This window comes from Oncorhynchus keta, chromosome 14, assembly GCF_023373465.1.
Source record: "Oncorhynchus keta strain PuntledgeMale-10-30-2019 chromosome 14, Oket_V2, whole genome shotgun sequence".
NCBI lineage: Eukaryota > Metazoa > Chordata > Actinopteri > Salmoniformes > Salmonidae > Oncorhynchus > Oncorhynchus keta.
In genome coordinates, this window is record NC_068434.1 from 46,501,758 (window position 1) to 46,645,936 (window position 144,179).

Consider the following 144,179-nt stretch of genomic DNA (forward strand, 5'->3'; position numbering starts at 1 on the left):
GTGGTGGGATCTTCTGTTGCGGCTCTCGTTGGTAGAAGAAAGAGTGGACCAAAGCGTAGCGTGGTAAGTGTTCATGATTCCTTTTATTCAAAAAACACAAAGCGAAAACGAACAGTTCCTTCAGGAGTAGACACTAAACATAAAACAAGATCCCACAAAACCCAAAAGGAAAATGACAACTATTATATGATTCCAATCAGAGGCAACGATAGACAGCTGCCTCTGATTGGGAACCATACTCGGTCACAAACAAAGAGTCACACCCTGACTAACCAGACATAGAGAATACTAAGGATCTCTAAGGTCAGGGCGTGACAGTATTAGTCACATGCGCCGAATACAACAGTGAAATGCTTACTTACGAGCCCCTAACCAACAACGCAGTTTAAAAAAATACAGATAAGAATTAGAGATAAAAGTAACAAGTAATTAAAGAGCGTGTGTGTGTAGAGTGAGTATAAATGAATCTAAATATTATGTGTGAGTGTATAGGGCCCTGTGAGTGTGCATAGAGTGCAAAAATAAAAGATTAACTTGGATAGTCCATGTTGCTATTTATCAGTCTTATTGCTTGGGGATAGAAGCTGTTCAAGAGCCTATTGGTGCCAGACTTGATGCACCGGTACCACTTGCCATGTGGAAGCAGAGAGAATAGTCTATTGCTTGGGGGGTTGGAGTCTTTAACGATTTTCCGGTTCTTCCTACCAGACCACACGATGAAGATGTCCTGGATGGCAGGGAGCTCAGCCCCAATGACGTACAAAACAATCCTACAGGAATCCAGCAGGAATTCAAACCTTTTGTGAAGGACTCCTGTAGGATTGACAAATTCCTGCAGGAAAAACCGCTGATGCTCCTGCAGGACTCCTTTGAAACGTACTTCAAAGTCACCGCTAACCTGAATAGGAAACAGCATCATCACGCAGCTGGCGTTAACAAAGCAAGCTTTTATGCTAGCTAGCTACATCTGTTTACATTGTTGCCAATGTAGCAGTGTGAGCAACTAGTGCTAGCAATTCAGTGAACAACTTTCCCAGAATGGAAATATTTAACATAATATAACATAATATTTAATATTTAACACAAATAATAATAATACAAGTAAAATATTTGATTTACTCAGTACATTACCCGATGTCACAGGAAGGCCAAAAAGGTCATCAAGGACAGCAACCACCCGAAGAACTGCCTGTTTACCCTGCTATCATCCAGAAGGCGAGGTCAGTATAGGTGCATTAACGCTGGAGACTTAAAAACAGCTTCTATCTCAAGGTAATCCGACCTTAGACATCACTAGCACTAGCTGCTGCCTACATACACAGACGTAATCATTTGTGACTTTAATACATGGAAAACTAGTCACTTCAATAATGTCACTTCCTAATGTTTACATACAGTATCTTGCATTACTCATCTCATATGTATATACTGTATTCTATACTATCTACTGTATCTTAGTCTATGCCGCTCTGACATTGCTCATCCATATATTTATATGTTCTAAGTTTTAATTCCATTCCTTTACTTAGATGTGTGTGTATTCGGTATTTGTGGTGAAATTGTTAGATATTACCTGTTAGATATTGATGCACTGTTGGAACTAGAAGCACAAGCATTTCGCTACACCCACAATAACATCTGCTAAACATATGTATGTGAACAATAAAATTTGATGTTCGTGAATTAAGGTGACACCGACCAGAAATGTTTTACGTGGGGTCCTCCTCTTGCAAATCGCTTGGTCTGCTTCTACATCATTGTGGATACATGACATGTAAGCTTTCATGCGTTGTACAGAGGCTGAAGCAAAAAAAAGTGCAATTGCGAAATAAGCTTACAGGTTAAGAAAGACAAATAGCCATAATAGTTGTATTTCAGTGTGAAGCTAATATTACATTGCATTAGGACTGCTGGTGTTTTATTTCCAAGGAGCAGGTTTGCATTGTGATAAATTCATACAACTCTAACACCTATGCATATTACTAAATGATGCTTAAGATATGTTGGTTTCATTTTCACCTTTTGCATTGATAACTAAATGATAGGCGATATGATGCAATACAACTAGATTAGAAGGCCACTTCATCCTAGTGTAAGCTAAACGCATTGAATACAAAGCAAACACTGGCATATTAAAGGACAATGTCCACTTTAATTATATGCATGCTTATCAAAAAGGAATATACTGCATTCGAAAAGTATTCAGACCCCTTGACCTTTTTCTACATTTTGTTACGTTACAGCCTTATTCTAAAATATATTTTTTTGTAAAGCAATACACCATAATGTCAAAGTGAAAACATTATTTTTTTGCAAATGTATTAAAAATAAAACCAGAAATACCTTATTTCCATAACTTTTCAGACCCTTTGCTCTGGGACTCGAAATTGAGCTCAGGTGCATCCTGTTTCCATGGATCATCCTTGAGATGTTTCTTCAACTTGATTGGAGTCCATCTGTGGTAAATTGGATATGATTTGGAAAGGCACACACTGGTCTGGAGAGACAACATCTCCAGAGAGACCTGAAAATAGCTGTGAGGCGATGCTCCCCATCCAACCTGAGAGCTTGAGAGGATCTACAGAGAAGAATGGGAGAAACTCCCCAAATACAGGGGTGCCAAGCTTGTAGCGTCATATCCAAGAAGACTCTAGGCTGTAATTGCTGACAAAGGTGCTTGAGTAAAGGGTGAGTAAAGGGTCTGAATACTTATGTAAATGTGATATTTCAGTAAAAAAAATATATAAATGTGCAAAACTTTCAAAAAAACAGTTTTTGCTTTGTCATTATGTGGTATTGTGTGTAAAAATTCCATTTTAGAATAAAGCTGTAACATAAGAAAATGTAGAAAAAGTTAATTGGTCTGAATACTTTCCGATGGCACTGTACATCTCTCTCTCTCTCTCTCGATATATATATATATATATATATATATATATATATATATATATATATATAAAATCTGTCGGTCTCTTTTTCTAATTTATCAGATGATTAGAAGCAAAAAATCACCCATTATATAAACACCTCTTATTCTTGTGGGGATTAATTTTTTTCCCCCAATCTGAAATACCATGGACTGCCCTACATAGTGATCAAACTACGTGTGTGATGATTTGTTGTGGCTATAGATGCTTTGATATTTATCCAACTATTTGGATGTTGCTTTCCACCATCTCCTTTAGCTCTGCTGAATTATGATGGATTAATCTCAATTGGGCTCATGAACTACTGAGCCGTGTACGTTGCTTCAACTTTAGCATATTCCCATTTAAATGATTTGCCTGACATGATAGCTGCCTAATATGGGCCTCTGCAGTGCATTTAATATTAAGTACATGAATAAATGCCAGCTAGGAGGCTACATGTCACAGTTGCTTGTTAAAGACATTAGAAAGACACTCATACAGCAGCAGGCACTTTGTGTTGCTTCCCAAATGACACCCTATTCCCTACATAGTACACTACTTTTGAACAGGGCTCAAAGGGCTCTATAGCGTATAGGGTGCCGTCTGTGACTTAACCTCTGTTTTCTTATCTATTGTCCCTACAATGACACATTTTAAGTGGAAAGTATTCAAACTAGCACTTCAGTGTGTTCCACCTCCACACAGTCATAACAAGTCCTGAATTGAATTAATCTCCCTGATGATGAATGGTTGGTGTGTGGAGCCTGCTGTGTCTGTCCATCTTTAGACTGAATGCTAATGCACCATTATTGCGAGAATCATGCTCCTACATGCTATGTGTCAAGTAAGCCCAGCAACACACAAATACACACACACACACACACACACACACACACACACACACACACACACACACACACACACACACACACACACAAGCCCCCAAAAAGGCCAGCAACACTCTCTCTCTGGATGGTTTCTGTCTTGTCTTCACACCCACAAGTTGGCAGTTGCTGGATCATACATGTGATGATTTCTGATCTGTTCTGGCTCTCTGATATTTTGTTATTGGTGAACTATACCGAATTATCCTGACCGCATTAAAGAGCAGGCACCATATTTATTTACAATAACGTAAAAACGCTCATACACACTCACAAACTCCTCAAACTATAGGCAAAAATTATACTGTAACTGTCCCCAGTCATGTTGCTGACTCCAGTGCCATGTAATGCTCTGCAGAGCCTCCCCTTTATCCAGGAGACCATATGCACTGTAGATTAAAACAGCAAACCCCAGATTAAAAGACTGCCATCCCAGATCCTAGCCTGCTGAGTCCTAATGAAGGAAACGCTAGGGCTTAGAGCGTTTTAACGGAGAGACAGAATTATTTCCTGTACCAAGCCCCACAAGTCTTGCACTTACCATCAGATATGCACGACACAAAGCTAAATGGTTTTGGGAAGATTTCTTTGTGTAATAAAGGGAGAAAGGGTGTGTGAGGAAGCGTGTGTGTGTATGTTTGGCACAAGCTTGTTTGTATGCGTGTGAGGAAATATGTTTGTGTGTGTACAGTTATGTGTGTTTGTGTTGGTGGAATTTAACCAGTGATTTATTGATTTAAATACATTTTAGAGCCCCCTAAAGGCAGCTCCGAATGAATGAGAGAAATTGCCACCTTGAGAGCGTGGACGTGTGGGACGTTGATATGTTTAATTTGTTTTGTGCTTGAGCTACAGCTAAGCCTATATAGGCTGCATACCAAATGGCACTTTATTTCCTATTTTTTGATCAGGGCCCATATGGAAAAGAGTTCCTGTCACTCTCAACTTCCTATTGGGTTTGTTGTTTGTCGAGTCGTTACAAAATGCATCCTGTCGAGCTAAAATGTGATAAAACACATTCCACCCTGCTCGCTACTCAATGTGATTAAGCCAATCCTTGTAGCTCTGGCTCCACTGTGTGTGTGTGTGTGTGTGTGTTTGTGTGTGTGTGTGTGTTTTTGTGCGTGCGAGCGAGAGAGAGAGAGTGGATGAGAATTGGTTCAATGCCACCTGGTTAAAATTACGGCAGAATGTGTTGAAGAATGCCAGATTAGTGCCAAGAACACTCCAATGAAATCTGTCACGATAATGAGGTGATGAGAATGTTTTCTGACTAGTAATTAAACGGTTGGCAACAATAAATGTGCCAAAATAATGAGAAAATTCCTTGTAAGACTATGGCCATCGCTTCAGTGGTTTATTCACTGGAACATGGTGTCCATACCACTAATGACATAATCCAATTACGTCACTAATATAGGCCTACTCTACCTACACATTCATACACTAATCTGAACATAGAGGCAGGTAACCTAGCAGTAGAGCGTTGGGCCAGTAACCGAAAGGTTGTTTTTTGAATCCTGAGATGACAAGGTGAAATTTCTGTAGAAGTGCCCTTGAGAAACGGCATTTAACTCTAATTGCTCCAGACAGAGTCACCTCCGTTGATGAAGGAAGATAACATATGGAATTGTTTTAAGATGGTCATACCATGGATCATTAAGCTATTTGATTTAGAATTTTAGGACCCCTGTATGTTTCCGCAAAAAAATATATAATTAATCAAATGTTGAATTCAGCCTTTAATATTATAGCCCAATGAAAGTCATTGAAAAATACATGAATTTATGGCAAAAACAATATTAAGGAATAAGGTTTTGTCGTGTCTGTCCTATATTTCACAATTGGCTCATTAATCCCCTCCTCTCCCCTGTAACTATTCCCCAGGTTGTTGCTGCAAATGAGAAAGTTCTCAGTCAACTTACCTGGTAAAATAATATAAATAAAAATATTTAGGAGATACAAGAAAGCTAAGAAAATATATTTACTTTTTTTTTTACAAATATTTAACCCCTTTTTTTGTTGACACAAAACTACCTCCATACTTTTGTATGGTTCACCTTCAGACGAGTCACGTGACACTTGTGCAGGTTGTAGAGCAAAATGGAGAACAGCGTTCTGATGCTAGAGACGTTTCCGCGAGTAGACAAATTTTGGGAATTTCTCCTGGTCTGAAAACAGCGCTGTAGCTCTGCCACTTTGGATGGAGAAACAGCCCATACAAAACATTTTATTTTGATGTGGATGTTTGTAAATTATCATTAGATTGACGCATGGGTGCATCAATATACTCTTAATATACTATATTCAGATGATGATATTCAGCTGAGCTCTCAATGTATTACTGTAAAAGAGTAATTCCACGTGTGTGTATGTGCATGCTTGCTTGTGTGAGTGCTTGCGTCTGTGCATGGATGCGCATATGAAGGGATGGTTGAGGGGGTAAGAGAAGAGAGGATGAGGGTGTGCAATTGGCTCAGATCAGCCACCCTGACAGAACCCTAGTTGTGTAACGCCGATGCAATCCCAACGTACGGAAGAAGGATTAGAAAGCACACTCCAGGGATGTGGGTTAATGAAAACTTTTTTGTTGTAGGAGCACCGCCCCATCTGTTTGGGACATGATAAAGCCAGTCCCAGTTGTCAGCACAGAGAGCAGATTGAGGGTAGACAGCGCTAGTTCACACAGGGGCATGCCCCCCTCTCTCGGTACCTTGCTGTACAGAGGAATAGGTAGGCAGGTGTTCACCACGTAGAGACACAGAACAGGAGGGTGATGTGTGTTTGGTAATTATGTTATAAGACAGGATGTCAAAACCACAGAACTGTCACGTCCTGACCTTAGTTCCTTTTTTATGTCTCTATTTTAGTTTGGTCAAGGTGTGAGTTGGGGTGGGCATTCTATGTTTTGTTCTGTGTGTTAGATTTCTATGTGTTTGGCCTGGTACGGTTCCCAAACAGAGGCAGCTGTCAATCTCAATCGTGATTGAGAGCCGTACTTAGGCAGCCTGTTTTCCCACTATGGGTGTTGGGTAGTTGTTTTCTATTTTGTGTGTATTGCACCTTGCAGAACTGTTCGTTTGTCATGTTTTGTTCAAGTATTTGTATTTATTAAAAGTATTATGAATACTTACCATGCTGCACCTTGGTCCTCTTCTCCTTCTCCCGACGACAACCGTTACAAGAACCCAATTATTGCCCAAACCAATTGGGCTAATTAGTTAGGACATTTATTGTACACTATGTAGATGGAGTCAAAACTAGATAATACAGCAATGGTACAAAAATATGGGCTTCATCCAATTGTTCATCATCAGTATGATGAGTCATGTCAGTTAAATTTGTCATCGGACACCTCCCAAAAATCTGAGGAGGTGAAGCTTTTCTCTATCTGCTCCTCTCTCTCTCTCTTTTGCACCTCTCCCTCAACGTCAGCAAAACAAATGAGTTGGTTGTGGACTACTGGAAACAGAGGGCCGAGCACGCCCCTATTCACATCGACGGCGCTGTAGTGTCAAAATCCCTAAGGACATGGTCCAAACACCATGGTCCAAACACACCAACACAGTCATGAAGAGGGCACAACAATGCTTCTTCCCACTCAGGAGGCTAAAGAGATATGGCATGAGCCCTTGGATCCTCTAACATTTCTACAGCTGCACCATTGAGAGTATCTTGACTGGCTGCATCATTTACATTGGAGTAATTTTGTAGACGCTCGTATCCAGAGCAAATTACAGTAGTGAGTGCATACCTTTTCTTTACAGTTATTACTAGTCCCCCATAATAATCAAACCCACAACCCTGGTGTTGCAAGAGCCATGCTCTACCAACTGAGCCACACAGGACCACTCCGCTTGATATTGCAACTGCTTTGCATCCGTAAGGGGCTACCGAGGATATTACGTACAGCCCAGTACATCATTGGGGCCGAACTCAATGCCATCTAGGACCTCTATACCAGGCAGTATCAGAGGAAGTACCTTAAAAATGGTCAAAGACTAAAGCCACCCAAGTCATAGACTGTTCTCTCTGCTACCGCACGGCAAGCAGTACAAGAGCGCCAAGTCTGGGACCAAAAGGCTCCTGAACAGCTTCTACCCCCAACCCAGAAGACTGCTGAACAGTTAATCAAATGGCTACCTGGACTATTTGCATTGACCTCCTCCTAATTTGCACTGTGTATCTTGCACCGGCACTATGCACACTCACTGGACTCTACCCACACACTCACACATACAACCCTGACACTCCAACACACACACACTACATACGCTCACACACACGCATGCATATTGACGACACTCACACATGCTTTTCCAAGAGTCTTGAAGGAGTTCCCACATATGCTAAACACTTGTTGGCTGCTTTTCCTTCACACTGCGGTCCAAATCATCCCAAACCATCTCAATTGGGTTGAGGCCGGGTGATTGTGGAGGCCAGGTCATCTGATGCAGCACTCCATCACTCTCCTTCTTGGTCAAATAGCTCTTACACAGCCTGGAGGTGTGTTGTCCTGTTGAAAAACAAATGATAGTCCTACTAAGCGCAAACCAGATGGGATGGTGTATCGCTGCAGAATGCTGTGGTAGCCAATCTGGTTAAGTGTGACTTGAATTCTAAATAAATCACTGAAAGTGTCACCAGCACAGAACCCACACACCATCACACCTCCTCCTCCATGCTTCACAGTGGGAACCACACATGCAGAGATAATCCGTTCACTTACACTGCGTCTCACAAAGACATGGCGGTTGGAACCAAAAATCGCAAATGTCTGATGTCCATTGCTTGTGTTTCTTGGCCCAATCAAATCTCTTCTTCTTATTGGTGTCCATTAGTAAGTGGTTTCTTTGCAGCAATTCGACTATGAAGGCCTGATTCACACAGTCTCCTCTGAACAGTTGATGTTGAGATGTGTCTTGAACTTTGGGAAAGCATTTACTTGGGCTGCAATCTTAACCACTGCAGCAGAGGTAACTCTTGGTCTTCCTTTCCTGTGGTGGTCCTCATGAGAGCCAGTTTCACCATAGTGCTTGATGGTTTTTGCGACTGCACTTTAAAAGTTATTGATATTGTTCGCATTGACTGACCATTATGCCCTAAAGTAAATATTGACTCTGTTTATTTGCGATGTCTTGCCATAATATGGACTTGGTTTTTTACCAAATAGGGATATCTTATGAATACCACCCCTACCTTGTCACAACACAACTGATTGGTTCAAATGCATTAAGAAGGAAAATTTGTATCAAAGGCACACCTGTTAATTGAAATGTATTCCAGGTGACTACCTCATGAAGCTGATTGAGAGAATGCCAATAGTGTGCAAAGCACACTCATCAAAGCAAAGTGCGGCTCCTTAGAAAAATATTTTGATTTGTTTAACACTTTTTTTGGTTACTACATGACTCCACATGTGTTATTTCATAGTGTTGATGTCTTCACTATTATTCTACAATGTAGAAAATAATAAAAAATAAAGAAAAACCTTTGAATGAGTTGATCTGTCCAAACTTTTAACTGGTACTGTACATATTACCACAACTATCTTGTACCTCCTCTGCACATTGACTCAGTACCGGTATTCCTTGTATATTGTGTTATTTTATTGATACTATTTCCTGTTGTATTTTTTTGCATATTTCTCTTCATTTTTAACTCTGCCTTTATCATGACACTAGGCCAAACCCAAATGCAGACACAGGAGGCAGATGGTTGGAGTTTAAGATGTTTAAAAAATCCAAAGGGAATAGACAAGAGAATGGTCGTGGACAGGCAAAAGGTCATAACCAGAACAGAGTCCAGGAGGTACAGAGCGGCAGGCAAGCTCGAGGTCAGGGCAGGCAGATTGGTCAGGCAGGCAATTACAGAGTCCAGAACAGGCAAGGGTCAAAAATAGGGAAGGACTAGAAAAAGGAGAAAAGGCAAAGCAGGAAAACGGGAAATACTGCAGGTAGGCTTGGACATACAAGTACAGAGAGGCAGGAAACACGGAGATAAATACACTGGGAAAACAAGTGACACCTGGAGGGGATAGAGACAATATTGAAGAAAGGTGAAACAGATCAGGGTGTGACAGCCTTCTTGGGAAAGTGCTCGTAAGTAGCAATTTCAGGGTAAAGTCTACACCTGTTGTAGTCGGCGCATGTGAAAAATAACATTGGATTTTAGACAGATATATGTTTTGCCTCTGTTCTCTTCACTCTTCCACAGTATAGAACTTGCACACTATATAAGGTGCCATTTGGGATGCACCCCTTGTCTGTCTGAGATGTGGACATAGAACGGCCAAGACGTCCTAAAGAAGCAGCAGCACACCATGAGAAAAGCTAATAAACTGTTACTCACCTGAGGCACGCCGATCCAACCACTGACTCTGTATGATGTTCCTGTGCATCCAGAGTATGCAGTAACACCAGCACACCTGAAGAAATAGTACATGATGATTTAAGCCACATGTGTGATGGCATTCTCAGCATCCCCAGTAGCTTTCACACAAGTGAGTTTATGTTTTGGTCTCATGATAAAAACCTGGCTGTGATTCAATATATTTTCGGTCACGCTGTTGTATACACTGTATCTTCCTCCCCATTTTTGGAATCCAATTTCATTTCAAGTGCCTTTAGTTATGGTGTGGTATGAAAATTGGTTTCTCCTCCTGGCTAAATCATGCACATTTATGCATAACAGCGCATGAAGTAAATATGATTTATGTAAACAGTATGTGCTGAGAAAAATGTCCAAGTGCTTACACGAAACAAGCTAAATAGAAAAAAAATGATCAAATATACAATCATCTGCTTCATTTGCCTTGACAAGTTTACTTTATTTGCTTGAAAATTGCTCCATTTCCCAGCTGAACTTTGACTGCTCTTATGAACGTCTTAGGGCTTGGGTTCTTTTTTCAGAATTTCCACCGGACTGAAGTGCCCAAAGTAAACTGCCTGTTACTCAGGCCCAGAAGCCAGGATATGCATATAATTGGTACCATCGGATAGAAAACACTTTGAAGTTTGTAGAAATGTTAAAATAATGTATTAGACTATAACACAATTGATATGGTAGGAGTAAAAAAATAAAAACCAACTGGAAATGTTTTTGTTTTTTAGATCCCATGCTCTTTCAATGGAAAGCTATGGGTCCTATGCAATTCCAGCTCCCAGATTGCAATTCCTATGGCTTCCATTAGATGTCAAATCAAATCAAATGTATTTATATAGCCCTTCGTACATCAGCTGATATCTCAAAGTGCTGTACAGAAACCCAGCCTAAAACCCTAAACAGCAAGCAATGCAGGTGTAGAAGCACGGTGGCTAGGAAAAACTCCCTAGAAAGGCCAAAACCTAGGAAGAAACCTAGAGAGGAACCAGGCTATGTGGGGTGGCCAGTCCTCTTCTGGCTGTGCCGGGTGGAGATTATAACAGAACATGGCCAAGATGTTCAAATGTTCATAAATGACCAGCATGGTCAAATAATAGTAAGGCAGAACAGTTGAAACTGGAGCAGCAGCATGGCCAGGTGGACTGGGGACAGCAAGGAGTCATCATGTCAGGTAGTCCTGGGGCATGGTCCTAGGGCTCAGGTCCTCCGAGAGAGAGAAAGAAAGAAAGAAGGAGAGAATTAGAGAACGCACACTTAGATTCACACAGGACACCAAATAGGACAGGAGAAGTACTCCAGATATAACAAACTGACCCGAGCCCCCCGACACAAACTACTGCAGCATAAATACTGCAACAGTCTTTGTTCAAGGTTTCAGGCTTGTTTCTTCCAAAACGAGGAATAATTTTGAGTTTTGGTACAAGGATTCACAGTCTGTGGGTGTGTGACGAAAAGGACGAGCACTTGCTAATTTTACTTTTACTTTTCTATTTAACATACTGCTTTCCGTATGAAATATTATTGTTTAACTTCTTGCGTCGAGCCATCCCGGATCCGGGATCGTGAATACAGCCTCAAGCTCATTACCATAACGCAACGTTAACTGTTCATGAAAATCGCAAATGAAATGAAATTAAACTATTTGCTCTCAAGCTTAGCCTTTTGTTAACAACACTGTCATCTCAGATTTTCAAAATATGCTTCTCAACCATAGAAAACTAGCATTTAGCATTTAGCGTTAGCATTTAGCATTAGCATTTAGCATCAGCGTTTAGCGTTAGCATTAGCAGGCAACATTTACACAAAAACCAGCAAAAACATTCAATGAATCATTTACCTTTGAAGAACTTCGGATGTTTTCAATGAGGAGACTCTCAGTTAGATAGCAAATGTTCAGTTTTCCTGAAAGATTAGTTGTGCAGGAGAAATCGGTCCGTTTTCTGCGTCATGTTTGGCTACCAAAAAAAAAAATTAATTCATCCAAACGCCAAACTTTCTTCCACATTAACTCCATAATATTGACTGAAACATGGTAAACGTTGTTTAGAATCAATCCTCAAGGTGTTTTTCACATATCTCTTCATGATATATCATTCCTGGAAGTCTCCTCTCTGTCTCAATCACATGGATGAATGAGAGCAGCTTGTAGATTACGCAACAATTTCAACAAAGGGCACTGGGCGGACCCCTGGTAAATGTAGTCTCTTATTGCCAATCTTCCAATGATATGCCTACAAATACGTCACAATGCTGCAGACAACTTGGAGAAACGATAGAAAGGGCAGGCTAATTTGTGGCCCTTTCACAGCCATATAAGGAGACAATGGAAAACAGAGCCTCAAAAATCCTGCTCATTTCCTGTTTGAGGTTGCATCTTGGTTTCGCCTGTAAGATCAGTTCTGGGGCACCCACAGATAATATCTTTGCAGTTTTGAAAACGTCAGAGTGTTTTCTTTCCAAAGCTGGCAATTATATGCATAGTCGAGCATCTTTTTGTGACAAAATATTGCGCTTAAAACGGGCACGTTTTTTTATCCAATAATGGATTAGCGCCCCCCTAGCTTCAACTGGTTAATTACATTTTAGGTTACCTGAGGATTACATGGAAACATAGTTTGACTTCATTTAACAAAATTTAGCGGTAGCTTTTTGTATTTCTTTGTCTGCATGTTGAATGAGTGGATTACTGAAATCGATGGCGCCAACTAAACAAACTTTTTGGGATATAAAGAAGGATTTTATTTAACAAAACGACCATGCATGTTGTAGATCGGACCCTTGGGATTGCAAACAGAGGAAGATTTTCAAAAAGTAAGTGATTATTTAATCGCTATTTGTCATTTTATGAAGCCTGTGGTGGTTGAAAATTATGTTGATATGGGGCGCCGTCCTCAAACAATCACATGGTATGCTTTCGCTGTAAAGCCTATTGTAAATTGGACAATGCAGTTAGATCAACACAAATGTAAGCTTTTAACCGATAAAAGATACTTGTATGTTCGGAAATGTTTAATATTCAGATTATTTACTTGAATTGCGCGCCCTCCAATTTCATCCTATGTTGTCGGCAGGTGTCCCGCTGACGGGACGCCTAATTATGAAGTAGAGCAGCGTTTGGTTTTCCCAATGTATGGAGAAAAACATAATAAAGGGAGTATAACCTTCAAAAAAGTATTTCATACACATCATATGTGTCCATTATAATATATGCAGGAAGCAGAATGCATGATTTGTCACCAAAACTTGAAAATGTTAACAAAACAGTAAATACATTATGCTCCATACATAAGGTATTTTACAGCAAAATTGACAACACAATATACAGAAAATAAGGCACTTACTTTGAAAGGAATGCACACATGTCCAAAGTTATTATTAGTAAGGAAAAGCACAATGAAGGCAATGTCGGCTCCAGCCGGAAAACGTGCCAGGGGGAAAAAGTTTGTGCAAGCTCTGAAGTTCTGTTGTGACTGGAGATGTGCAAATGTCTGAGTAATTGATCTGGGGAAACACTGGGGAAGTGCTTGGGCTATCATTGAAGAGAGAAGTTTGTCTGGCTCAGTAATGCCTCAAATGTAAATTGTAGTCAAAAGTGAAATGAGCTACTTATATGTGAATCAATGAGGTGGAACACACCTCAATTCAAAGCTGTTTTTAGAAAATAAAATGAGTTTGAAAATAATTTGAAAAGTTGAAACACAGCCTATAGTTAATTAGCAGCGTTCCTTTGTTTGAGGGCAGCATGGGTTAACGGTCCTGATGCGTAACAATCCCATTTTGGAACAGTGAGTGCATTCTGACACCGCACACGTAAAAAACTCACGTTGGGGTGACCATTAGATATATTTGGAAATCAAGCGTGAAAAGGTTAAATAACCAAATAGTTACCCTGACTAACTATTTAGCAGTCTTGGCCTTGGGGTAGAAGCTCAGGGTCTTGTGCCTGATATAGAGGTCTTGGATGGCAGGGAGCTCGGCCCTGGTGATGTAATGGACCGTATGCACTACCCTCTGTAGCGCCTTGCCATACCAAGCGGTGATGCAGCCAGTCAAGATGCTCTCAGTGGTGCAGCTGTATAACTTTTGAAGGATCTCTGAGGATCCTCCAAAATCTTTTCAGCCTCCTGAGAGGCATGAGGTGTTGTCGTACCCACTTCACGACTTAGTTGGTGAGTGTGGACCATGATACATCCTTAGTGATGTGGACACAGGAACTTGAAGCTCTTAACCCACACCACTACTGCCCCAATCAGCTCCTTTGTCTTGCTGACGTCGAGAGAGAGGTTGTTGTCCTGGCACCACACTGCCAGGTCTCTGACCTCCTCCCTATAGGGTGTCTCATCATTATCGATGATCAGGCCTACTACCATCAGCAAAGTTAATGATGGCACTGGAGTCGTGATAAACCATGCAGTCGTGGGTGAACAGGGAGTACAGGAGGGGAATAAGCACCCACCCCTTGATGAGGGTTAGAATGGCACATATGTTGTTGCCTACCCTCACTACCTCTGGCTAGTCCAGGATCCAGTTGCAGAGGTATGTTTTCAGTCCCTGGGTCCTTAGCTTAGTGATGAGCTTGGAGGGCACTATGGTGTTGAATGCTGAGTTGTAGTCAATGAACAGCATTCTCACATAGATGTTCCTCTTGTGTAGGTGGGAAGTGGTGGGGAGTGCATCTATGGATCTGTTGGGGCGCTATGTTGGGGCGCTATGAGCATCGGAGTGGGTGGGTCCAGGGTGTCTGGGATGATGGTGTTGATGTGAGCCAGGACCAGCATTTCATGGCTACAGATGTGAGTGCTAGTCATTTAGACAGGTTACCATTGCGTTCTTGGGCACATGGACTATGGTGGTCTGCTTGAAACATGTAGGTACTACCAGTGCATAATTTGTAAATTGGGAGGTGCCAGAACAAACAATTACCTGAGAGGGGGTGACCTGGGGGGCTCTGAGGTACCAGAATGCAAAAAAAAACATTTATAATATAGCATTGCATGCATTATCGTCACTTTGGCATACATGGTTCAGAGGTGCTTGCAGATGTTGAAAAATGTGTTTTTTTATAAACACATTTCATGTGATTCCACATTATTTTAGATGATTGGAGATTATTTTGTAATACCTCACAAATTATCAAAATGACAGGCTACTTTGATACTAACAAACTACGTTCAATAAAAACAACCTTGTCTTGAATCCATAAATAGCCTAAGCCTAGCTGTGTGGAGACACATTGTTAATTATCAGCCGGAAATGATTGTCCTAAAAAAGCTTTTCAGTTTCACTGACTCACCAGCGATGAATGATGTGCTCGTGCCAAAAGGTTATCTCTCTCTTGTTTTACTTTGTAAAACAATGCTGTTTGCTCTATAAGCCTGTTTGGAAGTTGATTATTTGGTAGCCTACAGACATATTTATCTTCTCTTTTCAGCAGGATCCATTTGCTTTCCTGTGTTTTGAAATATTGTGAAGGGCCTGTTTTGGCTGCATGCTGTTAACTGACAGACAGGCATGCCACAGCTAGACAATTTTTAAAAATAAGCTATTGATCCTCTTCGGCTAAATTATAGGCTTACTCCTGATGTAGTATTCAAAATTATTTCATTTCTTTCTGAACAGACAGCAGTAATTCTATAACTTTGGCAAATGTATTTCAATTTATCAGGGGTACTGTGGCACCTCCAGCACACCTCCTGCGGCTATGATTCTATAAGGAAATAAATTATGAAGTGCAATGTTGGAGAGATGGACTAGCACTGTGAGAGATACAGTCGCGCTTCTCTCTCTCACCACAGCAATGGGCACAAGTTGGTCTATATAGGCTACAATGTTGCACAAACCATAAACCCGGGCTCACCCAACACTAATCAATTCTTACAAAATCAGGCATGTTTTCACATTACGTTCTTTAGGGGGGCAGGACAATTACAGAGGAGCCAATGTAAATTAACTCTAATTGCTTTTATTAAATTTTTTACATCGCAAACAGTGACAATTATTTTTCATGCCAGGAAAAGTACCGGATCCTGGTAAATGGGTTCCGGAATGAAACAGTCCAAAACTGAGAGGTGCTGTATCCTGTTCCGGCAGGATCCGGCTCAAATAATGCAAAGGTTATTACTGACTGTCTCAGGGAGAGTTTGAAAATGTGAGTGAAGACACTTGCCAGCTGGTCAATGCATGCTCTGAGTACGTATCCTGGTAATCGGTCTGGCCCTGCAGCCTTATGAATGTTAACCTGTATACAACGGCTGAGGAGAGTGTGATCACACAGCTGACCGGAACAGCTTGCGCTCTCATGCATGGTTCAGTGTTGCTTGCCTCGAAGCCAGCATAGAAGGCATTTAGCTTGTCTGGTAGCCTCGCATCACTGGGCATCTCGCGGTTGGTTTTCTCTTTGTAACCTGTGCTAGTTTGCAAGCCCTGCCACATCTGACGAGCGTCAGAGCACATATAGTAGGATTCCATTTTAGTCCTGTATTGCCTGTTTGGTTTCTTATAAGCCTCCGGATTGGTGTCCCGCTCCTTGAAAGTGTGTGGTGTAAAGGTGATCTGGAGTTGTTTTGATTCTAGTTACACTGTTGATATGCTGTTAGAAATGAGGTCAAATGGATTTCAATTTCCCTGAATTAAAATCACCGGACACTAGGAGCAGATGAGCATTTTATTGTTTATGGCCCTATACAGCTTGTTCAATGTGGTCTTCATTTCAGCATTGGTTTAGGGTGGTAAATAGATATCTATGAAAGATTTGGATGAAAACACTCTTGGTGTCACGCCCTGGTCGAAGTATGTATGTTTGTCTTCATTTATTTGGTCAGGCCAGGGTGTGACATGGGTTATTGTGGTGCGTTTTTGTCATGGGGTTTTTGTGGGGTGTCTAGCATAGTCTATGGCTGCCTGAGGCGGTTCTCAATCAGATCAGGTGATTATCGTTGTCTCTGATTGGGAACCATTGGGAACCATATTTAGGCAGCCATATTCTTTGAGTATGTCGTGGGTGATTGTTCCTGTCTTTGTGTTAGTTGTCACCAGATAGGTTTTCACGGTCCGTTTGTTGTTTTGTATTGTTCGTGTTTTTTTTGTCTATTAAAGATGTATCGAACTAACCCCGCTGCATTTTGGTCCAACTCTCCTTCGACGGAGGAAAACCGTTACAGAATCACCCACCACACCAGGACCAAGCAGCGTGGTGACAGGCAGCGACAGCAGAAGCAGCGAAAAGAGGAATGGACATGGGAGGATGAATTGTTCGGAGAAGGACCCTGGGATCAGCCTGGAGAATATCGCCGCCCCAAAGAAGAACTGGAGGCGGCGAGAGCTGAGAGGCGCTGGTATGAGGAGAAGCAACAGCGGCAGCTGGAGCAACAATATCGGGACTACACTACTTGGGAGGAAATAGACAGGTGGGCGGTCGACCCAGAGAGAGTGCCGGAGCCCACTGGAGCAGTGCGATGCAGATTATCCGAGATTGGAGTTGGCGAAGCAAGCATGGCGGCGCGGACGGAAGACCGAGAGTCAGCCCCAAAAATTTCTTGGGGGGAGGCTCAGGGAGAGTGTGGCAGAGTCAGGGTTCAGACCTGAGCCAACTCCCCCTGTTTATCGTGAGGAGCCAAGGAGGAGACCAGAACCAGAGCCGGTGTTGGAGGTGAGTGAAGCAGAGACTGTGAAGGAGTTAATGGGGAAAGTGAAGGAGAGAGTTATGAGGGAGTTGCTAGTTTGGTGCTTTAAATACGATATTCGCCCGACGGAGCGTGTCGGGGATTTAATGGCACCTGGGTCAGCGCTCCATACTCGTCCTGAGGTGCGTGTTAGTCGGCTGGTGAAAATTGTGCCAGCCTCACGCACTAGGCCTCCTGTGTACCTACCTAGCCTTGCACGTCCTGTGCCAGTCATGCTCTCAGGCTCTCCAGTACGCCTTCACGGTCCGGTCCATCCTGTGCCACCTTCACACACCAGTCCTCCGGTGGCAGCTCCCCGCACCAGGCTTCTTGTGCATGTCCTCGGTCCAGTACCACCAGTGCCAGCACCATGCACCAGGCCTTCAGTGCGCCTCGCCTGTTTAGCGCAGCCAGAGCCTTCCTCCTCTACAGCGCTGCCGGAGCCTCCCGCCTGTTTAGCGCAGCCAAAGCCTTCCTCCTCTACAGCGCTGCCGGAGCCTCCCGCCTGTTCAGCGCAGCCAGAGCCTTCCTCCTCTACAGCACTACTGGAGTCTCCCGCCTGTTTAGCGCAGCCAGAGCCTTCCTCCTCTCCTGTGCTGCCGGAGTCTCCCGCCTGTTCAGCGCTGCCAGAGCCTTCCTCCTCTACAGCGCTGCTGGAGTCTCCTGCCTGTTCAGCACAGCCAGAGCTGCCAGCCTGCATGAAGCAGCCTGAGCTGTCAGTCTGCATGGAGCAGCCTGAGCTGTCAGTCTGCATGGAGCAGCCTGAGATGTCAGTCTGCATGGAGCAGCCTGAGCTGTCAGTCTGCATGGAGCAGCCAGAGCTGTCAGTTTGCATGGAGCAGCCAGAGCTGCCAGTTTGCATGGAGCAGCCAGAGCTGCCAGTCTGCATGGAGCTGCCAGAGCTGCCAGTCTGCATAGAGCTGCCAGTCTGCATAGAGCAGCCAGAGCTGCCAGTCTGCATGGAGCTGCCAGTCTGCATGGAGCAGCCAGAGCTGCCAGTCTGCATAGAGCAGCCAGAGCAGCTAGATCCGCCAGTCAGCCAGGATCTGCCAGTCAGCCATGATCTTCCAGATCTGCCAGTCAGCCATGATCTTCCAGATCTGCCAGTCAGCCATGATCTTCCAGATCTGCCAGTCAGCCAGACTCTTCCAGATCTGCCAGTCAGCCAGACTCTTCCAGATCTGCCAGTCAGCCAGACTCTTCCAGATCTGCCAGTCAACCAGACTCTTCCAGATCCGCCAGTCAACCAGACTCTTCCAGATCCGCCAGCCAGCCAGGATCTGCCAGAACCACCAGCTAGCCAGGATCTGCCAGAGCCTACTACCTGCCTGAGCTTCCTCTCAGTACTGGGCTTCCTCTCAGTACTGGGCTTCCCCTCAGTGCTGAGCTTCCCCTCAATGCTGAGCTTCCCCTCAGTGCTGAGCTACCCCTCAGTGCTGAGCTTCTCCTCAGTCCCGAGCTTCCCCTCAGTCCCGAGCTACCCCTCAGTCCCGAGCTGTCTCAGTCCCGAGCTGCCCCTCAGTCCCGAGCTGCCCCTCAGTCCCGAGCTGCCCCTCAGTCCCGAGCTGCCCCTCAGTCCAGTGGGGTTCTGGGTGAGGACTTACTAGGCCTTGGTCGGCGGCGAGGGTGGGCTATCCAGTATTAGCGACGGAAAAAGCCTCCAAGAAGAAGCTAGCTATAGAAAAAAACTAGCGCCATTAGCCAGGAGCAAGAGAACCCGCTCCCCCACGAGGCACAACGAATGCCAACCTCGCACTCTGTTTGAAGACACCCTTTCTGAGTTGAGATCCCAACGTACAGAACTAAACACCAAATGAGATGCCATTAACTCTCAGCTCAGTGCGATAGGGGGCAAGGTGACAATCCTGGAAAACGCTTTGCCTGACATCAACAACAAGATAACCATAAACACGGGGCGCCTGGACAAGGCAGAGGGGCGAATCATATCCATGGAAAACTTATTGACAGATGCCATGGAAACAATAGCATATGCTAAAAAGAAAATTGAGCATCTGGAAGAGAAAACAGAGGACCTGGAAAACAGGGGGCGAAGGAATAATTGTGTTCTATTCAATCTGGGCGAAAAAGAAGAGGGAAACATGCCACTGATCCGCTACCTACAAGACAAACTTCCCGAGTGGCTCCACATATCCACCGACAGGCCCATAGAACTCGAGAGAGCTCACCGAGCACTGAGGCCCCCACCAGCAGCCAGACAACCACCGCGCCCAATCACCATACGTTTCCTGAGATTCACCGACAAGGAGTCCTACAGGCGGCGAAAGACAACACCATCACAGTGGGAAACGCCAAACTCGCTTTACACCAGGACCTGTCAGCTGGAATACGCCGAAAGCGCCGAGAATTTGACGAAGTGAAGAAATACTCAATTGACCGAGGCATCTTCAGGGGATTCAAATACCCAAACGAGCTCAGGATTCTTCACCAAGGAGCCTTGCAACACTTCAAAACTCCCGAAGAGGCAAAACGTTTTTTGAAAGACAATCCTGGCCAATGAGAAACAGACCAATGACTAAATGCGATTAATGCCATTACTAAAGGAGGTAAGATGACATATAGCCGATATCCAGAGACCCACCCCCTAAATGTTATTTAAGCCGTCCGATTTATATTTATTTTCCTTTATCTGAGACGGATGGGCTGTATAGCCTAACCTAGGCCTACTAATGTTTCAGCCTACTTTTATTTCCCTGTTTTTTTGTTGTAGCTATTATTACCTGGGGTTCCCTATGTCACTTGGGGGAGGTATATGTAGGCTGGGCTATTGATTTTATTTTTCTCCCCTCTTTTACTGTGGTCTGGACGAGGGCAACTGTGTTATTTACTCAATGCGGGGTGGAGAGGATGAGGTATTTCTTTGGTGGGGAGAGGGAGACGTTGTGCGTTGCTAACTGTTCCCGGTTTTTGTTTTATTCGGAACACAGAATTGAGACTGAGCAGGGGGGTAATAGATCCAACGGGATGTGTCGAGTTGTTTGGGAACTCGGCTGGGGTGTTCAGAGATTATTATTTTATGTACACCATTTATTTTCCTTTTATGTGAACGCAGCTTTAAAGCGCAGCACTAAAGTTTGATTACTGCTCGATGACGATGACTAGTACCTTAAATCTATTGACATGGAACTGCCATGGTCTAGGGCATGCAATAAAACGAAAAAAGATACTATGTGCTCTAAAGAAGGAAAAAGCAGACATCGCGCTATTACAAGAGACACACCTCTGTGATGCTGAACATGCCAAACTCCACAGAGCTTGGGTGGGACAGGTGTATTTCTCATCTTTCAAATCAAACAGTAGAGGCACAGCCATACTTATCCATAAAAATGTCCCATTCATAATTGACAAAAACATATCTGATCCGGAGGGGCGATTTATTTTGATAACTGGGTCACTATATGGTCAACCAATTACTATATTAAACATATATGCCCCTAACACAGATACTCCTGCCTTCATGTCAAAAATTATAACCCTGTTCAATGAGCATTGTGTCTCCTTTGGCTTGGTGGCCGGAGATTTTAATTGTACCCTTAACCCAACCCTAGACAAATCATCTCAAGTCCCCACCACAAATCCTAGATCTGCAAAGATGTTGAACTCTCTTACAAAAGAGATGGGACTGATACATATCTGGAGAGAGAATAATAGCTAATCTATGGACTATACATACTACTCTAATGTCCATAACACCTACTCCCGTATAGATTACATTTTTATCCCAAAGAGTTTCATAAATTCAGCCACTTGTACAATCGGACCCATAGCACTTTCAGATCACGCCTTTGTCTACCTCCGCTTTGACCTCTGCAAAAACATCCAGAGGTCAAAGAGCTGGAAATTCAACACCTCCATGCTATCAAATGACGTGTTCCATACATTGGTAACTACATGGATAGACAACTACACACAAGACAATAAAGATTCTCATGTTTCTCCGGCCACAATGTGGGATGCTGCTAAAGCCACACTAAGAGGTCATCTAATTGCATATGCTTCCTCTAAGAAAAAAGCAATGGAAGCACACAGGCTAGATCTTGAGAGGGAGCTGGAATGCTGTGAAAAAATACATAAACAATCCCGAGACAGCACCTCCTGGAGTCATCTTAAAGCAGCCAAAGCCAAACTGAATTTGGACTACACTCGGGAGATTAAAAAAAATGTTTTCTTTACTAAACAGAAATACCATGAGTATAGCAATAGGCCCAGTAGATTGCTTGCTTACCAATTAAAAAAGGAGCAGTCAGAGCGTACAATCATGGCTATCCGAACAGCAGAGGACGAGGTCACATATGACCCCAAAAAGATCTATTTAACTTTTCATAATTTTTACTGCAAACTATATACCTCTGAGAGAAAACACACGGAGGCAGAAATCTACTCTTTCCTAGAGGGAATCTCGCTACCTAAACTATCAGAGACCGACCAGGAAGATCTCAACTCCCCCTTCACTCCTGAGGAGATCCTGGAGGCAATTACCTCCATGCCACCTAATAAGTCCCCAGGCCCAGATGGATTCCCCAGAGAGTTCTACAAAGCTTTTTGGCCCCAGCTCAGCCCTATCTTCAGAGTTCTCCCAGACTCAATGCACACAGCTCACATTACAGTGTTGCTAAAAAAGGACAAGGACCCCCTATCCTGCTCGTCCTTCCGGCCCATAAGCTTGTTGGATTTCGACTATAAAATAATTACCAAATTGCTCGCCAAAAAACTAAACACTCTTCTTCCCAAAATAATAAAAGCGGACCAAACTGGATTTATTAGAGACAGATACTCTTCTAATAACATTCGCCGTCTTTTTGATATTATTGATCAAGTAAACGCACAAAAGACCCCTGTCCTGCTGGCTTCACTGGATGCCGAGAAGGCGTTTGACAGGATGGAGTGGAGCTTTCTGTTTTCAGTCTTAGAAAAGTTCAATATGGGCCCAAATTTTATTAAATGGATCAAATCACTATACTCTCATCCAAATGCCATGGTGACTACTAATGGACTGAACTCTGACAGATTCCCTCTGGAACGGGGCACAAGACAAGGGTGCTCGCTGTCCCCGCTGCTCTACTTGTTGGGGGCGGAGCCTCTGGCAGAGCTGATAAGGAGCAATCCAAGTATTATGGGTGGTTCTGCAGGTGGCCTGCAGCACAAGATTCCGCTTTACGCGGATGATGTCTTGCTCTACATATCCAACCCTGAGAAATCCCTCCCTCTCATTTTAGACACAATTGCTCAGTATGGCAAGTTTTCAGGTTATAAGATCAATTTGAATAAATCCACTGTCTGCCCTCTCAATATTACACTCACCAGCTCTATGAAGACACTTTGTCCTTTCCAATGGAAAACACAGGGGTTTCAATACCTCGGGATCTTCATAACACCAGATCTGAATAGCCTTTTTAAGGAAAATTATCTTCCACTCCTGGATCGAATCAAGAATGATCTCCAAACCTGGATCTCCCTCCCAATTAGCTTAGTAGGAAGAATTAATGTAATCCGTATGAACGTCCTCCCTAGACTGAACTACTTATTTCAGATGCTCCCTTGCTATCTCCCAGTTTCCTTCTTCAAAACAACTAACCAAAGCATCACCAAATTTATATGGGGCAATAAAAAAGGATCAAGTTTTCCACTTTATCAAAACCTGAATCTAAAGGTGGTCTTGCCCTTCCCTCCCTTCAATTGTACTACTGGTCTGCCCAAATCCGCAACATGCTAACAGACAAGAGTCAACGTGGATTCAGATAGAAGCCCAATCCTGTGGTTCATTGCCCTTAAGCTCAATTATATTCATTAATAACTTTAGTGAAGTGGGCAACATAGCCAAAACCTTTGCGATTTTACAGCACCCTACTAGCGTGGAGTGACTGTAAGAAATACATGGGCATTTCCTCCCAAATATGTTCTCACTCGCCTATAGTAGGCAACCCAGACTTGCCAAAAGCCCTGAGGGATGCCAACTTTAATCTTTGGCATACTCTAGGAATCAGGACCTTTTCAGACCTATTTCATCAGAAAACCACTACACTGAAATCCTTTCAAGAGCTCTGCAGTGAATGCGATGTGCCAAGATCCCATTTTAAAATATCTTCAAATTAGACATGTAATTTCCTCATTTACCTCCAAGAGGAGGTTTAGAACTCTCAGTTGAATGAAGTTGAAACCCTTCTTGTCACAGCACAATCCATTAAAGGCAAAATATTTTACATCTATAGACTCCTTTCTGAGAAAGGAAGCTCCTCCTTTACTCCTTTGAAAATAATCTGGGAAAAGGACCTTGGTCTGACTATCAGTGATGAGTTATGGGCGGAGGTTTGCGACAGGGTATACTGCTCCTCTACCAGTGTAAAAATGAAAGAATCTAATTACAAATTTTTGTACAAATTTTATTATACTCCTTTGAGACTCCATAGAATGAAAACAGATATGTCTCCTAACTGTAAAAGATGTACCTCTGAAAGTGGAACCTATATGCATGTATTTTGGAGCTGGTGGGAGATTGCCAGATTCTGGCAATCTGTACATACTGCTGCACAGAAAATACTAGAGGTACAGTTTGATATGACCCCGTGTATCTATCTTCTTAATGCCCAGCAGGACTTTGTTCATGATCCTGACGGAGAAAATTTGCTTATGACTATTACATACTTTGCTAAGAAATGTATTCTTCTATTGTGGGCCTCTAATACCCCCACTACATTTAAAATGTGGATTGACCAGATTGTTGACTTTCTTCCTCTTGAAAATCTCACTTATGACCTCCACAAGAGACAGCCCAAGTTTGATAGACTCTGGTCTCAACTATTCAACTATATTTCAAACTGAACAGAGTGAACGGGGTGACTAGGGAAATACGCAGATACATGATGTGTAAGGTACTGTAAAACCTAAAAACTAATTATTGGCCCGTCGACTCAGCGAATGCTTGAAATAGCTGATAAGAACCTTGATAGTGCTGCTGCAAGTGTTATATGTTTTTTTTGTGTTTTTATTTTAATTTAGTTTTTGAGTACGTGTGTGTGTGTATGTATATGTGTGTATGTATGTACGTATGTATGTATGTATGTATATATGTACCAAGGAAAATATATAGATTAAGAAAAATAAATGCTTTTTTTTTTTTTTTCAAATGTATTATTATTTTTTGACTTTCTTTTCTTAAAGCCTGTCACATCTGTGAATGTGGAATGTGTTTTGTTGGTTGATTGAAAAACAAGAAAACTTAATAAAACTTTAAATTGAAAAAAAATAAGTGCTCTAATCACACCGATTTGAGCATACGCTGCAGGGAACCCTATAGAATGATCACACCCGTGTATTCGTATGGTTCAAAGGGTTAACTATCTGCATTGACCCTTTTAGCACTAACTTTTTGACTCATCACATGCGCTAATGCTACTTTATTCCTAGCTATATGTACATACGGTATCTAGCCAAGTTATTGTTACTCATTGTGTATTTATTGTGTATTTGTGTATTTATTATTATTTTTATTATTACGTGTTTTACTTTTCAATGATTTCTCTTCTTTCTCTCTCACTGTTAGTCTACACCTATTGTTTACGAAGCATGTGACCAATACAATTTGATTTGAGGAATATTACAGGGTCGATGGGTGGGGAAGGAGGCTTCGCTCCCTTGTTTAGTCACCTTGACAATCAAAGCCTTTACCGCCTCTACCCTCAGAACTGTGTGTGTGTGTGCCTGCCTGCATGTGTGTACATGCTTGTGCACCTCTACCCTGGCATGTCAAATGCTGCTCTCACTCTCATACTAAGAGGCATGTATTCATGGCAGGCTTAACCAAAGGCAAAGCATTAAGCCACAGGGGTGGGTTGCTGCCAGGTCCCCTCTGGGAGAATGTAAGAACTTTTTGAGGCTAGCAGAGGGGAGAATTTGCTATACAAAGGAGTAAAGAAAACCAACAGCTACTGCCCTACATCCAATGGTGTACATGAGGAGTACCTCTGATCATTGTTTGTATTGTTTTATTGTCACATACTCCAGATAGGTGCAATGAAATGTGTTTGTTTTACAGGGTCAGCCATAGTAGTAGGGCACTCCTGGAGCAAATGAGGGTTAAGTGCCTGATTCAAGGAAACATAAACAGATTGTTCACGTTGACAGACGTTGACGGTTCGGGTAGTCAACCAGCAATCTTTCGGTTACTGGCCCAACGCTCTAATATACCTCACATGACAGACATCTCCAGCATGAGGGATAATTAGAATTTTGAATAAGACCTCAGAATGTTGTGGTATTGTGCTAACCGTGGCTTAGGGGAATTGGTCTGAGACATGGATTGTATTAACATAGCATGGCATGGTTGGCACCAAAAATGTGTTTTAGTTAGTTGGCTGAACTGAAATCCCTGGCTGGACCGACTGAGCTAGCTGAGCTGCTACATTGGCTGAACTTTCGTCTCCTGAACATCATGGAACTTGACAAACACTAATTAGGACGCTTATTGGTATAAAACAGCAATCTATATCCATATACTTGAGTTGGGGGAGAGTGAGACGGGGTGTTTGGCACCATCTAATCATTATTGATGGTTATTCAGTCTCACTTAGCAACTGGATGGTGGCTGACTGATGATGCTCAGCGAAGGGCACAAATGGATTGCTATTGGCTGGGTCTCACAGTCCATACAGACAATTAAGGTGAGTTACACTAAGGTAGCCATTTTTGGGCGATCCACAGACCTCAAAGCATGTTGGGACAGCTTCTCATAGAACGATATAGCCAACCTGTACTGTAACATTACAATGGAACAGAATAAAATAGTTGATTTTATTCACTCACATTTCATCCCAAAAACATATATAGCAGCAATAATAGTTAGGTGGACTAAACTATAAGCAAATATAGCGGGAGGAATGAATCAGTATAAAATTGTGACAGCAGGACCCATACTGCAAAGTGTTTTGACAAAATAGGCTCTCAGTGCTTCACAAGGAAGGATCATTGTTAAATTAAATGGATTATTATTCATCTTTGTCTGTGCGTGCTGCGAGGCAATCCCAGATTCTCACTGATAAACTTTGTATATACAGTAAATCATATAGCTAGATGCATTTTTGTAGGAGTAAAATTATGTTATATACTGTGCACATTCATACATTTTCATGATTCTAAGTCAATAATTGATCTGTATTAACACTGTGAGGTTCATAGAGCACAAGAGCCACTCTTCTGCTTCCCCATATATTATTTTTTCGATATTTACATGAAACAATCGGACCAGGTTCGAGTGTTTTTCATCTACGTGTGTATTTGTTTTGGCATGTCAGCAGTATACCATATGGGCATCCATATGTCAGTGTGTATATGCATTATGAAGTGTGTGTGTGTGTGTGTGTGTGTGTGTGTGTGTGTGTGTGTGTGTGTGTGTGTGTGTGTGTGTGTGTGTGTGTGTGTGTGTGTGTGTGTGTGTGTGTTTGCAAGTGCTATGATGTATGTATGGATGCTTTCATGTCTGCAGGATGGTCTTTGTTCATCTGTGCGTGACACAGGAAGTACCCGTGCTAAGGACTATTCAACGATGGTCTGACCAATTGGAATCCATGCTTCAAGATTGTTTTAATCACATGGACTGAGATAAGTTTCGGGTTGCTTCTGAGACGTATACACTGACATGGTGTCTGAGTTCCTCAGGAAGTGTATAGGGGATGTTGTTCTCACTGTGACAATTAAAACCTAGCCAAACAAAAAAACATGGATAGATGGCAGCATTATCGCAAACTGAAAGCGCGAACCACCACATTTAACCACGGCAAGGTGACTGGGAATATGGTTGAATACAAACAGTGCAGTTGTGCCCTCCGTAAGGCAATCAAACAGGCAAAACGTCCATACAGAGACAAAGTGTAGTCGCAATTCAACGGCTCAGATGTCTATGTGGCAGAGACTCCAGACAATCACAGATAACAAAGTGCAAACCAGTCACATCGCGCACACCGATGTCTTGCTCACAATCGAGAGCATCCTGGCGGGCTGTATCACCGCCTGGTACGGCAACTGCTCCGCCCACAACCGTAAGGCTCTCCAGAGGGTAGTGAGGTCTGCACAACGCATCACCGGGGGCAAACTACCTGCCCTCCAGGACACCTACACCACCCGATGTTACAGGAAGGCCATAAAGATCATCAAGGACATCAACCACCCGAGCCACTGCCTGTTCACCCCGCTATCATCCAGAAGGCGAGGTCAGTACAGGTGCATCAAAGCTGGGACCGAGAGACTGAAAAACAGCTTCTATCTCAAGGCCATCAGACTGTTAAACAGCCACCACTAACATTGAGTGGCTGCTGCCAACACACTGACACTGGCACTGACTCAACTCCAGCCACTTTAATAATGGGAATTGATGGGAAATTATGTAAATATATCACTAACCACTTTAAACAATGCTACCTTATATAATGTTACTTACCCTACATTATTAATCTCATATGCATACGTATATACTGTACTCTATATCATCGACTGCATCCTTATGTAATACATGTATCACTAGCCACTTTAACTATGCCACTTTGTTTACATACTCATCTCATATGTATATACTGTACTCGATACCATCTACTGTATCTTGCCTATGCTGCTCTGTACCATCACTCATTCATATATCCTTATGTACATATTCTTTATCCCCTTACACTGTGTATAAGACAGTAGTTTTGGAATTGTTAGTTAGATTACTTGTTGGTTATTACTGCATTGTCGGAACTAGAAGCACAAGCATTTCGCTACACTCGCATTAACATCTGCTAACCATGTGTATGTGACAAAGAAAATTTGATTTGATTTGCTCCCAAACAAGCTAAACACCTTCTTCACCTGCTTTGACGATAACACAATGCCACCGATGCGGGCCGCTCCCGAGGACTGTGAGCTCTCGTTCTCCGTGGCTGACGTGAGTAAGACATTTAAGCGTGTTAACCCTCGCAAAGCTGCCATCCGAGGCATGATCCCTAGCCACATCCTCAGAGCATTAGCAGACCAGCTGGCTGGAGTGTTTACGGACATATTCTACGTTTTCCTGTCCCAGTCTGCTGTACCCATTTTCTTCAAGTTGTCCACCACTGTGTCTGTAACCAAGAAAGAAAAGGAAATTACTTTTGACCCGTAGCACTCACTTCTGTCATCATGAAGTGCTTTGAAAGACTAGCTAAGGATCATATCACATCCACCTTATCCGACACCCTAGACCCACTGCAATTTGCATACCGCCCAAATCATCCACAGATTATGCAATTGCCATCACACTGTACACTGCCCAATCCCATCTGAACAAGAGGAATACCTATGTAAGAATGTTGTTCATTGTCTACAACATCAGAGTACCCTCCAAGCTCATCATTAAACTCGGGGAGCTGGGTCTAGGGCAACAACACTTGTGTAGGCAGCAACACTTCCACTACGCTGATCCTCAACACAGGGGCCCCACAAGGGTGCGTGTTCACCCCCCTCCTGTACTCCCTGTTCACCCATGACTGCGTGCCACGCACACCTCCATCTCAATCACCAAGTTTGCAGATGACAACACTGGTAGGCCTGATAACCAACAATGATGAGACAGCATACAGGGAGGAGGTGAGGGCCCTCAACGTCAACAAAACAAAAGAGCTGATCATGGACATAAGGAGACAGCAGAGGGAGCATGCCTCCATCCAAATTGACAGGGCTGCAGTGGAGAAGGTAAAAAGCTTCAAGTTCCTTGGCGTACACATCACTGACAATCTGAAATCCACCCACACAGGCAGTGTGGTGAAGGCACAAAAGCATCTTTTCAACCTCAGGAGGCTGAAGAAATTTGGCTTGGCCCCTAAGACCCTCACAAACTTTTACAGATGCATCGGGCTGTATCATAGCCTGGTACGGCAACTGTACCGTTCGCAACCCCAGGGCTTTCCAAAGTGCTGTGTGGTCTACCCAACTCATCACTGGGGGCACACTGCCTGCCCTCCAGGACATCTACAGCACCCGGTGTCACAGGAGGGCCATGAAGATCATCAAGGACCTCAGCCACCCGAGCCCGGGCCTGTTCACCCTGATATAATCCAGAAGGCGAGGTCAGAGATTAAAAAACAACTTCTATCTCAAGGTCATAAGACTGTTAAATAGCCATGACTAGCCGGCCATCACCCAGTAAACTGCCCTGACCTTAGTCACTGTCACTAGCCCGGCCACCACCCGGTTACTCAACCATGCACCTTGGAGGCTGCTCCCCTATGTACATATAAATGGAACACTGGTTACTTTAATGATGTTTACATACTATTTTACCTATTTCATAATTATATACTGTATTCTAGTCAAGGCCATCCTATTCACTATACATACAAAAGTATGTGACAGGTGTATAAAATCGAGCACACAGCCATGCAATATCCATAGACAACCATTGGCAGTAGAATGGCCTTACTGAAGAGCTCAGTCACTTTCAACATGGCACCATCATAGGATGCCACCTTTCCAACAAGTCAGTTCGTCAGATTTCTGCCCTGCTAGAGCTGTCCCAGTCAACTGTAAGTACTGTTATTGAGAAGTGTAAACTTCTTGGAGCAACAATGGCTCAGCCGCGAAGTGGTAAGACACACAAGCTCACAGAACGAGACCGCAAAGTGATGAAACGGTATGGTGTGTAAAAATTGTCTGTCCTTGGTTGCAGCACTCACTCCCGAGTTCCAAACTGCCTCTGGAAGCAACTTCAGCTCAAGAACTGTTGTCAGGAGCTTCTTGAAATGAGTTTCCATGGCAGAGCAGCCGTACACAAGCCTAAGATCACCATGCACAATGCCAATCGTCGGCTGGAGAGGGGTAAAAGCTTCCCACCATTGGACACTGGAGCAGTGGAAACGCGTTCTCTGGAGTATTATATATTATCACATGTCACCAAATAATTGATTGAAACACTATTTTGCAAAGAAGGTCTACAGTAGCCTCAACAGCACTCTCGGGTAGCACCATGGTATGGCCGGAGGACAGCTAGCTTCTGTCCTCTTCTGAGTTCATTGACTTCAATACAAAACCTAGCAGAATCATGGTTCTCACCCCCTTCCTTAGACTTACACAGTAATTATGACAACTTTCGGAGGACATCATCCAACCTATCAGAGCTCTTGCAGCATGAATTGATATATTGTCGGCCCACGCAAAGGATCAGAGAATGAATCTAGTACTGAATGCATAAACTACAGCTAGCTAGCACTGCAGTGCATAAAATGTGGTGAGTAGTTGACTCAAAGAGAGAGAAAGAAAATAATTTAACAGTTTTTAACAAAATAATGTGTTCCTAAATAAAGGTGAAGCAATAGCGAGAGTCATTTTTTTCAGTTACAGTTTCACTTACTGCAAATGCAGCTAGCTAGTTTAGCCTACAGAAACACCCTGCTTAAATAAAGGGATGATATGTTACCTAGCTATCTATGACTATCCAACACAACATTGTAACCTTTCCAAGTCAAGGTAAGCTTTTGGTTTAATATATTATCTAATTTATTGCCACAGGGGCCCGCCCGTTGTAACTGCTTACTGACTGTACACTGTAACGTTACTGCATGACTGTAGCAGGTTTACAAATGCATTACTTCTATTAGCTATGCTGACTATGACGTTACTTTAGCTAATATGGTGACTTGAAATGTTTGAAATGTAAGAGAAATAAGGCCAAAAAAGTGTCCTCCTCATCTGAAACGGCCACTGGTGCGTGAGTGTGTTTGTGCATTGTGCTGAGATGAGGATCTATTCTTTACACCACAAATCATATTTTACCTTTACAGTTCTCCAAGGCTGCAATATTCAGTGTCTTCTAAATTAAGGACATGAAAATTGCAGTGCATGTGTTAGTAGGGAGGAGAGGAGGGGAAAATAAAGCCTGTTTATAATGAGATCATAAACACAGCAGACGCTGAGGATCGCAGCCATAATTGGATGAATAGGGTATGAAGCCCCCCATCCCGCAACACCCTCCCACCCTCCTTCTTTCCTTCATACACATACAGTAAACACTCACACAGGTAGGCCTATTATATGTTCATGGTATGTCTTAATGGCACCTTTAACATCAGTTTATGCACACACACACACACCCAAACGTTATGCACACACACAGACACACACACATTTACACAGCCATGAGGGTAACATTTATCTGGGGTAAATACAGCTGAAGTTGGAAATTTACATACACCTTAGCCAAGTACATTTAAACTCAGTTTTTCACAATTCCTGACAATTAATCCAAGTAAAGATTCTCTGTCTTAGGTCAGTTAGGATCACCACTTTATTTTAAGAATGTGAAATGACAGAATAAAAGTAGAGAGAATGATTTATTTCAGCTTTTATTTCTGTCATCACATTCCCAGTGGGTCAGACGTTTACATACACTCAATTAGTATTCGGTAGCATTGCCTTTAAATTGCTTAACTGGAGTCAGATGTTTCGGGTAGCCTGCCACAAGCTTCCCACAATAAGTTGGGTGAATTTTGGCCCATTCCTCCTGATAGCTGGTGTAACTGAATCAGGTTTTTAGGCCTCCTTGCTTGCACATGCTTTTCTGGTTCTGCCCACACATTTTCCATAGGATTGAAGTCAGGGCTTTGTGATGGCCACTCCAATACCTTGACTTTGTTGTCCTTAAGCCATTTTGCCACGACTTTGGAACTATGCTTGGGGTCATTGTCCATTTGGAAAACCTATTTTCAACCAAGCGTTAGCTTCCTGACTGATGTCTTGAGATGTTGATTCAATATATCCACGTAATTTTCCTCCCTCATGATACCATATAGTTTGAAGTGCACCAGTCCCTCCTGCAGCAAAGTACCCCCACAACATGATGCTACCCCCCTGTGCTTCACGGTTGGGATGGTGTTCTTCGGCTTGCAAGCCTCCCCCTTTTTCCTCCAAACATAAAAATGGTCATTATGGCCAAGCAGTTCTATTTTTGTTTCATCAGACCAGAGGACATTTCTCCAGAAAGTCTGATCTTTGTCCCCATGTACAGTTATAAACCATAGTCTGGCTTTTTATAATGGCGGTTTTGGAGCAGTGGCTTCTTCCTTGCTGAGTGGCCTTACAGATTATGTCGATATAGGACTCGTTTTACTGTGGATATAGATACTTTCATAACTGTTTCCTCCAGCATCTTAACAAGGTCCTAGGCTGTTGTTCTGAGATTGATTTGCACTTTTCGCACCAAAATATGTTCATCTCTAGGATACAGATCGCGTCTCCTTCCTGAGCGGTATAATGGATGCGTGGTTCCATGGTGTTTATACTTGCGTACTATTGTTTGTACAGATGAACAGTGGTATTGTTTGTACAGTGGTACCTTCAGGCATTTGGAAATTGCTCGCAAGGATGAACCAGACTTGTGTGGAGGTTTGGCTGATTTCTTTTGATTTTCCTATGATGTCAAGCAAAAAGGCACTGAGTCTGAAGATAGGTCTTGAAATACATCCACAGGTACACCTCCAATGGACTTAGGCTAATTGACATAATTTATCAGAAGCTTCTAAAGCCATGACATCATTGTCTGGAATTTATAGAGCTGTTTAAAGGCACAGTCAACTTAGTGTATGTAAACTTCTAACCCACTGGAATTGTGATACAATGAATTATAAGTGAAATAATCTGTCTGTAAACAATTGTTGGAAAATGGCTTGTCATGCACAAAGTAGATGTCCTAACCGACTTACCAAAACTATAGTTTGTGGTTGAAAAACGAGTTTTAATGACTCCAAACTAAGTGCACATAAACTTCCAACTTCATCTATATATTGTGCTTCATTGTTACCTCAAGAATCTAAATAATTACTAAGGCATGTATCCTAGCTTGGGCTTGCAAAATAATAATTAATTGTTCCAAGAAATTGCTAAAGTATGATTTATGAAACTCTCAGTCCGTAACCTGTCTTGCCTTGCCCTGGAACTGTCTTGGGGTATCAAGTAAGGAGGGTTCAATTGTGCTAACCCCTGTCTCTTTAGGAAGTGCAAGGAGTGTTTTGGCAGCCCTGAAAAATCAAAAACATCATTAATCATCGCTAGAGTGCCAATTTCTCTCCAGTACCCCACCTTGTACTGCTACAGTAGCTCCACTCCCTCTCCCTCACTCCACCACCCCACCCTGAGCCTGCTGGATCTGGAAAACTGGGAATGTTCCTACCCCTTATCTTTCTCCCTCTCCCTGCCCAAGCAGGCTCAGCTGGAACCAAGAGCCAGGGGCCTTAGTCTTGAAAACCTGACCCTAGGTAACAGTGACAAGAGTCTGGTTTCAATCACAGACTCTTTTAGCAACTTCGATAAGGGAAACATCTATTTCCCTTTTGGGTCCACATACCGAAGCATGACATATATTTCAAATACATATATGTAATATACATTAAGTGCACAAAACATTAAGTACACTTTCCTAATATTCAGTTGTTGAACCCCAAACTTTTGCTCTCAGAACAGGCTCAATTCATGAGGGCAGGGACTCTACAAGCTGTCGAAAGCGTTCCACAGGAATGCTGGCCCAGTACATCACCGGGGCCAAGCTTCCTGCCACCCAGGACCTCTATACCAGGCGGTGTCAGAGGAAGGCCCTAAAGCTTGCCAAAGATTCCAGCCACACTAGTCATAGACTGTTCTCTCTGCTACCCCACGGCAAATGGTACCGGAGCGCCAAGTCTAAGTCCAAGAGACTTCTAAACGGCTTCTACCCCCAAGCCGTAAGACTCCTGAACAGCTAATCAAATGGATACCCAGACAATTTGCATCCCCGGTCCCCCACACACACACACCGCTTCTACTCTCTGTTATTATCTATGAATAGCCACTTTAATAACTATACCTACATGTACATAATTACCTCAATTACCTCGACATCGGCACCCCCACACATTGGCACATTGACTCTGTACCGGTACTCCCTGTACATAGCCCCGCTATTGTTATTTACTGCTGCTCTTTCATTTTTTGTTATTCTTATCTCTTACCTTTTTAGGGATTTTCTTTGTTGGTTTTTAAGGGCTTGAAAGTAAGCATTTAACTGTAAGGTCTACTACACCTGTTGTATTCGGCGCATGTGACATATACAATTTGATTTGATTTTGATCTACCACCTCCACCCTTTTTGGCTTGCTTGAGGCTGGAGAACATCTTCTGCCAAGGTACCTGGAAGTTGCTGACCCACATTGTGCTCATGCTAATCGTTGTTGTAGGCAAAGAAGAGGCTGGGCTCGGAGGGGACAGCTATTCATTCATACCACTGACTGGCTCACAAGGCAGAGGGGATGATGAGCGAGCACCAGAATATTTAAAGAAGAAAATATAAAACAATTAAGGCAAAAAATACAATGCGTAATACATTTCTTTAACTAAGGCGGACATGCGCTCCTTGTAAAAAAGGTCAGGGTAGAGCCCTGCATGGCTACATTATTTACCCCATATGTTGTTTCACTTCCGAGAGGAGTAAAACATTTCTTCTCCTGACACTGATGCCACAACACTGTACAATCAAAATGAGCTAATAATCGTTCATCTTTTTTCCGGCTATGCATGTTTGTCGAGGGACAGATCATTAGAAAATTACAAACTATTTACAGATCCACATTTACATCAACTTCAGCAATTTACAAAATAGCCTCCAACACTCTACTCACCAGATTGGATGCAGTCTATCACAGTGCCATCCGTTTTGTTACCAAAGCCCCATATACTACCCACCACTGTGACCTGTATGCTCTTGTTTTCTGGCCCTTGCTTCATACTCCTGGCCAAACCCACTGGCTCCAGGTTATCTACAAGTCTCTGCTAGGTAAAGCCCCGCCTTATCTCAGCTCACTGGTCACCATAGCAGCACCCGTAGCAAGTGCTCCAGCAGGTATATCTCACTGGTCACCCCGAAAGCCAATTCTTCCTTTGGACGCCTCTCCTTCCAGTTCTCTGCTGCCAATGATTGGAACTAACTGCCAAAATCTCTGAAGCTAGAGACTCTTACCTCCCTCATTAGCTTTAAGCACCAGCTGTCAGAGCAACTCACAGATCACTGCACCTGTACATAGCTCATCTGTAAATAGCCCATCCAATCTACCTCATCCCCATACTGTATTTATTTGTTTATTTATCTTGCTCATTTGCACCCCAGGATCTCAACTTGCACATTCATCCTCTGCACATCCTACCATTCCAGTGTTTAATTGCTATATTGTAATTACTTTGCCATCGTGGCCTATTTATTACCATACCTCTCTTATCCTACCTCATTTGCACATGCTGTATATAGATTTTCTTACTCTATTATTGCTAGTATGTTTGTTTATTCCATGTGTAACTCTGTTGTTGTATGTGTCAAACTGCTTTGCTTCTGTGGCTCAGTTGGTAGAGCATGGCGCTTGTAACGCCAGGGTAGTGGGTTCGATTCCCAGGACCACCCATACGTAAAAAATGTATGCACACATGACTGTAAGTCGCTTTGGATAAAAGCGTCAGCTAAATGGCATATATTATTATTATTATTATCTTGGCCAGGTCACAGTTGCAAATGAGAACTTGTTCTCAGCTAGCGTACCTGGTTAAATAAAGGTGAAATAAAATAAATAATAATTCTTCATTTGTCTTAAAACAAATACAAAGGCATAAATCTATCTGTTAGGCTATGCACTGCATCCATCCCAGCAGATGAGGACAAACAAATGATTTTCAAAACCATTTGTGTATATTCGTTTCTTTCTTTTATGTATTTTTTAAAATCATTTATGTCCCTTTTATTTCAAGTGCCTCGCTCCCTCATAGCATAAACCATTTATTTTGAGGGGGAAAAAATGAACTATTAACCTTGTGTATGTGGGAGAGAGAGTAAGTGTAGTGTCCATAACAATTACATAAACATGTCACATGTATCAATCAAGTCTCACCTCTTTGCTTGAAGGACTGAAGCAATTTCGGGCATTGTATCCACGTCAAATAGTATTTTATGTCCGGCTGAACATATTCAAGGTCTCTAATATTCTCCACTCAAACATTTCCACTCAGATGCTCCAACAAAGATATCAGCGTCTCGGTCTCCAACTCGGGCAACTGGTGTTTAATTGCATCTTGAAGACCCTATATGCCTACACTGGTTTAAGGAGAACACACTGAGTGATGCAGGGAAACAACAGAGAAACCTAACACTTTGTAAACTGGTACTTGGTAATAATCACTCGAACTATCTGCATTAACACACATAATTAATCAGAATCGGGTATAAAATGAACCACGGGATCGACCAGTGACAGACTGATACACCCCAACGATTACATGGACCTGTGACCAGAATCAGTGAGCTCTTTACAAATGTGTATCCATCATAATTTTCTAAAGGCCTTTAGTGTATTTTGTTCCTTTGAATACAACTGTAGACACCTCTGCACTAATTTGCTTTGTGAACCCTTTTGACTGTCGTTATATAATTTCTCTTCAAATTCATTCATGACACCAACAACTTCCATGCTATGTGGAAACAATTGGCCGCTGCATAAGTATGATGGGAGTAACTCAAACTTGATCCCTTAAATTATGTCTTGGTCTGTGGTGGACAGCTCCTCAACACATTGCTGATCATTTCTGATTGTTCTCTTTGGACTAAGCTTGCGAGGAGCTCTTTGAAATGTCTCTCTTTCAACTAAGCAGTATCAGCAGAAAAACTTAGCACAGCTAAAGTTCTGTAAACCCACCAATACAGTGGGATTGTCCCCAGCAAAGGTCGATAAATGACCCTTTAAGAGTTTCCCCATGCCCTGTCTCAAAGCCCGAATCCTCATTATCCTTAAGATCTACAATCAGATTGGAAAACAATTTATCATGCCCAAAAGATTTCAAATCATTCTCCCTACAGAGCAATACCAATTATATGGGATCGATTGATGATTGATTATGAGGCAGGAGCACACCCAGTGTCATGTACAGTACCAGTCAAAAGTTTGGACACACCAACTCATTCAAGGGTTTTTCTTTATTTTCACTATTTATTAATCAAAACAAATCAAATGTATTGATATAGCCCTTCGTACATCAGCTGATATCTCAAAGTGCTGTACAGAAACCCAGCCTAAAACCCCAAACAGCAAGCAATGCAGGTGTAGAAGCACGGTGGCTAGGAAAAACTCCCTAGAAAGGCCAAAACCTAGGAAGGAACCTAGAGAGGAACCAGGCTATGTGGGGTGGCCAGTCCTCTTCTGGCTGTACCGGGTGGAGATTGTAACAGAACATGGCCAAGATGTTCAAATGTTCATAAATTACCAGCATGGTCAAATAATAATAACCACAGGCAAAACAGTTGAAACTGGAGCAGCAGCATGGCCAGGTGGACTGGGGACAGCAAGGAGTCATCATGTCAGGTAGTCCTGAGGCATGGTCCTAGGGCTCAGGTCCTCCGAGAGAAAGAAAGAAAGAGAGAAAGAGAGAATTAGAGAGAGCATACTTAAATTCACACAGGACACCGGATAGGACAGGAGAAGTACTCCAGATATAACAAACTGACCCTAGCCCCCCGACACATAAAATACTGCAGCATAAATACTGGAGGCTGAAACAGGAGGGGTCAGGAGACACTGTGGCTCCATCCGAGAACACCCCCGGACAGGGCCAAACAGGAAGGATATAATCCCACCCACTTTGCCAAAGCACAGCCCCCACACCACTAGAGGGATATCTTCAACCACCAACTTACCATCCTGAGACAAGGCCGAGTATAGCCCACAATGTTCTCTGCCACGGCACAACCCAAGGGGGGTTACATTTACATTACATTTAAGTCATTTAGCAGACGCTCTTATCCAGAGCATTGTACATTGTAGAAAAGTAGTGAAGACATCAAAACTATGAAATAACACATATGGAATCATGTAGTAACCAAAAAGTTATTAAACAAATCAAAATATAGTTTATATTTGAGATTTTTCAAAGTAGCCAGCCTTTGCCTTGATGACAGATTTCAACACTCTTGGCATTCTCTCAACCAGCTTCATGAGGAAGGCTTTTGCAACAGTCTTGAAGGAGTACCCACATATGCACAGGACTTGTTGGCTGCTTTTTATCACTCTGCAATCCAACTCATCCCAAACCATCTCAATTGAGTTGAGGTCGGGTCATTGTTGAGGCCAGGTCATCTGATGCAGCACTCCATCACTCTCCTTCTTGGTCAAATAGCCCTTATACAGCCTGGAGGTGTGTTTTGGGTCATTGTCCTGTTAAAAAAAAAAATTATAGTCCCACTTAGCACAGCATCAAATTTTCCGCATTGACTGACCTTCATGTCTTAATGTAATGATGGACTGCCGTTTCTATTTGCTTATTTGAGCTTTTCTTGCCATAATATGGACTTGGTCTTTTACCAAATAGGGCTATCTTCTGTATACCACAACTGATTGGCTAAAACACATTAAGAAATAAAGAAATTCCACTAATGAACTTTTAACAAGACACACCTGTTAACTGAATTACATTCCAGGTGACTACATTTACATTTACATTTAAGTCATTTAGCAGACGCTCTTATCCAGAGCGACTTACAAATTGGTGCATTCACCTTATGACATCCAGTGGAACAGCCACTTTACAATAGTGCATCTAAATCTTTTAAGGGGAGGGGGGGTGAGAAGGATTACTTTATCCTATCCTAGGTATTCCTTAAAGAGGTGGGGTTTCAGGTGTCTCCGGAAGGTGGTGATTGACTCCGCTGTCCTGGCGTCGTGAGGGAGTTTGTTCCACCATTGGGGGGCCAGAGCAGCGAACAGTTTTGACTGGGCTGAGCGGGAACTGTACTTCCTCAGTGGTAGGGAGGCGAGCAGGCCAGAGGTGGATGAACGCAGTGCCCTTGTTTGGGTGTAGGGCCTGATCAGAGCCTGGAGGTACTGAGGTGCCGTTCCCCTCACAGCTCCGTAGGCAAGCACCATGGTCTTGTAGCGGATGCGAGCTTCAACTGGAAGCCAGTGGAGAGAGCGGAGGAGCGGGGTGACGTGAGAGAACTTGGGAAGGTTGAACACCAGACGGGCTGCGGCGTTCTGGATGAGTTGTAGGGGTTTAATGGCACAGGCAGGGAGCCCAGCCAACAGTGAGTTGCAGTAATCCAGACGGGAGATGACAAGTGCCTGGATTAGGACCTGCGCCGCTTCCTGTGTGAGGCAGGGTCGTACTCTGCGGATGTTGTAGAGCATGAACCTACAGGAATGGGCCACCGCCTTGATGTTAGTTGAGAACGACAGGGTGTTGTCCAGGATCACGCCAAGGTTCTTAGCGCTCTGGGAGGAGGACACAATGGAGTTGTCAACCGTGATGGCGAGATCATGGAACGGGCAGTCCTTCCCCGGGAGGAAGAGCAGCTCCGTCTTGCCGAGGTTCAGCTTGAGGTGGTGATCCGTCATCCACACTGATATGTCTGCCAGACATGCAGAGATGCGATTCGCCACCTGTTCATCAGAAGGGGGAAAGTACCTCATGAAGCTGGTTGAGGGAATGCCAAGAGTGCACAAAGCTGTCAAAGCTGTGACTGCTTTGAAGAATTTCAAATATAAAATATATTTTGATTTGTTTAAAACTTTTTTGGTCACTACATGATTCCATATGTGTTTGCATATGTGTTATTTCATAGTGCTGATGTCTTCACTATTATTCCACAATAATAACGAAAAACCCTTGAATGTGTAGGTGTGTCCAAACTTTTGACTGGTGCTGTACATGTACAGTGGATTCTGAAATTATTCAGACCCCTTGTTAAATTACAGAGTTATTCTAAAATGGATTAAATAAAACATTTCCCTCATCAATCTACAGACAATACCCCATTATCACAAACCAATAACAGGTTTTTAGAAATGTTTGCAAATTTCTTTAAAGGAAAAAACTGTAATACCTTATTTACATAGGTATTTAGACCCTTTGAAATGAGACTCGAAATCGAGCTCAGGTGCGTCCTGTCTCCATTGATCATTCTTGAGATGTTTCTACAACTTGATTGGAGTCCACCTATGGTAAACTCAATTGACTGGACATTATTTGTAAAGCCACACACCTGTCTATATAAGGTCCCACAGTTGACAGTGCATGTCAGAGCCAAAACCAAGCCATGAGGTCCCTCTAGCGGGACACCTGTCGACAACATCCGGTGGAATTGGAGGGCGCCCAATTCAAATAAATAACCGTAATATTAAACATTCATGAACATACAAGAATCTTATATCATTTAAAATCTTAAATCTGTATTAATCTAACTGCGTTGTCTGATTTACAATAGGATTTACAGCGAAAGCATACCATGATATTGTTCGAGGACGGCGCCCAACATCAACATATTTTTCAACCAGCACAGGCTTCACAAAATCACACATAGCGATTAAATAAATCACTTACTTTTGAAAATCTTCCTCTGTTTGCAATCCCAAGGGTCCCAGCTACAACATGAATGGTCGTTTCGTTAGATAAATCCTTCTTTATATCCCAAAACATCAGATTAGTAAACTAATTTCAGTAATCCACTCATTCAACATGCAGACAAAGGAGTCCAAAAATCTACTGCTAAACTTTGTTCAAAAAAGTCAAACTACGTTTCTATTAAATCCTCAGATATCCTAAAATGTAAATAAACTATAATATTCCATATGGAAAAAAGTATGTTTAATAGAAAAGTCAAATTAGTAGGCGCGCGTCCTCTTCATCACGCACCAACAGACCGATTTTGAATTGAGAGTCTTTGTACAAAAACTCGAAATTCTTGCTAATTTTTGAAGACCCAAGCCTGAAACAATGAACAAAGACTGTTTACATTTAGTGGAAGCCATAGGAATTGCAATCTGCGAGCTGGAATAGAACCCCAAGCTTCCCATTATAAGAGCCTGGGAGCTGTTGGTTTTTCTTTGGATTTTCGCCCAATCATATCAATTGTGTTATAGTCTCATACATTATTTTAACATTTCTACAAACTGCATATTGTTTTCTATCCAATGCTACAAATTATATGCAAATCCTGCCTTCTGGGCCTGAGTAACATGCAGGTTATGGAAATTCACCTCGGAAATTCAGGAAAATAGACCGTATCCCTAAGATTAACCTTGATTCTTGTTGTTTTTACCAGTCCACTGATGTCCCTCTCTTCTTCATTGTTCCTCTTGGGTCTACGGATTATATCAAAAGTGTGTTTACTATTTTTATGCTCCACTATGGTCTTAATCTTAGTGAACAGGGAGTGGTACCTACTGCCAAGTGGTTCTCCTTCCTCAGTCAGGTCTCCAAAATTGTTTAGGTACTGCGTTACAATGGATTTTGCAATTTCACCAGAGATGCTGACATACACTCACAAATATTTACAGATGTGCAATTGAGAACATGCTATCGGGCTGCCGCTTGGTACGGCAAGTGCACCACCCGCAACCACAGGGCTCTCCAGAGGGTGGTGCGGTCTGCCCAACTTTCCTTTTCACCAAGTTATGGCTCTGCGACCACTTCAATACCCTCACAGGCATTGAGATTGACAGTCCCCTAACTCAAGCTCTCCTGAACAACGGTGAGAGAATTGTCAACTTTATTTAAATCCAAAAGACCAAGTCGAGGAGAGAGATCCAACGCCTGCTCAATGAAATCGAGGCAATGACGATCTAACAGCCACTGCTGCCAATCTTTTGTTGATGACCCACTTCAAAGGGAAGGAGGATTCGCTCTTCCTCTTGGCAGATTTAAGGAATAGTGTTTTTATACTTATAAAGTGTATATATGAATAATTATCTTTATACTGTACTATTACAGATGATTTTAATAATTTTTGTGTGTAGTTTGGGGGATTTTAGGTCACTGCAATTCAGGTTGATGTAAACATGTTTTATCCACTTGAACGAATGCGCACGCACACATCCACATAGAAATCAGAACCATGAAGAGCTACATTATATTTACAGTTGAAGTCGGAAATTTACATACACTTAGGTTGGAGTCATTAAAACTTGTTTTTCCACCACTCCACAAATTTCTTGTTAACAAACTATAATTTTGGTAAGTCGGTTAGGACATCTACTGTGTGCATGACACAAGTAATTGTTCCAACAATTGTTTACAGACAGATTATTTCACTTATATAATTCACTGTATCACAATTCCAGTGGGTCAGAAGTTTACATACACTAAGGTGACTGTGCCTTTAAACAGCTAGAAAAATTACAGAAAATGATGTCATGGCTTTAGAAGCTTCTGAAGCTAATTAACATAATTTGAGTCAATTATAGGTGTACCTGTGGATGTATTTCAAGGCCTACCTTCAACATGGAAATCAAAAGAAATCAGCCAAGACCTCCACAAGTCTGGTTCATCGTTCGGAGCAATTTCCAAATGCCTGAAGGTACCACGTTCATCTGTACAAACAATAGTACGCAAGTATAAACATCATGGGACCAAGCAGCCGTCATACCGCTCAGGAAGGAGACGTGTTCTGTCTACTAGAGATGAATGTACTTTGGTGCGAAAAGTGAAAATCAATCAGCAAAGGACCTTGTGAAACTGGTACAAAACAGGTACAAAAGTATCTATATCCACAGTAAAACGAGTCCTATATTGACAAACAAAAATATAACTGTTTGGCCATAATGACCATCATTATGTTTGGAGGAAAAAGGGGAATGCTTGCAAGCTGAAGAACCCCATCCCTACCGTGAAGCACGAGAGTGGCAGCATCATGTTGTGGGGGTGCTTTGCTGCATAAGGGACTGATGCACTTCACAAAATAGATGGCATCGTGAGGGACGAAAATTCTGTGGATATATTGATGCAACATCTCAGACAACTATCAGGAAGTTAAAGCTTGGTCGCAAATGGGTCTTCCAAATGGACAATGACCCCAAGCACACTTCCAAAGTTGTGGCATAATGGCTTAAGGACAACAAAGTCAAGGGTTTGGAGTGGCCATCACAAAGCCCTGACCTCAATCCTTTAGACAATTTGTGGGAAGAACTGAAAAAGCATGTACGAGCGAGGAGACCTACACACCTGACTCAGTTACACCAGCTCTGTCAGGAGGAATGGGCCAAAATTCACCCAATTTATTGTGGGAAGCTTGTGGAAGGCTTTGGGGGGGAATGGCTTCGCCAGTGATTTTACCCACACACCGATACTGCACTGTTGCCGGCTTAATACAGTCATTTTGCTGTAAAGCAAAATTACAGTATTAAGCAGGCAATTGTGGTGCCTGTATAATGCTGTAAATTTACAGGGGAAAGTTTTACAGTGTGTGTAAAAAGAAAATCATAATTACACATCCTTTTCACAGTGCATTGTTAATGAAATAACCATACATTCCAATACACATGCTAGCTTGCCACTCGGCATAAAAGCTTACATTACACAGCTTTTAATTTAAGTGGTGTGGACATTCGGATATTTCAACAGAGCCCATTAAATGTAAATAATTACAATTGATCATTCAAATGTAATAAATTATTAAAAAGTAATGTAACTTATAATTGTGTCATAAAATCCATACACGAGGTAAGTAAGAAGTCTTTACTTTCATGTTCCATACAGTGATAGATTTTTATGATACTGTAGCCTACTCTATATCTATTTAGATATAGGTATTTGATTTATATTTCCATAGCTATTCAAGTGATAGAGCATTGGTATTGCATTGAGATCTGATATATAGCTTTGCACTGCATCGTTTGGCAAACCAACCGATGACTCTCTCTCAGTCAGAAAGTATGGACTGATGCTGTGATGCTGTGATGGGGTGGAAACCTACCAGGGTAACAGTCATTAAGTTTCAGTGTGGTTTTCCATTTATCAGTCAGATATTCCCATTATCAATCGCTGGCCTGTGAAAGGCAGAGGCTGCCTGTGGGCGGTTTTGACAATCAGACACATGACTCACTCAGCACTTACTTGGTGTTGCCCTGGATGACAGCTGGATGAGCGCCCTGTATGGCCCATATTAATAGAATAACTAGAATGGTATGGCCCCTGGTTCACCCAGCAAATAACATTGACTTGAATGGGTATTGCTGTTCTAGTAATTATATTTATTTAGCCCCAGCTCTATTTAGTTAGGAACCGTGCTTGATCCTGTTCCCTCTCCGTTTTGGACTGTTTCATTCCGGAATCTATGTGCCAGGATCCAGTACCTCTGTTGTCATAAACAATAGAGTAATTGTCACTGTTTGCAATGTAAAAATTATAATAAAAACAATCAGAAGTAATTCAAGTTGACTCTGTAATTCTCCTGCCCCTAAAAAATGCAATGTGAAAATGTGGCTGATATATTCTAAGAATTGATTCATGTTGGGCCAATCTGGGTTTATGGTTTGCACAAAATTGTAGCCTATATAGACCAACACGTGGCCAAGGCTGTGGTGAGGGAGAGAGAGAGAAGCAAGCCTGTATCTCTCATGGTAATAGAATGTGATTCACTTTCTATGATCTCTCTCCATCTCTCTGCTCTGATAGACATGAGCCTGCAACTCTCATCTCTCCAGCGTTGCACTTCATCATTTATTTCCTTATAGAATCATAGCCACGGGAAGTGTCCCTGAGGTGCTGCAGCGCCTCTGATGAATTGAAATACATTTGCCAAGTTATAGAATTACTGCTGTCTGTTCAGAATGAAATGAAATCATTCTGAATAGTACACCAGGAGTAAAGCCTATAATTTAGCCACAGAGGATCAATAGCTTATTGTGAGTAGCCCAATCACAAGGAATGCCTACGGTCGCTGCAAATCTGTCAGTTAACAACATGCAGCCAAAACAGGCCTTGCAATATTTCAAATACAATCATGGGAAAACACAGATTGGAATGTATCCTGCTGAAAAGATATGACTAAACTGTCTGTAGGCTACCAAGTTATCAACTCTAAATATTAGTTCGCTGGGTAACGTTTATGAGTCCAGCAAACACGTTCTTCACACGCTAGGAACAGATTATAATTAAAAACCTTATAACAAAACCGATTTCTGGAGACTTGTGAGAGGAGTGCTGATGATGTCGCCCCCACTGCATGCACTTTTGGTCGCCTGATTGCGTCCAGACTGAGGAGAAATCCGCAGTCTGTTTTGGCTGACCTCCTGAAGTGAGCCAAATCTGAATCCAGTCAGACCACAACACGACTTGTGTGCATCTACACCCGTCTTTTCAATGTGATCTTCGTATTCTGATAACAGAAGTCGCATATAATTGTCAAGTGTAGACAATGACCTCAGTTTGCCAGTGTCAAAGTAGCCTGTCATTTCGATCATTTGTAAGGTATAAAAACAATATTCAGCTAAAAAGTATTCAGTCATCCAAAATAATGTAGAATTGCATGAAATATGTTTATTAAAGGACACATTTTTCCTGGACCCTAGGCTACAAAATTATTTTCCCATGTGTGCATCTTCTGCAAGTGCCTCTACTCTACTGCTCTATGCAAATTTTTGTTCCGGCACCTCCCAATTTACATATAAGCATGGTTAGGCACCTCCCAATTTACATATAAGCATGGTTAGGCACCGAAAACCGAAAACCGAAAAAGACGACTATATCGGTCCACTAATACAGGACTAGTAAAGGCCCAGTCCACTACTTTTTATATAATATTTTCTGTTAATTCATATTTTAAGGAGGTGCTGAAGCAACCTCACAACTATTACTTCCCATGGCTATAGCTGAAGATACCATTGTAGCTGAAGATACCTTTGTAGCTAGCGACCTCCACCTAATAATTATAATAACATTTAAAAAACGTAATTACCATGACAATAAACTTAAACAGAAGGCAACATTCATATAATTGGCTTAGCTGCCAGTGTGTATTATTTAACATTACTATTAAAATAGTACTCAATAATAAGAATGGGTAAATGTTTACAAGTTGCTCGCTATCCCATAAAGCCATCACCGAAAACCACATCTTCTTCTGTAGCTTGGCTGGACTGAAGACGATCAAAGTTTGAAAGCATTCTAAGTATGAGGTGTCCGTCTTGCAACGGAGCCTTCAACCGAAATGGGGCATTGTGTTCCCAGTCTTCTGTGGACGTCCCCATTGAAATGCATGACATCCGGTGCAACGTAACGGAGTGCTTATGGGTAATGTGATCGAGAATTTACTAACACGCGATATCTCAGACAGCACTGGCCCGATTGTGACAACTTGGGTGAATGATGTGTAGAGATCTGGCATTAACAACATTACACTGATTGGCTCAAGGCGGGAGCTATAGTGATTACTGAAATTTGTGAATCACACCAGAGAGGAAGACAAGAAGTAAGAGGGATAACTGGGCCCAAAATCCATTTTCTCCAGCAGGTGGTGTTTTTTCTTCGGCATATGACATTGAGTACAGGGAGTGTATTGGTTAAAGAGACTGCAGGGCTCGACATTTGGCCCTGTAAAATCTACCAAGCTAACCGGGCCATTTAAACAAGCTTTCATAAGTCCCGCTTGGACCAGTAGCCTACATTTTCAAACTCCAAAACAGAAACATATATTTGTATTTAATCCTTCACAATCTTTCCCGGACATCTGACGCTTCACACTTGTTATCAACCAGGGCTGCAGTTCAAACTCAAAGTAGACAGCCCTAAACCCTCGGCCCTTGAATGACGTTGTACATTGTCATATCGGAGTGTACCTTAAATGAGACTTGTTTCAGGAAACTAGGCCTATGTCGCGCGTCACTACATCGCAGGAGAGGCATTGAACGTAAACATTTGTTTTTTATCAAAATAAGTTTTGGGGCAGAAATGTCTTCTGGAACATGTGAACTTTCATGTGCCTTAATAACAAACGTGTATACCATCTGTTAATACAAATACAGTGGTTAGATTACGAGCCTAGTTGGTTTAGCCATGGAAAAAGCCAGGAACCTTCCCAATAGTCATGGTTGGCAGAGGTAATGGATGGGCTGGACATGCTGAGAGATGATGATTGGTCTGCCATGTAGCTCGCTTCTGTCTATAACAAAGGGCTGCTGAGTATGTGCATGTAATCCTTTCTAAGGCGGCTATTTTGAAAGATATCACAAATAACTCAAAGTGTTGGTCTCCACTTTCTGGAGGACAAAGTTTTGAAATCATTGGGGAGAAGCGTTCATCCATGTGCACTGGTAAGAGAGAGTCGAGCTAGCTACATTTTCAGATAGTATACACTACCGGTCAAAAGTTTTAGAACACCTACTCATTCAAGGATTTTTCTTTATTTTTGCTATTTTCTAAGTTGTAGAATAATAGTGAAGACATCAAAACTATGAAACAACACATTTGGAATCATGTAGTAACTAACAAAGTGTTAAACAAATCTAAATATATTGTATATTTTTGATTCTTCAAATAGCCACCCTTTGCCTTGATGATAGCTTTGCACACCCTTGGAATTCTCTCAATCAGCTTCACCTGGAATGCTTTTCCAACAGTCTTGAAGGAGTTCCCACGTATTGCTTAGCACTTGTTGGCCGCTTTTCCTTCACTCTGCGGTACGATTCATCCCAAAGGAGGTCTTGGTCAAATAGCCCTTACACAGGCTAGAAGTGTGTTGGGTCATTGACCAACAAATGATAGTCCCACTAAGCCCAAACCAGATAGGATGGTGTATCACTGCAGAAGGCTGTGATAGCCATGCTGGTTAAGTGTGCGTTAATTTCTAAATAAATCACAGGCAATGTTACCAGCAAAGCACCTCCACTGCATAACTCCTCCTCCATGCTTTACGGTGGGAAATACAAGCTAACTAGCTAGCTAACATTGAATCTAGTTGGTTAGCTACCTGCCGATTTATATACAGTAGTAACGTTATGAGTTTGGATTCTGGTTCATTGTTTAGTTGGCTAGCTAGCTACAAAAACTACTCCACTATGCAAGGTACCATTTCACTATATCGTTTACACCTTCTGTGTCATCTCCATGTGACAAATAAATTGTGTTCACCAGAGACAGTAATCTGGAGAACAAAATGACCTGCACCAAAGTTAAATTAGGATTTAACGTTAGGCCAACCAGACAGTGTCCAAGTTCTAAAATTCTCCGGTAGAATGCCCTATTTCATCAGCTATTTTATGTAATTAGCTTGCTATTAAACTCACAACAAGATCATTATTTACAAATTATTTCCCTGTAACAATGAATACAACTTAGCTCAAGTTAAGACGTTAAGACGTATATGAGGTGGTCATTATTTGAATTGGCTAGCCGGCTAATGTTTACAGATAGTAATGCGTAGTACCTGTATTCAATGGTTAAATGGGAAAGAGGGAGGTGGTTGTCGTCTTAGAGCTAACATTTTTTTTGCAGAAGTGCTGCCTGCCAGCAGTAATCTTCTCTGATTGACTGAAAGATTCAAGGGGCTATCATCGTTAAGTAACATAATATACTGAACAAAAATATAAACGCAACATGTAAAGTGTTGGTCCCATGTTTCACGAGCTGAAATAAAAGATCCTCACAACCGCACACACACTGTAAACACACCAGCCCAGGACCTCCACATCCGGCTTCTTCACCTGTGGGATCATCTGAGACCAGTCACTGGTACAGCTGATGAAACTGTGGGTTTGCACAACCAAAGAATCTCTGTACAAACTGTCAGAAATAGTCTCAGGGAAGCTCAATTGCACGCTAGTCATCCTCACAAGGGTCTTGACCTGACTGCAGTTTGGCGTCGTAACCGACTTCAATGGGCAAATGCTCACCTTCGATTGCCACTGGCACCCTGGAGAAGTGTGCTCTTCATGAATGAATCCCAGTTTCAAATGTACCGGGCAGACAATGAACACAATTGCATTTTATTGATGTCAATTTGAATGCACAGAGATACCATGATGAAATCCTGAGGCCCATTGTCGTGTTATTCATCTGCCACCATCACCTCTTGTTGCAGCATGATAATGCACTGCCCCATGTCGCAAGGATATGTACACAATTACTGGAAGCTGAAAATGTCCCCTTTCTCCCATGCATATTCACCAGACATGCTACCAATTGAGCATGTCTGGGTCAAAATGTATGACATCGTGATCCAGTTCCCGCCAATATCTATTAACTTCGCACAGCCAATGAATAGGAGAGGGAAAACATTCCACAGGACACAATCCAGAGCCTGATCAACTCTATGCGAAGGAGATGGCATTGTACAAAATACTCACAGGTTTTCTAATCCACGCCCCTGCCTTTTTTAAGAAGGTATCTCTGACCAACAGATGCATATCTGTATTCCCAGTCATGTGAAATCCCTAGATTAGGGCCTATTACATTTATTTTGATTGACTGATTTCCTTATGAACTGTAACTCAGTCAAATCATGGAAATTGTTCCATGTTGCGTTTATATTTATATTTTATACTCCCAGTCCCTGCCGCTGAAAAACATCCCCACAGCATGATGCTGCCACCACCCTGCTTCACCGTAGGGATGGTGCCAGGTTTCTTCCAGACGTGACGCTTGGCATTCAGGCCGAAGAGTTCAATCTTGGTTTCTTCAGACCAGAGAAGATTGTTTCTCGTGGTCTGAGAGTCCTTTAGGTGCCTTTTAGAAAACTCCAAGTTGGCTGTCATGTGCATTTTACCGAGGAGTGGCTTCCGTCTGGCCACTCCACCATAAAGGCCTGATTGGTGGAGGGTTCTCCCATCTCCACATAGGAAATCTAGAGCTCTGTCAGGGACCATCGGGTTCTTGGTCACCTCCCTGATCAATGCCCTTCTCCCCTGATTGCTCAGTTTGGCCGGGTGGCCAGCTCTAGGAAGAGTCTTGGGGGTTCCAAACTTCTTCCATTTAAGAATGATGGCGAACACTGTGTTCTTGGGTAACTTCAATGCAGCAGAAATGTTATGTTACACTTCCCCAGATCTGTGCCTCGACACAATCCTGTTTCTGAGCTCTACGGACAATTCCTTCAACCTCATTGCTTGGTTTTTGCTCTGACATGCACTGTCAACAGTCCATACTTATATAGACAGGAGTGTGCCTTTCCAAATCATGTCCAATAAAATTAATTGACCACAAGTGGACTCCAATGAAGTTGTAGAAACATCTCAAGAATGATCAATGGAAACCGGAAGCACCTGAGCTCAATTTTGAGTCTCACAGCAAAGGGTCTGAATACTTATGTAAATAAGCTATTTCTGTTTTCGTTTTTATACATTTGCAAACATTTCATTATGGGGTATTGTGTGTAGATTGTTGAGGAATTGTATTTATTTAATCCATTTTAGAATAATGCTGTAAATGTGGAAAAAGTCAAAGGGTCTGTATACTGTCCGAAGGCACTGTATATCCACCACTGTTCAAAAGTATGGAGTCACTTAGAAATGTCCTTGTTTTTGAAAGAAAATAAAAAATGTGTTTTAATGTGTCCATTAAAATAACATCAAATTGATCAGAAATACAGTGTAGACATTGTTAATGTTGTAAATGACTATTGTATCGGAAACGGTAGATTTTTTACGGAATATCTACATAGGCATATAGAGGCCCATTATTAGCAGCCATTAGTGTTCCAATGGCACGTTGTGTTAGCCAATCCAAGTTTATCATTTTAAAACCCTTTTACAATTATGTTAGCACAGCTGAAAACTGTGTTTCTGATTAAAGAAGCAATAAAACTGACCTTCTTTAGAGTAGTTGAGTATCTGGAGCATCAGCATTTGTGGGTTCGATTACAGGCTCAAAATGGCTAGAAACAACTACAGTGTCTTTGTGAGACGCGGTGTTGGTGAACAGATGACCTCATGTGTATTTCCCCCCGTAAAGCATGGAGGAGAAGGTGTTATGGTGTAGGGGTGCTTACTGGTGACACTGCCTGTGATTTACTTCAAATTCAAGGCACAGTTAACCAGCATGGCTACCACAGCATTCTGCAGCGATACACCATCTTATCTGGTTTGGGCTTAGTGAGACTATCAACAGGACACACACCTGCTGCATCAGATGACCTGGCCTCCACAATCACGATCTGTCTCTCAGTATCACTGATCCAGGTCCCGCTCCATCTTCTGATAAAATGTATAACTTAATATTGTGTCTCCAGAGAAACCAGGATTCAAATAAATACTTTTTTAGATTTGCACTAGAAAACCTACTTTTCATGGAATACACACCAATGCACCTCTCTGTGTAGATGTACATTGTATCTGAGTTCTGTATTGTAGTTCTATCAAGTACTTATACTATTGGCAGACTTTGTATTTGCAGAGTTTTATATATCCTTTAAATTACAGCATTACCAGCCCGCTGTTCATCACCCCGACCAGACCGTAGCCAGATCATTAATCAGGGTGTTCTTTTAACATGTCATTTTGGTACAGCTTAAGGAGCCATTTTGTGCCTTCTCTGCCATGTCATTGGTCCAATATATGTCACTCTGTAATGGCTGGTCAGAACTCAATTTTTTGTTGGTGTTAGTATTGATGAGATTAGTGGAGTGAGAGAGAGACCGCCTCTAGTGTGCTCAGACAGCATTCTGTCTGGTTGTGTCCTAAATGGCACCATATTCCCTATGCTGTGTACTACTTTGACCTGGGCCCATAGGGAATAGGTTGCCATTTGGGACACCAACAGACAGTTTCTCGCTAATACCATCAAGGCTGACTGGGATAGCAACAGCTGGAGTGGGGGTCCCTGTCTACTGTAATACAGTGTGGCATTATCTATTCTGTCTTTCTTTTAGTGATGACTGGGCCAGCCAGCCAGCCAGGGTTGGATTCTGAAATTTAATCACAGAATTGGAGAGTAATTCTACTTCCTTTCAGTCCAATTTCTGTGTTTGCATGTCTGTGTGTGCCTATTTGTATCTGTTTGTGTCTGTGTGTATTGTGTGTACTGTGTTTGAGTCGCTGTTTATGTCAGTATTTTTGTAATGGTTTACCCTCACCACAAAATGTGTTTTGATCAGTGTCAGATCTGTATCAATATCTGCAGCAGCCCCTATCCCCTACAGTGTAGCTCTGAGCATTTGTATATAAGCGTTGGGTAACAGAGTGCTGTAGATGGGACGGGAGCAGCAAGGGCAGACCAGGGATAATCTCTCCTCTGGGCGATAATGAGGAACTATACAGTACAGTAATCCTAGCCTGGAAGGAGCCTCAACCTGCCTGCAACACAAACTAACTCACACTCACTCATACACACACACAAACACCTCCCAGTCCCAACTGAATCATCTCCACAGCAGGAAATCACATCCACACATTCGTACCTCAAGCCTCTCCCTGCCAAGGTGTTATGATATTTTTTTATCTAAAAGGCAACCAGATTGATAGTAAAGCACCAAAATAGTTTCTATAGAGAAGAGCGTAGGATGAGGAGCTTTCTGTTGACTAATGGAAGCCTGGGGTTAAGCCCTCTTTTAGAAAAGTGTGTGAAAGATAGAAGGGGAGGTTAAATATTAGCCGTTTTCTGTGTGTGTGTGTGTGTGTGTGTGTGTGTGTGTGTGTGTGTGTGTGTGTGTGTGTGTGTGTGTGTGTGTGTGTGTGTGTGTGTGTGTGTGTGTGTGTGTGTGTGTGTGTGTGTGCTGTGTGTGAGTGCGTGCGTGCGTGCGTGCGTGCGTGCGTGCGTGCGTGCGTGTGCTGTGTGTTTGTGCACTGTGCTATGTGTATCTGTATGAGGGACTGTTGTACATCAGCTCAAAGAGAGAGAAAGAGGGGTAGGGAAAGATACGAGGACAATAATCCTGCACTCCTCTCTTCGCTCCCTCTCTCTCCTCTCTCGCTGATTATCCCTCTCTATTTCTCTCTTTCTCCTCTCTTTCTGTGTGTCTGTGTGTGTGTGTGCAATCTATATCTGTGTAAAGATAATAATCCTTGAAATATCAAGGTAGGGATTATGCGGTTATGTTAATCGGCACCAACGATGTTAGGATGAAACTAGTGCGTGCATATCAGTTTTGGCATCGTATATCTGCAGAGTCTCACAACTCAATCGCTGGTTGAAAAACTGTGTTCTGATATCACAGGGAATAGAGTGCTGTTATCCAGCGACATTATTGTATTGTGACTGCAAGAGGTTAATGGAAGGAAATGTGTGCTGGACATAGAGAGAGGGAGTTGAGTGTTGTGTGCTTCCTTACGTGTGCGTTGTGACATTTGTAGTGGAATAGTTCTGATTTAAAGGAGAGAGACTTCTTCAAAACAATCAAACTGTATTATTCATTATTGCAATAATGGTCAATGACCCCCCGCGGGTGATCGCTGAGAGCCCAAAGAGCAGATTTGGGATACATATCTTTAAAGCAACGTACATCCTCCTGAATGTTCATGACAAACAACAGATGTGTAGAATTATACAAAGGTACAATGTGATATCATGCCACATCAATATTTACAACGCACCAGGTTTCTGTCTCTAGGTCATTTAATGCTTGTTTATACCGAAATACTGATGCTGATATACTGATATTATATTATTATTATATATTATATTATATTATATTATTATATTATTTATTATATTATTATTATTATTATTATTATTATTATATTATATATTATTTATACCGAAATACTGATGCAACATAGGACACTAGGTCCTTCCCTCAAATGATGAAGTCCAATGTTCATCTGCGATGTGGGAGAAATAAACTGGAGGGAGGATTTGCCTGGCACTGGGAAACAGGCCAGCATTTCACACAGACACTAATCATGGAATGGAATGCAGTCTTTAGTTTTTATCACCAAAGGCATCTTAAATCAACTGTCAGCGTGTGAAAGTACCAATATAAGAATACATTCTAATATAAAGTAATGTGAATAAAATAATGTTGTAATTTCCACCACACATTCTTTAGGAAACATAAACGATGTACTGTAAGATAAGAGAAAAAAAAATACATCTGTGCTTGTGGTTTATGCTATTCTGTTAAATGTGGATTCTTCCCTTATTATACTATATGGCCGTAGGTTTTGAACAATGATGTGCAATAGCCCTGAGAAGCAAGTCCATCCTCAATACTTTTTTTATTTTTTAGATGTGATATTCCCCTAACTAAAATAGGTCAGCATGAAATTTCATACACTAAAAACGGCTTTAGCTGGAGGACTAGTAAAGGGCTGGAAGCTGGATGGGATGTGTGAGGTTCCAACACATCTGGAGTCTTATCATAGGAAAGGGAAGATCCCTACTGCCACCTGCTTATGAGTTCTGGTACTATATTCCTCTACCAGAATGTATTCTATCCAGAGTACTGCTCACCTCTATACTTGCTCGATCTAAAGTGTGTGGGCTTAGCGGTATGAATCATCATTTCAACTCGGGCCGTGGGCGGCAGAACGCAACGGAGAAAGAAAGGATATCCTTTTCTTGCGGATCACATGCCGCCCGCCAGCCGAATCTCTCGAAGCCCACACACAGAAGAGAAATCAATGAAGATGTTTTAGACTTGGCTGCTGTACAGTCGACTTTTACATGCTGGAGTCTACCCTTCTGCCCAGTGTTAGGAATATGGAATGAGGAATAAGGAGCGTTAGGTGTAGAGGCACTGTGCCATATCTATCTACACACTGACTCATCATCCTGAAATAAAAATTGCAATTATTTATATCTTGTTTGGAGATGGACAGGTATAATAAGGATTTAAGATGATGAAGGAACTTCTCTTTATTCTTCTCTGCTCGCTTCCCCCAAGTCAACAGTCCCTCTGAGGAAGGAAGCATTGTAGAGGTATAAGAGGTAATTGTATAAGTAGGATGTGATTATGATGATGTGGTTCTCTTCTCTGCTTCCTCCCAAAACACATCTGTCCTTTTCTTCCTTCCATTTGATGGAGTTCTAAGTTCAAAGTCCCTCTGAAGTCATTACGCATGAAGGAACTAAAACATGATATGCCCTTAGTTTTTTTTATTTATTTTACCTTTATTTAACTAGGCAAGTCAGTTAAGAACAAATTCTTATTTTCACTGACAGCCTAGGAACAGTGGGTTAACTGCCTTGTTCAGGGGCAGAAGGACAGATTTTTACATTGTCAGCTCGGGGATTCAATCTTGCAACCTTTCGGTTACTAGTCCAAATTTCTAACCACTAGGCTACCTGCCGCCTGGTGGTGAACAAACACTAGACTATACAGTAGGCCCAGTACCATCAACCTTCGTCTTCCCAAGGTGCAGTTGCTAGTGAAAGAATAAGTTCTGTTCCTATATCTCTCCTCTGACTGTATGGCTAGGCAATATTCATCCTACTGATCTGGATTTTCACCCGACCTGAATCCCATGTAATGCATGGGTGGCAGTACGCTGTCTTCCAATAGGTAGGCTGTCTTCCATAATGATCTAGAGCACATCTCAAATGGCATAATATTCCCTATTTAGTGCACTTCATTCAAATATATAGTATATAGGAAATAGGGTGCCATTTGGGATTAAGACTAGTTTTGCATCAGGTATGGAATGATGGAATCCATCCAGATCCAGTCAGCCTTGGAGTTTTTCTTTTTTTAAATTATTTATTTAAGACCAGTTGGCTTGGCCATAAGATAAGATAGCGCTGACAGAGAGGGACAATGCAGTATTTCGTTTTTTATGTATTATCTCTTACATTGTTAGCCCAGAAAATCTCAAGTGTTATTACATACAGCCAGGAAGAACTATTGGATATCAGAGTGACGTCAATTTACCAACATTACGACCAGGAATATGACTTTCCTGAAGGGGTTCCTTTGTTCTCACCACCAGCCATGGCATTTGATCTGATCCCAGAGGCAGACCCAGAACAACATCACCGCAGAATAGGTAGACGGAGCGGCTTCCTGGTCAGACTTCGGAGGCGTGCACACCACCCACCGTTTTCTCGGCATATTGATTGTAGCACTCGTGCGGGCAATACACTGGATCACTGCTACTTTAACTTCCGCGATGCATACAAGGCCCTCCCCTGCCCTAACTTCGGCAAATCTGACCACGACTCCGTTTTGCTCCAACCGTCCTATAGGCAGAAACTCAAACAGGATGTACCCGTGACAAGAACAATTCAACGCTGTATGACCAATCGGAATCCACACTTCAAAATGGTTTTGATCACGCAAACTGGGCAGCCTCAGAGAAAAATATTGATTTATACGCTAATTCAGTGTGTGAGTTTATAAGGAAGTGCATTGGAGATGTTGTACCTACTGTAACTATTAAAACCTACCCTAACCGGGGACTCCTGGGTGGTGCAGTGGTCTAGCCACCAGAGACCCTGGGTTCACGCCCAGGCTCTTTCGCAACCGGCCACGACCGGGAGGTCCGTGGGGTGATGCACAATTGGCCCAGCGTCGTCCGGGTTAGGGATATCCTTGTCTCATTGCGCACTAGCGACTCCTGTGGCGGGCAGGGCGCAGTGCACACTAACCAGGTCACCAGGTGCACAGTGTTTCCTCCGACACATTTGTGTGGCTGGCTTCCGGGTTGGATGTACACTGTTTTAAGAAGCAGTGTGGCTTGGTTGGGTTGTGTTTCGGAGGACTCATGGCTTTCGACCTTCGTCTCTCTTGAGCCCGTCCGGGAGTTGTAGCGATGAGACAAGATAGTAACTACTAACAATTGGATACCACAAAATTGGGGAGAGAAATAAATAAATAAAAACCTACCCTAACCAGAAAACGTGGCTAGATGGTGGCATTCGCGCAAAACCATGGAAAGATGACTGGGAATATGGCCGAATACAAACAGTGTAGTTATTCTCTCCGCAAGGCAATCAAACAAGTTAAATGTCGCAATTCAACGGCTCAGACATGAGACATATGTGGCAGGGTCTACAGGCAATCACGGACTACAAAAAGAAAACCAGCCACGTCACGGACCCTGACGTCTTGCTTCCAGACAAACAAACACCTTCTTTGCCTGCTTTGAGGATAATACAGTGCCACTGACGCGGCCCGCTACCAAGGACTGTGGGCCCTCCCTCTCCTTCTCTGTCGCTGACGTGAGCAAGACATTTAAATGTGTTAACCCTCACAAGGCTGCCGGCCCAGGCGACATCCCTAGCCGCGTCCTCAGCGCATGCGTAGACCAGCTGGCTGGTGTGTTTACGGATCAATTAAATCTCTCCCTGTCCCCACATGCTTCAAGATAGCCACAATTGTTATTGTACCCAAGAGGCCAAAGATAATTACATTTACATTTACATTTAAGTCATTTAGCAGACGCTCTTATCCAGAGCGACTTACAAATTGGTGCATTCACCTTATGACATCCAGTGGAACAGCCACTTTACAATAGTGCATCTAAATCTTTTAAGGGGGGGGGGGGTGAGAAGGATTACTTTATCCTATCCTAGGTATTCCTTAAAGAGGTGGGGTTTCAGGTGTCTCCGGAAGGTGGTGATTGACTCCGCTGTCCTGGCGTAGTGAGGGAGTTTGTTCCACCATTGGGGAGCCAGAGCAGCGAACAGTTTTGACTGGGCTGAGTGGGAACTGTACTTCCTCAGTGGTAGGGAGGCGAGCAGGCCAGAGGTGGATGAACGCAGTGCCCTTGTTTGGGTGTAGGGCCTGATCAGAGCCTGGAGGTACTGAGGTGCCGTTCCCCTCACAGCTCCGTAGGCAAGCACCATGGTCTTGTAGCGGATGCGAGCTTCAACTGGAAGCCAGTGGAGAGAGCGGAGGAGCGGGGTGATGTGAGAGAACTTGGGAAGGTTGAACACCAGACGGGCTGCGGCGTTCTGGATGAGTTGTAGGGGTTTAATGGCACAGGCAGGGAGCCCAGCCAACAGCGAGTTGCAGTAATCCAGACGGGAGATGACAAGTGCCTGGATTAGGACCTGCGCCGCTTCCTGTGTGAGGCAGGGTCGTACTCTGCGGATGTTGTAGAGCATGAACCTACAGGAACGGGCCACCACCTTGATGTTAGTTGAGAACGACAGGGTGTTGTCCAGGATCACGCCAAGGTTCTTAGCGCTCTGGGAGGAGGACACAATGGAGTTGTCAACCGTGATGGCGAGATCATGGAACGGGCAGTCCTTCCCCGGGAGGAAGAGCAGCTCCGTCTTGCCGAGGTTCAGCTTGAGGTGGTGATCCGTCATCCACACTGATATGTCTGCCAGACATGCAGAGATGCGATTCGCCACCTGGTCATCAGAAGAAAGGAGAAGATTAATTGTGTGTCGTCTGCATAGCAATGATAGGAGAGACCATGTGAGGTTATGACATAGCCAAGTGACTTGGTGTATAGCGAGAATAGGAGAGGGCCTAGAACAGAGCCCTGGGGGACACCAGTGGTGAGAGCGCGTGGTGAGGAGACAGATTCTCGCCACGCCACCTGGTAGGAGCGACCTGTCAGGTAGGACGCAATCCAAGCGTGGGCTGCGCCGGAGATGCCCAACTCGGAGAGGGTGGAGAGGAGGATCTGATGGTTCACAGTATCGAAGGCAGCCGATAGGTCTAGAAGGATGAGAGCAGAGGAGAGAGAGTTAGCTTTAGCAGTGCGGAGCGCCTCCGTGATACAGAGAAGAGCAGTCTCAGTTGAATGACTAGTCTTGATAATGACTACCTCCCCTTACCTGCCACCCTAGACCCACTTCAATTTGCATACCGCCCCAATAGGTCCACAGATGATGCAATCATCATCACACTGCACACCGCCCTATCCCATCTGGACAAGAGGAATACCTACAGTGGGGAGAACAAGTATTTGATACACTGCCGATTTTGCAGGTTTTCCTACTTACAAAGCATGTAGAGGTCTGTCATTTGTATCATAGGTACACTTCAACTGTGAGAGACGGAATGTAAAACAAAAATCCAGAAAATCACATTGTATGATTTTTAAGTAATTAATTAGCATTTTATTGCATGACATAAGTATTTGATCACCTACCAACCAGTAAGAATTCCGGATGTCATAGACCTGTTAGTTTTTCTTTAAGAAGCCCCCCTGTTCTCCACTCATTACCTGTATTAACTGCACCTGTTTGAACTCGTTACCTGTATAAAAGACACCTGTCCACACACTCAACCTCCAACCTCTCCACAATGGCCAAGACCGGAGAGCTGTGTAAGGACATCAGGGTTAAAATTGTAGACTTGCACAAGGCTGGGATGAGCTACAGGACAATAGGCGAGCAGCTTGGTGAGAAGGCAACAACTGTTGGCGCAATTATTAGAAAATGGAAGAAGTTCAAGATGACGGTCAATCACCCTCGGTGTGGGGCATCAATGATCATGAGGAAGGTGAGGGATCCGCCCATAACTACATGGCAGGACCTGGTCAATGACCTGAAGAGAGCTGGGACCACAGTCTCAAGATAAAACCATTAGTAACACATTACGCCGTCATGGATTAAAATCCTGCAGCGCACGCAAGGTGCCCCTGCTCAAGCCAGCGCATGTCCAGGCCCGTCTGAAGTTTGCCAATGACCATCTGGATGATCCAGAGGAGGAATGGGAGAAGGTCATGTGGTCTGATGAGACAAAAATAGAGCTTTTTGGTCTAAACTCCACTCGCCGTGTTTGGAGGAAGAAGAAGGATGAGTACAACCCCAAGAACACCATCCCAACCGTGAAGCATGGAGGTGGAAACATCATTCTTTGGGGATGCTTTTCTGCAAAGGGGACAGGACGACTGCACCATATTGAGGGGAGGGTGGATGGGGCCATGTATAGCGAGATCTTGGCCAACACCCTCCTTCCCTCAGTAAGAGCATTGAAAATGGGTCGTAGCTGGGTCTTCCAGCATGACAACGACCCGAAACACACAGCCAGGGCAACTAAGGAGTGGCTCCGTAAGAAGCATCTCAAGGTCCTGGAGTGGCCTAGCCAGTTTCCAGACCTGAACCCAGTAGAAAATCTTTGGAGGGAGCTGAAAGTCCGTATTGCCCAGCGACAGCCCCGAAACCTGAAGGATCTAGAGAAGTTCTGTATGGAGGAGTGGGCCAAAATCCCTGCTGCAGTGTGTGCAAACCTGGTCAAGAACTACAGGAAACGTATGATCTTTGTAATTGCAAACAAAGGTTTCTGTACCAAATATTAAGTTCTGCTTTTCTGATGTATCAAATACTTATGTCATGCAATATAATGCAAATGAATTACTTAAAAATCATACAATGTGATTTTTCTGGATTTTTGTTTTAGGAGGCTGAAGAAATTTGGCTTGTCACCTTAAACCCTCACAAACTTTTACAGATGCACAGATGAGAGCATCCTGTCAGGCTGTATCAATGCCTGGTACGGCAACTGCACCGCCCACATCCACAAGGCTCTCCAGAGAGTGGTGCGGTTCTGCACAACGCAATCCTTGGGGCAAACTACCTGCCCTCCAGGACACATACAGCACCCGATGTCACAGGAAGGCCAAAAAGATCATCAAGGACAATAACCACCCAAGCCACTGCCTGTTCTCCCCGCTACCTTCCAGAAAGTGAGGTCAGTACAGGTGCATCAAAGCTGGGACCGAAAGACTGAATAACAGCTTCTATCTCAAGTCCATCAGACTGTTAAACAGCCATCACTAACACAGAGAGGCTACTGCCTACATACAGACTTGAAATCATTGGCCACTTTAATAAATGGATCACTAGTCACTTTAATAATGCCACTTTAATAATGTTTACATATCTTCCATTACTCATCTCAAATGTATACTACCGTTCAAACGTTTGGGGTCACTTAGAAATGTCCTTGTTTTTGAAAGAAAAAGTAATTTTTTCCATTAAAATAACATCAAATTGATAAGAAATACACTGTAGACATTGTTCATGTTGTAAATGACTATTGTAGCTGGAAACGGCAGATTTGTTATGGAATATCTACATAGGTGTACAGAGGCCCATTATCAGCAACCATCACTCCTGTGTTCCAATGGCACGTTGTGTTAGCTAATCCAAGTTCATCATTTTAAAAGGTTCATTGATCATTAGAAAACCCTTTTGCAATTACGTTTGTACAGCTGAAAACTGTTGTCCTGATTAAAGAAGCAATAATACTGACATTCTTTAGAGTAGTTGAGTATCTGGAGCTTCAGCATTTTGTGGGTGCGATTACAGGTTCAAAATGACTAGAAACAAAGAACTATCTTCTGAAACTCGTTCGTCTATTCTTGTTCTGAGAAATTACAGCTATTTCATGCGAGAAATTGCAGAGAAACTGAAGATATCATACAACGCTGTGTACTACTGGCTCTAACCAGAATAGACAGAGATGTGTGAGGCCCCGGTGGACAACTGAGCAAGAGGACAAGTACATTAGAGTGTCTAGTTTGAGAAACAGACGTCTCACAAGTCCTCAAGTGGCAGCTTCATTAAATAGTACCTGCAAACACCCGTCTCAATGTCAACAGTGAAGAGGCGACTCTGGGATGCTGGCCTTCTTGGCCGAGTTGCAAAGAAAAAGCCATATCTCAGACTGGCCAATAAAAAGACAAAGAGGGGGAAAAAACACAGACACTGGACAGAGGAACTCTGCCTAGAAGGCCAGCGCCTCTTCACCGTTTACTTTGAGACTGGTATTTTGCGGGTACTATTTAATGAATCTTCCAGTTGAGGACTTGTGAGCTCTGTTACCTTCAAGTAGTTTTCGGTTTTGCTAGAGTGTTGTTTTTTCAGATTTTTGTTTTAAGTCTATCAAAAAACATGAACCCTTACCTTAACCATTCAGAGATAATGCCCAACTTAACCCTATTCTTAAAATTCTGAATTGATGCCTAAACATAACCTTAAACACTTACTACTTTGAAATGTGATACTTAAGAAGCATGGAAGGACGTCTAATTCTGACATGACTGTGAGAACTAGTTGCATAATACATGGGCACCATTCATTGACTAGAACAAAAGCTAGTGGTGGTAGAAGAGGAGGAAAAAGGGGAAGATTGAAAGAAATCCAGTCAACATTAATTCTTCTTCTGTTTTAGTGACTTTCAGGAGAGGAAGAGAGAGGGCTTGGCTTTCATGGCCATTGTTTGAGTCCTAATGGCACACTTTTCACTATAAAGTGCATTACTTTTGACCAAAGCATTATATAGGGAATAGGGTGCCAATTGAGACACAGACATTGGATTCAAAAATGTATATCAGGACAGCTTTGTCTCTCACCTCCTTGGAAACTGAATGGAAACTGAATTAGAGAAACAGCCAGGCCAACAACAAGCTGTGGTGGAAGAAGAGCCAATTAATTCTTCCTGAGACGTGTGATGTGAATGAAGTGTTCCCTACGCTTTTAGACCCTCCTGTCTGCTCCAGCTACTGATATCTAAAACATACACATGCACACACACCCAGGAGATATGTAGCCTATGACAAACGGAATGACTCATCGTTCATAGTGAAATGGTATGGATGAGAGAATAACAGCAGCAATGAGATGCCAAATACTCTCTCTCTCTCTCTCTCTCCCCGTCGCTCTCTTTCTCTCTCTCTCTCTCTCTCTCTCTCTCTTTCTCTCTCTCTCTCTGTCTTGGAATTGCCTCTCTCTCAACAGACCAATGAGATTAGTTAGCACCAGTCCCATCTGTTGCGTTTTTGTCTCATTTGTTTACTCATTGGTTGACATCAGAGCCGCCAACCAAGGGGAGCTGTGTGTAATCAGGCTGGTCCGGGTTGAGTCTCTCTCTCCCCCTCTCATCTCTCTATTCCCCTATCTTTTTCTTCCTCATTCTCTCTTACTCTGTCTCTCTTTTCTCTCTCGCTCTCTGAAGAGTGTTCAGATCAATGGAGCATTACAGATTACCCAGAGCCATTCAGTGAGTAAAGTGACACTGATGAAGCACACACGCTCTGATACTGTGGATCACTGTTGACTACAAAGTGTTACGGGATTATCACACTCCACAAGTGTGACTAATCCCCCCTGTTATTTCAGCAAGCATTTTCATTGGACAATTGACCTAATCATGTGACTTGTATATGGTGTATTTCAGTCCTCATGTGTTGTGTTCTATGTGGCTGTCCACAAGAAGTGAATGAGGTCTGGAGGCCTGGTGAAGCCGGGTGTGCTGAGAGCATATGGCTACGTTTGGTGAATGCACATGGAAAATTAATTTTGAGCTTTAATTGATAACGGGAGTAAATGGATGCCTGCATCCTGGGCTGCACCACTTGCTGTGCCCCTTCTGTTTTGATAGTAAGTTTTGTGTGGGTTGAGGTCGGATGCTTGTGGAGGCCAGGTCATTACAGCACTCCATCGCTCTCCTTCTTGGTCAAATAGACCTTACATAGCCTGGAGGTGTGTTGATTCATTGTTCTGTTGAAAAACAAATGATAGTCCCACTAAGCGAAACCAGATGGATGGTGTATCACTGTAGAATGCTGTGGTAACCATGCTGGTTAAGTGTGCCTTGAATTCTAAATTAATCACTAACAGTTTCACCAGAAAAGCATCATCACACCTCCTCCTCCATGCTTTACGGTGGGAACTACACATGCGAAGATCATCCGTTCACCGACAATACATCTCACAAGTAAAATCGCAAATTTGGACTGATCAGACCATGGGACAGATTTCCACCGGTCGTGTTTCTTGGACTAGCAAGTTTCTTCTTATTACTGGTGACCTTTAGCGGTGGTTTCTTTGTAGCAATTCGACCATGAAGGCCTCCACGCAGTCCCCTCTGAACAGTTGATGTTGAGATGTGTCTGTTACTTGAACTCTGTGAAGCACTTATTTGGACTGCAATCTGAGGCGGGGTTAACGCTAATTGAATTTATCCTCTGCAGCAGCGGTAACTCTGGGTCTTCCTGTGGCAGTCCTCATGACAGACAGTTTCATCATAATGCTTGATGGGTTTTGCAACTGCACTTAAACTTTCAAAGTTCTTAATGTTCCGTATTGACTGACCTTCATGTCTTTAAGTAATGATGAACTGTTTGTCTTTGCTTGTTGGAGCTATTCTTGCCATAATATGGACTTTGTCTTTTACCAAACAGGGCTATCTTCTGTATAGCACCCCTACCTTGTCACAACACAACTGATTGGCTTACAACACATTAAGAAGGAAAGAAATTCCACAAATGAACTTTTAATTGAAATGCATTCCAGGTGACTACTTCAAGAAGCTGGTTGATAGAATGCCAAGAGCTTGCAAAGATGTCAAGGCAAAGGGTTGCCACTTTGAAGAATCTAAAATGTTAAATATATTTTGATTTATTTAACACTTTTTGGGGGGTTACGACATGATTTCTTAGTTTTGATGTCTTCACTATTATTCTACAATTTAGAAAGATGTACAAATGAAGAGAAACCCTTGAATGAGTAGGTGTGTTCAAACTTGATTGGTACTGCATATATTATGCTATTCTATGTATTCTACAGATATGCTCAATGTTATATATATATATACACAAACACACTGGACACTGACATTGCTCATCCTAACATTAGATTCTGTATTTCTTCATTTCATTCTTGTGCTTTTAGATTTGTGTGTATTGTTAGATATTACTGCACTGTTAGAGCTAGGAACACAAGCATTTCGCTACAGCTTCAATAACTTGTGCTAAATATGTGTTTGCAACCAAATTTGACAAGGAATTGTTTTAAGAGAGTCATGCCAAGGATCCTTTTGTTATTTGCTTTAGATTTTTAAGACCCTTTTTTTTGCTTTACTACTGTTAGCCCATTAAAACACATTTGACTTGAGACTTGACTTGGTATAAAATAGCTTTGACTTGGAGCCTCAAATCTCTGGACTTTGACTTGAGACTGACTTAAAATTATCTGACCTGGTTATGTCACTCATTTTGTGGCACAGTCTACATGGATTAATCTACATGTAGCCGCATCATCGCTCTTGCAAAAAAAATGCAACAGTTTGGCTAGTGAAACGTGCACTCGGAACTCTAATTGGATCAGCAGTCTCAATCAACACAGATGTCGGGGGAGCAGAGGGGGTGAACAAGGTCAAATCATGACGTCAATGATCTACAGGTCAGACCTGTTGGATGACCGTTCAAAGATTATTTTCCCAGTTGGAGCAAGTTTTTATTCCCCCAGTTGTCTTGAACTCACTGAAGTCGGAGATTTCCGAGTTTGCAGTTGTTTTGAATGTGTCAGAAATCATGCTGGATTGACAGCATGGCCAATGTATTGAAACTGTTCTGGCCCGTGGTGCTGCATGTTTATTATTTATATCTTGTTAAAGGGACCGTTAAACCCAGACTTGGACCACCCACTACACTGAATATCAGGCTAGTGATTGATTGCTTTGCAACACTTGCAGTTAGCAACTGATTCCTTCCAAACCCACTCATTGTTGAGTTTGCGATTTCCAACTTGTGTAATGTTTACGATACATCGGCCTTCAATACATTTTTCATTTTACAGCAACAATGTGTACAATGTTTATAGTGCACCAGAACATTTGCAAGACTTTTGAGGTAGCAATTGTTTATTTCATTAAATGTATGATTTTCTTTGCTCATATTTCCCAGGTTATGTCAGAGTGCCGTGTGTCAAGTTCCTGTAATTTTTGTTGTGCATAATAGGAGCAAGTGCTTTAGGCTACATGGCCTGCGCTCCATGCTTTGCAGTCAGAACATTGAATGAGAGAAAATGATTGTTTCATGTATGCATGGTGTTGGAATATCATTGTCTGATTTTTAAGACTAGTGGACAAATATAACAATGGATGTAGACATGACCTTTTACATTGTGGAACCAGTTTATTGGTTGTAATTGCCTATTGGGTAATTGTATGGTCATGTAGGCCAAGGGCGTATTATTTAGGCTGTTATAGTTCCTGTTATAGCTCCTTTTTAGACAAATTCATTTTGGTTTCTCAGATACAGAGGATATTTATTTCTGGCATATGTTTGGTAAATCTACTTGTACAATGTATGTCGCTTTCAACGTTGGCTCACCAAGACCTGTAAATAAATCTACGCTCTGAGCACATCAACCTGCCTTGCCTTCTGCTGATTTCATGCCCTTGACTGCTACAAGATACATATTTTGCAATTACATAGGCTAATAAAAATGTTGCAAGATGGAGCTGACAGACATGGCAGCTTCTAGCTACTTAGCAACTTTGCAGTATTTCTTTGTGTGTTATTTCTTACGTTATTAGCCCAGAATGTTTGTTTATGTTACATACAGCCAGAAATAACTTTTGGATATCAGTGGCGGTATCTCACCAGCATTCTGACCAGAAATACAACTTCCAAATTGGATCCTTTGCTCGTACCTCCCCCAAGGCATATGAACTTATCCCAGAGGCTGCTCCAAGACGCCGGAGGAGAAGATATATTCAGAGTGGACTTCTAGTCCGACTCAGGAGGCATGCACACCATCCACCACTTCCAAGTATATTACTCACTAATGTTCAGTCTCTGGACAATAAAGTAGACGAGCTCAGGGCGAGGATCTCCTTCCAGGAAGACATCAGGGACTGTAGCATACTCTGTTTCACGGAATCACGACTCTCTCCGGATATATGCTGTCCCCATCCATACAGCCAGCTGGGTTCTCAGTACATCGCACAGGCAAGAATAAAGAACTCTTTGGGAAGAAAAAAGGCAGAGTTGTATGTTTTATGACTAACTACTCACGGTGTGATTGTGATAAGAAGACATATTCCTATGTTAGATCTGGCAAAAGATAATATAAAGAGAAACATACATTTTAAAAAAATTACCATCTTTGAAATGCAACAGAAAGGCCATAATGCATTATTCCAGCCCAGGCAAAATTGAGATTTTGGCCACTAGATGGAAGCATTGTTTTGTGCAATTAACCATTGCATTTCTACTGTATGTTGTATAAAGACTACCCAAATGTGCTTAATTAATACATTTTCAAGGGGGGGCTCACTGATCACGTAGAGGTTAATTAAAACCTCTTCAGGATCTACAGGATCGGTGTCCCTATACCGGAATGGTTGTTGCTAATGTGCGCTAATGTGAGTTGAATGACATAAGTAACAGCAAACCTTCCATGATATAGAAAAGGCTTATATGGGCAGAAAGCTTAAGTTATTGTTAATCAAACTGCACTGTCCAATTTACAGTAGCTAGTACAATGAAAACATACCTTGATATCGTTTGAGGAGAGAGCACAACAACAAAAAACTTTAATCACTGCCACTGGTTTGATACGTCAATTTATCACTGAAGGTAAATAATGCACTGACATTCAATCATTTTGCTCTGATTTGTCATCCTGGGGGTCCCAGAGATAAAATGTAAAATGGTAAAATCCCGTTTTATATTCAAATGTAGGAACTGGGTTCTAAATCAAATCAAATCAAATCAAATCAAATTGTATTTGTCACATACACATGGTTAGCAGATGTTAAATGCGAGTGTAGCGAAATGCTTGTGCTTCTAGTTCCGACAATGCAGTGATAACCAACAAGTAATCTAACTAACAATTCCAAAACTACTGTCTTATACACAGTGTAAGGGGATAAGGAACATGTACATAAGGATATATGAATGAGTGATGGTACAGAGCAGCATACAGTAGATGGTATCGAGTACAGTATATACATATGAGATGAGTGTGTAGACAAAGTAAACAAAGTGGCATAGTTAAAGTGGCTAGTGATACATACATGTGTTACATAAGGATGCAGTCGATGATGTATACAGTATATACATATGCATATGAGATGAATAATGTAGGGGGGTAAGTAACATTATATAAGGTAGCATTGTTTAAAGTGGCTAGTGATATATTTACATAATTCCCATCAATTCCCATTATTAAAATGGCTGGAGTTGGGTCAGTGTCAATGACAGTGTGTTGGCAGCAGCCACTCACTGTTAGTGGTGGCTGTTTAACAGTCTGATGGCCTTGAGATAGAAGCTGTTTTTCAGTCTCTCGGTCCCAGCTTTGATGCACCTGTACTGACCTCGCCTTCTGGATGATAGCGGGGTGAACAGGCAGTGGTTCGGGTGGTTGATGTCCTTGATGATCTTTATGGCCTTCCTGTAACAACGGGTGGTGTAGGTGTCCTGGAGGGCAGGTAGTTTGCCCCGGTGATGCGTTGTGCAGTCCTCACTACCCTCTGGAGAGCCTTACGGTTGAGGGCGGAGCAGTTGCCGTACCAGGCGGTGATACAGCCCGCCAGGATGCTCTCGATTGTGCATCTGTAGAAGTTTGTGAGTGCTTTTGGTGACAAGCCGAATTTCTTCAGCCTCCTGAGGTTGAATAGGCGCTGCTGCGCCTTCTTCACGACGCTGTCAGTGTGAGTGGACCAATTCAGTTTGTCTGTGATGTGTATGCCGAGGAACTTAAAACTAGCTACCCTCTCCACTACTGTTCCATCGATGTGGATAGGGGTGTTCCCTCTGCTGTTTCCTGAAGTCCACACTCATCTCCTTAGTTTTGTTGACGTTGAGTGTGAGGTTATTTTCCTGACACCACACTCCGAGGGCCCTCACCTCCTCCCTGTAGGCCGTCTCGTCGTTGTTGGTAATCAAGCCTACCACTGTTGTGTCGTCCGCAAACTTGATGATTGAGTTGGAGCGTGCGTGGCCACGCAGTCGTGGGTGAACAGGGAGTACAGGAGAGGGCTCAGAACGCACCCTTGTGGGGCCCCGTGTTGAGGATCAGCGGGGAGGAGATGTTGTTGCCTACCCTCACCACCTGGGGGCGGCCCGTCAGGAAGTCCAGTACCCAGTTGCACAGGGCGGGGTCGAGACCCAGGGTCTCGAGCTTGATGACGAGCTTGGAGGGTACTATGGTGTTGAATGCCGAGCTGTAGTCGATGAACAGCATTCTCACATAGGTATTCCTCTTGTCCAGGTGGGTTAGGGCAGTGTGCAGTGTGGTTGAGATTGCATCGTCTGTGGACCTATTTGGGCGGTAAGCAAATTGGAGTGGGTCTAGGGTGTCAGGTAGGGTGGAGGTGATATGGTCCTTGACTAGTCTCTCAAAGCACTTCATGATGACGGAAGTGAGTGCTACGGGGCGGTAGTCGTTTAGCTCAGTTACCTTAGCTTTCTTGGGAACAGGAACAATGGTGGCCCTCTTGAAGCATGTGGGAACAGCAGACTGGTATAGGGATTGATTGAATATGTCCGTAAACACACCGGCCAGCTGGTCTGCGCATGCTCTGAGGGCGCGGCTGGGGATGCCGTCTGGGCCTGCAGCCTTGCGAGGGTTAACACGTTTAAATGTCTTACTCACCTCGGCTGCAGTGAAGGAGAGACCGCATGTTTCCGTTGCAGGCCGTGTCAGTGGCACTGTATTGTCCTCAAAGCGGGCAAAAAAGTTATTTAGTCTGCCTGGGAGCAAGACATCCTGGTCCGTGACTGGGCTGGATTTCATCTTGTAGTCCGTGATTGACTGTAGACCCTGCCACATGCCTCTTGTGTCTGAGCCATTGAATTGAGATTCCACTTTGTCTCTGTACTGACGCTTAGCTTGTTTAATAGCCTTGCGGAGGGAATAGCTGCACTGTTTGTATTCAGTCATGTTGCCAGACACCTTGCCCTGATTAAAAGCAGTGGTTCGCGCTTTCAGTTTCACGCGAATGCTGCCATCAATCCACGGTTTCTGGTTAGGGAATGTTTTTATCGTTGCTATGGGAACGACATCTTCGACGCACGTTCTAATGAACTAGCACACCGAATCAGCGTATTCGTCAATATTCCCATCTGACGCAATACGAAACATGTCCCAGTCCACGTGATGGAAGCAGTCTTGGAGTGTAGAGTCAGCTTGGTCTGACCAGCTTTGGACAGACCTCAGCGTGGGAGCCTCTTGTTTTAATTTCTGCCTGTAGGCAGGGATCAGCAAAATGGAGTCGTGGTCAGCTTTTCCGAAAGGGGGGCGGGGCAGGGCCTTATATGCGTCGCGGAAGTTAGAGTAACAATGATCCAAGGTTTTACCACCCATGGTTGCGCAATCGATATGCTGATAAAATTTAGGGAGTCTTGTTTTCAGATTGGCTTTGTTAAAATCCCCAGCTACAATGAATGCAGCCTCCGGATAAATGTTTTCCAGTTTGCAAAGAGTTAAATAAAGTTCGTTCAGAGCCATCGATGTGTCTGCTTGGGGGGGATATATACGGCTGTGATTATAATCGAAGAGAATTCTCTTGGAAGATAATGCGGTCTACATTTGATTGTGAGGAATTCTAAATCAGGTGAACAGAAGGATTTGAGTTCCTGTATGTTTCCTTCATCACACCATGTCCCGTTAGTCATGAGGCATACGCCCCCGCCACTCTTCTTACCAGAGAGATGTTTGTTTCTGTCCGCGCGATGCGTGGAGAAACCCGTTGGCTGCACCGCCCTGGATAGCGTCTTCCCAGTAAGCCATGTTTCCGTAAAGCAGAGAACGTTGCAGTCTCTGATGTCCCTCTGGAATGCCACCCTTGCTCGGATTTCATCAACCTTGTTGTCGAGAGACTGGACATTGGCAAGAAGAATACTGGGAAGTGGTGCGCGATGTGCCCTTTTTCGGAGTCTGACCAGAACACCGCCGCGTTTCCCTCTTTTTCGTAGTCGTTTCCTTGGGTCGCTGCAAGCGATCCATTCCGTTGTCCTGTTTGTAAGGCAGAACACAGGATCCGCGTCGCGGAAAACATATTCTTGGTCGTACTGATGGTGAGTTGACGCTGATCTTATATTCAGTAGTTCTTCTCGACTGTATGTAATGAAACCTAAGATGACCTGGGGTACTAATGTAAGAAATAACACGTAAAAAAACAAAAAACTGCATAGGTTCCTAGGAACGCGAAGCGAGGCGGCCATCTCAGTCGGCGCCGGAAGTCAAGATTCTACAATTTGAACCCCTGCTGTCTCACACACCACTTCAGTATATCTATATAGATAGATGAGATTTTAAATATGTTTGTCACAGAGTATAGACAGGTAACAAAAAAAATACATCTATTTGGGAAAAGTATAAGTCGACAAGGGGGATTCTGTTTATGATATATTTCTTTGATAGTTTACAGAGTATTTTTATCAATTCAAAGCTTTTATGGTTCATATGACAGCTAAATCTCCATAGGTTTATTAGCTTTAACCACTTTCTCACACTTCCCATATACACTGCTCAAAAAAATAAAGGGAACACTAAAATAACACATCCTAGATCTGAATGAATTAAATATTCTTATTAAATACTTTTTTCTTTACATAGTTGAATGTGCTAACAACAAAATCACACAAAAACTATCAATGGAAATCACATTTATCAACACATGGAGGTCTGGATTTGGAGTCACACTCAAAATTAAAGTGGAAAACCACACTCCAGGCTGATCCAACTTTGATGTAATGTCCTTGAAACAAGTCAAAATGAGGCTCAGTAGTGTGTGTGGCCTCCACGTGCCTGTATGACCTCCCTACAACGCCTGGACATGCTCCTGATGAGGTGGCGGATGGTCTCCTGAGGGATCTCCTCCCAGACTTGGACTAAAGCATCCGCCAAGTCCTGGACAGTCTGTGGTGCAACGTGGCTTTGGTGGATGGAGCGAGGCATGATGCCCCAGATGTGCTCAATTGGATTCAGGTCTGGGGAACGGGCGGGCCAGTCCATAGCATCAATGCCTTTCTCTTGCAGGAACTGCTGACACACTCCAGCCACAAGGTCTAGCATTGTCTTGCATTAGGAGGAACCCAGGGCCAACCGCACCAGCATATGGTCTCACAAGGGGTCTGAGGATCTCATCTCGGTACCTAATGGCAGTCAGGTTACCTCTGGCGAGCACATGGAGGGCTGTGCGGCCCCCCAAAGAAATGCCACCCCACACCATGACTGACCCACCGCCAAACCGGTCATGCTGGAGGATGTTGCAGGCAGCAGAACGTTCTCCATGGCGTCTCCAGACTGTCATGTCTGTCACATGTGCTCAGTGTGAACCTGATTTCATCCGTGAAGAGCACAGGGCGCCAGTGGCGAATTTGCCAATCTTGGTGTTCTCTGACAAATGCCAAACGTCCTGTACGGTGTTGGGCTGTAAGCACAACCCCCACCTGTGGACGTCGGGCCCTCATACCACCCTCATGGAGTGTGTTTCTGACCGTTTGAGCAGACTCATGCACATTTGTGGCCTGCTGGAGGTCATTTTGCAGGGCTCTGGCAGTGCTCCTCCTGCTCCTCCTTGCACAAAGGCGGAGGTAGTGGTCCTGCTGCTGGGTTGTTGCCCTCCTACGGCGTCCTCCACATCTCCTGATGTACTGGCCTGTCTCCTGGTAGCGCCTCCATGCTCTGGACACTACGCTGACAGACACAGTAAACCTTCTTGCCACAGCTCGCATTGATTTTTCCATCCTGGATAAGCTGCACTACCTGAGCCACTTGTGTGGGTTGTAGACTCCGTCTCATGCTACCACTGGAGTGAAAGCACCACCCGCATTCAAAAGTGACCAAAACATCAGCCAGGAAGCATAGGAACTGAGAAGTGGTCTGCAGGTAGTGACTGCAGAACCACTCCATTATTGGAGGTGTCTTGCTAATTGCCTATAATTTCCACCTGTTGTCTATTCCATTTGCACAACAGCATGTGACATGTATTGTCAATCAGTGTTGCTTCCTAAGTGGACAGTTTGATTTCACAGAAGTGTGATTGACATTGTGTTGTTTAAGTGCTCCCTTTATTTTTTTGAGCAGTGTGTATACAGTGCCTTGCGAAAGTATTCGGCCCCCTTGAACTTTGCGACCTTTTGCCACATTTCAGGCTTCAAACATAAAGATATAAAACTGTATTTTTTTTGTGAAGAATCAACAACAATTGGGACACAATCATGAAGTGGAATGACATTTATTGGATATTTCAAACTTTTTTAACAAATCAAAAACTGAACAATTGGGCGTGCAAAATTATTCAGCCCCCTTAAGTTAATACTTTGTAGCGCCACCTTTTGCTGCGATTACAGCTGTAAGTCGCTTGGGGTATGTCTCTATCAGTTTTCAGGTAGTATCACATTTTCATTTCATTTCATTACAGCACAACGGTTTGATTTGTTTGATCGTAGCTAGCTACATAGCTAGCTACATAGCCGTCTGTGTATCAAAGATAATTGTGTAGTCTAGAGCGATTTTCTAGGTTAGCTAGCCAGCTATTGTCGTTCTTTTAACGCAACGTAACGTAATCAACACTGCTAGCTAGCCAGCTAGCCCCGAATAGCAGCACTGTAGAAACTATTACACTCAACGGAACGACTTGATTAGTGTAGTGTCAACAACGCAGCCACTGCCAGCTAGCCTACAAAGTCAACAACGCAGCCACTGCCAGCTAGCCTACTTCAGCAGTACTGTATCATTTTAATCATTTTAGTCAATAAGATTCTTGCTACGTAAGCTTAACTTTCTGAACATTTGAGACGTGTAGTCCACTTGTCATTCCAATCTCCTTGCATTAGCGTAGCCTCTTCTGTAGCCTGTCAACTATGTGTCTGTCTATCCCTGTTATCTCCTCTCTGCACAGACCATACAAACGCTCCACACCGCGTGGCCGCGGCCACCTAATCTGGTGGTCCCAGCGCGCACGACCCACGTGGAGTTCCAGGTCTCCGGTAGCCTCTGGAACTGCCGATCTGCGGCCAACAAGGCAGAGTTCATCTCAGCCTATGCCTCCCTCCAGTCCCTCGACTTCTTGGCACTGACGGAAACATGGATCACCACAGATAACACTGCTACTCCTACTGCTCTCTCTTCGTCCGCCCACGTGTTCTCGCACACCCCGAGAGCTTCTGGTCAGCGGGGTGGTGGCACCGGGATCCTCATCTCTCCCAAGTGGTCATTCTCTCTTTCTCCCCTTACCCATCTGTCTATCGCCTCCTTTGAATTTCATGCTGTCACAGTTACCAGCCCTTTCAAGCTTAACATCCTTATCATTTATCACCCTCCAGGTCCCCTCGGAGAGTTCATCAATGAGCTTGATGTCTTGATAAGCTCCTTTCCTGAGGACGGCTCACCTCTCACAGTTCTGGGCGACTTTAACCTCCCCACGTCTACCTTTGACTCATTCCTCTCTGCCTCCTTCTTTCCACTCCTTTCCTCTTTTGACCTCACCCTCTCACCTTCCCCCTACTCACAAGGCAGGCAATACGCTCGACCTCATCTTTACTAGATGCTGTTCTTCCACTAACCTCATTGCAACTCCCCTCCAAGTCTCCGACCACTACCTTGTATCCTTTTCCCTCTCGCTCTCATCCAACACTTCCCACACTGCCCCTACTCGGATGGTATCGCGCCGTCCCAACCTTCGCTCTCTCTCCCCCGCTACTCTCTCCTCTTCCATCCTATCATCTCTTCCCTCTGCTCAAACCTTCTCCAACCTATCTCCTGATTCTGCCTCCTCAACCCTCCTCTCCTCCCTTTCTGCATCCTTTGACTCTCTATGTCCCCTATCTTCCAGGCCGGCTCGGTCCTCCCCTCCCGCTCCGTGGCTCGACGACTCATTGCGAGCTCACAGAACAGGGCTCCGGGCAGCCGAGCAGAAATGGAGGAAAACTTGCCTCCCTGCGGACCTGGCATCCTTTCGCTCCCTCCTCTCTACATTTTCCTCATCTGTCTCTGCTGCTAAAGCCACTTTCTACCACTCTAAATTCCAAGCATCTGCCTCTAACCCTAGGAAGCTCTTTGCCACCTTCTCCTCCCTCCTGAATCATCCCCCCCCCCTCCTCCCTCTCTGCAGATGACTTCGTCAACCATTTTGAAAAGAAGGTCGACGACATCCGATCCTCGTTTGCTAAGTCAAACGACACCGCTGGTTCTGCTCACACTGCCCTACCCTGTGCTCTGACCTCTTTCTCCCCCCTCTCTCCAGATGAAATCTTGCGTCTTGTGACGGCCGGCCGCCCAACAACCTGCCCGCTCGACCCTATCCCCTCCTCTCTTCTCCAGACCATTTCCGGAGACCTTCTCCCTTACCTCACCTCGCTCATCAACTCATCCCTGACCGCTGGCTACGTCCCTTCCGTCTTCAAGAGAGCGAGAGTTGCACCCCTTCTGAAGAAACCTACACTCGATCCCTCCGATGTCAACAACTACAGACCAGTATCCCTTCTTTCTTTTCTCTCCAAAACTCTTGAACGTGCCGTCCTTGGCCAGCTCTCCCGCTATCTCTCTCAGAATGACCTTCTTGATCCAAATCAGTCAGGTTTCAAGACTAGTCATTCAACTGAGACTGCTCTTCTCTGTATCACGGAGGCGCTCCGCACTGCTAAAGCTAACTCTCTCTCCTCTGCTCTCATCCTTCTAGACCTATCGGCTGCCTTCGATACTGTGAACCATCAGATCCTCCTCTCCACCCTCTCCGAGTTGGGCATCTCCGGCGCGGCCCACGCTTGGATTGCGTCCTACCTGACAGGTCGCTCCTACCAGGTGGCGTGGCGAGAATCTGTCTCCTCACCACGCGCTCTCACCACTGGTGTCCCCCAGGGCTCTGTTCTAGGCCCTCTCCTATTCTCGCTATACACCAAGTCACTTGGCTCTGTCATAACCTCACATGGTCTCTCCTATCATTGCTATGCAGACGACACACAATTAATCTTCTCCTTTCCCCCTTCTGATGACCAGGTGGCGAATCGCATCTCTGCATGTCTGGCAGACATATCAGTGTGGATGACGGATCACCACCTCAAGCTGAACCTCGGCAAGACGGAGCTGCTCTTCCTCCCGGGGAAGGACTGCCCGTTCCATGATCTCGCCATCACGGTTGACAACTCCATTGTGTCCTCCTCCCAGAGCGCTAAGAACCTTGGCGTGATCCTGGACAACACCCTGTCGTTCTCAACTAACATCAAGGCGGTGGCCCGTTCCTGTAGGTTCATGCTCTACAACATCCGCAGAGTACGACCCTGCCTCACACAGGAAGCGGCGCAGGTCCTAATCCAGGCACTTGTCATCTCCCATCTGGATTACTGCAACTCGCTGTTGGCTGGGCTCCCTGCCTGTGCCATTAAACCCCTACAACTCATCCAGAACGCCGCAGCCCGTCTGGTGTTCAACCTTCCCAAGTTCTCTCACGTCACCCCGCTCCTCCGCTCTCTCCACTGGCTTCCAGTTGAAGCTCGCATCCGCTACAAGACCATGGTGCTTGCCTACGGAGCTGTGAGGGGAACGGCACCTCAGTACCTCCAGGCTCTGATCAGGCCCTACACCCAAACAAGGGCACTGCGTTCATCCACCTCTGGCCTGCTCGCCTCCCTACCACTGAGGAAGTACAGTTCCCGCTCAGCCCAGTCAAAACTGTTCGCTGCTCTGGCCCCCAATGGTGGAACAAACTCCCCACGACGCCAGGACAGCGGAGTCAATCACCACCTTCCGGAGACACCTGAAACCCCACCTCTTTAAGGAATACCTAGGATAGGATAAAGTAATCCTTCTCACCCCCCTTAAAAGATTTAGATGCACTATTGTAAAGTGGCTGTTCCACTGGATGTCGTAAGGTGAATGCACCATTTTGTAAGTCGCTCTGGATAAGAGCGTCTGCTAAATGACTTAAATGTAAATGTAAATGTTTTGCACATCGAGAGACTGACATTTTTTCCCATTCCTCCTTGCAAAACAGCTCGAGCTCAGTGAGGTTGGATGGAGAGCATTTGTGAACAGCAGTTTTCAGTTCTTTCCACAGATTCTCGATTGGATTCAGGTCTGGACTTTGACTTGGCCATTCTAACACCTGGATATGTTTATTTTTGAACCATTCCATTGTAGATTTTGCTTTATGTTTCGGATCATTGTCTTGTTGGAAGACAAATCTCCATCCCAGTATCAGGTCTTTTGCAGACTCCATCAGGTTTTCTTCCAGAATGGTCCTGTATTTGGCTCCATCCATCTTCCCATCAATTTTAACCATTTTCCCTGTCCCTGCTGAAGAAAAGCAGACCCAAACCATGATGCTGCCACCACCATGTTTGACAGTGGGGATGGTGTGTTCAGGGTGTTGCTTTTACGCCAAACATAACGTTTTGCATTGTTGCCAAAAAGTTCAATTTTGGTTTCATCTGACCAGCGCACCTTCTTCCACATGTTTGGTGTGTCTCCCAGGTGGCTTGTGGCAAACTTTAAACAACACTTTTTATGGATATCTTTAAGAAATGGCTTTCTTCTTGCCACTCTTCCATAAAGGCCAGATTTGTGCAATATACGACTGATTGTTGTCCTATGGACAGAGTCTCCCACCTCAGCTGTAGATCTCTGCAGTTCATCCAGAGTGATCATGGGCCTCTTGGCTGCATCTCTGATCAGTCTTCTCCTTGTATGAGCTGAAAGTTTAGAAGGACGGCCAGTTCTTGGTAGATTTGCAGTGGTCTGATACTCCTTCCATTTCAATATTATCACTTGCACAGTGCTCCTTGGGATGTTTAAAGCTTGGGAAATCTTTTTGTATCCAAATCCGGCTTTAAACTTCTTCACAACAGTATCTCGGACCTGCCTGGTGTGTTCCTTGTTCTTCATGATGCTCTCTGCGCTTTTAACGGACCTCTGAGACTATCACACTATCGCAGGTGCATTTATACGGAGACTTGATTACACACAGGTGGATTGTATTTATCATCATTATGTATTTATCATCATTAGTCATTTAGGTCAACATTGGATCATTCAGAGATCCTCACTGAACTTCTGGAGAGAGTTTGCTGCACTAAAAGTAAAGGGGCTGAATAATTTTGCACGCCCAATTTTTCAGTTTTTGATTTGTTAAAAAAGTTTGAAATATCCAATAAATGTCGTTCCACTTCATGATTGTGTCCCACTTGTTGTTGATTCTTCACAAACAAATACAGTTTTATATCTTTATGTTTGAAGCCTGAAATGTGGCAAAAGGTCGCAAAGTTCCGGGCCGAATACTTTCGCAAGGCACTGTATATATATATTCCTCAGTCTCCTCCTCATCTTATTCTGTGTTGTTTGAAAGGGCTTGATACTTGTTGTGAACTTGCATTATGTAGGTTTTGTTGACAGTTTGGTCCCTCAGCATGCCAACATCAAATCTGGTTGTTCCTTTTGTTTGGTGGTCCTGAACGTTTCAGCATTAGTTTGATGTTGGCAGTCACAAGATGGTGGTCACTGGCGACATCTGCCCCCCTTCGCACCTTGACGTCCCTCAGCGAATAATAATAATAATAATAATATATGCCATTTAGCAGACGCTTTTATCCAACGCGACTTCTCCACTTGCCGTTGATCATCAGGTGGTCAATCTGGTTCTTGTGTCTTTCATTAGGAGAGTACCATGTCAGCTTGTGGATATTTTTGTGGGGGAAACAGGCTGCCAGAGACTAACACAAAGGACCAATTTTAAAACAGTTATTTATAAGGCATGTTTTTTTGTTCAACCATTCAGCATATTCTGAAGTAATATCAACAATACTCATTATCATTTCAATTGTTGGTATCAATTTCCTTCAGTTTCATCTTTAACCCCTAAGGTTGATTTCCACGTCCCCGCAGAAATCGAATTAGCATAATAAAAACATCCCCATGAAAGTTTGTCAGTTGCAGCTTTTGCATTTGATGCGTCTCAATCCATCGCATCCGCCCATATCACACTTCTGCATCTGCGGTGAAAGTTGACAGAGCTAGAGCGGGGTTTGTCAGACCATGAGACAATCCCAAAAATCGGTCTTCTCACAAAATGTTCTGTAGCATTGGAACACTTTGGCCTAAAAACCACTATAACCCCTCTTTGGAAAGATGAGACTCTCACGAACACAATGGCGTTCTTCGTAAATTGGTACAGCCAATCTGTCAACTTCTATCTGTTGCAGCCAAACAGTTTGGCCTACACACTAATATGACTCCTCTGTAGAAAGGCGAGACTCTCACGAACGCAGACGCCCACAGGCATCACAAACTGGTCGAAGGTCCCCCGGTACCAGTTGAAAAAAATTATTGGAGATGGTTTAGTGCCAAAAATAAGGGTTTAATAACATGTAAAAAAGAACACACTTTCAGAACAAACTTCCTTAAGATATCTGTTGTTCTATATTGTGAATCTGTTATTCAATGTGTTCGTATGGCATAATAGCACTGAGGCCAATTACATTTTTTCTTCAAGTAATTAAAAATCAAACATGTTTTTGATACTTCGAGGGGTCGGAAAATTAAAAATCAAATAGCAAAAGGATCCTTGTTATGACCTTTTAAAAAAAATCCATGTAGCTTAGTAGAACTTGGAGGAAACTATGCAAAGCCCACATGTAAAGTGATTCCAGTCAACCTCTTGCATAAGAAACGTCGACATTCATTACATAAAGTAAATTAGGAACAGCTCAGTTTAGAAGGTACTGTCAGTGGATCTGGAGTTCAATTGTTTCCTTACTAGAGAAAAAAAACATCCCGAAAGTCAAAAAGAACAGTTAAAAAAAAAACGGAGAACAGAAACGTATTGCTGAAGGATTCGCGGAAGAGCCGCTTTGACATTGAAAGGCGATTTCTGAATGAGCCGACATTTGCAGCATTTACTGTGAATACAGTCTCCGCGAACGTAGGAACACTGCCTTTAAAATGAATTTGAGCTATTACAATACAGATTGAATTGAGCCCTTACATTGGACAATGTATTTTTCTTTTTTTCCGTAACATAAAGAGTTCTTCAGACCAATTTGCCTACAATGAATAACACACCCTCTCCCTCCCCTATTCAGGGTGAGAGAACAATATCACAGGCAATTGAATGAATATCTGCAGAGTCGCAGGGTGATAATTACTGGGAAGCATGATTAGTTTCCAACGGAGATATTAATAGACTGTCAGTAATGAAACAGGCATTAGCCTACAATTATCACACAAAATGACCCATACTGGGAGTCTAACTTAAAAGCTGGGCTATCAAAAGAGGACGATAACTTTGTGATTTCTCAATTTACTTTCAACTTGTACAAGACTTGTTGAGGCCTTGTGCATTTTTCCATACATTCTTCTTGTCAGCCATTTTGGTTATAAACTCACTTCGTGAAACACATTTTGAATAAACAAAATGAATGACTTTTCACAGATAGCTTAAGTATATTTACAAGAGACAAGGTTGGAGTGTAAGATCTGAAGCCATTCTTGTGATTATTGTGACTTTGCCATTGTAATTGTTTGTAAGCTTGTGTAGTTAAAAATTCATTTAGGATCGTATGCTATCCATTTATTGCTTGTATGCTGTTCTTTGTATGCCATTTTAATATTTGATAAACCAATGATATTTGGCCACTCTTGGCCATGATTACAGACACCTGTGTCTTTTGACACTATATAAATGAGTCATCCTGCAGTGTTTGATTATAGCCTGATGAAGACAGCTTGGCTGTCGAAACGTTGGTAATTACATTTTTGCATCTGAGCTCCTACAGTGTGCGGCTCTCTTTTATTTTGGAGTGTAAAATCCAACACATTTAAAATGTAATTAATTTACATGCCAAATGGACAAATAAATAGCACAGTCAGTATCAGTTATTTGATGTCCAGAATCATATACAATACTGTAATTGCATCCCTGGATATGAACGCAAAAGAAACAAGGCTACCGGAGAACCAACCCTCCAGACCCTTTACACAATTTAGTTACAAAAGACTCTTATTGATTCAAACTAAAGTAGCTCTGTCTATGAGAGCAATATTTAATGCAGTACTACAGAGGCACCGGTGTGTGTAGACAAGTATACATTCTCACCATAGATTTATGTACAGTATACATTTCCCAAAGAATACTATATGATACTATCTTTAAAACATGATGTAGGAAATCTACAGAAATACTCCTCAGAGGGTTTTGTATTCTCAAGAAGCATTATAAAGTAAAAAGGATATTGATGGATATTTTACTGCCACTTAAATCAAGCCTGCAATGTTTTTATTACTGTTGTCCCTCTCCAGGATAAATAGAGCTATAAAAAGCAGCGAGTGACGGGTAGTCTGGGCCAGCCTGACATTTTAGGGAGTCCTGTTAGAGTAGTAAAGATGCCCATATGATATATGCAGCGCTCTGAGGATGCTGAGGACACCAAGAGGAATGCTCATATAGAGAATTAAGAGAGAGGAAGAAAGGGAAGTGGGGGAAAGAGAGAGGAAGAAAGATGGTTGGGGGGGAGATTAAAAGAGCGAGAGGTAATTGATAAGAATAAGACAGAGAACATGACAGAAAGAGAGAGGACTAGAAAGAGAGTAAGCAGCTGTCGTGTCTTTACTATCATTAAAAACTTAGTTTTTATCAAAGATTCCTGTAATTAGTATTACGTGATTAAACTGAATAATCATGTAACTGTAATTAACTAGGAAGTCGGGGCACCAAGGAAAGTAATTCAGATTACAAAGTTACAATTTCCAAATATAACCTTTCAGATATTTTCATATCTGATCAATAGTCTTCTGATTAATGATTTATTTTACCTCACGTCAGTCACCTTCCAAACGTCGTAAATTGTTGGTTATCTGCACGAACCCAGTCTTCACTATGAGTCATCCATATATCAATTGTCTTAAATAATTAATTTATTACTAACTAAGTAATTCACAGAAATGCATAAACAAACAAACATGGTAAATGTGGTTACATGAAATGATAGGAGAATATGCACAAGCCACAATTAAAATGCTAATCCTTTACACATGAACGCTCACTCATTCGGGAACAATTGCAATCAATATATATATTTACGCTCAGTGTGTCGTCTTGATCGCTGGTGAAAAGTTTTTCTTTGTAGAATTGTCCGTTTCTCTCCCTCTCTCTCTGTCTTGGTTAAAGGGGATAGTTCAAAGTGACATTCGTTATAGAATGGATGTTTCGGCAGTTGTCGTTCTTCGCGTTCGATGATACCAAATTCCTAGCTGCAGACTAGTAATTAATATCAAAGACTTGTTCTCATTCTGTCGGTATTGATAGTCTAAGAGTTTAACCACGTGGTATGGTTAAAAGATTCAGCAATGATCTGCAACCTTTGTCCCCCTCCTAATGGAGAAAAACATGGTCTGGTGATAATTTCTCAAAGTTGGGTTTTATTCAGAATGGCAGAAAAGGGCTGTCCCAGGATGTCTGACCCTAACTGGGCTCAGGGGCGGTCCTCTGATTTAGTTCAAATCCAATCCCTTTTTTAGTTTTCCTTCATCAAACAGTCCAAAATCACATTGTAAAATTGTGTAAACAGTATCATACTCACTCATTCATCTTATACAACAATTTGATGTAAACCCTTTATCTGGGGCTATTATATAAACAACGTTATGGTAATGTGGCCACACAGTCTCCCATGAGCTTCCCAAGTTGTGACAAACGGACCAGTACGTAGCTGGATTCTTCACCAATCTTTTACACTTTCTCCGGAGCATGAAATTTGTTCGTACCTCAAGTTCTGTGAGGTGGAAGGATTTACTTTGTCTCCATGACAGACTACTCTCTATAACGGTGTGTCCATGAGGTCTTCTCAGGAATTTACGACCTCTGACCACAGCAGCCTTGTTGAAGGAGGCAAGGGGGGTGGCAGGGAGAGGGGATGGGGTTGCTATACTCAAAGAGGTCAACGTCATGACACAGCACAGACAGACAGCTAGCTAGCTGTAATTTCATAGACCCGGTTCAGGCTGAGGTCTGTAGAATACCTGTCCTGAGGCCAGCCTGCGTTTTAGCTCCTTCCACAGAAGTGCCCTCTCCCTCTGGGAACCCTTCATGAAGCCCCTGTTCTCCTGGGCACGACGGGATAAGTACGGTATCACCTCATTCACCGGCCCGTATGGAACATATTTATAGACCGGGAAACCTGCCTGGCCTGGAGCAGAGAGAGACAGAGGGGGAGAGAATGACATTTATTGGGGCAGCTTTTCAGTACATACCCCAAAAATATTATACTTGGCTAGTGTAATGGAATTAGTGAGTTGGGAATTTATTCAACTAATCGTGCACTTAAATTTTAGACCACACAAAGTTGAACCAGTAGTATCTTCGCTAGGATGGAGCAAAAGCCTTCACATCCTGTGGCTCCCCAGCACCTCAGTTGATCATCCCTGATTTAGTTACAATACAATGTCTATGATTGACAAACTAGTGCTGTGAGCCAACACCAGTCATGGCCAATTTGTCAATAAAGTGTCAGTGCAAGTCCCAGAACTCCATATGTGCACATTGCAGGGTCATGAGGTTCCATGTGTCAACACAAATAACTGACTGCTATTGGGAAATACCAATACAAATCCTATGGAATCTAAACAGGGCCAAAAGGCCATCAAATCAGCAGTGCTCTGTGAGGTCAGAGAGCTCTGTCTGTCCCTGCATCCCAATAATCTGTCCTGTAGGCATGGGAAGAGCAAACTTGGACCATTGTGAAGCTAACCAATCAACAATTAACCAATCAGTCAGTTAGTCTCACCCAATGGGAAGCTGATTTGGTCGCACATGCCCAGCAGCTGTCCAAAGTACACCTTGTTCTCCATGGGAGTCAGGCCCAACTCATTCATCCTGTGTCAACAAGAGGAAAAGGAAAATTATAAGTACAAGTTATATTTGTATGGTATGTGATAGTGACGAAGAGACAGTCTATGAAACTAAGAGATGAGGTACCCGGGCATACAGAGACTTCCTTTGGACACATTTTGTTACTGTATGTGCAAACAACTCTAGCTGCACTAATGGTGAAAGGGACACATTAGCTTTACACACACAGTTGGAGTCATTAAAAATCGTTTTTCAACCACTCCACAAATTTCTTGTTAACAAACTATAGTTTTGGCAAGTTGGTTAGGATATCTACTTTGTGCATAACACAAGTAATTTTTCCAAAAACTGTTTACAGATTATTTCACTGTATCACAATTCCAGTGGGTCAGAAGTTTACATACACTAAATTGACTGTGCCTTTAAACTGCTTGGAAAATTCCATAAAATTATGTCATGGCTTTAGAAGCTTCTGATAGGCTAATTGATATCATTTGAGTCAATTGGAGGTGTACCTGTGGGTGTATTTTTGAAAGGCCTACCTACAAACCCAGTGCCTCTTTGCTTGCCATCATGGTAAAATAAAAATACATCAGCCAAGACCTCCACAAGTCTGGTTCATCCTTGGGAGCAATTTCCAAATGCCTGAAGGTACCACGTTCATCTGTACAAACAATAGTACGCGAGTATAAACACAATGGGAATGCGCAGCTGTCATATCGCTCAGGAAGAAGACGCGTTCTGTCTCCTAGAGATGAACATATTTTGGTGCGAAAAGTGCAATCTCAGAACAGCAAAGGACCTTGTGAAGATGCTGGAGGAAACAGGTACAAAAGTATCTATATCCACAGTAAAACAAGTTCTATAATCGACATAACCTGAAAGGCCGCTCAGCAAGAAAGAAGCCACTGCTCCAAATCCGCCATAAAAATGCCAGACTACGGTTTGCAACTGCACATGGGTAAAGATTGCACGTTTTGGAGAAATGTCCTCTGGTCTGATGAAAGAAAAAATTGAACTGTTTGGCCATAATGACCATTGCTATGTTTGGAGGAAAAAGGAGGAGGCTTGAGTGTATGTAAACTTCTGACCCACTGGGTATGTGATGAAAGAAATAAAAGCTGAAATAAATCTCTCTCAACTATTATTCAGACATTTCACATTCTTAAAATAAAGTGGTGATCCTAACTGACCTAAAACAGGGAATCTTTACTAGGATTAAATATCAGGAATTCTGAAAAACTGAGTTTATTTGGCTAAGGTGTATGTAAACTTCCGACTTCAACTGTACAGTCGTGGCCAAACGTTTTGAGAATGACACAAATATTAATTTCCACAAAGTTTGCTGCTTTGGTGTCTTTAGATATTTTTGTCAGATGTTACTGTGGAATACTCAAGAATAATTACAAGCATTTCATAAGTGTCAAAGGCTTTTATTGACAATTACATGAAGTTGATGCAAAGAGTAAATATTTGCAGTGTTGACCATTCTTTTTCAAGATCTCTGCAATCCGCCCTGGCATGCTGTCAATTAACTTCTGGGTCACTGACTGATGGCAGCCCATTCTTGCATAATCAATGCTTGGAGTTTGTCAAAATTTGTTGCTTTTTGTTTGTCCACCCGCCTCTTGAGGATTGACCACAAGTTCTCAATGGGATTAAGTTCTGGGGAGTTTCCTGGCCATGGACCCAAAATATCGATGATTTGTTCCCACTTAGTTATCACTTTTGCCTTATGGTAAGGTGCTCCATCATGCTGGAAAAGGCGTTGTTCGTCACAAAACTGTTCCTGGATGGTTGGAAGAAGTTGCTCTCGGAGGATGTGTTGGTACCATTCTTTATTCATAGCTGTGTTCTTAGGCAAAATTGTGAGTGAGCCCACTCCCTTGGCTGAGAAGCAACCCCAAGGATGAATGGTCTCTGGATGCTTCACTGTTGGCATGACACAGGACTGATGGTAGCGCTCACCTTGTCTTCTCCGGACAAGCTTTTTTCCAAATGCCCCAAACAATCGGAAAGGGAAAGTGGCTTCTTTGCTGCCCTTCTTGACACCAAGCCATCCTCCAAAAGTCTTTGCCTCACTGTGCATGCAGATGCACTCACACCTGCCTGAAGCCATTTCTGAGCAAGCTCTGTACTGGTGGTGCCCCGATCCCGCAACGGAATCAACTTTAGGAGACGGTCCTGGAGCTTGCTGGACTTTCTTGGGCGCCCTGAAGCCTTCTTCACAACAATTGGAACCGCTCTCCTTGAAGTTTTTGATGATCCGATAAATGGTTGATTTAGGTGCTATCTTACTGGCAGCAATATCCTTGCCTGTGAAGACCTTTTTGTGCAAAGCAAAGATGACGGCACGTGTTTCCTTGCAGGTAACCATGATTGACAGAGGAAGAACAATGATCGCAAGCACCACACTCCTTTTGAAGTTTCCAGTCTGTTATTCAAACTCAATCAGCATTGTAGCGGTATTTATTAGAGAGGGGTAAAGAAAGATTTTGTTCGGGCGCCATGCTGGTATTAACCATGCCGAAAGGAAAATAGTAGAATAGAGAGAGTACCACTACCAGACCCACACACATCAGCAGAAGAGACTGCTTAGAGTGTAGCCTGTTTACCAGATAGCCAGTGGAGAGAAAAGAGAATGCACACCATATAAAACCCACATCACAGCACAGGGGTAACCCCAATAAGAATACCTCATACAATAATACTAATAATGGCAGAGCAATTGAACAGCAACTTCATACAAGAACGAACCCAGTCATCGACAGAGGATTTGCAATAATCTGTATTATCTTCCAGTGGATGAGTGCAGAGGGTATGAATGTGGGGGGTGTTCATAGACACAACAAAGGCCTCAAAAATGTCAACAATCTTCTCTGCCACATGTCATTAGTACACCTGACCTCAATACAGTTCACATAACAATACACAACTTGCAAGCAACCTCCCTTTTAACTAAAATGTCCACCCAAATACTTCTGGCCGGCCAATAATAGTCCAGCTCTAATGAACTTCAATGGGGAGTGCATTTGAAAAATAGAGAGTCTGTTGCGATAGAGGGAAGAGAAAGAGAGAGAAAAACTGTGGTCTTCAGGCATGCCGGTGTACTGTCTGACTGTCCGATGGTTTGTATGTTAAAGCTTCGCAACAATGTTGCTACTAATCCATTCGATCCATAACGGGAGCGGGCCCAAACGAAAACAACCACGACCTAAAGCGATCACACCGATGATTGAGTTAAATACTTGATAAACTACACACGCTGAAAACAAACAAAACTTCTGCAGCCCAGCAGACACAATCAAACTGTCACGCCACCCAAGAGGGAGGGACTTTGCAATTAATTGCAATTAATTGCAATTCATCTGATCACTCTTCATAACATTCTGGAGTATATGCAAATTGCCATCATACAAACTGAGGCAGCAGACTTTGTGAAAATTAATATTTGTCAGGCATATGTGTATAGGTGGCAGGGAAGTCAGGCGCAGGAGAGTCAAACGGAGTGTAAAATGGAGTCTTTTAATAATGTCCTAGTAACATGCTCCATAACACTAAACAGGAAAAGAACATAAACAAAATATGGGTACGAAGACCCGTCGCGCACCTATACAACAAACAACACTACACTGACAATAAACAATCTCTGACAAAGACATGAGGGGAAACAGAGGGTTAAATACACAACAGGTAATGAATGGGATTGAAAACAGGTGTGTGGAAAGAAAAGACTAAATTAATGGAAAATTAAAAATGGAAGCTAGAAGACCGGTGACGTCGAACGCCGAGCACCGCCCGAACAAGGAGAGGCAACGACTTCGGCAGAAGTCGTGACAATATTTGTGTCATTCTCAAACCTTTTGGCCATGAATGTACATAGTATATGCTTTAAACATGAGAAAAACTCTATAGAAATGCAATAACTACGTGTGTCAGAGTTTGAGCAGGAAAACTTGGCAGAGAGCCATCCTCAGTGTGTCTAAGGCCATGCAGTGCAGTAATGAGACTTGCCTCCTGAGGGTGTGCTTCACTGTGTCCTCATTGTGAGAAGCAACCATGACATTGGCATTTCTGTTCAGTACAATCTCATCGAGGATGTAGTCTAGACACCTTAGAGTACAGACATGACAGACATGTTAAGTAAACTACAGGTATCCTAACGGTTAAGAGCGTTGGGACAGTAACTGAAAGGTTGTAGTTTGAATCACTGAGCCGACTAGGTGAGAAATTGGTCGATGTGCCCCTGAGCAAGGCACTTAACCCTAGATGCTCCTGTAAGTCGCTCTGGATAAGAGTGTCTGCTGAATGACTAAAATAAAAAAAATACAAACCAACATGCTCTCTGTGTGAAACGATGTTACTGAAAAATTCCTCATAGTGCTCTACATTTGGTCAAGTCAGAGAATTTACTTTATAGGTCATTCAGCATTTTAACAGGTTCTTAAAAACAATTGCTATTCAATACGAATTGAAGAATGTTTTAAGTACAGTATTTATTTAAGCACAGTGAGTAACTAAATAAGCATATCCATCCCTTACTTGTGGTACATCATGTTAGTGGTCTCATAGTCAGGGTTGATGGGGTCCTCGTATCCGATCTCCTCCGCTCTGCTCCTCTCCTGGTACATATAAGCCCCACGCACCAGCTTGGCCCCAAAAAACCATCCCTCACGCCTCGACAACTCAACATCCATGGTCACCATATCATAGGCCTCCTACAATGGTAGAGAAAGCGAGAGGAAGGAAGTAAAGGAGGGATATTAGGGACACCGGTCATCTGTATGATAATGGCGTATAAGCTGTTTATGATCAAACCTTCAAATGATGTGTTTCAGAGAGCTGCTGGTAAGACATGACTACATGCATGTGCATAGAAACTCAGTGACAGGGTCTCTAGTAGCCTCAGCTCCCAGGCTTCAACTTCCTTGTGATGTGACAAACAAGACTTGGAAGGATGGCAACGTCATGGGTCCCTAACCTTGAGGTAGCACTGGTAGGTGTTGAAGATGACAGGTTTCCCTCTATTGTAGATCCTCTGCATCTCCACAGTCAGTGTGCTGATGGCGGGCTGGAAGTAGGTCTGCTCTGCATCCACCATCAGACGAACACTGTGCTCCTCTGCATGCTGCAACACAGACAGCCAGAACAGGTGAGTTCCACTTCAATCCACACATGAGCTCAGAGCTTTTCTCAATAAATCAAGGAAACTGAACCGGTAGCTAATTATGAGATGATAAGACGACCTGGCGTGATGTAACGTGACATAGCATAACATGGCTGAAGATAACATAAGCATGGTTTCATATAGCATTTTGACCTCCCTGTGTTTACATTGGCAAGTACGTCCAGCCTCTGGAGCATCCTCTTCATCTGTTTCTCCTCCTCCTCTGTGAACTTATTGAGCAGGGGCTCCAGCTGACCAGTCTGGACAAACAAAGAAAGGAGAGCCTAAAATACCTTACCTGAGGCTCAATGAATAACACTGTCTGAGCTAACACTGGAGACAGCCCACACACACAAAGACCTGAGGGCCTTTACCTTCAACAGACTGGCTTTGTCTTAAGCTAAGATAAGTAAGTATTAACACACGGCCTCAAGCCTTCTCACACCGCTGAAGTGTGTGGTTATTCCTTGGAATTGCACAGCTGTCATGTGTTAATGCTTACATAGGGAATGACGTGCCAATTCAAACCATGTCAGGCCCAGTGTGTCACAAGAGGTGTAACTCTTTTCAAACATTCTTTCACCATTCTGGGATCAACTCTAAACTGAATGGTCAATCTTCCCAACGTATTTACTCAGACAATTGACAGGGTTTGGAGGTGTTTACAGAACCACTTGAGTTTGAAACCAAGCGGTATCTTCTATCTTCTAGAGCACGTTTGTTGCCATTGCCGTGCCTTGCTTACCTCTAAATTTGGGACAACCAGCAGATCTGATATCTTTATTCTGTCGTCGATCAGGCTGTTCCAGTCCAGCCTGTCAATGGTTCTGAAGGGGCGCAGAGAGAGACCGCTTTTAGTAAGTCAAATATAGTTGTTGTAAGGGGCTTTTTCAACAAAGTATGCAAGGGCAATTGTTCTACTGCTCTATGGCACAATACAGTTTCTCGAACGAGAGGTATTATTTTTACCCTGATCCTTGTTTCTCTCCAGTGAACCAGCCATGGAAGTCACCTGTGGCCCCCAGCGTGGTCATAAACTCCTGTATGGACAAATAGGCATTTTTGACCGTATATATATAGTACGACATTGTTATCTCAATGGATGAAATAGGTCAAACAAGGGGTGATCACCTATACACAAGTCATTGTAAACCCTAAAGAACAGCAACTGTGTTCTCAGGGTTGGGTAGGTTACTTTCGAAATGTAATCCGTTACGGTTACTAGTTACCTTCCAAAAATTGTCATCAGAATCGTAACTTTTGGATTACCCAAACTCAGTAACACAATCTGTTTATACGTTCACTTACTTTTAGCTTGCTTTCCGCTTAAGAGGCATTAGAGGAAGACAAAAATGAATATGACCAATTGAATGACATTTATTGCAGACTAAATACATTTGAGAGTTTACATAGCTGGCCATAAATGGATGTTGCATTTTACTTTATGGGTTGGTTATGTAGGGTTCTTCTAACCCACTGCTTTCTACGACAGATAATGATACAAGTAGGCCATATATTTACATTAAAAAACAAAGTCTGTCAGATGTCATGTCGTTCCAATTAATTAATAACCCTTGATCTTCAAGACTTGGAAATATAGATTAGTCAAAATGTTTTACCTGAACTTAACCCAAACACTAAGGACTTAATAACCTACTCTGTTGTTTATGTCTTGTTGTCATGGAGGACATTGCTTCAAGTTGAAAAAGAAATGTTGCGCTCATGTAAAGGCATGCTTTGAGCACTACTGAAAAGTGCAATTCGCATGTGACAAATGAAAACCATATGCTGCATTTGGTATAGGCCAATTGCTTAGATTTTTGTTGGTGACACTTTGATATGCCCATAATTTGCAGCTGTTTGGGATAATTCTATCAAAAGTGTGCAAGTTTGAGCATGTGTCTGTTTTCTTTATCAGCATGAATTAGATTGAGCAATAAAAGCCCCACTTAAATTAAACTCGTTTTTGACAGTATTGAACACAATACCACAGGGAGTTTAGAAAGGAGAAACTCCCTCAAACGTTTATTCAATAGGCTGGGAACCGCACTAAAGCTGTTTCAAGAGCACATTTTTCACTGACTGTCCACTGGTCACAAAAACAGTGATTGATAAGCAGCTTAACCTTCTTAAATTCTACCATTATTGGGTTAAAATACACATATATATTGGTGAACTGCGATCCCCAACAACCACAATCTGTAAGGCGCACAGATACACACACACACACACACACACACACACACACACACACACACACACACACACACACACACACACACACGGTAACATACACACTATACACACATACACATGGATTTTGTGTTTTAGATATGTGATAGTAGAGTAGTGGCCTGAGGGCACACACTTAATGTGTTGTGAAATCTGTTGTGAAATATAATGGTGTGTTTTAAATGATAAAACAATTGCCTTAAGTTTGCTAGACCCCAGGAAGAGTAGATGCTGCCTTGGCAGCAGCCAATGGGGATCTGTAATAAATACAAATACAAATAGGTAAATGAGAGAGCAGCAGTGTGATTCACATCAATGTGCTATGTAGATATAAATAATAAGTGATATCCACCACTGCTGTTGTCCAAGCGTTTATTCAAGTTTGATCATCTTTTGATGCCGACAGCAGTCGCACCATTGGAAGACATAGCTTGGACTGTAGCCTACAAAACCTATTCCTATTTTCCTGCGATCCATAAAACGCGTTTGGTGTGTCATCATAGTGTCACACCCTAATCTGTTTCATCTGTCCTTGTGCTTGTCTCCACCCCCTTCAAGTTGTCGACCATCTTCCCCATTATCCCTTGGGTATTTTTACCTGTGTTTTCTGTCTGTCTGCACTAGTTCATCTTGTTTGCCAAGTCAACCAGCGTTTTTTTCTCTCAGCTCGTTTTTCCCCAGTCTCTCTTTTTCTCGTCCTCCTGGTTTTGACCCTTGCCTGTCTTGACTCTGAGCCTGCCTAACCACTCTGCCTGCCCCTGACCTCGAGCCTGCCTAACCACTCTGCCTGCCCCTGACCGCGAACCTGCCTGCTGCCCTGTACTATTTTGGACTCCACCCTGGCTATAAACTCTTTCCTGTCCCTGACCTGCCTTTTGTCTATCCCTTGAACTATAATAAATATCAGAGCTCAAACCATCTGCCTCCTGTGTCTGCATCTGGGTCTCGCCTTGTATCGTTATAAATAGTGGTCTCTGACTTGTAGCCAGACTCGCTCACGCCGAACAAATTTAAACTTGCGCCTTTTTTCAATTCTGATTTGAATGTCATTGTCAAGTACTCCCTCTCCGGCCTCTAGGTCATCAGGCTGCTGATAATCCCGCACACCTGTCACCATCGTCAAGCGCGTCATGCCTTCATGACACTTACCTGGACCCCATCACCTCCTTGATTATCTTCCCTATATCTGTCACTCCCCTTGGTTCTTTCCTCAGGTGTTATTAACTCTGTTCTTGTGTTTCGGCGTACTGCCTTATGTTAGTGTTGTGTTCTTGGTTTTGTTGTTTTATTAAAATGTTTCACCTGCACCTGCTTTCGACTCACCGCCCCATCATTACAGAATAACACCTCACCTAAGGGAAGCAATCAGGGAGTGTTTTTTGTGTGCTAGTGTAAATTACATCGGGTCCGGGAGCCGCTACAGGCTCTCATGCCTCAGCCAGATGGCCAGGCTCCCCTGCCTCAGCCGGTCTGACAGGTTCTCGCACCCCAGCAGTCTCGACAGGTTCCCGTGCCTCTGCCGACGTGACAGGTTCCCGCGCTTCAGCAGGGATAACCGGTCAGCTCCTGATCCCCGGGTTCGTCCCCTTTGTCAGCGTCTTGCGGCTGGATCCGCGCGTCAGGGAGGGGGTACTGTCACGTAATACCCCTCTCCGTCCTCTAGGTCATCAGGCTGCTGATTATCCTGCACATCTGTCGCTATCGTCGAGAGCACCAGCGCCTCATGACACTCACCTGGACTCTATCACCTCCTTGATTATCTTCCCTATATCTGTCCCTCCCCTTGGTTCTTTCCTCAGGTGTTATTAACGGTTTCATGTCGGTGCGTTGTTTGTGTTCCGTGTTTATTTTTTGGTTTATTTATTAAAACACTTGCTTCACGACTTTCAGCGCACTCGTTACAGTCATTGAGAAAACGTTCTTTCTGAATTGAAAAGTAATCCTATAAGTAGTCATCTAGTTTTTCAAAAATATCTGTAAGCTGATTACAATATTTTTGCTGGTAACGGAACTGTTACTCCCCAACCATGTGTGTTCTGTGTACCTGTAGTGGCTGCAGCTCTAGCCTCTGCTCCAGAGCCTCCATGCCATCTCTCCCCTGCTGTGCCGCTAGGAAGCTGAAGAAACGCTTCCATTTCACCAGCACCTCCGAGAACTGGAGCTATAGAGGTAGAGAGCAAAATACAAGCATTATAGCACTTTACCAGAGAGTCAACTATCAGCTAAGTGTGTGTTACACATTGATATTGAATGAGGTGAGTTCCCCCTTAACTACCAGGAACTGAGGTCGTCCCAGTGCAGTCATCTTGATGGCAGAGAAGCCATCCACTGAGCTCCCACCTGGATGAAGGTTGATAGGTCACACATGCTCAGTGTAAGCCAAACTAATATCAATCAAAAACAGCAATATATAAATTCATGGGAATAGGAAGCTAATGCATTTTGCATAATGTTGTCTAAACAGTAAGGTTACATAGAGGGATATTTTTGCTGAGTACTAATTACGGTCTTGAGATTATGAGTGTCCTTTAGTCAGTGTTATGATGCCAAGGAACTACAAATTGGTACATGGTAATTACTATTATTACTATTAGTCACTGAATGAAAAAATCCATCCCAACCACCCAGCCTTTTCGTATTGTTTATATCCACAGGTGTACCAGATGCTTTGATACACTTTAGGAAGGTCTCCATGTGTTGGTCACACTTGGCCTCATCAGAGTAGAAGTATGTCCTGGCGGGGGTCACTCCCCCTCGACGGTCCCCAAACTGTTGGTGAGCCTTATAGTGCTTTTCTCTGTGGTCCATGCCTGCAGGGGGAAGCAAACACATCAGCATTCCTCCCTATTGCAACCAGTTGCATCATATAGTTTGGGCTCAAATGAGAGCAAAAAAACACAAGGACGGACTTACTCATGCCTTCTTTCTCTGTAGCAGACACACATGAGCTGACAATGAGAAAAGAGAGGAGAATTTATTAATTTGTTATGGACACAAAGTTTAGTATTATAGTCTTATGGACACAAAGTATATTAAGATATCTCTCTGTACACACACAGACACACACACATTCAATTCCTTGGTGACCACACATCGAGCCCCGTTCCACTTCTAGAAATAAACACCATTCTATGAACCATATTGCCCTTGAGGCACAAGTCAGTGTATATAGCACACATCTACCCACAGGTGGCCCCAGATTGACTGAAGCTGAGCTGTCTCCCTGCCAATGTTTTGACCTTCCTGAAAGGGCACTCAGACACACTACACCATCACAGATCACAGGACACAAGGGCTGACGTCACAGGACACTATATTGGGTATTTTGGTGGTTATTGGTGCTAGGTTTGGTGGGTTTTTGGATGTCACTGTCAGTGCGCTTAAACAGAAGGAGGTTGAATGGTATGATGGCATGTCTGGACTGTAAGTGCCAGACGTTTTACATGCTTGGGATGGAACTGTAAATGTCTGAGTGATCGTTTGGTTGTTGGTTTGCATAATTTGTGTGTACATGTATGGGCCTGTGAAGCCTCTATACTTTTCTATTTTATTCTCCTGGAAGGCCAAGCGTTCCTGTTGTTTGTGTCCTACTCTAGCTGATCAGTGCGATTCTCTTTGGAGGGTCATAGAAGTGCATCAAAGTAGACTAGCTACCTTTCCCTAGCGTATGCCTTGCAGGTCTGTTTTATTTACCAACAGAGAGGCCTGACTGAGATTTTGATGGCCATGTCTTTTGATGGCAGACAAAGTAAAGACAAAGGAGAAAATTAAGCAGAGCAATGAAGTGACTGTATGTGTATTGAGAGAGAGAGAGAGAGAGAGAGAGAGAGAGAGAGAGAGAGAGAGAGAGAGAGAGTCCTTTGGCAGCATGTTCCTCTCTCTCTCTCAATTCAATTTCAATTTAAGCGGCTTTATTTATCTCTCTCACTGGACTAAATGCCGACCAAATGTCTTATTTATTTATTTATAAGTATATAACCTCAAAGATAAAGTTGTCCTTCAAAGAGATGTCAGGAAACTAAGCAAAGAAGAAAAACAAATGTTCTTAGCATAACTATCTCACAGTGTGAGTACATTGTGCCATTATCTCACACATCAAAACTACAGCTCTCCTCAGAGAGAACGGTTGTGTAAGTTTTTCCTGGCCTGTCATACAGGCTTATATCAGAGCTGGGATCAACTCATGTGACAGAATTCCTGAAGAGTGAGTTCCGAGAGGCCAGACAATCCACCGAGGAGGGCCTTGACCAAACCGACCAATGGGGTCTGGACAGACTAGTGTTTACATCCTAAGAGGGATATCAAATTATAGCATGTCCCTGGCTTCAAACGAGGGGAAAATCATATATGTGGTCATTCACTCTGGTTAGATTTGGATGCCTTTGATTTTATACAAAATAAGGAAATTATATTAGTTTGGGGAACTAAATCTGTATGTGTGAAAAATAGAACTTTTTTTGCTTAAAACAATGCTTGTGTGCTTTCAGAAGTGAGTAACACAGAACTGCAGTACTTTCTATATTCCCTAATCCTTATCGAATACCTTACTGATGACAGGAAATGCATTCATCACATTCATCACCACTCATATTCCTTCTGATTAAGTTGTGGAACAGCATTTTATATAGGTTAGAAACATCATGTTGAGGGTAATAAGCAATTTACTTACTCCATCTCTTTAGTCACTGCATCCTCTTGTGTGAGGTCCTCCTCTACACTGTAGTCCAGGACAGAGCCCACTCCGAAGGTCCTGTTCTTTTGAATCAGAGACTTGATGGACTTGTGGTCCTCTCCCGCCACAAACTGGCCATAGAATGTCATCTTCATAAACTGCTCAAATGCCTTCTTCCCCAGTAGGAACTTACTGATATCCATCAGCTAAGAAAAAAAGGGAAATGCATTTTAGAGCTCGTTTCAAGCTGTAGCGCTGAGGATCTGCGGTATAGTGCGATTTAAATGCAGTCCCCGCAAACAAGAAAACATTTCCTTTCAATTTCGTTCACGCCATTTACTTGTGTGGCCAATAATTGTGTGGTAATAATGGCAATAAAGCCTTTATAAATGATTATGTAACATTGTTATAGCATTTTCCATGAACACCGTCTTTTTTCAGTTTTTTGGACATTTCACTGAGGTGAGAACCTCATGATGACAGTAAACAGTGGGAGGAGGGCCGGGCAAGTCAGGCACAGTTATGTTCTATAAGACGGAGTAATTCCACACTCTAAATAGACCGCTTGGTGGTAACGTTATCTAGGGATACAGGCACACAGCATACTAGGCAGACGACAGATTTACTGGAAGAGAGGTAATAGATTCCTCGCTGCCTGCACCTGTATGCACACCCTTTAGGCGAACTGAATGTTAAACAAACGTTGTTTATGTTTTCTTATACCGCATCAAATAAGAGTTCCCTCACTGGAGAAATAATTCCAATTGTATTCTGTTTCTTATATATTCTATAAAATGCAGATTGCCCTGCCTTTAGAAAGTCATTTGGGCCTTCTGTGTTGTCTTCTATTATAAGTCGGGATCCTTCTAAAGGACAGGCAGATCAGCAAGTGAAACCACCACAGCAGGACGTAGAGGTGACACATGATCACATGCAGTAAAGTTTCTCTAATACAGTTTGTGTGTCTCGCCGACTTGAGCTTCTCAGCAACAAAACAAATACAAGCTTAATGCAGATTCAGCACACAGATATTATACCATACCTCCTTGTTCTTATCAACCAAAAGGTCATAGGAGCACAGTTTGAAAACCACCAAACTTCTGAGCAGTTCTAAATTGTCTTTACTCTTGTATGCTTCCTGTGTCAGCTCAAAGTCAATAGAGATCTTTGGAGAGGAGGAAGCATTTCTGCTTTTCCTTGAAGAGTAGGACTCTCTGTTGGTGACATCATGGTCTGCCTGAGTTGAGGCGACGGTGGACTGTGCTCTTCGGTTAGAAAGAGTATTCAGTCTTCTGACGTTTATATCCACGCCTGCCCGAGTAAGGGCTGGTACAGTTTTGACATAAGACATGAGTTTTGAGGTGCTGCGTTGGTCTCAGCGGAACTAACTAGGCAGGTGAGCGCAGCATCGATTGTGGGCTGTTTAAAATTAGTTTCGCATTTATCTGCCACACGTATTCGTATCTACTCCGTTCATGCATATTTATAGTAGTTTAATTCTGAAGTACCGGTTGGTGGGAAAAACCCTGACGCATGCATATTGATTTTGACGTAATAGGTTAATTTCGACACGTCTTTATTTGGCCAAGACTTTAAGGTGGATTTGGGCGCGCAAGACTATCAATCTGTCCCCTGTCATGAAATGTTGTGTAATAGTGTTTTTTTTGTGTTGGCCTAATGTTGCACCTTCAATATCAGGAAAAAATAGTACTACTATTGTATTGAAAAACTATGGCCATATACTAATAACCCACAGTCCTCTCTGTGGTTATTTTGCCAGTTCATTTAATGAAACAGACGGGGGAGCCATTGCTGTGCAAAAGTATAGCCTAATGGTATTCTTTCTGTCAAATTCCCATACAATGAAGTTGGCATAAAATATCAAATTGGGGCTATTGATTGGGACTAACGGTCATATTACAAAAATGTCAATAAATACATTTGATACTTGATATAATTACTCTTATTCTTATAAAATTGGTATTTGTATTTCTCTCTAATTTGTCTATTTTTATATTAAAGAATTACGTGTCTTGGCGTCCCAATTTGCCAGTGTCGACAGCGAAAAATTAATCTTAGGACAATCATCCATTCTATCATCCATTCTGTGTCAGAAAATGTCCCACTTTACCAATACTCACCCTATTATTAGTAGTAGTAAGTAGTAGTAGTAGCAGTAGTAGTAGTAGTAGGCCTATGTATTATATTTAATATTTTGAGGAAAGGTTGGCATTGAAGAACGAGACCTAGGCCTATATCATATTGTCCCCATGTGGCACACCCACTTTTGTGTGTTGCTTATCGCCTCTTTTCTCTGAAAATAAATCCACGGTGGCGAACGAAAAGTATGCTCCCTTAACTCTGTGTAACTAACTAACTGCAGGCAAGGATAGAGTAACAAATCAGAAAGTGCCTGCCCCCCCCCGCCACTCATGACAGCGCAATAGAAAGAGAAGACAATAACACGTTATTAATCTTTGATTTAAAAGCACAAAAAAAGGGAATCTTTGCCTCGACCAGTCGAAAGATTGAGTTTTTACCTATTCCATAGCACTGGGCATAAAACATAATATTTGTGGTCAAGTTATGGTTGGTGGCAATAAGCGGATGCTTTTATTGTCGGAGGAGGATGCCCGTTGGATTCCGCTACTTTCATGATGCCTCTTTCCTTCTTCCTTCTTCTTCTGAAAATGTATGGTATAACGAATGTTTTAATATTACAAATCAGCAATGAAGGAAAGTAATCGTTCGAGGAGATCGAATTGCGTTTTCAAGTTTGGGTTTTATAACTTTTTTGGATCTGTGCTCTGTGTGGTTTGGTGTCGCTACACATTCTTTCAACTCTTGGGTACGTCGATGGCGTAGATGGCGCAGTGCTAAGCCTTTTCTCCCCAACTGGAACCTGGATCATATCTCGAATACTTGGATAAAGCTTCTGAAGTTCCCACAATAACAAAACATTTTTTTTTTTACCTCCGTGGATTATAAACGCAACCCTGGAGAGCAGAAGAATAGGGGCAATTGTCGTTTTCTGGAGAGGAGGAATGCGGAGAGAAAGAGACATCTAGAAGGATGCTGTTTCTTGTAAAATGGAATTGAAGATCATTATTGAAGTTGTTGTGGTGGTTTGTTCATTTTTTTCTTTGAGTTTTAGCCAAGAACTCAATCCAAAAGGCAGAAATGTATGCAAATTACCAGGGTAAGTATAGCTGCACTGCGGACGCGGAATAACGGGCTTCTGTCGATTAAAAAAAGGAGTTGCCTGCCTCTATCGCTCTCAGTGCGATGCAACTACTAGGCTACTTGTTGATTATTCAGGTCAAATTCTGAACTATTGTGCTTTGAGTATTGACTACTCACATTGCAAAACTTTGTTTTAGACTCGGGTTCTCTTGCCCTCCACTACCTAAAATAGTTCATTTTCGATATTGTGTAGGCTAGTTGGTCATATTTCTTTTCATATGCACTCTCCTTACACAAGGAGGAGTCCATCTGAGGAGCAGCCATCCAGATGCTACCTACATCTGGAACCGTGGGTAATGTTCTATAATTTCACATAGGGGGCGCTTCCAGGCCTTATATATTTAGTGTCACTGGCCTGAAGTCGTGGCATCAGCTTTATGGCTGAAAATAACCCCACAAATGTTCCGCAGCTACCAGAAACAAAGGTAAGTTGTAGACTGAACTTATAGACAGGGGGTGCATCAAGTTAGCTTAAGCCTACATTTCTTATTCACCAGTTAGCACCTTTACTATGCAGACTGAAAACCACATGTCAAAGGAGGGTCGGTGTAGGACCAGAGTGTGTGAAATCTATTAACATTTTGGCATTCCATAATAGAGGTCGAAGCCCTTCTGTGGTCTGGCATTATACACATTTAAATGACATTACAAGTAGACCCCTGGGCCCTGCCTGCGCTTTCGTGTTAGAACGTGATGAAATGTGCCTCAATAGACAATGGTGAGCATGTACAGTGTCTCATAGGCAAAACACGTCCTTTGTTGTCAAAATTGTTGCCCAAATGTCTATAGTTGGTTTGAGGGTCATTACTTTAACATTTAGCATCCATGAGGAGTGTTAGTGCTTACTGTAAACTATTCTCTATCCTTTATCTTCAATGAAATCACACACGTTTACTGTTGGCCCCACTCTCAATTTAAAGTCTCTACCACAATCCTATTCTTAGTGTTTTAACTGGCTTGGATGATTTATTTTTTTGCAGTGCACCACCCATATCATTTTCTTTCGTTTGTGCATTTTGTTTAATCTCTTTACTGGGTTCACTGCTCACAGGAAGAATATAGGGAAGTAGTTGTTCATTTATCATTGCTGCTTAGCACTTCCTATCTGTGCCCTCGTGTTACTAAATCAGCTCGCTGACTGTAGTGGGGGCCATTGACAACATTAACAACGTTGGTTCACATCATCGCGGTTTGTCAGTATTCAATGCATCACAAAGTACCATGGGAAAGTGAGAAGAAGAAAAAAACACAGAAATTGAGAAAAGTTGCTATCTGATTTTTTTCAGTGTTGAGAAACAAATGATATGTTGTTGAATGAAGTGTTCAGTACTAGAACACTGTTCAAAGTGCCAAACGTAACAGTACTGTGGCCGATAACGTTTATAGGCTCATTTGAGTAACACAAGACAAATGTGGGTCCTGCTTTGGTAATGAGAGACCAATGTGAGTCCTGCTTTATCTCAAAGCGTCACATTTGTTACGCAAATCAACATAATGTGTTCTTTTCCAGAGTTGTGATGGATTGAGGCTGTATGTCAAAGGTCAGATGGGGTCATCTAAAATCGCAGATACCACTGACCACATTGGAAATGCTTCACTGATAGGAGATTTGATTAATATCTTACAAACAGCTTCTTGTGAGATATAAATAAACCAACACTGCTTTTTATCCATGTATTAGCTCATTCTTTAGACCCAATCCAGAATAGTAGGCCTAAATAAGACCAGTATCCATTAGACTCTCCCTCTGTGTGACAGACCCAGGTCTGGCAGGTTTTAGAGGGGAAAAACAGCGCATGTGTGTGTCTGTGTGCACGTCTGCTTCTGAAGGCAGAATTCCGCCCCCAACACTTTAGAGGAAGTAAAAGTGTGGCGGGGGCCTCTGGGAGGTCAGTGGTGTGGGAGGAAGAAGAGAAGCATCTGTCCTTTCCTGACAGAGCAGTGCGGAGAGGAGAAGAGTGCAGAGTGGAGGGGATCTAGCTTTGCTTCAAACTAGACCGCCAAAGACTGCCTCTCTAAACTCACTCCCCACTCCTCACTCCTTCCTGGCTAGACGTGGGGTCATCTTTAAATAGTATTTGTGTTCTTTCTGATACCAAAGTTGTGCTTGATTGAGACTGACTGACACACTGGATCAATGGGATAGTCCCAAAAGTGCAAAATATCACCCTTCAGGTACGCCTGGTTGGTTCAATCACACATTAAAGTATTTGCTACAACTGTGGTTGTAGCAAGCTAGCTATTGCTAGAGTTGCTCTTCTATAGTCTCCATGGGTTAGCACTTCAGAGGCTACTATTGTTCTGACTGTTGACTGCTGACAGGCCGGGCAGGAGAGGTCGAGTTGAAGGGGCTTTGGAGAGAAGGATGTTTATGTGAGAAGTGTGTTATTCATTTCTACCCATTTCTTTGCACATGGAAAGCATATGGAGAAACAAATGCTGCGCAGACGTTTAGAGTTTTCAGCGTTTGCCACACGAAGGACAAGTGTGAGGACTGAGGAGATGACAGGATAGTAGTGGTTGTGCAGGGTGGTGGCATGTTGTTATATTCCAGTGTCTGTTTAAGTTTCCTTGCTTATTTTCTTCCTCTCTGACACTCTTGTATTTCCTCTCCTCTCTGTCAGGTCATCAGGCTTTGTGTGCTGCAGCGGGTGGGGGCAGATAGGAGAGGAATGTTTGACACGTATGTATACAGCATATCAACATCATAGCACAGTATTTTTATATGTACAGTTGAAGTCGGAAGTTTACATACCCTTACATTGGAGTCATTAAAACCTGTTCTTCCACCACTCCACACATTTCTTGTTAACAAACTATAGTTTTGACAAGTCGGTTAGCACATCTACTTTATGCATGACACAAGTAATTATTCCAACAACTGTTTACAGACAGATTAATTGACTTATAATTCACTGAATCACAATTCTAGTGGGTCAGAAGTTTACATACACTAAGTTGACACAAAGTTGACAGCTTGGAAAATTAGAGAAAATAATGTCATGGCTTTAGAAGCTTCTGAAAGGATAATTGACATCGTTTGAGTCAATTGGAGGTGTACCTGTCGATGTATTTCAAGGCCTACCTTCAAACTCAGTGCCTCTTTGCTTGACACGATGGGAAAATCAAAAGAAATCAGCAAAGGCCTCAGAAAAAAAATTGTAGACCTCCACAAGTCTGGTTCATCCTTGGGAGCAATTTCCAAACGCCTGAAGGTACCACGTTCATCTGTACAAACAATCGTACGCAAGTATAAACATCATGGGACCACGCAGCCGTCATACCACTCAGGAAGGAGACGCATTCTGTCTCCTAGAGATTAACATACTTTTGGTGCAAAACGTGCAAATCAATCTTGTGAAGATGCTTGAGGAAACAGTTACAAAAGTATCTTTATCCACAGTAAAACAAGTCCTATATCGACATAACCTGAAAGGCCGCTCAGCAAGAAAGAATCGACATAACCTGAAAAGTCGCTCAGCAAGAAAAAAGCCACTGCTCCAAAACTGTCATAAAAAAGCCTGAATACGGTTTGCAATTACACATGGGTACAAGGATCTTACTTTTTAGAGAATACTTTCAGGACAACAAAGTCAATGTATTGGAGTGGCCATCACAAAGCCCTGACCTCAATCCTATTGAATATTTATGGGCAGAACTGAAAAAGCGTGTGCAAGCAAGGAGGCCTTCAAACCTGACTCAGTTACACAACCTCTGTCAGGAGGAATGGGCCAAAATTAAACCAACTTATTGTGGAAGCTTGTGGAATGCTACAACCGAAACGTTTGACCCAAGTTAAACAATTTAAAGGCAATGTTACCAAATACTAATTGAGTGTAGGTAAACTCTGGGAATGTGATGAAAGAAATAAAAGCTGAAATAAATAATTCTCTACTATTATTTTGATATTTCACATTCTTAAAATAAAGTGGTAATCCTAACTGACCTAAAACAGGGAATTTTTGCTAGGATTAAATGTCAGGAATTGTGAAAAACTGAGTTTAAATGTATTTGGCTAAGGTGTATGTCAATTACTGACTTCGACTGTACATGTTTATATCACTTAGGGCCTGTTTCCTGGACAGAGATTAAGCTTAGTCCTGGACTAAAAAACAATTTCAATGGAGGTTCTCGGTTTGGTGAAACCAGCCCTCAATGTTTAATATGTGGACATGTAGTGATTCAGTACATCCTCCCCATAGCTCTCTGTGAAGGCAACTTCACCTGTAAGGAAAATGAGGTATGCGTTAGGCCCAATGAATGCCGCTGTCGCCATGGATACTTCGGAGCCAGTTGTGATACAAGTAAGCACCTTGTTTTTCGGACACATCTCACACGTCCTGTCCTAAAACATCAGAAAGGACATATTCACCTAGATATAAGACATCAAATAAATGTTTGTGTAATGCTTATGATGTTCTCACCATAATATCCTGATATTACTTCATCCCTCCTTTTTCAGAGTGCCCCACCCAGTTCTGGGGCCCAGACTGCAAGGGCAAGTGCCAATGCTTTCCCAACGGCCAGTGTGATGACGTGACGGGCAAGTGCACGTGCAACACTAACCGCTGGGGGCCCAACTGCGAGAAGCCCTGCCTCTGCCAGAAGGGCAAGTGTGACCAGGACACAGGCACATGCACTTGCCAATATGGCTTTTGGGGCCCTCAGTGTGCAAACAACTGCTACTGCAGTCTCAACTCTGTGTGTGACCAGAACACAGGAAGGTGTAACTGTAGTCCAGGCTGGTCGGGGAGGAATTGTGCCATCCAGTGTAACTGTAATAACTCTCCATGCGAGCAGTTCACGGGTCGTTGCCAGTGCCGGGAGAGACTGTGGGGCCCCCGATGCGAGAGGTATTGTCAGTGCATCCATGGGAAGTGCAACCAGGCGGATGGCTCATGTACCTGCACACCGGGATACCGGGGGAAGTTCTGCAGGGAACCGTGTCCCGCAGGGTTCTACGGACAGAACTGCAGGAATAGGTGAGGAACCACTGGAGAACATTACTCTGTGTCATTATGACTGAAGATAAGACATTTTGACAGATGGGAAACTGAAAAGCCATGGATTCGTATTAACAGGGATTTCTCTTCATTTTTTCCCCAAGGATATTAATGTTAATGTTTTTTTCCTGATACGCACTATATTGTGGTTTTGGAGTTTTGATTAGAAATATGATTTGACATACGCTCCAGCTGATAACCCATAACATATCTTAAAATAATTGTCCAGTGTTTACAGATTTCTATAGAATATGAAATGTTAATATGAAATGTTAAATAAGTATTTTAAATATCTGCTTTTCTGTGTTGGAATGGTGTGGTCGTACCCCAGCAACAGAATGGTCTGGGCGTATACCGGTCATAAAAATTATTCATGCGATTATAGGATTTTTAAAAATGTATTTATTTAACCTTTATTTATCAAGGCAAGTCGGTTAAGAACATATTCTTATTTACAATGACAGCCTACATCGGCAATGCTGGGCCAATTGTGTGCCACCCTATGGGACTCCCAATAACAGTCAGTTGTGATACAGCCTGGATTTTAACCAGAGTGTCTGTAGGGACACCTCTAATACCGAGATGCAGTGCCTTAGACTGCTCTGCCGCTCGGGAGCCCAGGAAGAGTCAACAGCATTATTTGGGTATGAATTAATAGAATATACATTTTTAAAAGTGAGATTTTCACTGGAGAGTTAGTGACTTTAAACATGATCGGTAAAAGTGTATTGGGGCGATACTGTGGTATTGCCATTCACAGTATCTCATAATAATCATCCAATATGCTGAAGCCATTCAGGTTAAGTGATTTACCTTGCTCAAAGTCTGCAGAACTCATGTTATACATGAGCTGCTACATAGCCGCTTTCCCACACTTCTCTGACCTCTATGTCATAGAAGTTATAAAAAAAGGCAGTCCTGGAAATGTATATACAGGGCCCGCTAAACTGTGTAGATACCAACACAAAGATTCGCTATGAAAATGTTACCAAATAGTTTTGCTGTCAATAGGCCAGGTCAAAAGTAGTGCACCACAGGGAATATTATGTTAATTTGGTGCCGTTTTGTGGGCAAATGTCTCAACCACCATCCTGATGCCCTCTCTCCCTTCATGTCCTGACTCCAGGTGTGGCCACTGTAAAGGCCAGCAGCCCTGTAAGGTAACAGAGGGGAGGTGTGTGACCTGTGAGAGGGGCTGGAATGGGACCAAGTGTGATCAGATGTGCCTGCCAGGCTTCTTCGGAGAGAACTGCCTGGATGTGTGTCCCCCGTGTAAAGATGGCCACTTCTGCAACCGCATCGACGGAAAGTGCTCCCACTGCAACCCCGGCTGGATCGGGGACAGGTGAGAGAATGGAATGGAAACACACATACACACACACACACACAAACACTTTTTTTTGCTTCTACCTGGTTGTTTGTTGCACTCACCTGGTGTCCCAGGTCTGAATCAGTCCCAGATTCGAAGGAGAGGATGAAAACTAGGAGTGTTTTGGCCCCTCGAGGACCGACATTGAACAGCCCTGCTCTAGTACAACACTTGAAAACATAACTTCAAACAAAGACGTACAGTTATGCTAATATACACTTGAATGCAAAGCTAGAGAAAGTGTCAATTGTTGTCTACTTTTCAGCATGTCAAAATGTAATTTACATTATATACTGCATTATAATTACTATTTAAATACCTGAACTTGTACTGGCACAGGCTTTCATGTTGTGCTAATGGTTCTGAGACATGACTCACAGCTGATGTGACAATGATCATAATAAACAACATTCATTCCTGTTTTGTCTCCCTGGTCGGTAGGTGTGAGGTGCGCTGTCCCAACGGGACTTATGGGGATAACTGTGAGAATGACTGCAGCCACTGTTTTAACGGCGTTTGTCACATTGCTACCGGAGAGTGCCTGTGTGAGCCGGGATTTTACGGGACCTAGTGAGTCAGACCTTTCACCAAAACATCTTAATGTTTACGCTTCCCTTCATGGCTACAATACCCAGAGAGCAGTGGCGGTCGGTGCCATTTAAGATGAGGGAGGACAATTTTTTTTTAATGAACATGGCCTTATTTCTATTGCAGAATATTGGATGACTATCATTCATACTCCATTCACTCAGCTCATTGTAGCATTGACAGGTTTAGGCTACTACATGATACTAACATTTTCCCTATACCCATCTTGAGGTTGCGACAACCTAGTCTATGAATGAAAGTTTACAATTTGGGAGCAAAGGTCGAGAGAAATTTGAGTAAGCAAGGTGACAGACATTGACACTTTCAATACCGCCTTGCACAATCTTGCCTGCATCTAGCTGATCAAAGGTGTAATCATTAGTCAAACACTTGCAAACAATAATTTCTATTGGACAAATTCCAGGTATGTTTATTCCCGTTTAATTCTGTTTGTTTTCATTTTAGAAAAGTTTTTCAACAGAATCGGTGAAATGAATACACCCCTGATCACACGCAAACACAGTTCACTTTCATAGCAGCCACATAAAACAGCATGATCGATTTGAGCTTTGGATTATTCGTTCTCGCATTTACTGCTGTATTTTACTAGCTAAAGTAAGTGAATGTGAAATAAATATAGGTAGCTCCTTCACTCCCTCTCTTTTTCTCTCTTGCTTCTCCTTCATTTATGAAGAAATTCATTTGTAAAAAACTGTTCAACTATTGTCTTTCTCTCTCTTTGAGTCAACTACTTAACACATTGTATGCACTGCAGTGCTAGCTAGCTGTATTAGATTCATTCTCTGATCCTTTGATTGGGTGGACAGCATGTCAATTCATGCTGCAAGAGCTCTGATATGTTGGTAGACATCCTCTGGAAGTTGTCATAATTACTGTGTAAGTCTATGGAATGGGGTGAGAACCACAAGCCTCCTATGTTTTGTATTGAAGTCAATGTACCCAGACGAGGATGGAAACTTGCTGTCCTCCGGCAATGGGCAAAACAATGTGCTTTAATAGATTATTTGGTGAAGTGAATATATTTATTATGGTTTTATCGCATGGACACAGTAACTAAGTTGTTAGTGTCTTCTCTTTCTTCTAGCTGCAATATGACGTGTCAGATGGGTCAGTATGGAGTGAACTGTGCCCAGACCTGCTCCTGTCACGACAAGAACTGCAACCCAATGTCTGGGGCCTGCAACCTACGTAAGGAAACCAACTCACTCTCTTTCCTTAGTCACACACACATGTGCACATACACATGCGCACACGCGCACGCGCACACACACACACACACACACACACACACACACACACACACACACACACACACACACACACACACACACACACACACACACACACACACACACACACACACACACACACACACACACACACACACACACACACACACACACACAGAGAGACAGAGACACACATATACACCCTGCAAACTACGTAAGGGAACCACTCTCTTTATTACCTCATTCACTTCTACAGATCTGGGTGAATGTTAGGTCACTGTTTTTGAAGCCAGCGACACTGCAAGACCTAAAATGTAGATGTAAAAATACATTCTTAGCAGAGTACTTGCGGCATCAAACCGTGGTGCTTCTAGTGATAAAGACGTTTTTATATTTTGGAAAGAAAGGCACAACATAAAGAGAACACACCCCTGCATGAAACCATAGGGAACATATCAAATGTGTGCACTGCACATGAAGGTCCCAAACCCCTTGCTTGTACTGTTTGTCTAAATATCCAGTTGATAGTGGTGACGGAGACAAGTTTGTCCTAAATGGCACCCTATTCCCTATATAATGTACTACTTTTGACCAGAGCCTTATGGGGGAGACAATGAGCACTAGCACACATGTCAATTCAGGTCAATGTAGTAGTTGAGCCTAACGGTGTTTCCAGACTGCCTGGTGTCCTTTTTTTACTTCTGTGTTTGTTGGCCCTGTTCCTGTCCTGCTGGAGAGAGAGAAAAGAGGAAGAGGAAGAGAGAGCTGGAGGAAGAAAAGAGAAGGGATAGAGGGAGGAGAGTAGCTTGAGGAAACAGGGTTACCAAATGGACATGTTGGGAAGCAGTGATGATGTCACCAGGTCAGGCCTTTGGGCTCTGCCAGGCTAGTCCCTTCCTTTTTCCAGCTGTGAACACAGAGGCCTTACACGCCACACCCAGGCCACACTTCCATTCATCCACAGCCTCTATGACAGAAGAGGGGCGTAGAGGGCCAGGGTTCAGCAGTATTTATCTATCTGCTAACATAGGTTATCTCACTGATGGCGTCATCTGACTGCACAGTGCATGTATACTGTGGAAATTAAGGGTGCGTCTGAAATGGCATCCTATTCCGTATGCAGTGCACTGCTTTTGATTAGGACCCATAAGGCTCTGGTTAACAGTATAGTGCTCTATGTAGGGAATAGTGTGCCATTTCGGTCACACCCTGAGAGATGCTTATGCAACAGATGGACTGCTGTTCTGTTTAAGTGCATCCAGCTTAGAAAGGGAGGGGTGCTAATAAATCATCAATGAATTATGGCGGTATAGGGAGTGTAGTAGAGGAGTGAGAGAAAAGTGAAAAGATGGGGTTTGACAGATATTTCAGATCAATTTGTCTGTTCCACATTGACGATAATCTTTAATTCCCGCTTTAACGATAGGCCTACAGTATTTCCACAGTGTGGAGGGTCACCACAGTGCAGGACAGATTGAATTTCAGCTCCAGAGTTCTGATTCTGGGAGTTCAGGGAGTTCTGACAGAGAGCAACGTTAGTTGGTACCAGATATACAAATGGCTCTGGTTGGCACTGGCAGTCTGCACCAGTGTGGCACACCCAAAAATCCCTGCTTGTGTCTGTCTGCTGTTTCAGAGCCCAACCAGCGGATGGGAGTGATCGCGGCAGGAACCCTGGTCTCTTTTCTGCTCATTGTCCTCCTCTCGCTGCTTTGCTGCTGCTGCCTCTGCCGAAATAAAGATGACCACAAGTGAGTGACAGCCTGGTGTGGTGCGAGGGATGGGATTTGTTGGAAGGGAAGAGTGGGCCATTTGCCTTCCTTGCTAGTAGCTCATGCAGATGGCTCTATCCTTTAAAATAGTTGTTTGCCCTTTTATCTTATATCTGGGTCCTTGTTATAAGTCACAATAAGGGCCTAAAGTCTTTCCTGGTTAGTTCACATGGTGAGGAATAACGGCAGGCCCTGCGTAGCATATCATTTGTAGCCAAATCAAAAATGGGTCAGCATGATATTGTGTGTGGTCTTTTTCTTCACGTGGTCCATGAAATGTTGCTTGTACTGCAAGCGTGTCAATGCAGATGAACATTACCCACATTTCAATCAGTTTGTGGTGTTTCGTAATTTAGTATGTTTTCCATGGCGTCACCCCTCCCTCTTTCCCTCAGTCCTGACCAAGACAACTCTACCAACAGCAAAAAAGCCAAGCGGATCCTGTGTGGAAGATTCAGCCGAATCAGCACCAAACTCCCCCAGATCCCACTGAGACGACAGAAGTTGCCCAAAGTAGTCGGTAAGCACCAATCCCTCCTCCCCATAGTCTACCGCCTCAACCATGCCAAGACAGAGCCTGCATCCTAAATGGCATCCTATTCCCTAAATAATTCACTACTTTTGACCAGAGCCCTATGGGCCCTAGTTAAAAGTAGTTCACTATATAGGGAATAGAAGGTGTCATTCGGGATCCAGCTACAGCCACTTTCTTCAATACGATACTCTCTTGTTTGTTTGTGTATATGCTCCATGTGTCTCTGGATGATCCCATAGTTTCTGTGTCATAATCTTTGCACGCCTCTTTAACTCTTCAGCAAGAGGGAGAGAGCGTTTTCATTTGACCTTTGCTCTGTGATACTTCTCTCTGCGACTCTCTGTGGAGTGGTTTTCAGACAATGAATAGGGTTGAAAAGTGTACTGCGGCTGCCAAATGGGTATGGGGTTTCATCTGAGAGGAATGCACTGGTTGCAGGGCTTATTATTCCTGGCACCCTTAAATGCCATGTGTTCATATTATTACAACCCTAAACAGGCCCTTCTCTTTTTTTCTCTCTTTTCTTTACTCATTTCCCTCCTTCCCTCCTTCCTAAGAAAGTGAGTTGAGTTCCTACTCTGCTGGGCTGAAGGCAGTGTTATTAAGAGAGAATGGGTCAGTGTAGTGGTGTGGTGCTCGGGAGGTCTGAGTGGTGTTGAGTGATACTTTATCAAAGGCTGCTCTGTTTGTGTCAACGTGGATGGAAGAGGAGGGAGAGTAGCTCCTGTCTGTCTGTGTGGAGGGAGGGAGAGGAGGAAGTGGAGGAAGGTCTCGTGGTCTGGGATAGGATTGTCTGTCAGGACCCATCTCAAGTCAGCTTAAAGGATATTACACGTTGCCTACATACTGAAGAACTCTCCTTTGTCTACCCAGATGCCTTCTGGAATCTCTAGAAATTTCAAACACGGCCACATTCTGTGCCGTTCTGTTTTGTCTCTGCTATGTAGGAGTTAAATTGAATCATGGCTATCTAGACTGGTTCTGAATGCATGGATGGAAGAGCTCTGACAGTGCTCTGACTACATTTTGGAACTAAGAAAGGCCCTATTTGTGGGATATATTGTAGTTACCTTTACCAATTAAGATCAGTGATGGGGAAGGAGTTAAAAAGCGGTGACCTTGTTTCTTTCCTCTTTCACAACGAGTAGCATGTTCTTCTCCACTTCAGCGGTCTTCATTGTGCCTGCGTAGAAACACACACGGGAACAGTATTGTCTTTGTCATCCAGTTATCATGGGACATTTTAAGATCATTTTGCACAAACACTCTCAAAGTTTACTGTAACTTATAAACAAGCCGCCAGAGGCAACAGATTTTTTTGTTGAAAGTCTATGCGTATGACCTTTTAAACAAACAAGCCCTTTCATTATTTTTTGCACAAAGCATATCGTGCCATGTCTGGGTTGCGATCAAGCAAATCAAGGAGAACAAACTACCACTTTGGGAATTTGGAGAGAGTAGAATAGAGTTTTTGGTTCAAACCAAAAGCAATTCTTTCTAAGTTTTCATGACATGACAACACACAGCTATAAAATGACAACTGACTGAATTTAAGTATATACTTTGGAGTCCTTCTCCCAGTGTTATAGACTCTCTTGTTCATAAGGAGAGATAAACTGGTCAGCTTCTCTCTCTCTCTCTTTCTCTCTCTTGCTCTCTCCCTCCATCTCGAGAGCCAGGACGCTCTGCTCTGCTTTGCTTTCCTCATTGCCTGCCCACAGAAGCGTGGCCTGCCTGCCAGCGTTTTGAAACTCTACCCTCCCTGGGGCGCCGTCAGTCCCTTAAACATTCCACAGGAGGCCCACTGGACTCGAAACAGGAAGTGGACAAATTTACCCCAGCCCGTGTCAGACCTATGATTTACCCACACTGTGGTCAACACACAACAACAGATGTGGCAAGACAAAAAGCAAGATGAAAAAGGGGAGGAATAGGAGGGAGGAAGAAAACCTTTATGCTGTCTTTACACAAACACTCAACCGTTCCAAGACAAACGTAAAGAGAAGCAGAGGGAGGAGGAATATGAGGAAGAGGAAGATGAAGAGGAGGAGGAGGGGGGAAGAAAATATTTATGGTGTCTTTACCCAAACTCTCACCCAATCCAAGACCAATGTAAAGAGAAACTGAGGGAGGAGGAATAGGAGGAGGAAGAGGAGGCGGAGGGAGGAAGAAATCAATTGCTCTGTCTTTTGCATAGCTCATATAGCTCCTCCGCTCCTTCATACATAAACGTTCTCCCATCCCCCCTCCTCTTCTAAAAGCTCTACACTGCTTATAGTTTGTCATTCCATTCTAAGCATATTTATTCCACGCCCTATACTATAGTTAGCTATCTCACGCTCGGCTGGCTGCCTTCCCCCATTTCCATTCCGCAGTCCTCTGTGTGTGTGTGTGTGCGTGCGTGTGTCACAAATGGTACCCTATTCACTATACTGTATAGTGCACTACTTTTGGGCTCTGGTCAAAAGTAGTACACTATAATATAGGGGATAGAGTGCCATTTGGGATGCAATTGCATGTCCGAATGCTTTCCTGTGAAAAGTGATGTGGAGCGGGACCACCTGCTCCAGTGTAGCTGGCCTCACAGGCAGCTATGATAGGCCTGTACAGCTGGGGTTCATCACAAATGCACAGTTGTCCAATGGACTCTGTAGGCTGAGCTTTGGGCTTTCGCTGCTGCCCTGTCTCTCCCGGAAAAATCCATCCGGCTCCAGACTTTGAGTCTGGTGTGAACATTCAAGCACAGCAGTTGTTCACTGTATCATGAAAGAGAGAATGTATGGAATAAAGAGCCAGTTGGTTAGTTGGTCAATTGAGGTTACTTACAGTATGCCCTATGCTATACCTATTGGACACTGCATCAGTACTGACTAATATAGTCTCGCACAGACATTGGTTAAGTCAACTGGAACATTCTGCTATTGTACCTCCATGGCATTGGAGTCATCTGTTCATTATACTCTAGCATAGCAGGGCTGTTACAATAGTCATGAAGTGCATACCGTCCAAAACAGAAAGGCTGCCATTTATTTATGTATCGACTTTATTGAATTTGAACAAAAACAATTTCAGCTGGAAGAAAAGCTGCTATGAAAGAATTTCCATGGCCTTTCTTTTCTGTGTCCGTGGATAAATATTTGCATGGGCACTGTTTATATTATATTGTTTCTAACGGCTGCCATTGCTACAATCCAACTAATCTACATCAAGTCAATTTCCTCCATTTAATCCCTTCACCATGGCGGCATTATGTAGAGTTCTGAACAAGACTGGGATGTCACCAGATATATTGCCTGGAACAATTTCAGAAGTATGGAGAAAGAGACAAATAGTCACTTTCTGCTTGACTCTGCAGTATGCAGGATATCCACATAGTACCCACCATTTTCAGTGGAAATTCCCAACAAAATAGAAAGTCCCCTTGCATCAATCTAATTAACAAAATGAAAAGATTCCCATCAAAATCCATCTGTTCAACATCTGAGGTTAACTGCTATCCACCTATGTCACTGTTTGTCAGACCTGGAGACATCCCGAAAATCAGTCTTCTCACGAAAACGTACAGTATGTAGTGTCTGAACGGTTTAGCTTACAAGCTAATATGGAAAAGAGACTTTCACAAACAAGATGGTGTGGTCCATTTTGCTCTATGACAACCACATAGGACTTGTCTTAAGTTGGTACCGCCGATGTGCCAAATTCTGTCTGTATCATCCAAACCGTACAGACTAATATCACCACTCTATGGAAAGATGAGACTCCCACAAACACGATGATGTTCTCCCTTTTGTTCTACGACCCGCACAAGTGTCACAGGACTCGCAGGACTGAAGGTAACCCCATACCGGTTAAAACATTTAGTTTTGTTTTAATGTGTAAAAAATATATAGAAAAATCCTGAGCTGTCGTATATCTCTGGAATATAGGAGAGACACTTCAAATTCCAAATCCTAATGATGCATTTTTGGACTGTATGTATTGCCAAGAAAATCTGATACCTACAGGGGTCCTAAAAATTCTCAAATCTAAAAGCTAAATGATCCATGATATGACCATCTTAAAACAATTCCATATGTTAGCTTAGTACAACCCCCCCCAACCCCAAGGCTTAGTTAACAAGTGCTGTGAGAATAATAAAATAATGCTGCTCTTGCATTTACACGTCTCCTGGTACTCATTTAGCTGGAGCTGTACTACACCTGGTTGTGTTGGTGTTAGCAGAGGTCAGTTGTTTTACAGTTTGGGAGATGACATCCATGCCACAACGTTCATACTACAAACTCATAGCACAATAAGGACCACAATGGAAATACGTTAAATGCAGTAAATCCACTTGGGTGGCTGAATTGTGTTTAAAATGGTCAAATAAATCATGTCAAATACATAGAGAGTTGGAGGGGAACTTCCAGCCAAGAGAGGGTTGAGTTTTAGCTTAGTGTTAGTGGAGAACAAACGGATGGGCTCATGTGTCATCCAGTAGAGGAGGGAGGGTGTAAATTGATGTATCTGATGTGGTTAGTGTCCAGTTAACGCCCAGTCATACACACACACACACACACACACACACACACACACACACACACACACACACACACACACACACACACACACACACACACACACACACACACACACACACACACACACACACACACACACACACACACACACACACACACATGCACACAGTCAGTCCTCGGCCAGTTGGGGAAAGGAGAAGAGGAACCACAGACATCCCACACGAACACAGCTGTCCCCAGACTGAAGGGTCAGCAGAATACATCAACATCTAAAGAGGAGGGAGGGAGGGAGGGAGGGAGGGAGGGAGGGAGGGAGGGAGGGAGGGAGGGAGGGAGGGAGGGAGGGAGGGAGGGAGGGAGGGAGGGAGGGAGGGAGGGAGGGAGGGAGGGAAAGTACCTACATTTAGGAAATGGAGCATTCTGTCTATTGGAATGATAACTAAAGGAAAAACTTGAATGTATTTTTCAGTAAATAGCAGTTTCTTCAAGGAATGTAGAATCATGCAGACTGTCACAAAAGCATGAAACACTATTGAAACATTGTAGATAACTCAAGCCAGACTGTACCGTGCCTGACAACATCAACACACTCCACAACATCTCTCTCAATCTGTTGTTCTTGTAAGGTAGTCCTGTCAATCTACTTCTCTCTGACCCCTGCTTCTCTGTGTTTGTTTTCTCTCCCTGTCCCCCAGTAGCCCACCATGATCCGGAAAACACATTCAACTGCAGCTTCATCGAGCCCCCTTCTGTAGTTGAGCAGCCCTGCCCTTCCTCCTGGTCCTCCCAGGAGTCTTTCGATTCCTTCGAGGAGGAACCCAGCGATGATGGCCCCGTATACTGTGTACCCCATGAAGGTGAGTCATTACACACACACACACACACACACAGAGAGAGAGGCACACGGTCGGACACAAACGACAACGGACCTGTCTAAACAATGTGTGCCCCATGAAGGTGAGTCATGAGGAAAGAACAATAAACACTGTGATTAGCCACAGCTACTCCACAAATAAACACATCCAGGCACGTATGGATGCATGCCCATACACATGTACACACACAGATGTTTGAATTGAAGACACACAAACACACACACACACACACACACACACACACACACACACACACACACACACACACACTTGGAGTGGGATTTGTTTGTCACAAAGTGTAAAGGAAGAATACGTACTAGGATGACTGAGCACTGAGTCACACACTTCTGCAAAGCTAATTAGAGCGATATGATAGTTATCCTTACCATGTGCCATCGAGCCCTGTCCCTTGTGTTGATGTGAAACAATGAACAGGAAATATAATGGTAAAGTCATCCAATTCATGAATCTCTTCTTGTAGTTTGGTGGAAAGCATCATGGCTATCAGTTTATATATTATTTCATTTAGACACCCCCATGAGTTTATTGTTTTTGGAGGCCACAAAATTTCTTGATATTATTCAAGAAGATAAATATGATGTACACTCATTCTACATCATGTGAACATGCCTCATATAAGCATCCTTTATCCCTATTGATGTACTAATACTGTATATGAAGAGTTGAATTAAAAACCACTATACAGTGCCTTCGGAAAGTATTCAGACCCCTTGACTTTTTCCACATTTTGTTACGTTACAGCCTTGTTCTAAAATGGATTAAATAAATAAAAATCATCAGAAACCTACAGACATTAGCCCATAATGGCAAAGCAAAAACAGGTTTTTCGATTGCTATGAGACTTGAAATTGAGCTCATCCTTGAGATATTTCTACTTGATTGGAGTCCAACTGTGGTACATGCAACATGATTTGGAAAGGCACACACCTGTCTATATGAGGTCCCAAGAACACAGTGGCCTCCATCATTCTTAAATGGAAGAAGGTTGGAACCACCAAGACTCTTCCTAAAGCTAGCCGCCCGGACAAACTGAGCAATCGGGGGAGGAGGGCCTTGGTCAGGGAGGTGACCAAGAACCCAATGGTCTCTCTTACAGACATCTAGAGTTCCTCTATGGAGATGGGACAACCTTCCAGAAGGACAACCATCTCTGCAGTATTCCACCTATCAGGCTTTTATGGTAGAGTGACCAGACTGAAGCCACTCCTCAGTAAAAGACTCAGACCATGAGAATTTTACCTACATTTTTCCAAATCGCGCCCTGTGTGAAACAGTATATTAGAAACAGTGACATACACTCTGAATGACCTAAAATTATACATCCCATATTGGTCTTTCACAGTCAGGTCAACCCAAGCTGTACTGTTCAGTAGGTTAATACTATTGAAACAGATTGAGTCAGAAATTAGCAGGTTTCTGAGTCCCCCATTCCCCCATTTCTTTCAGGTTTTCGTTCTCAAAGTCACACCTTTTTCTTTTCTTCAGAAAAACAAAACAAAAATCCATAACAATGAACATCAGGAAACCACTTTTGAGGTCTTGTAAAAAATGTTTGATTAGCTGTGTTTCTGTAGGACATGATATGGAGTTTGCAAAAGAAAAGACCACTGGATTGATGCAAATAATCATCATGATATCATTCTGACAGATAGGCATGGGCTGCTTTGTAGCTAGTTAACATTTAATAGAGAAGGTTTTTAGGAAAGCCTTTCCATATCCCAGAAGACAGTTAGGCATATCAATAGCATCACTATATTTTCCCTGTTCCTTAATTGTTTGAAACCTGGACGTTTTACTTAATATTATGAGGCATGTCTTACCTTAATTCAAAGTAGCCTAAAGCCAAAATCCCACCATAGAAATGTGGAGGCAAGTATTTTTATAAAGATTTACTCGTATGCATTCTCCTGTTCTATTGGTTTTCATTCAACTTTCTTTCATTATCTAGCAGTCAAAGACATTATCCTAATCATATTACCAACCCATGATAATTGTTGCATCTTTAAATTCCACCTCTTTGTAATGGGTATTTCCAACTCTGTATTTCAATCTCTGGCCATGAAACCGCTTGCATTTCCACCGTTCCACTTCAGAACAGTGTTTTCCTGCAAATTGCATTTTGGAACATTCACGGATTGGTCTACTGCCATGTGTACATTGCTGCGCCTAAAATGCGAACAAATAATAGTTTATCAACATTTGAAGCAGAACATTCCAATCTGTTCCATCAGCCCTATTAATTGATACGGCTTATACCTCCGCTACACTACGTTGATACCTATCAGTGGGAATTAAGAAGTAAGTATAGGCAATGCCCACTGAAAAACAAGTGGGTATACAGCTAATACCTGCGTATACCCTCCACTACACCACTGGTCTTGAATACAAAATCTGAGAACAGTCATATTTTACACACACATGAAGGTACTCATAAGTGATCATTTCTGATCAAATAAAAAGTAAAAAATGTGTGGATATAGTGTTTTGGAAATGAACTTCATATTCTGACCACCTACGTATGATCACCATTACCATCCAAACTAAACCTGACTCTCATCAATTATATATCTTACTGTCCCATAGAGTCACTGAATGAGAGTAAGGAGAAGCCAGCAGCTGAGAAGCCATCCGCAGCAGCTGTGCCCAGTGAGGACGATGCAGGGGAGTACACCTCTCTGAAAGACACCAGCGCTACCAGCACCACCATCAACAAGCCTCAGGCTGGGGACGGGAGCGAAGCAACCCTGCTCAAGTCCTCTGACAGCGAGGGCTCCACCAGTGGCTCTGAGTCGGCCATTGGGGCCCTCTATGCTCGCATTGCACACCTCTCCAAGAACTCCAAGGACGAAGAGGATGGTGGTGGCAGCACAGTTACAATAGAGGTCAAAGGTAATGGCAAGCCACCGTCCCCGGGATGGAAGACCACCACCAAACCACGCCCGCCAGACCCCTCCACCAAACCGAAGGTGTCATGGATCCATGGGAACACCGGAGGTACCACACCCCCCCAGGTGGAGCAGCTGAACCAGGGGTGTAAGGGGCTGACAGTGCCCAAGGAGAGGACGACCAGGAGCTCCAGCGACAGCTCAGCCAAGAGTGAAGAGAGGCAGAGGCTGAAAGAGACATCCAAGGAGAAGAGGAACCAGGAGGGGAAGGGGACGGAGGTCAATGGTTCCCCCAGCAAACACAAGGCCCACCGGCTGGGAAGGTCCCGGGAGGATATTAACCACATGGAGCACATAAATGGAGTGGTGCAGAACGCTCTCAAGAAGATCGGTAACTTCCACAACTCCAACTCTGACAAGAAGGCGGCCGAGAAGGCAGCCGCTGTGGAGAACCCCAAGGAGCCGCCCAAGAGCCCCAAAGTGATCCACCCACACATGAACTCCGAGGCCGCCACACTCCTGGCGGCCCAGCTCAAGGAGAAGACGCAGAGCATCAACCGAAATGAGGGCACCGGCCTGGTAAAGACCAACGGCCTGCCCACCCCAGCCTTCCGGGACCGAGGAGACCGGGAGAAGCCCACTCCTCCGCAGAAGGCCAAGCGGACCACTCCGGCCACCCCAGGCCACCAGAGCTCCAACAAGCCTCTGCTGCCCACCACCACCAGCCTCCAGAAGATGGTGGGTGTGGGGGTCCCCACAAGGGACCCAGCCACCCCCGAGGTCGCCCCCAAGAGCCCGGAGAAGCAGGACTTGAACGGCTCCAGGGTGGGAGAGGGTGGTGGTGGAGCAGTGAACGTCACGCCAAAGAAGACCCCCATCAAAAAGCCTCCCAGAAAGAGAGGCAAGGAAGGGACATTGGATACTGCTCTGGAAACTAAGACACCAACAAAGACAGCAATTATGCCACCGCAGATAATCAAATAGACAATTCTTTACTCCGACCTATTGACCAGGGTTTTTTATTGTTACTCACACACATGACAATGGGGAATTAATTACTTTTCTTCCAAAGGAAACATGCAAAAGGACTTGGTGGTTTTTCATCAAAGGAATTTATTATGTGTGTGTGTGTGTGTGTGTGTGTGTGTGTGTGTGTGTGTGTGTGTGTGTGTGTGTGTGTGTGTGTGTGTGTGTGTGTGTGTGTGTGTGTGTGTGTGTGTGTGTGTGTGTGTGTGTGTGTGTGTGTGTGTGTGTGTGTGTGTGTGTGTGTGTGTGTTGTGTGTCCGGGACCAGTGGAAAGTAAGTAGAACTTTGTTTAAATTGTGGTTCTTCTCATTGGTGTGGGAGTGTGTTTGTATTATATTGAACTCATATACCTGCAATGTATCAGTTTTACACTTCAAAGTTGGACATAACTGTGGCAGTGGAAGAGTTCTGACAACGGCAAACAATCATCTTCTATTTTCTTCCATCTCTACTATATCCCTCCAATGCCCACCACTATATTTCTATAGGAATTTCCGACAATAATTGTAATTTAAAATGTTTTTCCTCAAGATTGTATGTGATGCAACAATAGAAATGTAATCTATGCAAAGTGAGGTCTCAAGTTGAAACAAGGTACTGAGAATACAAATACAGTATTTGTCTGTTTGATTTAAATTAGCCAGTTTCAATAAGGAACACTCCATAAAGGAGATTGTTGAGTTATTTGTATATTTTTCGTTGCTATGTTGTCCACAATCTCATGTTTTAGCTGAAGTACAGTACATTTGTTCCACAATTTTGTCAGTCACAGTTTATTGACAATGAAATGAGTAATCGATGCAAACTTTTAAGGAAGCACTTGTTGTCATTCCCCTCCTAACAGAGCAATAGCCCTGTATTCTGAAGGCACGCACTATATTATCTGGATATGCTGTTAAAAGCACCTAAAAAAAAGCTAAGATGCTGTTATGTTCTTTCGTCAAGCCTATTGAACAGCTAGTGTAAATGTCTTCGTCTTAGATTCTTTCCCACTCAATCGTTTTCAGCTTGATTCTTACGCACTAATAAACGTGGGTAGGCAATGTTCCTTATACCAAATGCTTCTGTGCATTGTTTCTGCAGCCATTGTTTTCTAAGAAGCACATAGAGACAGGTGTATTGTCACTAGGTCTTTGGCCACTAGAAACAGTCTGTGAGAGGCCTTGGCTTATCTGGTATTTCTCATCATAGTGTTGTTTTATAAAGGTTGAAGTCATGTTTGAATTCCAGATGAAATATTATACTTACATTTTGATACTTCAATCATTCTTTAACAGTATATTAATCATCCACCTACCTGACAGACAATCTAGTCATGTTACATTAGAAGGTTGCCTTTTCCTTAACTTGAATTCCAGTGTGGCTAAGTAGATGAATAATGCTAGCTAATTAAAGCTAATTGGTTAAAGAGGCCCTATTGAATCAAGGGTAACACTTACCCCGAAAGGGATGTATTGCTTAATCAACATTTCATATTGCATTAAGTTTGACTGGTTTTATACATATGAGGATTACTACATTACAAGAGGAGGCTCGTAGAAAAGAGTATGGAATATAAATACAACACTTAACCGAAAAACAATTAACCAATCTGCATAATATAAAGTAGTACAAAAGTGGCAGTGGTGTTCAGACCGTGGATTCAGACTTACTGTACATTCCACAGTTTTCAGAGCTATTTGATAGTGCTTAGGGGTTTTTTTGGTGCCTTTTTTGGCTTTTTATGGTACAGCCAGCCTACTCTTTGCCAGTGTTCTTTTTCGACACGTGAAGGTGTTTTTGTATCGGTATAATTGTATATGTTTGTAAGCTGCGCTTATATGAATTATTTTGCTACTTATTTTTGTGTGTGTCAATGAACTGGCTTTCATGTTACATTTGATTGTTTTGTGTCAGGCTCTCTGCAGCCACCGTATATGAGTATGTACTTTGTAAAGTTGCCCTTGGCTTGTCATTTCCCTTTTTTCTGTTGTTGTTTGGTCAACACTTAACTGCATGAAGCAGAGTGAAACTTATCTGGCATTAATAGCTCCACAGGAATCTATAGCCTTAACTCTCTTTTTCTTATCGACTTTCCCAATTGCTATCGTTTTGTCCGTAGGAAATATACAATATCAAAACTTCAAAGGATTATACAGGATGTGCATTATTGTGTTACCACTGTTATTAAGTACATGTAACTAAAACCATATGAGTTGTGTGATTATAAAGTGCCAATTTAAGCAAGCAGAAAACACATCTTTTTATATCTGACTGACTGGCCTCTGCCTGCTTTCACAGGCTACAGTACATATTTTTAAGCAGGGCCTCATAACGCTGCGGAAACATTATCAGTGATATGGTATATTTGTAACTCATCATTCTGTTTTGTTTGTTTGTCTGATCTGATTTTCAGTTTTTTATTGTCGTTGAATATTTTTTTATTTTTTTTATTTACTTCTTTGAAATAAAAGCGATACATGTAGCTAATATGGACATTCTCACCTCTCACATTAATCTGTGAACCTATCCCTCAGTCAACCTTTTGCGTGCTAAAATATTATCATTACCATCCCACAAACATCACACAGTGGCCCTAGAGTATTGATTTCAGAACCAGACGTATAGCTCCCTTCCCCCATCTGTAGCCTAAAACCATCCATCCTCTTAGCAATAATTGATATTTTACAGTTTCCGGTGACTCCTGGCTGCCTCTCTCCTGGAGACAAAGAGGATACAGAGACTTTTTCACGGTCACACTTGATCATCAAAGAGGCAGAAGAGCCAGAGGAACCACTGCTGGGCTCCTCCTGAGGGAGACAAGAGCTCCTTTCATGGGGGAAAACAGTGGGAACTCTGTGCTAAGGACCCCAAAGTTAATGCATCATGTGCTGCATATTTGTACTCTTTTGGGGGATAGAAGGGTATATAGCCAGGAGCAAGGCAGAAGGCTGTGCAGGAGTGTATGGATGGATCATGTGGTTGGGTAATTGAATCCAGAAGACCGGGTCATTGACTTGGGCCTGCACTGCTGACATGGTACTCCACTTCCATGTTATTTTAACTGTATGTGTATGTGTGTCTTTCTGCGAGTGTGTGTGTTTGTGTGTGTGTGTGTGTGTGTGTGTGTGTGTGTGTGTGTGTGTGTGTGTGTGTGTGTGTGTGTGTGTGTGTGTGTGTGTGTGTGTGTGTGTGTGTGTGTGTGTGTGTGTGTTTAGCATAGACTAAACAAAGCGCACCCTATGCACAGCTAGACTGCAAACTAGGGCACAGTCAAGACGTGACACAGAGGTCGACCGCAGCTTCAGACCACACTGTGACCACAAAGAGAAGGTCTGAGCCAATCATATCCCAGTCAGACCCAGAGAAAGCAGTTAAATGTGTCTTGATTGACACATGACGTTTCTACGTTGTGTTTTTAATGTAAAGACCTTTCTAAAATAGACCTCCCTCCACTAACTGCCAAATTCAGTTTGTGATACTAACCTGGGCATAAGTGACATTAGGCAACATCGACTAAAAACTCCTAGTCGCACAGCAAAATACTTATTTGCATATGCAACCAAATTGGTCGGACTTTAGAGCCCAGTCTCCACCATCACGAGGGGGCCACTAAAATGTTTTTCCTGTGAGGTGGAGGTACCCCCAATTAAATCTTGCCTAGCGCCCCCAAAAGGCTAGGGCAGGTCCTGATACTAATTCACCACATCCCAAAGAACACTCGACTACTGTATTCAGTGTTTGGCTGTAGAACTGGCAGAGTAGAATTGTATAGAACTTACTGAATGTTAGAATGTAATATAAATTATTGAATGTAAGAATGTTATCAAACTTATTGTCAGAGTGGAACTTACAGATGGTGGAGGTTCTCAGCCCAGCATTGCAATATCTGTCACACCGTTGCTCTCCCTCAACATGCCCTATAAGACCGGAATGAATGAGAAGGCATATCTGCGTTTAATCAGAGTCTTTTGAGAATGACAGGCGCAATCTAATCTTCAAACACAACGTTTTTGTACTAGTATTTTCAAAGAGAAAGTTTGCAGATAGTGTATATCTTTTTTACAAATATCAACTTTAGTTTAATTCAAACAATGCCCTTGGCCTGAGGTCTGAAGTAGTTCCTGTGCTGTATACAGATGGTTAGATGGTTATGATTCCATCCAAAGTGAAACATTGGTTAGAGAAATATGAAAATATGTGTTTACTTGTTAGTTAGATGCTCAAAGCTTCTCGTGCAATTTGTAAACTACAGTATTAGAAAAACAAACAAACCGTACAGGATAACTTCCAGGTTTGACAGTCAAACTGTTAGGGGGGAATAGAGTGGGTGGGAAGTGCAATGACAAGTTGACTGACAGTCTAAACAGAACTTGGATCTTGGCACATATTACGGCTGTGTAGTGTGCCAGGTCTATAGAAACAGCAACAGTGAGTCAGCCAAGCCAACAGCCCTAGAACCTAGAAGGTCTTTTCAGAACCCTGCGTTACCACGGTAACAGGAACAGACTGCATCCACATCTGGCATCCATTTCAGCCCTAGCTGCAAAAAAAAAAAAAATAGAAAGAAAGAAATGTATGAGTGAGGGAAAAATATAAATATTTTCTGCAATGCAAAGCAGAAAAGAAAATGGGATAAAAATATATATATAAAATATAAATGTTTCTGTGGCTAGAATGCATGGAGAAAATGTGTTTGTATTCTCCCATACATTATGGATATTAGAGCGAGACTCACTGGATGACGTGCACTACTTGTAAAATGATATATTCGACTAAGCAGAGTATTTCAGCATTGAGAGGGAAGTACAGGTTCACTCAAGTCAACATAAGTTTTCATAGTAATTCCTGACTTAAAACTATACACATTTCATTCAAAAGTATCTTATCTACTGTCTGATGTTCATGTCAACACATTATAACATTATATTATATTGTCTTACAGCAAGAGACATTGTTTAATCTTAGTGCTTTGTCACATTGAATGTAATGTAATGTAATGCTCAGCATGTGGAGCTTCAGTAACTATGAAATGACTTTTACTGGAAATGGAGCTGGCATTTTCCCTCGCCCTAAACCACACACACACACACACACACACACACACACACACACACACACACACACACACACACACACACACACACACACACACACACACACACACACACACACACACACACACACACACTAACCACAGCATGCTGAGGTCAGTGTTTCACCATAAGGAAATAACGCTGGGATCCCGTGTATGTTTATATATTATATATATATCTACTCACTCTGTGATTTAACACTGTCATTATAATAGTATAATATAGCCCAAAACTCAAAACTCCCTCACAATGGCACCACACTCAAATTGGATATTCTGACATACTATGTTGGTTTGAAGACAACCACATTGCATGACATCTCAAATAGACATTCGGCAACACTTATCTTTAGTAAAGTTCAGGTCAGTATTATGATATATTTGTCATAGAAAGACAAAAAGGGATTATGGGTAAGTAATAAACGAATAAGGGGTCTGTAATTATGCTTAACATGTGGGTTTGAAGTGTCAGCAGATATTGAAACATCAGTATAATACATTTTTCTGCAAATTATAACTAAATCAAAATATCTGCTCTACCAAAACAACAAGGCCTTTATACGTAGGCTAACAAAGTTGTGATTTGCAATGAAACATTTATCTCAGCACAGTATTGACCCATAAGAGTCGAAGCCCTGTCTAAGCCGGGGGAGGGGGAGGGAGGGGGGATGGGGTACTACTAAGCTATATGGAATTGTTTTAAGAAGGTCATAACAAGAATCACTTTGCTATTTGATTTGGACTTTGAAGACCCCTTGAAGTATCAAAAATAAATATATATATATATTATTTGATGACACATTTTATTTAGCCTCACTGCTATTAAACCATAAAACTTGTCACGTTGGTATGAATGATTCGGGAGACAGGCACAGGAATGCGTAATAGGGTTTTTAGTTCAGCCCAAATTACGGCGTGCCGTGTAAAGGCACGGGGACGAAGACCAAATAAACACATACACAATAAAAAGGGTTGAAAAGTAAAGAAATAAAAGTACCTCGAATCAATACACATGCGCACAATGATTAACACACGGGACAAGACCCGTAATCATCTGCACAATCCACAAGGGCACGAAAGTCCAAAACACACAGCACAGGTACTCACAGGCACCAACGGACATAGGAAAAATAATCGACAGCCCAAAGGAAACCAAAGGGCACACTTAATCAAGTACTAATCAGTAGGAATAGGGGACAGGTGCGCGTAATAAAGGTTCCGGAGGGATCTGTGATACAAATGCATAGAATAACATATTCACTACATGGGACAACAGATAGTCACTTCAATAAATCTGAAGGAAGTTTGTTCTGAAGTGTCTATCCTATATCTGAGCGATATAAGAAAGATCATGAAACATTTTTTTATATTTTTTTACATGTATTTAACCCCTTAGTTTTGTTACTAAACTGTCTCCATATCTGCTTCCATACATTTCTTCAACTGTTGCCGGTGGACTTTCAGATGAGTCTTGTGAGGCCTGTGGGCCTCCTAGAGCAAAACACAGAGGGGTAATTTGTGTGTATTAGTGTGTAGCACAAACTGTTTCAGATGCTACAGACAGAAGTTGGCAGATCCGCTGTACTGACTTCAGAGGAATCCTAAGACACTTGTGGGGGTCGTAGAGCAAAACGGTGAACAACATCGTATTTGTGAGTCTTTTTCCATAGAAGGGTCATAATAGTGTGTAGTCCAAACCGTTTGGACGCTACAGGTTTTCGGGATGTCTCATGGTCGCTCTAGCTCTGTCACCTTTCACCACGGATGCGGTTACATAGGCGGATGCGGTCAATTGAGATGCATCCAGTGCAAAGAAAAACAAAAAATCTCTAGCTTAAACTGACAGATTTCTATGGGTATTTTTGTATTACGCTAATTATATTTCCTTGCGGACAATGACCTTATTAGCATTCAACCACACTTCTTCTGTAATGCAGCCACTTAGCTAGTAATTATAGTTGTATGATTCATTAGTTATCATCTTGTCTTGTCGTAAACATTACTGATGAATGGGAATAAATTGGGAATCCATCTACAATCCCTCTCCATCCAGATTGTTTTCTGGTGGAAAGAGAGGGGTATGCAAACAGTTGTCTGGGACTTTAAATAGCCTAAACTATTTTTTCCCCCTTTGTCAGCATAATTCTGCTGAGTGTATTAAGGAGCTCTGGTTCTAATAGAAAACAGGTCAGTCAAATGTTCTCTCTCTCCTTCCCTTCCCCTCTCTCTTTCTCTCTTCCTCTTCTCTCACTGTCTCCCTCATTCCCTCCTGCCCTCTTTCTTTCCATCTTCCCCTCTCTCTTTTCACACCCCCATCCACAATCTATAGAGAGGAGGCAGTGTGTCTCCAGGTTTCAGTTTTCACATATTCCAGAGTCAGACCCAGAGCTTTTTAACTTCCTCTCCAACCTGGAGTAGAGAACCTCACTATGCTCCAGAGATTGGGATGGAAAATGGTCACAAGATTCAGCTCTGTTCTATCCAAGAGCTGGAGAGGGAAATGATTCAGAGCAACGGAGCGTATATTTTTATGCACTGAACCAATGGTCCTACAGTCAATGTAATCAAAAGCATACTGATAAATACACTCAAGCCTCAAGCGGTTGCACACATTGAGTACATTGTATGAGATGCAGGCATTCTTTTGACTATTTTCTGTGCCAAGAATTACTAAAACGTATGTTGCCACCATGGACTTTTCCCTCTCTGGCTTTGCCCCTTGCCTAATTTTCCCCCTTGACTAACTTTCCCACTTGCCTAACTTTCCCACTTGCCTAACTTTCCCCCTTGCCTAATTTTATAATAATAATAATATATATGCCATTTAGCAGACGCTTTTATCCAAAGCGGCTTACAGTCATGTGTGCATACATTCTACGTATGGGTGGTCCCGGGGATTGAACCCACTACCCTGGCGTTACAAGCGCCATGCTCTACCAACTGAGCTACAGAAGGACCATTTTCCCCCTTGCCTAACTTTCCCCCTTGCCTAACTTTCCCCCTTGCCTAAATAGCTTGCCTTATCGCTGTCTTGCTCTCTCCTTTTTCCAGCCAAGTCATGGTTATTCACACCCTCTTTATCCTGGCTTAATTTGCTGAGATGATACGGCTTTCCGATCTGCCCACCCAGCTTTCTGCCTGAGACTCTAGGGGTTGATAATGGCCGTCTGACTCTCTAACGCGAAATGGAACACAGGGAGTGCGCGTCACTGCTTTGTGTGTGTGTGTGTGTGTCCCAGGCTCACACTGAAGCCATTACCCCCTCCTAGCCACACACACACACACTGCGGCCATGTGTTTTCCATTAGCAGGCTGAGATTAGAGAGGGGAGCAGCAGTGGTAGTCTGTTTGCCCCGTAGCCTCTCTGATGTGGTCAGCGGCTGGACATCGATCATTGCAAAACTCCCACATCCGGCATGATGTCAACTCACGCCGCCTCCCGAACTCGCTAGTTATTCTCAAATCTAAATATGTAAACACTGAGCCCCCTCACCTCACACCACCACAATAGAAAAAAGCCATTTCTTTAGGTGTGGAGATTAGTGACTAGATTCTATGGGGTTGTATGCAGTCTAGCACATGGCTGAATTGAAAACACAGATTTAAAGCTGGGATATTATCATTATTGCAGGATGTCCATCCTCTGGTTCGTGCCACATTGCCAAATGCTCAAAATTGACATATTCCAGCAGCAATTTCTCATCCCTATATTAGATGTACATGTATTATGTGTCAGCAGAGGGTATAGGCTGTTTTGGTTCTTAGGACCTGAGCATAAGTAGGGCCAGTAGTTTGCCCTGACCATGTTACTTGACCTGGAATAACTCTGGGCCCCCAAAGTTATGCAACTCTAGTGTGCAACCCTGTTACCATGCCTACAGTTACCAACCCTATTTTACAGGCAGCAGTGTTTCCAGCAGACAGAGAAAGTCAGGGAGGAAGGCCTTAATTCCCTCTGCAGCCCTGAGGGCCCAGACAGGATCAAACACACAGCCAGACCCCTGTTACTGTTAGTGAAGCTTCCCGCCGCAGCACCACATTAGTGGAGAGAGAGGATAGAGGAAGTGTATGTCTCTATAACAAGCCCTGACGACTGCTGAGTGTGAGGAAACTAAGAGACAGGAGACAGGACGGATAGACACACACACACACACACAGACAGGGGCCTACAGATCAGTTGGGTAAGAGAGAGGGGCTTCCGATTGGTTCCCCTCATTATGCATGTTGGGGATGGCGTGCTGGGAGTCTAGTACACTCACAATGGACATGATAGGAAAGAGGGAAGAGCTTTTTTAGATGGATGTTTGATCTTGCTCCAGATTCTGTGTGGAAAGCGGCCCTCTAAATACACCTCTGCTGTCTTCAACCAGGATCTCAGCGATCACTGCCTCATTGCCTGTGTCCGTAATGGGTCCGCGGTCAAACGACTACCCCTCATCACAGTCAAATACTCCCTAAAACACTTCAGCGAGCAGGTCTTTCTTTAAAAGTGCTTTCCTCACCATCTTAAATAAGCATGCACCATTCAAAAATAATAGAAGCAGGCACAGATATGGTTCACTCCAGACCTGACTGCCCTTGACCAGCACAAAAACATCCTGTGGCATACTGCATTAGCACCGAACAGCCCCCGCGATATGCAACTTTTCAGGGAAGTTAGGAACCAATATACATAGGCAGTTAGGAAAGCAAATGCTAACAGAAATGTGCATCCTGTAGCACAAACTCCAAAAAGTTATTGGACACTATAAAGTCCATGGAGAATAAGAGCACCTCCTCCCAGCTGCCCACTGCACTGAGGCTAGGAAATACTGTCACCACTGATAAATCTACGATAATCGAGAATTTCAATAAGCATTTTTCTACGGATGGCCATGCTTTCCACCTGGCTACCCCTACCGGGTCAACAGCTCTGCACCCCCCACAGAAACTCCTACGCCTCCCCATTTCTCCTTCAGCCAAATCCAGATAGCTGATGTTCTGAAAGAGTTGCAAAATCTTGACCCCCTACAAATTAGCTGGACTAGACAATCTGAATCCTCTCTTTCTAAAATGATCCGCCGCAATTGTTACAACCCCTGTTACCAGCCTGTTCAACCTCTCTTTTGTATCGTAAGAGATGCCTAAAGATTGGAAAGCTATAGACCCAAACTGTTACAGACCTATATCTATCCTATCCTGCCATTCTAAGATCTTCGAAAGCCAAGTTAACAAACAGATCACCGACCATTTCGAATCCCACCGTACCTTCCCCGCTATGCAATCTGGTTTCCGAGCTGGTCATGGGTGCACCTCAGCCACGCTCAAGGTCCTAAATTATATTGTAACCGCCATCGACAAAAGACAATACCGTGCAGCCCTATTCATCGACCTGGCCAAGGCATTTGACTCTGTCAGTCACCGCATTCTTATCGGCAGACTCAACAACCTTGGTTTCTCAAATGACTGCCTCGCCTAGTTCACCAACTACTTCTCAGATAGAATTCAGTGTGTTAAATCGGAGGGCCTGTTGTCCGGACCTCTGGCTGTCTCTATGGGGGTGCCACAGGGTTCAATTCTTGGGCAAACTATTTTCTCTGTAGACATTAATGGTGTTGCTCTTGCGGCTGGTGATTCTCTGATCCACCACTATGCAGACGACACCATTTTGTATACTTCTTGCCCCTCTTTTGACACTGTGTTAACTAACCTCCAGACGAGCTTCAATGCCATACAACTCTCCTTCCGTGGCCTCCAACTGCTCTTAAATGCGAGGAAAACTAAATGCATGCTCTTCAACCGATTGCTGTCCGCACCTGCCTAGCATTACTATTCTGGACGGTTCTGACTTAAAATATGTGAACAACTACAAATACCAAGGTGTCTATTTAGACTGTAAACTCTCCTTCCAGACTCATATTAAGCATCTAAATCCAAAATTAAATCTAGAATCAGCTTCCTAGAATCAGCTTCCTAGAAAGCATCCTTCATCCTTCACTCATGCTGCCAACAATACCCTCGTAAAACTGACTATCCTACCGATCCTTGACTTCGGCGATGTCATTTACAAAATAGCCTCCAACTCTCTACTCAGCAAATTGGATGCAGTCTATCACAGTGCCATCCATTTCGTCACCAAAGACCCATATACTACCCACCACTGCGACCTATATGCTCTCGTTGGCTGGCCCTCGCTTCATATTCGTCGCCAAACCCACTGGCTCCAGGCCATCGATATGTCTTTGCTAAGTAAAGCCCTGCCTTATCTCAGCTCACTGGTCACCATAGAAGCACCCACCCATAGCACACGCTCCAGCAGGTTTATTTCACTGGTCACCCCCAAAACCAACTCACTAACTCACTAACTCTAAGCACTAACTTTAAGCATCAGCTAACAGAGCAGCTTACAGATCATTGCACCTGTACATAGCCCGTCTGTAAATAGCCCATCCAACTACCTCATCCCCATATTGCTGGCTTACCTGGTTAAATAAAGGTTAAATAAATAAATAAAAACAATTCTGTGTGGAAATCGGCCTGTTGCTATAATGTATGTATACCAGATGTCATACAGATCCTACAAGGAGTTGGTTTTCACTAGGGCCCAGAGTTCTTTCTCACCTGGTCACATGGTCTGTATAAACTTCTAACCACATTTAGTTTTTTTGCCCTAGCAGGACACTGATTCAAATAATCAACTAATCATCAAGCGTTGATCATTTGAATCAACTGTGTAGTGTTAGGGCAAAAAACTAAATGTGCACCACTTGGGGTCCAGAGGACCGAGTTTGGGAAACGCTGTCCTACTCTGATGTACGATAGGTACAATGGATGATGGAAGAATAGACTAAGATGATTTGACAATACCGACAGTGATTTTTTTAAATATATAGCAGCATGGGGTTTGAATTTGTATAGGTTTGACACTGGAGTTTAAGTTTGTGGAACGGGGAACAAGATATGAGATGCCTGGAGGTTCGTGTGCCTTTATGTTCATGAATGTGTGTAACGGTAGTCCTCGGTGGAAGGAGAGGAGGACCAAAGCGCAGCGTGGTAAGTGTTCATATTTTTTATAAAATAACTGAATACTGAACAAAACAATAAATGACAAACGAACAGTCCCGTAAGGTGAATGAAAAAAACACTAAACAGGAAATGATCACCCACAAAACACAGGTGGGAAAAGGCTACCTAAGTATGATTCTCAATCAGAGACAACGAACGACACCTGCCTCTGATTGAGAACCATACCAGGCCAAACACAAAAACACATCATAGAAAAAGGAACAGAGACTAACCACCCCGACTCACGCCCTGACCAAGCTAAAACAAGGACATAATAAAGGAACTAAGGTCAGAGCGTGACAATGTGGCTATTTCTGTTGGGTATGACTGAGTTCCTTTTACTGCATGTATTGTCCTGTCTTTTCACAGGAATCAGTGTTCACCATGTGACCTATCTCACTACAGCTCTACGCCATCATTAGTCCCTCTCATTGTCAGCAGATGGATGGTTGTAACCTCTTGTTCTGACATACTCTCCAACATAGAAGGAGGCCTACACACACATACAGGGAGAAAACATATGGTATGCATCCACACATATACAGTACTCTCACAGAGGCATGCCAAGAATACCCAACCCCCATCTTCTCCTTTCTCTCTCTTTCCTTCTCCTGCTGTTTAAAATTAATTGTAATTTGGATTGTTCTGCTGCTCAATCTTGGCCAGCAAACTTACATTGTGAGAAACATGGCTGGGTTTATAACACAAATAAAGATCAATTAAAGTAAAACTATAACTATTTTCCGTGTCGGAGGGGGCTTGTTCTTTTTAATTTGGGCTGTGGATTTACAGCCACAGCCAAGGGGAGGAAACTCTGTTAAACTCTGTTAAAATGAGGACTGCTCCACCATTTGACACATCATGGCTTGCACACACCGAACTGTTAAGGGTTGAACATCAAGTTCTAAGCTCTAGCCTGGGAATTATAGAGAGAGATGGTTTTGCTTTAGCATTCCAATCTAGAAGGGTTTATTTTTCTTGGAAACATAATTGTCTGTGGCTGGAATTTGGAAGTAGGCTACATTTTTACCCGCCAATCTGCCAGGAAATAATAGTCAGTTGTTGTCGCCCTCTAGTGTACATGTCATGCCTCTGTTTCATTGACAAAGGAAAAGCAAAGGTTTTTACTATGGAATGGAACAACAGAATACTTTTTTTTTGTCATCTACTGTATTGTTGTGTCATGTGATTTGACTGCATTCATTTCAAGGGGACTTCTAGGATTATTAAAGGCATGCTTATTCAATGTAAGCATTTATTTCAACCTGACATACTGTTGTTCTACTGTAGCTCCATCTGTGGGGAAATGGAGAAACTCTCTAAAGTGTCACATTCTAAAGTGTTTTACTATTTTTCACTATTCTCTGCAGCACAGAGGTATTTTACCGTCATACTTACAGGCTTAACAAGTTCAAGAAAATGCACTGCAGTGTGCCATGAGGTAGGTTTTCACTAGCACCGTGATCTGGGACAAAGTGATACGGATGCAGGTGTCCTCGAGGGTTGCTACAGAAACAGAGGATATTTTACGGAGTCAGGGGGTACCAATCCCGATAGAAAGTGTTCATTAACATCTATATTTATGTTCAAGCCATTTCAAGTGGAACAAGTATTAGGCCCATCTGGTGACCATTTTCCATAATATCTGTCATTGAGAATAAACCAAAATAAGACCCAAACTAAGAAGATGACTCATTTTCCTAATGGACCCTCTTCCCCCCTTGGCCCTGCCACCTGGTTCAGTCCAACCTGAGCACATGAGTACATGGTCAACCGAAAGGTTGTTTTCAAGAAGCAAGGTTCAGGCTCAAACACGTGGGCCGTTTTGTTGCTCATGCTGACCTTTTCTGCTCCAAGAAGGACGGCAGAAGAAAATGTCACAGATTTAGCCGTTGAAGAGAGACTTGGAATAGCCAAGGGCATACTTAAGGTAAGTTAAATGTGAATGATGTGGTGATTAAATTAGTGAAATTAATTTACTTCTCTACTCTGAACATACCTTTGTTAAACTTTCTACTTCGGAGGAAGACACATTTTATTGTTGATACAGGAAGGCTTCAGTATCTTTGACCTAACTGAGATAACAGATTAGACATGGTGGTTGTGAATGAAAAATACTCGTTTCTCATGGAGCGATGGGCATTGTAGTATCCTTCTATTGGTTTCTGTGTAGATCTTAAATAGATTTATGAGGCTAGATTATAATTGTATTATGGTTGCTATGTCGCTTTCTAATGATATCGTGGGAGATTGTTTGCATTGTATGTTAGCATTGCCTCATATGGTTACATCGTACCTCATGTAATTTTTTTCAAAACATGACCCACCCAAAGCCTTTTGTAGTTTCTCATGACCTTCCAGATAAACAAGAAAAAATGTGTGTTAGCAACAACCCAGTTTTATGTGGGTCCAACTAAATTCAAATCCATCATGTGTTGTATGTTTGATCTCACTTCAAGTAGATTGTTCTTGAATTTGTTGGTGTTCCCGTATCCTACAGGCAGAGAGTGAACCTAGTCCTGGACAATAACAAAAAATCATGCTTAATGGAGAATCTTCACTGAAATAGATTTTTTGTTGTTGTCCAGGACTAGGAATAATCTGGGCTCAGGAAACCAGCCCAACATATATGTTCCTTGAGCCTCCTTTCAGTTGAAGTCACAATCTGGAATATGATACAGGGGAGGAGAAGAATCCACTTCTGATCTTCTACAATGATAAGGATGAGGTTGTTCAGGTAAGATATGATTCCCATTGAAGATGCTACATATTGTAACAAATTCAGAGGGTAACTCTGACTGGGATTTGAACCTACAGTAGGTCCAGTGACTAACAAGCCAACACGTTCACCATTATGCCAAGAGCAACAAACCATTCAACAAAGTCGCAAGGGGGTTGGGTTAAGGTCGTTACATTAGCTCCTTCCTTTGGGAGAACTTGTCCCCACACTTCTCTATACCAAGTACCTTACATGTAAATGCCTCTCCAAAGGCCTCATCCCACTTCTGACACTAGTGTAGCGGTTGTGGGGGTAGGCCTGACAAGGCCTCAAACCCAGGGTCAGCTATTGTATAGCCAACACCTTAACTCTTACGCTAAGAAGTCAGAACCTCTTGATGGGTGTTGTTTTAAGATCGCTACAATATCGTCTAAAGGTCAGGCAAAGATTATCAGCTAAATGGTTGGGTAAATAACATATATTTTCTGACCTTGACTCAAGCATGACAAAATTAGAAAGGAATACATAACTATTGCAAGAAGACATTACACAATAAAAAAATAGGAACATATAGGTGTGATTTGAAACAGTTAAAGAGAAAGAGGCATGACAGTGATGCTGTATATTTTCTGAACCTGTTCAATCTTGCATTATGGTTTCCCCGCCTGTACTGAATGTAAACATTTTGCGTGTGTGTTGTATCAGACTGTCCCTGTAAAGAACATGAAGGTGGATGAGATCAGTAGTCTGCTGGTGTTGCTGGGTTTCTACAATAGATCTCAGAAGATAGAGGAGGTACTGGAGCAGTTTGAGTACTTTCCCCTGCGTGCCCTCAGAGATGAGCTGTAAGCACAGGGACATCTTGTGGCCATACTCTGTCATTGCACCCTGTCACACATGACGAGTGAGGCCCCAAGGCCACAACATAATCCAGGCCTCAGTCTGAGGACGACAGACTCTGTGCAGTTGAGCAAAGCAGAGCCCTACCACACCGTCTCACTGTAATTTAAACATGAATTGAATCATGAATTTGTCAATAAAAGTTTTCACAAGTTACGTCAAATGTTTCTCTTACTGATTTTTGTGGCTTACTACCATTTTATAGAGATCCTATTAAATGACTATGTAATAAACCCTCAACGTTAGAATGGGGTGAACATGGCAGCCAGATTGGCCAGGGAGAAATCCAAAACCAGTCTAATTGGCGTGAATGGCAGAATTGACATAATCCAGATTTGATTTATGCAGTTAAGTAAAATTAAGGTGGGTGAAATATCAGAAATTGTGTAGTAGAATTATTGTCAACCTAAAATATTGTCATATAATTATATATTCAGTTGATATGGGTTGTTGACCAATTTTCTGTCTAACAAGCATCTAGAATAGATGTCCATGACCATAAATGTCTCAATTGTTGTTTTCTTGGAAAGCTATGAGTGCTATTATATGACACAATATCAGTAATTGTTGCAAGTCCAACTGATTTCTGCCAGTTTATTGCTGCGTTGTTTTAATGGAATATTGGAATAATGGCAGTTCATTTGAAAAATAAATGGAATCATTCCTCTTAAACTGGCAGGCAAACTAGCTAACAAACATACAGTGCAGCTAAATTCTTCAAATTCATTATTTTACACTATCTTATCACAGCACATGCAAACCATGGTCGACCAACTCCCTGACCTAAACGGCTGGCCTTTATACCATCATAAGAAGGTTCATGTCCATCTAGTATTCTAATTCCTAATGACATGCTTACCACACTGTCTACCTTCCATCAAAACATGATTTATCTGCATCTCATTAAAGTCACAGAGCAAATTTTCAACAGGTAACGATTGATATTAGTTAGTGTAAGCAAATATGTGTGATGTTGATTTAAAAGATAACCTGCCTTAAGATGCCCTACGGTTATTTTGCATACAACCTTCCCACAACTTTCTGGGAATGGTGCAGGATAGCTGCTTGGATTTGGAACATTCTCAGAACTTCACAAAAAAATTTTTATTTCTTGGTATTTTATTACTTTAACAAAACATTTCCTGAAAGTTCAAACATGTTTTTTTTGGGGGGGGTGTTCTAGGAACATTCTCCAACTAGGAACATTCTCCAAATGGTTTGACATTGGGAATGTTTACTCATGGATCTAGAACGCTAAGAAACAAAGCTCTTCTGTGGGAATTTCCGTACTTGAGCAATACGTTTCCTACAGGTCTCCTCATGGTTCTATGTAATGTTCTCAAATTGTTCCAAGAATGCTAAGAAACAACGTTCTTCTGTGGGAATTTCAGTACTTTAGCATAACGTTTCATACAGGTTTTCTCTTCTCATGATTCTATATAAAGTAATGTTCTCAAATTGTTCCAAGAACGCTAAGAAACAATGTTCTTCTGTGGGAATTTCAGCATAATCTGTCCAACAGGTAAAGAAAAAATAATGTATACCGCTATCTCATGATAGCCAAGCACCGCAGTGCTTATACCGCTTTCTCATGACACCTCAAGCACTGCAGTGCCTTAGACCGCTGCGCCACTCGGGAGGACCTACAGGTTTTCTCATTGTTCTATTTAAAGTCATGTTCTCAAATTGTTCCAATAACGTTAAGAACACTTTCCATAAAAAAACACAATAAAACTTTTATAACGTTCAGAGAACATTCTAAGAATCTTAATAAAAACATATCCATTCGGTTCTCATAATCAACAAAACTCTATCCTCTGTTTTGTATTCCTTCTTGATCCAAATCAGTCAGGTTTCAAGACTAGTCATTCAACTGAGACTGCTCTTCTCTGTATCACGGAGGCGCTCCGCACTGCTAAAGCTAACTCTCTCTCCTCTGCTCTCATCCTTCTAGACCTATCGGCTGCCTTCGATACTGTGAACCATCAGATCCTCCTCTCCACCCTCTCCGAGTTGGGCATCTCCGGCGCGGCCCACGCTTGGATTGCGTCCTACCTGACAGGTCGCTCCTACCAGGTGGCGTGGCGAGAATCTGTCTCCTCACCACGCGCTCTCACCACTGGTGTCCCCCAGGGCTCGGTTCTAGGCCCTCTCCTATTCTCGCTATACACCAAGTCACTTGGCTCTGTCATAACCTCACATGGTCTCTCCTATCATTGCTATGCAGACGACACACAATTAATCTTCTCCTTTCCCCCTTCTGATGACCAGGTGGCGAATCGCGTCTCTGCATGTCTGGCAGACATATCAGTGTGGATGACGGATCACCACCTCAAGCTGAACCTCGGCAAGACGGAGCTGCTCTTCCTCCCGGGGAAGGACTGCCCGTTCCATGATCTCGCCATCACGGTTGACAACTCCATTGTGTCCTCCTCCCAGAGCGCTAAGAACCTTGGCGTGATCCTGGACAACACCCTGTCGTTCTCAACTAACATCAAGGCGGTGTCCCGTTCCTGTAGGTTCATGCTCTACAACATCCGCAAAGTACGACCCTGCCTCACACAGGAAGCGGCGCAGGTCCTAATCCAGGCACTTGTCATCTCCCGTCTGGATTACTGCAACTCGCTGTTGGCTGGGCTCCTGCCTGTGCCATTAAACCCCTACAACTCATCCAGAACGCCGCAGCCCGTCTGGTGTTCAACCTTCCCAAGTTCTCTCACGTCACCCCGCTCCTCCGCTCTCTCCACTGGCTTCCAGTTGAAGCTCGCATCCGCTACAAGACCATGGTGCTTGCCTACGGAGCTGTGAGGGGAACGGCACCTCAGTACCTCCAGGCTCTGATCAGGCCCTACACCCAAACAAGGGCACTGCGTTCATCCACCTCTGGCCTGCTCGCCTCCCTACCACTGAGGAAGTACAGTTCCCGCTCAGCCCAGTCAAAACTGTCCGCTGCTCTGGCCCCCAATGGTGGAACAAACTCCCCACGACGCCAGGACAGCGGAGTCAATCACCACCTTCCGGAGACACCTGAAACCCCACCTCTTTAAGGAATACCTAGGATAGGATAAAGTAATCCTTCTCACCCCCCCCCCCTTAAAAGATTTAGATGCACTATTGTAAAGTGGCTGTTCCACTGGATGTCATAAGGTGAATGCACCAATTTGTAAGTCGCTCTGGATAAGAGCGTCTGCTAAATGACTTAAATGTAAATGTAATGTAAATGTTGTAAAGTGTGTTCAGGTGTGTTTGCCGCAGCCACTTATTGGGCATACCTGATCTTAATGAGTGCTTGTTTTCTTTGAAATTGGGTCTGTTTGAATAGACTAAAATGAACAGCCTTGTATGTTTAAAAAAAATATGTTAGCTCCATCCTGGTGGCGCAGTGGAATAATTATATCAATAGAGAACAGAAGATTATAGGTTCAAATCTCACTGATGCTGTGTCATGATAAATAATAAATTACTTTCCATGTGTCCTATCTGTGATTGTAGTTAAAGAGTTAACCTAAAATAAGATGGTGTTTTATTGAAACATTCAGTGAATGTTTTAAGGAAGTTATTTTTTTAAATCGAAAGTAGCAATCATTTCCGTTCTCACTGCGTTAATAAAACCCACCGGGAAAACTTTCAAGCAACCAGAGTAAAATGTTCTCAGAACCCCTCTGCAACCTAAAAATGTACTTTTCACTTCTGTTCACAGAACATTAAAAAAAAAATCAGTTTTACCAGTCAGGAACATATGGCTTCGATCTCACAATCAATATGAAACCAAAAACACATGTTCCTACAACTTCCACGGAACCAAATGATATGGCTGGGAAAATTGTCCCTATTGATGGGTTTTATCTATTGTTGTTTTTTTCACAAGGAATGTTCAATTTGACGTTTCAAAACTTGGTTGACATGAAACCTTCTATTCCCATGTATTAAAACCCTAACAAAGTACTGAGTGCAGAGACACATCCACCACGCAGCTATGTCTGTCTAGGGCACTAATCCCCTGTCATCCCTCCTCTCTCCACTCTGATAATCTAATTAGCCGACACTGCTGTCTGGTTAACTAATGAATCCCTACAGCCCTCAATCACACACACACCATTACAAACACACTGTTGTTGCCTTCACCCACACAAACAAACTGATAGCAGGCATGGTTATATTGGGCAGCCACCATGCCTGTGTTCTACTCCCCCACACCCAAGAACCTGCATATGGTCCTGGCTTCCGCCAGTGGGTCTGTGTTCACCAACAACAGGACAGGGGACTTTAGCAGTGACTACAACAGGGAGCAAGATGACAAAACAGCTGCCTGATTCCAAGAATAGGCAGAATACTATATGATGCCCGTTTCAAATAGCCTATGTATTCAATATATGTGTTACTCTGAAATGTATTTTGAGGTATTTTAGGAAAATATTTCACATCCTTTTGGAGAGTGTTTGGATATTCAGGAAAGTATTTATATACTTCAAATTTATATTCTTTGAATATACGTTGATTTATGGTCAATCTATCACTTTGTTTCTATATTCCAATCAATGAGTTGGTGTCCCACCTTCCCCTTCAGATGCTCCTCTACTTCAACATATTCCAGTTTCCATGCTGGTAGGTCTCAGCTGTTGTCATGTTGAATCAGAAGGCGGGTTCTTCGTATGACTTCACAGAGGTCGCCCCAAGGTTCCACAATGCTTTGTTTAGTATTTATAGCATACCCAAATCAATAATGCGTTATTATCTTTCTTGTCATAGTTGTATTACCTGCCTGGTTACTACCAAGCTCTCCTTGTGACTGGGGTGGTTCTGCTTACCATCTGTGAAATTACCATGCTGTATCTGGGCTATATCGGAACCCTCAAAGAGAAGGTAACCGAAGCCAACTTTCTCTCTGGAACTTCCTCTCTGGAGCAGTGGCGTTGTATTCATGGATGCCAAGGGAAGCCGTGCTTCCCTAAAAATTTGACCAATAAAAAAAGGGTAAAAAAACCATTAAAATAATATATCTTTCGTCTCTCCGTATTTCATAATGGTCCTTAAATTCAAAAGAGGCTGAATGTACACTACATGACCAAAGTATGTGGACACCTGCTCGCGAACATCCCATACCCCCTTTGCTGCTATAACATCCTCCACTCTTCCGGGAAGGCTTTCCACTAGATGTTGGAACATTGCTGCGGGGACTTGCTTCCATTCAGCCGCAAGAACATTAGTGAAGTCGGGCACTGATGTTGGGCAATTGGGCCTGGCTCGCAGTCGGTTTTCCAATCCATCCCAAAGGTGTGCGATGGGGTTCGAGGTCAGGGCTCTGTGCAGGCCAGTCAAGTTCTTCCACACCAATCTCGACAAACCATTTCTGTGTGGACCTCACTTTGTACATGCTGAAACAGAAACGTTTCTTCCCCAAACAGTTGCCTCAAAGTTGGAAGCACATTATAATCTAGAATGTCATTGTATGCTGTATCATTAAGATTTCCCTTCACTGGAACTAAGGGGCCTAGCCTGAACCATGATAAACAACCCAGGACCATTATTCCTCATCCACCAAACTTTACAGTTGGCACTATGCTTTGGGGGCAGGTAGCGTTCTGCTGGCATCTGTCAAATCCAGATTCATCCGTCGGACAGCCAGATTAATGCGTTTCCACTGCTTTAGAGTCAAATGGCGGCGAGCTGTACACCCCTCCAGCTGACGCTTGGCATTGCACATGGTGTTCTTAGGCTTTTAGGCCAAGGAAACCCATTTCATGAAGTTCCCGACGAACAGTTCTTGTGCTGATGTTGCTTCCAGAGGCAGTATGGAACTCAGTTGTGTTGCAACCGAGGACAGACTATTTATTTTCAGCACTCGGCGATCCTGTTCTGTGACTTGTTGGAAAGATGGCATCCTATGATGGTGCCACGTTGAAAGTCACTGAGCTTTTCAGTAGGGCCATTCTACTGCCAATGTTTGTCTACGGAGATTGCATGGTGGTGTGCTCGATTTTATAAATCTGTCAGCAACGAGTGTGGCTGAAATAGCCGAATCCACTCATTTGAAAGGGTGTCCACATACACCATATTTAAAAATGTATCTCCCCCGGAGAAAGCATCCGAGCCAGCGAAATAGCGCCCCTCTATATGTGTAGGTTATCTATCGTGAGCTAGATAAAGTTGGCCTTTTCCTAATTTAGCCATGGATGGAGACAGAGATTTGGACATGTGGTTTTACTTAATTCTCCGTTACCGGCCAGTGATTATAATGGTGATTCTGATCCAACCACATGTGAAAGAGACGTGATTAAAATACAATTTTGAAATGCTTTTCCAAAGGAGGAAGCTACTAAAGTGTTAAATTGTGCCCAAATATATAAATCAAATCAAACCAAATTGCATTTGTCACATGCGCCAAATACAACCTTACCCTGAAAATACTTACTTACTAAATAGACTAAAGTAAAAAAAGTAAAAACAATTATAATGAGGCTATATTACAGGGGGTACCAGTACCGAGTCAATGTGCGAGGGTACAGTTTAGTCGGGGTAATTGAGGTAATATGCATATGGTAGGGGTAAAGACTATGCATTGACTATGCATTGATAATAAACAGTGAATAGCAGTAGCTTAAAAAAAAGGGGGTCAATGCAAAAAAAATATATAATAATTGTTATGTAACCTTTATTTATACAGGTTTTTCTCATTGAGATAAAAATCTATTTTCCAAGAAAGACCTGAAATAGTCGGGGTAGCCATTTGATTAACTGTTCAGCAGTCTTATGGCTTGGGGTTAGAAGCTGTCTAAGGAGCCTTTTGGACCTAGACTTGCAGTAGCAGAGAGAACAGTCTATGACTAGGTTGGCTGGACTCTTTGACACTTGCTGGATATTGTGATCTGTTATAAAATTGTAATTTTGTTATACATTTACATTTACATTTAAGTCATTTAGCAGACGCTCTTATCCAGAGCGACTTACAAATTGGTGCATTCACCTTATGACATCCAGTGGAACAGACACTTTACAATAGTGCATCTAAATATTTTAAGGGGGGATTACTTTATCCTATCCTAGGTATTCCTTAAAGAGGTGGGGTTTCAGGTGTCTCCGGAAGGTGGTGATTGACTCCGCTGTCCTGGCGTCGTGAGGGAGTGTGTTCCACCATTGGGGAGCCAGAGCAGCGAACAGTTTTGACTGGGCTGAGCGGGAACTGTACTTCCTCAGTGGTAGGGAGGCGAGCAGGCCAGAGGTGGATGAACGCAGTGCCCTTGTTTGGGTGTAGGGACTGATCAGAGCCTGGAGGTACTGAGGTGCCGTTCCCCTCACAGCTCCGTAGGCAAGCACCATGGTCTAGTAGCGGATGCGAGCTTCAACTGGAAGCCAGTGGAGAGAGCGGAGGAGCGGGGTGACGTGAGAGAACTTGGGAAGGTTGAACACCAGACGGGCTGCGGCGTTCTGGATGAGTTGTAGGGGTTTAATGGCACAGGCAGGGAGCCCAGCCAACAGCGAGTTGCAGTAATCCAGACGGGAGATGACAAGTGCCTGGATTAGGACCTGCGCCGCTTCCTGTGTGAGGCAGGGTCGTACTCTGCGGATGTTGTAGAGCATGAACCTACAGGAACGGGCTACCGCCTTGATGTTAGTTGAGAACGACAGGGTGTTGTCCAGGATCACGCCAAGGTTCTTAGCGCTCTGGGAGGAGGACACAATGGAGTTGTCAACCGTGATGGCGAGATCATGGAACGGGCAGTCCTTCCCGGGAGGAAGAGCAGCTCCGTCTTGCCGAGGTTCAGCTTGAGGTGGTGATCCGTCATCCACACTGATATGTCTGCCAGACATGCAGAGATGCGATTCACCACCTGGTCATCAGAAGGAGGAAAGGAGAAGATTAATTGTGTGTCGTCTGCATAGCAATGATAGGAGAGACCATGTGAGGTTATGACAGAGCCAAGTGACTTGGTGTATAGCGAGAATAGGAGAGGGCCTAGAACAGAGCCCTGGGGGACACCAGTGGTGAGAGCGCGTGGTGAGGAGACAGATTCTCGCCACGCCACCTGGTAGGAGCGACCTGTCAGGTAGGACGCAATCCAAGCGTGGGCCGCGCCGGAGATGCCCAACTCGGAGAGGGTGGAGAGGAGGATCTGATGGTTCACAGTATCGAAGGCAGCCGATAGGTCTAGAAGGATGAGAGCAGAGGAGAGAGAGTTAGCTTTAGCGGTGCGGAGCGCCTCCGTGATACAGAGAAGAGCAGTCTCAGTTGAATGACTAGTCTTGAAACCTGACTGATTTGGATCAAGAAGGTCATTCTGAGAGAGATAGCGGGAGAGCTGGCCAAGGACGGCACGTTCAAGAGTTTTGGAGAGAAAAGAAAGAAGGGATACTGGTCTGTAATTGTTGACATCGGAGGGATCGAGTGTAGGTTTTTTCAGAAGGGGTGCAACTCTCGCTCTCTTGAAGACGGAAGGGACGTAGCCAGCGGTCAGGGATGAGTTGATGAGCGAGGTGAGGTAAGGGAGAAGGTCTCCGGAAATGGTCTGGAGAAGAGAGGAGGGGATAGGGTCGAGAGGGCAGGTTGTTGGGCGGCCGGCCGTCACAAGACGCCGGAGAGAGAGGGGAGAAAGAGGTCAGAGCACCGGGTAGGGCAGTGTGAGCAGAACCAGCGGTGTCGTTTGACTTAGCAAACGAGGATCGGATGTCGTCGACCTTCTTTTCAAAATGGTTGACGAAGTCATCTGCAGAGAGGGAGGAGGGGGGGGGGATTCAGGAGGGAGGAGAAGGTGGCAAAGAGCTTCCTAGGGTTAGAGGCAGATGCTTGGAATTTAGAGTGGTAGAAAGTGGCTTTAGCAGCAGAGACAGAGGAGGAAAATGTAGAGAGGAGGGAGCGAAAGGATGCCAGGTCCGCAGGGAGGCGAGTTTTCCTCCATTTCCGCTCGGCTGCCCGGAGCCCTGTTCTGTGAGCTCGCAATGAGTCGTCGAGCCACGGAGCGGGAGGGGAGGACCGAGCCGGCCTGGAAGATAGGGGACATAGAGAGTCAAAGGATGCAGAAAGGGAGGAGAGGAGGGTTGAGGAGGCAGAATCAGGAGATAGGTTGGAGAAGGTTTGAGCAGAGGGAAGAGATGATAGGATGGAAGAGGAGAGCGTAGCGGGGGAGAGAGAGCGAAGGTTGGGACGGCGCGATACCATCCGAGTAGGGGCAGTGTGGGAAGTGTTGGATGAGAGCGAGAGGGAAAAGGATACAAGGTAGTGGTCGGAGACTTGGAGGGAGTTGCAATGAGGTTA

General features: G+C 43.1%; 2 protein-coding genes across 4 annotated transcripts; one reads left to right on the top strand and one right to left on the bottom strand.

Annotated features, from left to right (window-relative positions):
- Nucleotides 1-82,083: 82,083 nt before the first annotated feature.
- prodhb (proline dehydrogenase (oxidase) 1b) lies at nucleotides 82,084-97,571 on the bottom strand. Its single transcript, XM_035786254.2, has 14 exons — nucleotides 97,148-97,571; nucleotides 96,103-96,311; nucleotides 94,347-94,381; nucleotides 94,094-94,243; nucleotides 93,709-93,773; nucleotides 93,478-93,594; nucleotides 90,171-90,241; nucleotides 89,947-90,028; nucleotides 89,369-89,461; nucleotides 89,016-89,162; nucleotides 88,577-88,752; nucleotides 88,049-88,147; nucleotides 83,970-84,058; nucleotides 82,084-83,372 (listed from the first exon to the last, which is right to left on the bottom strand). The coding sequence occupies exons 1-14, from the start codon at nucleotides 97,454-97,456 to the stop codon at nucleotides 83,170-83,172; spliced, it is 1,845 nt and encodes a 614-aa protein (XP_035642147.1). The 5' UTR covers nucleotides 97,457-97,571; the 3' UTR covers nucleotides 82,084-83,169.
- Nucleotides 97,572-98,461: 890 nt separating this feature from the next.
- LOC118393522 (scavenger receptor class F member 2) lies at nucleotides 98,462-121,661 on the top strand. 3 transcript variants are annotated; one of them, XM_035786256.2, is made up of 11 exons: nucleotides 98,462-99,304; nucleotides 101,973-102,031; nucleotides 103,551-103,652; nucleotides 103,811-104,330; nucleotides 105,478-105,696; nucleotides 106,162-106,290; nucleotides 107,414-107,517; nucleotides 109,195-109,309; nucleotides 109,726-109,850; nucleotides 115,081-115,242; nucleotides 117,865-121,661. In XM_035786256.2, exons 1-11 carry the CDS (start codon nucleotides 99,195-99,197, stop codon nucleotides 119,148-119,150), a joined length of 2,931 nt encoding a protein of 976 aa, XP_035642149.1. In that variant the 5' UTR covers nucleotides 98,462-99,194; the 3' UTR covers nucleotides 119,151-121,661. The 3 variants fall into 3 exon arrangements, with proteins under 3 accessions (XP_035642149.1, XP_035642150.1, XP_052317787.1); XM_035786257.2 differs by having other exon boundaries at nucleotides 109,753-109,850; XM_052461827.1 differs by lacking the exon at nucleotides 98,462-99,304 and adding an exon at nucleotides 99,328-99,773.
- Nucleotides 121,662-144,179: the final 22,518 nt, after the last annotated feature.

Excerpts from the sequence above, each read along its gene's own strand:
- LOC118393522 (XM_035786256.2), top strand. The coding sequence starts at position 99,195 with ATGGAATTGAAGATCATTATTGAAGTTGTTGTGGTGGTTTGTTCATTT. Across the intron at positions 103,653-103,810 it reads CGGAGCCAGTTGTGATACAA|AGTGCCCCACCCAGTTCTGG; the intron begins GTAAGCACCTTG and ends CTCCTTTTTCAG. Across the intron at positions 107,518-109,194 it reads GTCTGGGGCCTGCAACCTAC|AGCCCAACCAGCGGATGGGA; the intron begins GTAAGGAAACCA and ends CTGCTGTTTCAG.
- prodhb (XM_035786254.2), bottom strand. The coding sequence starts at position 97,456 with ATGTCTTATGTCAAAACTGTACCAGCCCTTACTCGGGCAGGCGTGGAT. Across the intron at positions 94,382-96,102 it reads GCAGTGACTAAAGAGATGGA|CTCATGTGTGTCTGCTACAG; the intron begins GTAAGTAAATTG and ends TCTCATTGTCAG. Across the intron at positions 83,373-83,969 it reads CCAAATCAGCTTCCCATTGG|GCCAGGCAGGTTTCCCGGTC; the intron begins GTGAGACTAACT and ends TCTCTGCTCCAG.